This window comes from Martes martes, assembly GCF_963455335.1.
Source record: "Martes martes genome assembly, chromosome: 4".
NCBI lineage: Eukaryota > Metazoa > Chordata > Mammalia > Carnivora > Mustelidae > Martes > Martes martes.
The window spans coordinates 158,876,388-159,019,780 of NC_137891.1; the positions used below are offsets into that span (position 1 = coordinate 158,876,388).

At 44.9% G+C, this 143,393-nt stretch overlaps 5 protein-coding genes and 1 pseudogene across 15 annotated transcripts in view; 3 read left to right on the forward strand and 3 right to left on the reverse strand.

Moving 5' to 3' along the window:
- The window catches only part of CCDC30 (coiled-coil domain containing 30), a gene marked incomplete at its 3' end in the record, with an annotated part of 116,489 nt that extends 114,679 nt beyond the window's left edge, over nucleotides 1-1,810 (reverse strand). The window contains exon 1 of the mRNA XM_080801711.1: nucleotides 1,207-1,810. The remainder of the gene's footprint in view (nucleotides 1-1,206) is intronic.
- Nucleotides 1,811-4,090: 2,280 nt separating this feature from the next.
- PPCS (phosphopantothenoylcysteine synthetase) lies at nucleotides 4,091-8,639 on the reverse strand. 4 transcript variants are annotated; one of them, XR_013966772.1, is made up of 3 exons: nucleotides 7,197-8,639; nucleotides 6,691-7,012; nucleotides 4,091-4,956 (listed from the first exon to the last, which is right to left on the reverse strand). XR_013966772.1 is itself a non-coding variant. In XM_080802681.1 (3 exons), exons 1-3 carry the CDS (start codon nucleotides 7,702-7,704, stop codon nucleotides 4,636-4,638), a joined length of 933 nt encoding a protein of 310 aa, XP_080658807.1. In that variant the 5' UTR covers nucleotides 7,705-8,639; the 3' UTR covers nucleotides 4,091-4,635. The 4 variants fall into 4 exon arrangements, 3 of the variants coding, with proteins under 3 accessions (XP_080658807.1, XP_080658809.1, XP_080658808.1); XM_080802681.1 differs by having other exon boundaries at nucleotides 6,909-7,012; XM_080802683.1 differs by having other exon boundaries at nucleotides 6,909-7,012; nucleotides 7,642-7,784.
- ZMYND12 (zinc finger MYND-type containing 12) lies at nucleotides 8,278-35,810 on the forward strand (the record flags this gene model as incomplete). 2 transcript variants are annotated; one of them, XM_080802684.1, is made up of 8 exons in its annotated part: nucleotides 8,278-8,387; nucleotides 18,059-18,200; nucleotides 19,450-19,621; nucleotides 28,177-28,346; nucleotides 31,151-31,273; nucleotides 31,488-31,599; nucleotides 33,123-33,268; nucleotides 35,001-35,810. In XM_080802684.1, 8 exons carry the CDS (start codon nucleotides 8,278-8,280, stop codon nucleotides 35,124-35,126), a joined length of 1,101 nt encoding a protein of 366 aa, XP_080658810.1. In that variant the 3' UTR covers nucleotides 35,127-35,810. The 2 variants fall into 2 exon arrangements, with proteins under 2 accessions (XP_080658810.1, XP_080658811.1); XM_080802685.1 differs by lacking the exons at nucleotides 8,278-8,387; nucleotides 19,450-19,621 and having other exon boundaries at nucleotides 18,107-18,200.
- Nucleotides 35,811-44,737: 8,927 nt separating this feature from the next.
- Nucleotides 44,738-76,763, reverse strand: RIMKLA (ribosomal modification protein rimK like family member A; the record flags this gene model as incomplete). Its single annotated transcript, XM_080801362.1, has 5 exons — nucleotides 44,738-48,275; nucleotides 50,479-50,682; nucleotides 57,359-57,445; nucleotides 60,641-60,871; nucleotides 76,601-76,763. The coding sequence occupies 5 exons, from the start codon at nucleotides 76,761-76,763 to the stop codon at nucleotides 47,785-47,787; spliced, it is 1,176 nt and encodes a 391-aa protein (XP_080657488.1). The 3' UTR covers nucleotides 44,738-47,784.
- Nucleotides 76,764-77,229: 466 nt separating this feature from the next.
- Nucleotides 77,230-111,561, forward strand: LOC308341951 (uncharacterized protein). 6 transcript variants are annotated; one of them, XM_080802113.1, is made up of 5 exons: nucleotides 77,230-77,344; nucleotides 77,885-77,952; nucleotides 101,834-102,017; nucleotides 110,869-111,024; nucleotides 111,354-111,561. In XM_080802113.1, the coding sequence occupies exons 2-5, from the start codon at nucleotides 77,944-77,946 to the stop codon at nucleotides 111,371-111,373; spliced, it is 369 nt and encodes a 122-aa protein (XP_080658239.1). In that variant the 5' UTR covers nucleotides 77,230-77,344; nucleotides 77,885-77,943; the 3' UTR covers nucleotides 111,374-111,561. The 6 variants fall into 6 exon arrangements, with proteins under 6 accessions (XP_080658239.1, XP_080658240.1, XP_080658241.1 ...); XM_080802114.1 differs by having other exon boundaries at nucleotides 77,232-77,344; nucleotides 110,899-111,024; XM_080802115.1 differs by having other exon boundaries at nucleotides 77,233-77,344; nucleotides 110,929-111,024.
- Nucleotides 106,754-108,410, forward strand: LOC308341950 (G2/mitotic-specific cyclin-B1-like; annotated as a pseudogene). Its single transcript has 2 exons — nucleotides 106,754-107,155; nucleotides 107,562-108,410. The product of its transcript is annotated as a G2/mitotic-specific cyclin-B1-like (transcript).
- Nucleotides 111,562-143,393: the final 31,832 nt, after the last annotated feature.

The window sequence follows — 143,393 nt, forward strand, 5'->3', positions numbered from 1 at the left end:
CTGGCTGTAAGTATGAGATATCACAAACAGTGCTGTAATTGGTATGAGAAAATAAAAATATCCAAATCATTCTAGCCCCCAAAGTACCCGCTAAAAGTACATATCTTCAAAATAAGTTTACACGTAAACCTGAATACTGAAAAAGAAATAGTAAGACTCAACAAGGAACACAAACTTTAAGACAAATTAGTTTTTCAACTAAAAGAAAACTGCACTGGCTCGAAATGGATTTCATTCTGTTTTTTAAGGTTCTATGTTCCAGTCTTTTTAGGACTATTAAGCCTGCTCCCTTGCCAAAAATATTTATTTTCAATCACTCCTCCTCATTGTTTCTGTTTCTTGGCTCACATCACAAAGAATGTTTTCCCAGTAAGAAACTGACATGAAGGGGCACCTGGGTGGCTCAGTGGGTTAGGCAGCCAACTCTTGATTTCCTCTCAGGTCTTGATCTCAGGGTCCTGGGGGATCACCATCCTCCCGCTCAGTGAGTGTCATTGTTTCTTCCACTCCCTCTGCCCACTCCCCCATACATATGTGTACTCTCTCTAAAATGAATAAATCTTTTTAAAAAAAAAAGAGAGAGAGAGAAGAAACTGACATGAAGAGAAGGCACAAGAACTATTTTAAGCATCTCCTCTCCAGAAAATTTGATGGTATCAAGGCACTGCATTCATATGGGCTTAAAGTTGGAATCCCGTTGCATGATCATTCTGAATGATCTTTTCACATGCATAAATACATCATGTAAATCTAACAGAGTATTCACTTGAGCAAGGAACAATCTTTCTTTATATAAGCCTGGGATGGGCCTAAAAATGCATTTTTATTTTTCCCCCCTCAGTTTCAAAACACACTAGGCTTGTAGGAATTCACTGTTTGTATTTACCAAAGTGCGCTTCTCCATGTTAGTTAGTTTAACCAAGACAGGAAGCTTGCCACAGTGCAGAGAAACAAAGAAAATCTTCCAAAGGATTCCAGAGCTGAAGAATGTGGAATACTTAACTACCCAAAGCATTGTAGCAGGAAACCAGAGGGAGGTGGTCTACAGATGGCAGAGGTGGTGGAGACGAATGGACATTCAGTGATGTGCAGCATGGACAAGAAAGGGTGAAAATGGCTGTGGAATGAGCAGGATGAGAAAACTGGTGCTGAGGGTGATAAGAGAAGCGGATGAGATTGTAGCTCGAAAGGCAGAAGGTAACTGACTTGATGACGTCCGAAGCTGAAGATACAAAAGGCCTCTCCAGAACTTCATCGGCATTTAAGGTTCTGCATGATGAACATAGGGCGAACAAGCAGAAAACGGCAGTTCTTTGTTCACAAGCCTATGACCAGGGGAAGCCGTAGCTCAGAGGACTCGGCACGGGCCAGGCCCACCAGGCGCAGTGGTCTGTGCAGGGCTGAGTCTTCGCCGGGGCAGTGAGAAAAGGGGCGCCCACTTAACCGACGGGTTCCAAGCTCTCTCTAAATAGGGCAGACGGCCTAATTCTAAAGGCCTGTGGCGGCAGGGTCCCTTCTTCAAGCAGAATCACTCCAGCCCGCCACTATAAAGGCAGAGCCAGGAGAGGCTCTTCTCCGGTTTCGGGTCACACTAGCGAGAGAAGCGGGAAAGACCTGGAATGCAGAAAAAGAACGCAGAAAAGACGCTTTCCTCCTCGGGGCTGAGGCAGAACCGCGGGAACCTCAGGAACCAGGCCGGAAACTGTCTTTTGTAGAGTGCCGCGAGGGTCCCGGCTCACTGGGCTCCACAGCTGCTCAGCGGCCAGCGGCAGGTGCTTACCCAGGCCCGGGCGTCATAGCAACCGCGATTGCCGCAGAGACGCCGAGGCGTCCTTCCGGCGGGAACCATAGAAACGACGCGCACCATTGGCTCAGGGGATGCTCTTCCTGTGGAGACAGGGCACACCATTGGCCGTTGGGCCGTGGGGCGGGGCTTTCAGACAGAAACGAAAGTACGCCTCATTCCATTGGCTTTGCAGTAACCATGGTAACAACATATGAGCGCTTTTCCTACTTCGAAGTTACGTTTTGTCCCGGGCATTTACAACTCTCAAATAGCTTCCCGCCAGGCCCTAAGTGGAGACCGGGCTTAATAACCTTGGTTCTATTTCTCTAGAAGTAACTTCATTCTTAAAAGGGAGAGGGGCAGGAGTTGTGAATTTTAAGCCTAGATCTGTCACTACCTGGGGCGCCTAAGACAAATCACATTTTTCGGATCTGGCTTTATTATTATAAAAATGAAGAAATCGGATTTGACTAGAATTGTCCCTAAGATAGAAGCCCTTTAGAAGTCCTAAGCACTGAAAATTCAGTTTAAGTGAACCGGTCCTCCACCTATGTTGTGCAAAATAAAATTTCAAATTGACAACTTAAGAGAGGCTTGGTATATAACATGCTCATTTAAATGCTCTTAATTGCAAGATTCTGGTTAGTTCACCAAAGCTTGATTTGACCCATTTTGGGGGGCCCTTGCTTTGCTGATACCTTAACTAGGTACCCGCATTTCAGTCTTATTCTAGTTCCACATAGGACCCTTTCCAAAGCTTTGCCAGTTATCTGGACAGATTTCACCCCTTACTTTATGGAAGCACTTCAACCATTTCCACCTTACAAGTGTGTTTTCTCTGATCTAAAATGCTCACCACTTCCAGTCCACTTAACTCCTACTTATCAGATCAAGTGTCACTTCCTCAGGGAAACAATTCTTGGCCCTCCCATCCAGGTCAAGTGCTTTCTCATTTGCTCTCATTGACTCGCATTCCTTTTCATTCTTTCTTTCTCTGCACACTCCTATTTGCTGTTTAAAACGAACAAACAAAAAACCTCCTGGAATTTTAACATGTGTAATATTGTTTAAGTGCTCCAAATGCAAATTAAGCTGAATTGGAAAACATTTCAAATAATTCCATGTAAGAAAAAGGTGTTTGTTTAAGCCTAACAATACAGGATAGGAAATGGTTCCCAAGGGAAGTAATAGATGGTAGAAACCAGCATCACTTCTAGTTTTCACCCCATTTACCCTCATTAGACATTCGAACATGATGACAGTCATCATCCACATGAAGCTATAAATGTAAGGAAGAAAATCAGTCTTTCGCTTCTTATCCCTTCAGTACCGAAGCCACTCTGACAGAGCCTGTTGTCTTTGAGATTTTGCTAATTGGACCTTGAGTTAAAATTTTTGTTCCATGGGACTGCTGCTTCCGGAACAGTGCTGATTGCTGCAGTTGTTTTCCCTCTGCTTGTAAGTCACATTTCTTGATTTAGTGACATATTTCAATGCATCTTTGCACCGCTGCTCAAATCTTTTCAACTGCAATTTATCGCACCGCTGCCATCACATTGGGTTACCCTTCCCAACTCCATGAAATACTGCTAATTGCATTTTAAATCAAATACGTGAAGTGTATTTCCCGCTTCTACCTATTTATTAATGGTAGTTTCTCAACATGCACTCTGGACCACCTTACAGATCATTTAGGGGATTTTTCTGAGCCACATTTCTCGTGCACTCCCAACCCAAAGCTCAGGACAGTAACAGAAGCTTTGAAAACTCAAGAATTCAGGCATCAAGCAAGGTACCATCAGAATACTGCCTTGCTGAGAAACATTTATGTGCAGGTAAAAAATTTACATGCCATACACCAAACAACTAATGCTTTATCTTCACTGTTTTACTTAAGTCTCACAACAAAGGGTACTACTCAGCAGAGAGGCTTATTATCTCTATTTCATAAATGAATAACTTAAGTCATGAGTCTGCGCTTACAAAACAGGTGATACAACTCGAAAGGCCCAACTTGGCTCCAAAGCCTCTACTCCTTACCATATAGTAAAGCTTCCCTCAGGGCAGAAATCACATATAGGCCCCTTCCTTGCCCCAGGTAGAAGCCAAGTTTTCATTAAGCACAATTATAAAATATCTGAAAGGTAAACTGTGAACTCAAATGGAGAGTCAACCTAGGAAAAGGAGCAAAAAGTGAATGTAGTGGGAAGCTCATCATTCTAAAGGCAAACTATCTTAAGGGAAGTGTCCTTCTCTTGTACTCCCCTTCGATAAATTCCCAAAAAACATCATTTCCATCACGTTGGCTTTTGGGCACATGCTTTATTGCACTTTATTTTTCAGACACCCATTTCCCAGACAGACATATTTATTCATCGTCTTAATCCTCATAATCCTCAGGGCCTACCACATAGTAGGCATCAAGAAATATTTGATCTTTAAGGCATGGCCATTCATGCATCCATAATCCTTCTCATAGTATGAAGAAGGTTGATATTCAGGCCTCATATGTATACGCTGGGGAATATAATTCCCAATAAGCTCTTTTTCTAAAGGTGACGAACAGCTCACGTTCATTTTCAAAATCCAGGTGATAATCAGATAAGTGTGTCAGGTGGTTTGGTCATCATTGCTTTGCTTTTGTTTTCATTTTTATTGTGTATGAAATGACCTTTAATAGACAAATACCAAACTACATTCACCTGCATACCACTCACTGTTCTTTCCCTTCATATTTTGTCTTCATGAAAGCAAAGGACTTGTTTTTACCACTTAGAATACGAGCCCTGATCCACTGAACAATTTTTTTTCCCACTGAACAATTTTTGATCCTACAAAGGCTTTTAACTTCAGTTGTCATGTATAAAAGCTGTGTGTCGAGACTGAAGATCACTCACTATCTTCTCTTCTATGTCTACGCCTTTTTCTACTTCTTCCTCTGATAGCAATATCTTGGTTTCGGAGTCTTTCGTTAAAATAACCACAGAGGACTGTCGTGACTCAAGGCTATTGGCCACCACCACTTGATGTCGATAAACTTCCAAAGCATTCCGTGCACGATCAATTACGATGGAAGGGTCAGTCTCCAACTTAAAGGAAATTATAAATGCTTTGGGAGCCCAGTCTTTAACCAAAGGAGAAAGCATTTTTGGCACCATCTTCATTGTTATCTGTATTGGAAAAAGAAAAGCTTAATAAGCAAACAAAGGTCAATATCTACCAGGTCAGTCTCATGGGAAACTAAGGAAGCAGGGACTCAGATTTCTGGCGATGTCAAATTTAAGTGGGATTTTTCATTGTCAAACTTTTCAGAGCATTTTAAATGCTGATCTTAGAAGCCTTGGCTCTGTAAGCTAAGGATAATCCTCTGTAATAAGGATACCTAATTCCAAGGCTTCACACAAATTCTGAAACAAATCATGTCTTATGAATTAACCTTGCCCTACTACCCTCATCACCATTAACAGAGCTCTGAAAAACAGCATTATATTTTCTTAAATATTCCCCTTATTTTAAACCAAAGACTCAAACAAACAAATCAATTCACACAAATCCATAATGCAAAGGTAACTTTGGCAGAAGTTTAATGCTGGGTTTTTAAATCTCTTAGCCTAAAACATTCCTTGTACCAGTAGAATGGCTACTGGATTCCATTTAAAAACTGTCACTCATAACATATCTTAGCACTGAAGAAACAGAACTGATTTTATTTTCACTTGATCAAAATTCCTACTATACCATTCTTGATGCCATCTAAGAATGCTGAGTTGGTTTGTGTACTTTCAAGAAAGAACTAAAATATACAGGAGAGGGGCCCCTGGGTGGCTCAGTGGATTAACCCTGTCTTCAGCTCCAGTCATGATCTCAGGGTCCTGGGATCCGCCCCCCCCCCGCCCCCCCACCATTGGGATCTCAGTGGGGAGGCCCGCTTCCCCCTCTCTCTCTGCCTGCCTCTCTGCCTACTTGTGATATCTCTGTCAAATAAATAAATAAATAAATAAATCTTAAAAAAAAAAAATACAGGATAAAGTAAAGCTCCCCAAATTTTCAAAGTGTCAAATCACTCTGATAATATCAGGATTTCAGAAAGTTAGCAAGCAGTGAGAGGGATTATATTCCCATTCCCCACTTAATTTTTCTGCTTATCACTTTTCACTACCGAACACAGTATGCATTTGACATATTTACGGTCTCTGAAGAGTATATGCAACTAAGGGCACAGTATGTTTCTTAACACTGCTTTATCTCCAGGTCCTATTAAAGTATTTGGCATATAGTAGGCACTGAATAAGTATCTGTTGCAGAAATGAACAAATGAAGTATCCTACAAAGTCAGCAAGTGTCTCACAGGTAGTTTCTCCTATTTAAATTCTGCTTGAACATAAATGATTAAGAATTGTCTCAGGTTCCAGGATGCCAGATCCCCTCAAGATCTCAATCACACCACTAGCCACTCCATACCCTTTCCTTAAACTACAGCAATCGTCACCTAACCTGCACCCACTACTCTCTAATTCATCTTTCATACTGATGCCAGAATATTCTTTTCAAACAAAAAGTTTATCTCATTCTCCTACTTGTTTTCCTTAGCTCCACAGGATGAAGTCCAAGCTACTTAAGAAGGAACACAAAATCTTCTACGAAATAAGCTCTATTCGATCTGCCCGCCCACCTTGGGCCCCTCTCTCCCTGCTCTCTGGCCTTATTGAACAACTTCCGTTCACAGCACACTGTTCATTTCCAAACTCCAATTTGTACTCTTTCTGGAATGACCTTCCCTACTTTGTCTGCTATACTCTCAGTACATCGTTTTAAAACCCAGTTTATGTCATCTCCTCCAAGAAGCCTTCCTGGACTTCCCCAATATTCACTCACCCCATGCTCTGACTTCACTTTGTACGTACCTCTACTAGAGAATTTATCACTCTGTACTGTAATTATGTCTGTATCCAGCTCCCTCACTAGATTGTGAGGTTCTTGAGGGAGGGCGGTGTCTTATTCATGTCTGTATCCCTAGGGCCTATCACATATGGAATGCAGAAAGGCCATCTCCAGATCAAGAGGAAATTAACCCAAGACTGATTATAGGGGATCAGATCTCTGGAAGAGAAGCGCCCATCACCTGCAGTGGGCCCCTAGATGACTGGATCTTGTGTTCAGGCATTTCTGAGACAGGAACATAGAAATCTGACACGGCCGCAGCCAGGTAAAACATCGCAGAAGAGCCTGCAGAGAGAAGCACAGGGTGTAATAAATCGGAGTGGGATATGGGATCAGCTCCTTTCAACTCAGGCTCCCCGGCTGTTAGACTGCGGGTAATGAAAAGGTGAGGGCAAAAGTGTCTGGGGGGAAAGTGTCTGGGGAAAAAGGCTCTGCCTGCAGGAAACCCTGAACTCCTAAACGCACGCACCCAGCGGATTGAGCGCCTGGGCCGCAGCCTGCAGCAGATGCAAATAGTCCGCCAAAGTGGTGAACTCCACCGCCAGGAAGGTGCCGGCAGCCGCAGCCTCTTGGTAGCTGCGCAGAGCCGCAGCGAAGCCCGGAAGTGCATTCTCCTCGGCCTCCAGGCTCAGCAAGCCCGAAGGGGCTGCGCCGCAGGGCCGCAGCGCCGACAGCCAAGTCTGGGGCGGGAAGCGGTGGGCAAAGGGGAAGGCGGAACGAGCGCGGTAGAGAAACAGGACCCCGTAACCCGCGGCCAGGAAGGCCTCGGCCGAGATAGCTCCGCGCCGCCCGCTGCTGAAGTTGTCCAGGAAGCGCACTGGCCGGGCTTCCAGGGGAACTTTGGTGCCGCCGGACGTGATCAACACCACTCGCCGGCCCTGCGCGCCCAGCCTGGCGACGAAGTGACCCATAACCTCGGCATAGCGCGCAGCATTCGCAGGTTTGGGAAACTCGGCGACCAGGTCCACTTCCGCCATCAGTCCCCGGGCGCGCCCGCACTCGCGCACGCTCCGCAGCCCGCGGTGCCGCGGCCCTGCCCGAATCCCGGGCCCCGCGCAGCCGCACTATGTAGGGGGCGGAGCTTCCCCCTACGCGCCGCACGCCGGCGCCGGCTTTCTCTGCTGTGGGGTTGTGCGCAGTTTCTGCCCCACAGCCGCCCAGAGGTGACCTTGAGCTGACTGAAGAGCTGTCGGCTGGGCGGGCGTCTGGAAGGGCCACCTTCCCTCATGTTCGTTTCCTCCTCGGATAGAGAACTGGCCATTTTTGCCTCTCATCGGCCGCCGTATCGGCCTTTCAGGCCTTAGATTCCACTGGAGTCCGACTGCCCGGCCATTTAACCTCGGGATTTACGGGGAGGAATTTTATGTTTTGGTTTGTTTGTTGTTGTTTTTAACCCCACATATGCACTGTAGATGTCGTTGGAGCCACGCCCCTCCCCCCTGCGCTTGAAATCCTGGGAACGAGGCCGCCCGACGGCGGTCACGTGACGCCGGCGTCCAGCGTGCCCTCGCCGGGCAACCGTCCTGGAGACCGACACTGCGGGCTGCAAGATGGACATCATCTACCCGCTGGCGGTGCCCAAGGGGCGCCGGCTTTGCTGCGAGGTGTGCGAAGCCCCGGCCGAGCGGGTGTGCACGGCCTGCACGGTCACTTACTACTGGTAGGCCCTGAAATGTGGCACCTGGGTGCCTTGCTTAAGCCGTAGCACCGGCTCTGCCGGGCAACACTCAAGTTGGTGTCGGGACAGATTTCTCTGTCTGCCTCTTCTCCTACTGCCCCATTGGTTACCTGAGGTTTTGTTGACCACCTACTGTGCGCTATGCATTGTTCTAGCAGCCGAAGTTATTGGGAGAATACTTGGTGAACTGTACCCCTTAAAGATCTAACATACCAATGCGGAAGATAAGTAAACAAGCACAGAAAAAGGAAAGATCAGTTTAGAGAGTCATAAATGCTGTGAAGACAAAGGAAATGTTTTGGGAGTTTGGACGGATGGCCTTCCTAAGGGTAGATACTGATTTGAAGATAAAGTAAGGAACTGTCCGGGATGGAAGTGCTGGGGGGAAGAGTAAGGCTCTGGAGGGCAGACTGGTGTGCTTGAGGAACAGCCAGAAGTGCGCAGCCAAGGTGCTGAGAGCGTGGGGAGGTGTGTTTTCATTTATTCAACATAACATCCCCTGACTTTTGCTTCCAATTACACACTACGTGGGACCGGAAATAAACAGCTAAGTTGCTGATGTTCAGAAACCTAGTCCAGAGCAGACTACCTTGTTTTTGAAGTCATTATAGAGACCCTGCGTGACAGGTACTGTTACTCAGGTTGTGCTGTTTCCTGGGACCTCTGAGGATGGAAGCATGGTGACTGGGGCAGATATCTGGAAAGGTTCTCTGAATAAATAATGTTTGAGATGACTCTTGAAAGGTCAGTAGGAAATTGCTAGGTGAAGGAACAACGAAGACAGAAGGGCAGGGTACTCCTGGCCTCCAGGTCTGCTTCGGTAAACAGTGAAAGAACAGTTTGTTCAGAGCTGACGTAGAGAAAGTAGTAGTGGAAGAAGCAGTCACTGATTTTCAAACTGCAGACTAGACCCAGGAGCAGGTCAAGAATTAATGAACAAACATTTTGGGGGAAAAAAGTAGAATACAATAGAAAGTATCAAAGTAATCCTACTTGAATTGTTTCTTGAAACTTTCTAGTGTTTTATGTGGATATGGGTGTTTGTAATGATAAAATGTATTTCTTACTAAAAAGAAAATTTAAAAACCATTGTGATAGGTCGGAGGAGGAGTTTAAACCAAGAAGACAGAGGTTAGGGCCACATGGTGACACGAGATCAAGAAGTTTGGAATTTATCCTCTGGGAGGTCATGGATGTTTTTGACGGGCTCTCACTTGTGTTAAGGAAAGATGACAGGTAGCAGTGTGGAAGATAAATTCAGGTAGACCCAGAAGGCTGCAAAAATGATAAAGAATTTGGTCCAGTAGTCCCAGTGGAGAGTGAATATACCTCCTCAGATTGAATTAAGTGTCCTCCTCAGTGCTCTCGCGGCACTCTATATATTCCCTATCCTAAAACTTGTGACACAGATTGAAATCAGTCATTTAATAGTCTGTATTCCTCACTAGGTATGTATATCCCATGAACGGAGGGATGGCATCTGTGTTTTCTTTGCTGTTTCTTCATTGCATTTAGAATACAATTCAGAGTTTGTAGGAGAAACTACAAAGCGCTGGTCAGCTCTCTACCTTCATTTCCCACCACGCTCACCCCCTCTCTTCCTTGATGCAATTACAGAGGTTTTCTTTCAGTTCTGATTTCCTAAGTCCTTTCCTCCCTCCGTTTCTTTGCCTAGGCTGTCCCCACTGCTGGGAACATCCATTTCAACCCCAGATATTCCTAGATCCCTCTCATCCTTCAGTTCTCAGAAATGTTATTTCTAAAAAAAAAAAAAAAAAAAGTTACTTCTTCAGAGAGGTCTTTCCGAAAATACACTTCTCTTATTTTTCTGTCTCACCTTTTCTTCGTTTTTCCTGTACTTCTGTATTTTGTGTTTGCTTGTGTAATATCTGTCTTTTACTGAACCTACTGGTCGCACATACCAGACACTCAGTGATCATTTGTTGAATAAGCAAACTTCTGAATGGATAGTAAACCTATTAACACAGAGGGATGTGGTGGTGGGTGATGGATTGGGTTGGGGACACAGAGTTTGAGGGCCTTCAGATCACTTGGGAGAGATGGCTAGTGAACAACTTCAGGTACAGCCCTGGCACTCAACGGAGAGATTGGAGTCCTTTGGCTGGTATGACCTTCTACCTCTTTCCCTCTTACCTTCTTCTCTACACCCAGAAATAATTCCTTCTTCCTCTCACTCTGTACTCTCGGTTGACTCTTATTTCCCTTTTTCATCTCAGTTGTTGGCAAGTGTGTTAGGTCAATTTTATTATGTTCCGTTAATGCAGGGTATTATATTGAATGCATATTGAAGGACTGTCGTTCATATGCTATCTTATGATCTGTGCCATACCCATCTGTATATACCCTACAGTCTCTTGCAAAGTGTCTTTAAATAGTTGAAACTAAATATGTGATGAATGCATAAATCATTATTTATTATGCCCTTATCCACCATTATTTCCTTTCTTCTCTTTCACTGCCTTTAATTCTCTTTAAGGCCTTCTCCTCTCCCTCCACCCCACCCTGCCTCTTTTCTCCAGATTTCTCTATCCTTGTGTCCTGGCAATTTCAAGATTTTTCCATAAAATAAAGCTGAGGTAATTGTTCTGTATCTCAGAAATGGGAGCTTTAATACTCCTCCCCCACAAGGTTTTTGTGGTTGAATGTAAAGCGTGTAGCATCATGCCTGAGACCAAGTTGGCACTCAATAAATATTCTTCTTGTTCCAATTTAAGGAGCAGGAAAGACAGTCAGTTGGAATATGTGAAATTTTTTTTCCTTTTTCTGCAAAAGAGTTTCTTTCCCGATTGTAAATGTAACTCATGCTCACTGTAGAAAACTTGAAAATACAAAAAATAAGAGAAGTAATCCATAATATCACAACCCAGAGATTAATAACCTGACATTTTGATCAATTTCCTTTCCTTCTTCTCCTGTACATACATCTGTTTTATACACTCTGTGTAATCTTGCACATACTGTTCTGTATTGGATTGTGAGAATGTTCCCAGGGAATTGAACATTTTTAAGAAAGGACGGTTTTATTAAAGTACACACTGAACCATTACAGATGGTAAAAGCCTTCAGTACTATAGGTGAGCAAATCATAGCATATAGATAAGAGTAATTTGAAATAAGTTTTCCTTTTATTGAACATCTGGGGCACAAATTAAAATGCTTTCACTGGCCAGGAAGAGAAAACAGCAGTGAAGTTGTACTCAGTAGTAGGAGACAGTAGGATCTGTGGTAAACTGCAGAATGACTGTCCTGCCTAATGACATCTAAATTCAGTTTTAAAAACAGGATAATAGCCAGGGCGCCTGGGTGGCTCAGTGGGTTAAGCCGCTGCCTTCGGCTCAGGTCATGATCCCATAGTCCTGGGATCGAGTCCCGCATCGGGCTCTCTGCTCATCGGGGAGCCTGCTTCCTCCTCTCTCTCTGCCTGCCTCTCTGCCTACTTGTGATCTCTGTCTGTCAAATAAATAAATAAAAATCTTAAAAAAACACACACACACACACAAAAACAGGATAATAGCCAAACAAAGCACATTTGTCTCACAAGCTACTTGATTGTGAGCCTTGACTGAAAGCATTATTTTCAGCTCTTTTATGCATAACCCTGTGTTGAGTGTTAGGGGTGAGGCAGATGACTAAGGAAATAACGAATAGGGAAACAAATAAGACGATTAAGGAAAGAGCTCATGAATATATAGATAGTATTCATTTTATTTGGAAAAACAAGATATGTCAAATGCTCTCAGTGGAACAAAAGTCTGGGTAGTTAAGTAATATTTCCATTGCTCACACAATTACTCAAGAAGACCCTATTTAATAAATACCCTATGGAACTCAACTATTTCTTTTTTTTTTTAATATTTTATTTATTTATTTGACAGAGATCACAAGTAGGCAGAGAGGTAGGCAGAGAGAGAGGAGGAAGCAGGCTCCCTGCTCAGCAGAGAGCCCGATGTGGGGCTCGATCTCAGGACCCTGGGATCATGACCTGAGCCGAAGGCAGAGGCTTTAACCCACTGAGCCACCCAGGTGCCCCGGAACTCAACTATTTCTATATCCTGGCTGTTAAGTGCTTTTATGGATTTGTTTACAGTAATTCTCTATTAAAAATTTTTTAATGCTTTTATCATTTCTCTGATAGCAGCTGCAGTTTATGAAAAAAACAACTTAGTAGCGACTGGGTGGCTCAGTCAGTTAAGTGTCTGCCTTCAGCTCAGGTTGTGATCTCAGGGTCCTGGGATCGAGCCCCATGTCAGGCTCCCTGCTCAGCAGAGAGTCTGCTTCTCCCTCTCTCTCTGACCCTCCTCCCTGCTTGTTCATTTAAAATAAATAAATATATATATTTACTTATAAAATAGATATATTTATTTATAAAAATATACATTATACTAGTATATTTATTTATAAAAATATATTTATATATGTATATACATATATATTTATTATATTTATATTTATATACACACACACACACATATACATACACACACTTTATTCCATTTCTGTTGTCCTAGAAGAAGGAAGGAGAGAGAGTGCTTGAACAAAACTGTATGTTATCTGTGACTGCTTTTCTGCCACAACCAAAGAGTTCAATTTTTCAACAGAGACCATGTAGCTCTCAAAGTCTAAAATATTTACTATTAGGCCCTTAACAGAAAAACTTTGCTGACCCTATGCTCGGTTATTGTTACCAGTTTTAGAATATGTATAATTGGAATCAAACAGTTAACAAACACATTTGAGTAAAAATATACAGTAGGCAAAAGAAATGCAAAAATTCATTATTTATGTATCCAGCAACAGAGTCTCAAAATGCATGAAGTAATAACTGTCGGATTGAAGGGAGAAATAAATAATAGTTGAACACTTCAACTTTTTCCAGTTTTCTGCTGTCAATAATGAATGGATTAGAAAGGCAGTACAGGGCTTCAACAACACTATAAACCAACTAAACCTAACAGACATCTATAAAACACCACCCCCAACAGCAGAATATACATTCTTCTCGAGCACATATGGAACATTATCCAGGATAGACCATGTGTTAGACCATAAAGCAAGTCTCAGTAAATTTATAAGAATTGAAATCATACAAAGTATGTTCTGGAACCACAGTGGTATGACATTAATTGATAACAAGGAAATTTGAGGAATTTATGAATATATGGAAATAACAGTCTTAAACAACCAGTAGGCAAAAAAGGAAATCACAAGGGGAATTGGAAAATGCTTTGAGATGAAATGAGAACAAAAACAAATATTAAAACTTACAGGATGCAGTGAAAGCAGCACTCAGAAGGAAATTTCTAGCTGTAAACACATACATTATAAAAGAAGGAAGATCTCAATTCAGTAACCTAGCCTTCCACTCTAAGAAACTAGTGAAAGAAAAGCAAACTCAACCCAAAGCTAGTGGAAGGAGGAAAATATAAAAGATTAGAGCAGAGATAAGTGCAATAGAGAATAGAAAAGAAATAGAGAATCAACAAAACCGAAGCTTAACAAAATTGACAAACCTTTAGCTAGATTGACCAAGAAAAGAACACCCAAATTACTATTACTCAGAAATGAAAGTGGGGACATTGCTAGCAACTTTGCAGAAATAAGAGATTATAAGAGAATACTGTGTACAATTGTATGCCAACAAATTAGAAAACCTAGATAAAATATATTCCTAATATGACACAAACTACAAAACTGACTCAGGAGAAAAAGAGTGTCTGAGTAGATCTCAGATACTAAAGAGTAGCTAGCAATCAAGAACTTCCCACAGATGGGGCGCCTGGGTGGCTCAGTGGGTTAAAGCCTCTGCCTTCAGCTCAGGTCATGATCCCAGGGTCCTGGGATCGAGCCCCACATCCGACTCTCTGCTCAGCAGGGAGCCTGCTTCCCCCTCTCTCTATCTGCCTGCCTCTCTGCCTACTTGTGATCTCTGTCTATCAAATAAATAAATAAAATTTAAAAAAAAAAAAAAAAAAAAAAAAAAAAAGAACTTCCCACAGAGAAAAGCCCAGGACCAAATGACTTCAGTGGTGAATTCTATCAAATACTTTAAAAAGATTTATTACCGGGGCACCTGGGTGACTCAGTGGGTTAAAGCCTCTGCCTTCAGCTCAGGTCATGATCCCAGGGTCCTGGGATTGAGCCCTGCATCAGGCTCTCTGCTCAGCGGAAGCCTACTTCCCTCTCTCTCTGCCTGCCTTTCTGCCTACTTGTGATCTCTCTCTGTCAAATAAATAAATAAAATCTTTTAAAAAAAAAGATTTATACCAATTCTTCAAAAAGTCTTCCAAAAAAATAGAAGAGGAAGAAAAAGTCCCCAACTCATTTTATAAGGCCAGTGTTATTCTAATACCAGACCAGACAAAAACATCACAAGAAAAGAAAATGACAGATCAATATCTTTCATGAATATGGATGTAAAAAGTCCTCAACAAGATACTAGCAAGCCAAATCCAGCAGCATATAAAAAGGATTATACTTCATGACCAAGTGGCATTTCTCCCAGGAATTCAAGGTTGGCTCAACATATTAATACCAATTTAAGACCTCATCTTAACAGAAGATAAAAACTGCATAATAATCTCAATAGATATAGAAAAAGCGTTTGATGAACTCCAGTACCCTTTGTGATAAAAACAAATTAAGGATAGAAAGGAACTCTCATAACTTGGTAAAAGGTATCTATGAATAACCTATAGAGAAATACAAAGCTAACATTATAATTAGTGATCAAAGTTTACCCCCCAAAATCAGGAATGAGACAAGAATGTTGTTTTCATCACGTCTATTCAACATTGTTCTAAAAATGCTAGTTGGGGCAATTAGGCAAGACCGTGAAATAAAAGACATCCAGCTTGGAAAAGAAGGAGTAAAAGTACTTCTATTTTGCTGATGACATGCTCTTCTATAGAGAAATCCTTAAAGAACCTATGAAAAAAGCACAACAAACTACTAGAGCTAATAAATGAATTCAGTAAGGTTACAGAATTCAAGATCAATGTGCAAAAATCAGTTGTATTTATACATGCTAGCAGTGAACAATCTGAAAATGAAATTAGGAAAGCCATTACATTTACAATTGCATCAAAAAAGAAATAAATTTAACCAAAGAAGGGCAAGACATATACACTGAAAACTAAAAAAAAAAATTTGAAAGAGATTAAAGACCTACATAAATGGAAAGATATTCCATATTCATAGTTTAGAAGACTTAATATTAAGATAATAACACTTCAAATTGATCTATTGATTCAATGCAATCCCTATCAAAATTCTGTCATTTTTGTACAGATGGACACACTGATCCTAAAATGTAAATGAAAAGACAAAATACACAGAAGAGCTAAAAAGTCTTTTAAAAGAACAAAGCTAGAGTACTGATACTTTTAAATTTCAAGTGTTACTGCAAAGCTGCACTAATGAAGACTGTGGTAGTGGCATAAGGGTAGACATATAGATGAATGGGCTAGAATTGAGAGTCCAGAAATATGCATGTATATTTATGGTCAATAGATGTTCAACAAGGGTACCAAGACCATTCAGCTGGTAAAAGAATGGTCCCTTCTGGATGATGGTGGGTTAACTGCATAGCCACATGCAAAAGAATGAATTTGGACTCCTACCTTTCACCATAGAAAGAGCTAAATGCAAGAACTAAAAGCAAAACTTTCAGAAGGAAACATAGTTGGAAATCGGTGTGATTTGGGATTAGGCAACAGTTTAGCTATGAAACCAAAATCACAAGGATCCAAAGAAAATGGATTAGTTGGACTCCACCAAAATTTAAAACTTCTGTGCATCAGAGAACACTATCAAGAAAGTGAAGAGACAACCCACAGAATGGGAGAAAATACAAATCATATATCGGATAAGGATTTTATATCTAGAGTATGAAAGGACTCTTAAAACACAACAATAAGAAAATAAAAGACCCAGTTTAAAAATGGACAGAAGATTTGAAGAAACGGTTCTCAAAGAAGATATACAAATGGCCAATAAGCACATGAAATGGTGCTGAACGTTATTAGTTGTTAAGGAAATACAAAATAAAACCACAATGAGATACCACTTCACACGCGCTAAAATGGCTGTAGTGAAAAAAGAATAACAAGTGCTGGCAAAGATACAGAAAAAGTGAACCCCTCTTGTATTGCTGCTGTGCTGTAGAATGGTACAGCCTCTGTAGAAAACAGTTTGGCAGTCCTCAAAAAGTTAAACATAGAGTTACTGTATGACCCAACAATTCCCTTCTTAGGTATATACTCAAGAGAATTGAAAACGTGTTCACACAAAAATTTATACACAAATGTTCATAACGGCATTATTCAGAATAGCCAAAAATAGAAACAACTCAAATACCCCCCAACTGATGAGTGGGTAAACGTACAGCCGTGCAGTGGAATATTTACTCAGCCGTACAAAGGAATGTAATACTGATAAATGCGATGAAATGGGAGGAACTTTGAAAACATTGTGCTAAGCGTAAGAAACCAGACACAGAAGGTCACATGTTGTCTGTTTCCATTAATAGTAATGTCCCAAACAGGCAAATACATACAGGAAGTACATCTGTGGCTTCTGGGAACCAGTGGTGGAGAAAAGAAAGAGAACCAGCTAGAGCAAATGGAGTTTCTTTTTCGAGTGATGACATTGTTCTGGAGTTAGATAGGTCGATGGTTTTACAACCTTGTGAATGTATTCAAAACCACTGAATTTAAATTATACTTTGAAATGGTGAATTTTCTATGGTATGTGAGTTAGGTATTGATTTAAAAGTGTAAAAAAATAATTGGAGAAAGGGTCAGGATCGGGTAATAGATTTGGGAATCAGTCATAGTGGCAGGTATTTAAGGAGTGGGAGTGGATTCTCTGTAGGACTGAGGTCCTGTCCAATAACGTGTTTAAAAATACTAAATCTGTATGTAAAACTCAGAAAAGCTCTCTACCAAGCTGTCACCGTGCTTCCCTCTGGAGAGCTGAAAATTAGCTGGCTCTGGAGTACAGGCTTAGAGTAACTACTTGAGCTCTCCACTCCTCTGCTCCCTTATCTTTGAAAGAATAGCTTTTGTTTTGTTCTCAAAAAGTTGAGTAGTTACTAGCAAAAGCACCTGCTGCCCCACTGGGATTGGGCATCATTCCTATTGTGTTCCTGTGAGTGTGCCCCCTGGAGCAGAGAAGACAGTGTCAGTGGTGCTCTCTGGAGCCACGCCACACAGCAGCACCCGTTCCAGGAGAACATCTCTAGAGCCTCAGCAAATGGAAATTCCCTTCCCTTCCCCAAGAAAAAGACCCTCACCTTCCATCAGCTGTGATGGCCAGAGATTCTGAAAATGGCCTTAGAACAAGGTTATTAACGAAGCAGAAGAGGAGATCACCCACAGCATCACCATGTGCCTTCGTGACTTCAGTGTGACCTGTGCCTGAAGAGACAGCAGCTTCCCACCCCCACTAGTCATTACACCACCACAGAACCACGTGTAAAAGGAGAGATTTGAGTCAGAAAGGGCTTTGGGTTCCCTGCCTGATGGGTGTTGGCCTGCCTTTTCTAGTTTTTAGGGCAAGGCCAGTAGGGGGGCCGCTAGAATCTCAGGCCAGGCCAAAGGGAAAGATAATGAAGTCCGTGTTTTCGTTGTCAGTGGTGTGGTTCATCAAAGAGCAGACTGGAACAGCATCCATGAGAAGATATGCCAGCTGCTGATTCCGCTGCGCACTTCCATGCCCTTCTACAACTCAGAGGAGGAGCGGCGGCACGGCCTCCAGCAGCTACAGCAGCGACAGGTGGGTCCTGTAGGGCTGGGACAGGCTGAGCTCAGGGTCTGCCCCAGACAATGGGTGTCCCGCGTCAGGATCACCAAACCAGAACCTCTTTGAGGACAGAGACTTTGTTTTATGCCTTTATGTACTCAGTCAGTTGTTCTCCACGTAGTTACTGAATACCTACTGTATTAGGTTCCGAGGGCTGCTGTAACAAACGGCATTACTCCACACAATGGCTTAAAGGACAGGAATGTCGAAGTCCAAGATCAAGGGTAGGTGTCAGCAGGTTTGGTTTCCTGAGGGAAGGTGCATCCCTGCTGTTGTCCGAATTTCTTCCAAATTGGATCAGGGGCCAACCTAATGGCCTCATGTGCACTTAATCACCTCTGTAAGGCTCCATCTCCAAATACAGTCACATTCTCAGGTAATAAGGGTTGAAGTATGAAGGCTTCAACATATGAGTTTGGGCCATAATGTCCATATATGCCAAGTATGTTGATAAGAGCGTAGGTACCTAGTAGGAGGTCAAAAAAATGGTGTATGAATACACTGGTGAATTCATAAAAGAAATTTAGAAACTTCTATTATGGGTGCCTGGGTGGCTTAGTGGGTTAAAGCCTCACTGCTTTCAGCTCAGGTCATGATCTCAGGGTCCTAGGATTAAGCCCCACATCTGGCTCTCTGCTCAGCAGGGAGCCTGCTTCCCTCCCCCCTGCTGCCCCCGCCTGCCTCTTTGCCTACTTGTGATCTCTCTCTGTCAAATAAATAAATAAAATCTTTAAAAATAAATAAATAAAAATATTTTTGTTTTTTTGAGAAGGGCTTTGAGAAGGGCTTTGAAACAACACAGAGTCGACATTCTTTCTGATACTTGGAAAGCAAGATAACTCCAGAAAGAAAGAGAAGATGTTTCTCTCAAAATTATAACTCAAATAGAAAGTCAGAAAGTTTTAGAATGTCCGGAGACGTGATAGTTTTGCTAAACTACAATTTTATTACAAACACGAGAATAGTATTTATTTAATAACTTTATACTGAACTCTCATTTATGCTGATCAATGAGCCAAGGTGAAAAGACACTTATTCCTGGACCTCGAGGAACTCACAACCCAGGTTTCCCTTTTTATATCGCCTATTTTGGGTCTCATGTCCACCTTAGTACAAACAGGTTAACTAGGTGGCCCTTAAACAGCTCATGTTGGTGTACCTGTGCCCACCAGTGCCTTTTCACTTTACACGGTCTCAGATGGTCTAGTTTTTTCTTCCACAGAAGCATTTGATTGAATTCTGCTACACCGTAGCCCAGAAATACCTCTTTGAAGGAAAACATGCAGCTGCTGTTCCCGCAGCTTTGCACTCACTTCGCTTCCGCATGAATGTGCACGGCCTGAGTTCCGTAGAGCTTGTCCCTGCTTACCTGCTGTTGGCCGAGGCAAGCCTTGGTAAGTGAATTGACCTGGGACCCGCCCCCCGACCTCGGCCCCTTAAGGAGTGCTCTATTGGGATCAATCAGTGGCCAAAGGGTACAGACTTGGTAGTGGCTCCAAGATAGCCTTTTATAAAAGAGCAGTGTTGCCGTAAAGTTTGGCACAAGGCGTGGAAGCAGATGTCAACTTTTGGCCACTACTGACCGAACTCCACTCTAGCCGGCCAAAGGAAAAGGAGGACATTTATTAGGACACTGGAGTGTCCCAGGGAGATCGAGGCTTCAGGAGGTCCTAGAACCAGAATGTTGTAACAGTCTCTCTCTCTCTCTCTCTCTCTCTCTCTCTCTCGGTCCTTGCGTCTTGTCCCGGCTTCTATCTCTGCATCTGCTTTATTTATTCTCTCTGCAGACCAGGTTTTTCTGCCCTATGCCCACCATGGGACAGCTACCCTAAAATTTCAGCTGAATTTCCATGGAATTTCCATGTTCTCCAGGTTCAAGGAAGGTAGAAGAAACAATTAGCATCTGATTTCCAGTGTTAAATTCCTAGAAGAGAGAGTTGTGTTGACTGTTTACCTTTACCTTTGTGTCAGGCTCACGTGGTTCAAACGGGATTATAGAAACCTGCTCCTGTGGATGGGAGAGGGAAAAAGAACTGTATTTCTCATGCTGTGGATGAGAGTGGGAACGCAGACTCGGTGGAGCTCCATCCCACATGGCGGTTGCTACAAGACGAGAATTAACATCTTGGAGGGGAATTAACATTTTTGAGACCTGCAGCGTCTTAGTTACTTTCCAACCACTCTTTCCATCTTCATAGCCACTCTATTTTTTAAAAAGCAAACTTTTAAAAAGCAAAACTGTTGGGACGCCTGGGTGGCTCAGTTGGTTAAGCGGCTGCCTTCGGCTCAGGTCATGATCCCAGGGTGTTGGGATCGAGTCCCACATCGGACTCCTTGCTCAGCGGGGAGCCTGCTTCTCCCTCTGCCTCTGCCTGCCTCTCTGCCTGCTTGTGCTCTCTCTCTCTCTGACAAATAAATAAATAAAATCTTTTAAAAAAATAAGATAAAATAAATTTTTTAAAAAAGCAAAACTGTTGGAAATGCAGTACAAAGAACCTCTTTACCCCTGAGCTACGTGAGAGTAAGTTGCTTGCCTGATGCATTTCCTAGACATTCTCCATGTATCCACTGTACAACCATCGTCTACTATCATCTTCCATCATCTACTAAGCTAACCCCATTCACGTGTCGCCAGTCGTCCCAATCACACCTTGAGAACAGAAGGATACAGTTCAAAATCACGCTTTTCATTTTGCTGCCGTGTGTTTTTAGTCTCCTTCATTCTGGAATAGTTTCTCAATCGCTCCTTAACCTGTATGACTCTGACACTTAATAAGATTAAAGGCCAAGTGTTCTATAAAACGTCCCTCAGTCTGGGTTTCTCTGAGTCTCCTCACGGCTGGACTCAAGCGATGTCCCTTTGGCAAGAGTGTCAGAAGACAGGCTCTGTCTGTGTTGTTCGCACCCCATCCTGCAAGTTGGCACGTGTTTTTAGTTTGTCCCATTCCTGATGGCACCCAGTTAAGTTAGTTTATTAAGGTGATATCTGCCAGGCTTCTTCTTTGTATACCCTTCCTCCTTTTTCAATTAATAAGTATTTTGTGGGCAGGGTATTCTGAAACTCTCTAAGTATCCCATTCCATCAGACTTTCAATATATTCATTTATGTATTTATATCAGTATGAACTCTTGGTTCTCTAGTCTAGTCAATGGATCAATAATCTGTTACTATCTTTAATTTAATGCTTAGCCTATTCCTGCATTTGGCAAGTGGCAGCCCATTCAGACTGGCTTCTGTGTTTCCTTGACACATCCCCATTGTTCTTCGATCACCTGCCTGCTTTCTGGAACATACCTCCAAGGAGCCTTGCTTTTTTTTTTTTAGTGAAAAATGGAATTCAGAAAGCAAGAGTTGTGCACTAGACGTATGTGTTGCTACTGGGGTCGGGTTGCTCCTGTACCTTCTTGGGGGATAGAGGGAATTTGTATAAATATAATAATGTATACACACATTACATCTAAATTCGTCTTCTCTCACTCTCTCTCTATACAGATAGAGATATGACATACCAGCACTTCTAAATTCAGTCCAACACCACCACAGGGTTCGATCTGATTTCCTCCCATTCTATGGCTGTAGTTCTCTGACAGTGAAAATGCTGGCTTCCTTTTTCATTAATATATTTATATGTTTCATCAGTTCCCCTGTATGAACCAATCTCCCATCTCCGAGCCTACTTTTTCCCTTTGCAAATGCCCTTCTCTCTTTCCATGGGCTCTGACTCCTCATTCAGGGCTGCCTCTTCTGCATGGAACTCCTCCTCACTGGTTTGGGCTCTGACTCCCCCATACCAGGCCACATAACCGCAAGAATGCCCGCCTCACCCCACTCCAGTCTGGCTCCCTGTTTCAGACTGTTCCTCCACCAAAACTACTAGCACCGGACAAGGAAATACAGCCCAGGTTCTGTGTATTTCTGACACTGACTAGCTGTGGGATTTTGGAAAAGTTCACCCTGGCCTGAGTCTTATCATTCTCATCTGGATTATTGCCTGTTAACTGGGCTCTTCACATCTCTGGCCTCCTTCCAGTCTGGTCTCTACACAAAATGTGGGTCAAATCCCTCCACCAAAGAAAAACCAGATTCCCTAAGCAGCCAATGGGGTGCAGCTTGGTCCAGCCTTCATGAGTCCTGTCACCTCATCTTACATCTTTTCTCCCTTCTGGTTACACTGGCCTTCTCTTTTCTGGTTCTGGAAGGTTCTTCTTGAGCCACGCTCCCCACCTCTCCCCCACGCCCCTCCACTTAAATAACTCCTATTCATCCTTCAGGTCTTAGCTCAAGAGTTACCACCCCCTTGTCTGGAAGCCTCTCCAAGTCCCCAGACTGGACCAGGTTTCTTTCTATGTACCCCCTAAAAAACCTCTTCCTCTCTTGTGGGCACTTATTTCAATAATAATTCTATATCCAGGGGCACCTTGGTGGCTCAGTCAGTTAGGCATCTAACTCTTAGTTTTGGTTCAGGTCATGATCTAGGGGTCATGAGACTGAGCCCTACATCGGGCTCTGCGCTCAGCAGAAATTCAGCTTGAAATTCTTCCCCACTCTGTCGCCCTCTGCCCCTCCCTTATCTTGCACATGAGCTCTCTCTAAAATTAAATAAAATCCTTTTAAAAACCCAAAATACTACTACTAATTATTCTATATCCACTGATGAGATTACTTAATTAAAGTCTCTCTTTCCCACTAGACTATAAGCTCAGGGAGAACTGGAACTGTCCCTATTCTTACTCATCAGAGTGTCTTCACACCCAGAATAGCTCTTAGCACAGAGGAGGTGCTCAAAAACTCTTCTCATAAAACCTGACATCTGGTGGGCACTGTGAAAGCATTTGGTGAATCTGAGTCCCCTTCACAGAATTGTTTTGAGGATTAAATGAGTTTGTGTGTAATGAACATGAGAGTGCTTTGCAAGCTGGGAAGTCCCGTCTAAATGAAGTTCTCATTATACCTCCCCCAGTCATTGAGAACCTTGCCAACCTTTTTGAAAGTCTAAATAAATCACATTCGTTGTGCACATGGCTCTTCCTCATCTAAGAGATTCCTGCAGACTGGAGTGGAAAAAAATAAGAGGTATTTAGCCTTTTCTTTTCTTTTCTTTCTTCTCTCTCTCTCTTTTTTTTTTTTTTGGTAAAACTTTGAAATTTTAATCAACTAGAGATGATATTTTCAGTGACACTTCAAAGAACCGCCTTACTTGGGGCAACCGGGTGGCTCAGTCATTCAGCATCTGCCTTTGGCTCAGGTCATGATTTCAGGGTCCTGGAATCGAGCCCTACGTGGGGCTCCCTGCTCAGCGGGAACCCTGCTTCTCCCTCTCCCACTCGCCCTGCTTGTGTTCCCTCTCTCGCTGTCTCTTTCCGTGTCAATTAAGTAAATAAATAAAATCTTTAAACAAACAAACAAACAAAAAAGAGCCTCCTTACTCATCTTCCCTCACTCCGGTCAGGACTTCGGAACCAGGGCATCTGGGTTCAAATTCCAACCCCTTTTTTTTTTTTATTTATTTACTTACTTTAGAGAGAGAGCATGAGTGCACGCACGCATGCACACCCACAAGTTGGGGGAGAGGCAGAGAGAATCTTAGAGTAGACTTCCTGCTGAGCGCAGAGCCCATCAGAAGGCTCTATCTCACAACCCTGAGATCATGACCTGAGCTGAAATCAAAGGTCACATGCTTCATCAACTGGCCACCCAGGGACCCCTCCAGCCCTTTCTTTACTGGTTGGGTGACACTAGCTGTCAAACTCTTCTTACTAAGGGCTCTTACATGTGCTCTTCCTTCTGCCTGGGATGCTTTTTCCTCCGTTACGTATAAATGGCTTCTTTCCAACCATCAGGTGTCTACTTAAATAACACCTTCTCCACATTATATGTTTATTAAAACATTTTTAAAATATAAATTAAATAAATAAATAACACCTTCTCAAAGAGGTGTTCTCTAATCATCCAATCAAAATGGGTTTCTTCCTGCTTTTTTGGATGACTGTATTCTGTTCATTTCCTTCCTAGCACTTTATTTTTCTTTGTTTATTTTTTTAAGCTTTTATTTACTTATTTGACAGAGAGAGAGCACAAGCAGGGGGAGCAGCAGTCAGAGGGAGAGGGAGAAGCAGGCTCCCCACTGAGCAAGAAGCCCGATGTGGGACTCAATGCCAGGACCCTGGGATCATAGCCTGAGCTGAAGGCAGAGGCTTAACTGACTGAGCCACCTAGGCGCCCCTATTTTTCTTTGTTTATTGTATTTATTTCCCTTTATTATATGCTCCTTGTGGTCAGAGATCATGTCTGTTTTACTCACTAGTATGCACTGAGCATCTAGCGAAGTGGTAGAGATTCTAAATTAGATGAATGCGTGGTTGGACAAATGAATGAAGTTTCCTCCTCTACACATTCCTCCTTGGATATTTATCTCACAGGGTTGTTGGCAGACTTAGATCACAGATGCAAACGGCCTAGCACAGTGTGCCTACAGCAAACAGCGGGCCCTCAGCAAATGCAAATTCCCTCTCCTTCCCCTGGGTGCCTCCCAGCCTCACGGATAATTATCTGTGACTGCTTTGTTCTGTGCTCCCTTACTTTCATCATCAAGGCTTCCAAAATTCTCTCAGATCAGCTGCTAGCCCAGGGTAGGCCTGTTGTCTCGCCCTGCAGACAAGAGCCCTTATTCCTTAACTGGCTATCCTTTCTGTTTCTCTTCCATATGCTAGTAACGCTAGTAACGTGACCTTTAGGATAGTCTCACTTCCTTTGGCAACTTTGTGTACCTAGTACCTCCACTCCATCCCTATACCTGTCCAGGCAAGCGCTATGTAGAAGTTATGCCTGAACTTACCCACTCACCGGCCAGTCTAAGTTCTGGCCTGCTGGGAGCAGCGCATTACTCCTACCTCACTATACCCGCTCTCTGGATTTAGGGCCTCAAGGGTTTTTTCTCCCAAGTATGTCTCTTCCTTTGGGATGCTTGTTTAGTTGCTGGTTCAGCTTGGCCTTGGGGCCTTCCTTCTTTGGCATTGCCTTCTTGAAGGGGAACTGCACGATGAAGTGAAAAGTTTCCACTACATGTCAGCGCCCCCTGCCAGTTGTCTCCCCATCTAAACAACCTTTGCTGAGAGTCATTTGCTTGGTCCAAAGCTCTTATTTTATAGAGAAAATCCAGATGGAAGATGTGACTTGTCATGGTTGCATGAGCCAGGATCCTCGGCCTCCGCCTCTTGCTTCTAATCTAGTATTTTCCCATTTTAGTATGAACCTCAGCCAAGTGAACTTACTTCTTTCCTCCCTTTGATTGCTTCCTCAGCTCTTCTCCTTTAGTTCAGTGACCTGCGATTACAGCTAGAGTAGGTGATGTCTGCATGTGAGCTAAGCCTGGGAGGGAGGACACGCAGAACAAAGATTGACTTACGAGGGCTTTGTGTCCTCCCCTCCTGACCTTTCCTGGCACCCACTACAGGAAATACCTCGCACCCAGAACATACCTCCTGCTGTGCAGAAGGCTGGCAGAGTAGTTATCTATCCAGTTCTTACAGCCTCCCAAGGAGGCAAGCAGGGAGGCAGGAAACTGTTATTCATCTTTACAACCAAACAACAGTTTTAAGTGTCAACAGTATTTGAATATTAGAAATAATGCTGCCTTTTACTTAGGAACCATGTGTTGTCCATTCTAGGTCCTAAATGTCTCTTCTGTATCGGCCCCATCTTCACTCACTGCCTTAGTTCAGGCTCTTACCAGTCCTTGCCTGAACTCTTTCAAAAGTCCTCTAGTGAGTCTTTCACTCTACGTCCTCCCCTCTCGTCCCTCCTCCACCCTGGCTCCTGGGGATCCTTCTAAATCGAAATCCAATTCCCTCCTCCTTTCTGAAAATCCTCCAGTTCTTACCCACATGCATCCCACTCCTTGGCACAACTCACTGAGCCCTCCAGCCCTCTGTCACCTGTCCCCGGACTACCTCTTCAGCCTCGTTTCCTGCCACTTGACCCCTCACACTTTGTGCTCCAGCATCACAGACCCATATGTGGTTCTCCAAACACAGCCCACTCTTGCATATCTGCATGGTTCTGCATCTGTGTTACCTCTGCCCACATGCCCACCCTCCCTTATCTGTCAGGAAAACTTCTATTCATCCTCAAAAATCAGCTCAGGGGGGGCGCCTGGGTGGCTCAGTGGGTTAAAGCCTCTGCCTTCGGCTCAGGTCATGATCCCAGGGTCCTGGGATCGAGCCCCGCATCGGGCTCTCTGCTCAGCAGGGAGCCTGCTTCCTCCTCTCTCTCTGCCTGCCTCTCTGCCTACTTGTGATCTCTGTCTGTCAAATAAATAAATAAAATCTTTATAAAAAAAAAAAAAATCAGCTCAGGGGTGCCTGGGTGGCTCAGTAGGTTAAGTGTCTGCCTTCGGCTCAGGTCATGATCCCAGGGTCCTGGAATCGAGCCCCTCGTCGGGCTCTCTGCTCAGCGGGGAGCCTGCTTCCTCCTCTCTCTGCCTGCCTCTCTGCCTACTTGTGATCTCTCTCTGTCCAATAAATAAATAAAATCTTTTAAAAAAACCACAAAACTCAGCTCAGATTTTCCAGTCTCAGTTCATCTGCTATAATGAATACCACAGACTGGGGGGCTTAAATAAGAAACAGTTATTTCTCACGGTTCTGGAGGCTGAAAGTTAAGATCAAGGTATCAGCATATTCGGTGTCTGGTGAGGGCCCATTTCTGGGCTTGGAGACAGCCGCTTTTGCACTTATCCTCGTATGGCACACAGAGGGGTCACCCCTCTTGTATCTCTTCTATGGCACTAATCCCATTCATATGGCTCCACTCTCATGACCAAATTACGCCCCACATCCAAATACCATCACTTTGGGGACCAGGGCTTCAACTATGTATTTTGGGGGCTACAACATTCAGTCCATAGCACTGGCCTCGCCTCACCCCATTCCATTGTCCCTCTCCAGCCCATCCATAGAATTAAACACCTCCTACTCTCTACCACTTCCAAACCTTATGATGCTACTATTACTGCACGTCTGCTATGTTATAAATATATTTTCACCCATGCATTCCCTAAACCCAGCTATAAGGGCAATGCCTTTGATTCATCTTGGACTCCTCATCTCCTAACACAAGGCCTGGCACATAAAAGATATTAAGTATAAGTGATACGTGTACTTTTAACTGAGATATAGTTCACATACATAAAATCCACTCTTTTAAAAAGTACAATCTTGGGGCGTCTGGGTGGCTCAGTGGGTTAAAGCCTCTGCCTTCATCTCAGGTCATGATCCCAGGGTCCTGGGATCGAGCCCCACATCGGGCTCTCTGCTCAGCGGGGAGCCTGCTTCCTCCTCTCTCTCTGCCTGCCTCTCTGCCTGCTTGTGATCTCTGTCTGTCAAATAAATAAATAAAATCTTTAAAAAAAAAAAGTACAATCTTGTGGTTTTAGTATATTCACAAGATTGTGTAACCATCACTACATCTAATTACTGAACATTTTAGTCACCCCAAAATGGACACCCATACCCATATTAGTAGTCACACTCCATTCTTCCTCCCCACAGTCCCGGGCCACCATTTTCTGTCTACGGATTTCCTAGCAACGGAATTGTACAATATGTGACCATTTGTGTCTGGCTTCTTCCACTTCATGAAATGTCTTCAAGGTTTACCTTGTTGTCCCATATGTCTGTACTTCATTCCTTTCTGTGCCTCATAATATTCCACTCATGGGTATGGATCGACCACATTTTGTGTATCTACTAATCAGCTGATGAGCATTTAGGTTGTTTCTATTTTTTTACTGTTATGGCGAGGCTGCCATGAATGGTCACATGCAAGTTCTTGTGTGTTAATAAATGTTTGAGTCAATGAATAAGGGAGTGAATGGGCGCTGACTCACATTTCATCCTGTGTCCTCTGGCCAGAATATGAATTGTAACCTTCTTTACTTCTTTTGGGCAGGTCTGGGCCACATTGTCCAAGCTGAGGAGTATCTATCCCAAGCCCAATGGACAGTCCTCAAATCAACTGAATGTTGTTCTGCCACCCACTCTTTACTGCATCGGAACCTGGGACTTCTCTATATAGCTAAGGAAAACTATGAAGAAGCCCGTTATCATCTGGCCAATGATGTAAACAAGCTAAATTATAACATCTGAATGTTTCTGGGAATAGCTATGCTTAGTTTTGTTCTCTTTTTTAAAGATTTTATTTATTGATTTGAGAGAGAGAGAGAGAGAGAAAGAGCATGAGTCGGGGGAGAGGGGCGGAGGGAGAGGGGAAGCAGACTCCCTGCTGAGCAGGGAGCCCCACTCGGGGCTCGATTCTGGGACTCTGGGATCATGACCTGAGCCCAAGGCTAACCAAGGCTAACCAACTAAGCCACTCAGTTGCCCCTGTTTGTTTGTTTTTTATTTGAGCATTTCTCTAAAACTTCCTGTTGACAACTGACTGGTGAGGTATTCCCAAGAGCACAGTTCTAACAACCTGAGTTCTAACCTTTCCACTTCCTGGCTGTGCATCCTTGGCCAGGTCACGTCACTTCTCCAAGGCCGATTGCTCTGAGGACAATAAAGGTAGAAGAGCACAGTGGTTAAGAGAAGGGCTTTACTTCTACTCTTGGACATACTGTTGGACAAATTATTTTACCTCTTTCATCAAGCCTAAGACAGAAATCATCAAATAGTACATGTCTCATTGGGTCATTGAAGAGATTAATAATAGGGTACTGTATATGCAGAAATTTGCTATCATTTTTACACATAACATCAATGTTTCTACATCAGAGTTAAATTTAAACCAGCCGTTTTGGCTCCGTAGCTCAGGGGTTAGAGCACTGGTCTCGTAAACCAGCCGTTTGTGTATGAACGTTCTTTATAAACGGTAAAACTACATACAAATGTTAGATAAGATGATTATGAAGGTGACGATGGAGCTGTTCCTCCAAAATTTAATGGAGGTTTCTATAAGGATTTCAGTGGTGGACAATATGACCAGAGAGAAAAGTTCCCAAGCCTGAAATCTGGATGAGGTTAGGGTCAGAATGCAGTCTTAGCACCAGCTGGTTTTCTCTTTAGGCTCTCCACTGGGCAGCCCTCCCCCTGGTTGCCTCCACTGCACAATGTCCATAAATCCACTGGAAGCATTCTTGTGCTGGTTAGTCTCCATATCCCTTTACCCCAAATCCATTCACTCCTCTACTGTGCCCTGGGAGTCTGACCTCTATGGACTACACAACCCAGAATCCATTGCTTTCTGGCTTCTGTTGGATTTAGAGAGTGAGAGGCATGGCAGGGGAGTAGTTGATGGGAGGAGATAGAGGTTGGGTATCTGCTCTCTCTGCTGCCTTTCTGCTCCATCCCAGTTCTGGCAGGGGCAGTATTCCTCCACGGCCACAGCTCCTGGCAGGTGGCTTTCTCCCATAGCTCTCGCTCCTGTAGGGCTCTGGTGACCCTGCTTTCTCCCTTCCTTTTTCAGGAGTCGGGACAGTAATCGTCTCTTCTGTTGATAGACCTGGTGTTTCACCAGCTCTTGTTGGTTCCTTAACCTCTGTATGTCTCTTGAAATAATCCTTTCATTAAACTATCGTCAGGAAATGCTTTGAGGGTGCCATCTATTTCCACCTAGAAGACTGACTAATACACGTCTTCATCTGTGTTTTCTCTGCACTCTCACTTATAACAAATTAAGCAGAGGCACAGATTCTGTCTTGGGTTAGGCCACACAGTTAAGAAATGGATCAAGCTCAGATTCTTCAGGCTAACTTTAAAAAAAAAATCATTTCTTAATGGATACATACCATAAAATTCACTCACTCTAAGTGTACAACTGAATGATTTGGAGTAGACTCACAGAGTTGGGCAGCCATCAGCACAACCCAGTTCTAGAACATTCTCATCACCCCCAGAAGCCCCTCACAACCCCTTTGCAGTTCATTTCTCATTCCAACCCCCCCTCTTCACCCCAGGCAACCACTTTGTCTCTATAGATTTTCCTTTTCTGGACATTTAATGTAAACAGAATGACATGTGGTCTTTTCATCTGATTTCTCTCACTTCACGTAATTACTTTGAGACTCATCTGTGTTGTCCTATCAACGCTTCATTCCTTCTACTGCTGTGTAGTATCCATCATGTGGAAATACACAATTTGTGTAGCCATTTATCACTTGATGAGCACTGGGGATGTCCCCACTGTTTGGCTGTTATTAATACCGCTGCTCTGAACATTTGTATCCGAGTCTTTGTGTGGACACATGCCCTCATTTCTCTTGGGTGTAGTCTAAGAATGAAACTGCTGGGTCTTAGGGTAACTCACCATTTAACTTTTTGAGAACTGCCAAACTGCTTTTCACAGAGGCTGTATCATTTTCTAGTCTCCCCAGCGCTGTGTGAGGGCTCTGTTTCCTCCCCATCCTCGCCCACACTTGTTTTCTGCCTCTTTGAGCGATCCTCGTGGGTGTGAAGTGGTATCTCATCGTGATTTTATTTTGTGTTCCTTTAATGACTAATAATGTTAAGCCTCACTTCATGTGTTATTAGCCATTGGCATGTCTTTCTGGAGACATGTCTATTCAGAGCCTTTGCCCATTTTTTAGTTTTAATTGGGCTGTTGTAAAAGTTCATTACAAAGTCTTGGTGTACAAGTTCTTTTTTTTTTAATTTTTTTTAAGATTTTATTTATTTATTTGACAGACAGCACAAGTAGGCAGAGAGGCAGGCAGAGAGGAACAGAGAGGAACAGAGGAGGAAGCAGGCTCCCTGCTGAGCAGAGAGCCCGATGTGGGGCTCAATCCCAGGACCCTGGGATCATGACCTGAGCTGAAGGCAGAGGCTTTAACCCACTGAGCCACCCAGGCGCCCCTAAGTGTACAAGTTCATTATCAGATGTATGACTTCCCAGGAGAACTAAAGCGCCCTTTCTTCCTTCTCTATAGATTTATTTTGCCAGTTGTGCATTTGGAACAGAGGACATCAGGACCTCAGGGGGCTACTTCCATCTGGCTAATATCTTCTATGGCCTTAAAAAGTTGGACCTGGCAGACACCTTGTACACCAAGGTAAGCTGGGGAATATGGGAATGGAGCCTTGGTACTTCGGTCTTCTAAGTTACGACTGGTGTCAGACCATTCATGAGAAACTTGAGGCTCAGAGAGATGAAATGACTTGCCCAAGATCACACAGTCTGATACATGATATATTCCACTTTCCTTTCTTCCTGTTTCTCCACAAGCAAAATAGACTAGGCTCAGATCTGGCCTGCTCTCCCAATAGGTCTCTGAGATCTGGAGTAAATACTTGAACAATCGCTACCAGGTGCTCTCGCGGGTTCGCATCCAGCAGATAGACTTACTGGGCAAACGATTTGAGACCGACACTGGCCTGGGTAAGTGGCAGCTCTCCCTGGAAAGCAGAGCAGTGACTTCATCCTTCCTAATCCACAGGCCTTGTCCCCATGAGGAAGAGCCACTGTCCCTGTCATGGAGCACATCAGTGCCATCTTCTGTATTTTGCTGATGAGGCCACTGAGACGGGGGGACTCAAAGAGATTACACCAGTGTTGGGAAAAATTCAGATCCCTGGCACCACACACAGCCTTTCTGGGGGGATCATCAGGGACAGATGTGAAGAGAGAAAGACCCACCAGGGCCCCCCGTGATTTCTGCCACGCCTCCACTTCTGATGTGTTATCCCTCCAAGGCACATAAGCCAGGGTAAACTCTCTGAAGAAGTCACACCGCTCATTTGTTCTGGTGCCTTCTCCTCTTCCTTTACTGGACGGTGAGCTTCTCAGTGGCAGAGCTGGGTGTCATCCCTGTCTCTGTCCCCAGGTTCAGCAAAGGGTGAGTGCCGCACAGCATCATTCCCTCTGAGCTAGTAAAAAGGGACAGAGGACCTAGTTTCTGCTCAAAAGACACATACAGTATGGTTGATGGGATGGAACCTAGATGAAATAAAAGGAAATTCCTACCAAATACACATTATATTACAAGCTGAGTCCCAGAAGGAAGAGATGAGTACAGTTGGATGGTGTTGAAGAGGGAAGACTTCTTGGAGGAGAGACTTTGAGCTAAGATTTTTAAAAATGAAGAAATTTGTTGAGTTTTCTCTCATTATAAAAGTGGCTTATGTTAGAGGCACTTGGGTGGCTCAGTCAGTTAAGCGTCTGCCTTTGGCTCAGGTCATGACCTCAGGGTCCTGGGATCAATCCCTGCATCAGGCTCCCTGCTTGATGGGCAACCTGCTTCTCCTTCCATTGCTTGTGCTCACTTTCTCAAATAAATAATTTTTTTAAAGTGGTGTGTGTTAAAGCAGAAAACTTGGAAATCATAGACATCCAAAGGCAGCCAACCTTAGCATTATGGTGTATGTCCTTTCTGTCTTCTTCTCTAAGCATAGTACCTAAAGAGTGCTTATAAGCACCTGCCCCAAATAACTCATAATAAGTCAATCAAGGGTCATGAGAGTAGGACCTGAAGATACTCAGAGGAAGAATAAGTGGACTCATTTGGGGGGAAGCAGAAAGGCCCAGGTGCTCAAGCACCCTTGGGTTTGGGAGAGGATTAAGCTACTGGCTGCCAGCAGTCCTGGGGGCTCTTGCTCTCCAGCTGAAGCTGAATGAGACCCAAGGAATCCCGCTGTGACAGCTTCCTGCACTGGGGGCCTAAGAAATCAAGAGTTTGGGACTCTAAAAGAGACAAACCGTAGCTACCTTAAGACCCGTCGGGGTGAGCAGGTTTTGCAGAGCTGCTGGAACTGCCAGGCTTCCTACTCACATGTGGTGAGGAACCTGCTGTGCTTTGTGCCGAGGGCCGGTGCCCTGACAGTTCCATGCTCACCCTTCAGGGGAGACTCCACAATTCCCCATGGCCTGCTTCTTTGTTCCAACTTCCTTCTTTTCCATTGCAGATGAAGCCCAAGAAGCAGAAGCCATTCAGATCCTGACTTCAATCTGGAACATTCGAGAATCTACATCCGACACAGCCCCCCAAAAAACGATCTTTGTTCTGAAAACCCTGTTCATGCTTTACTACCTGATGATGAATTCTTCAAAGGCAAGTGTTCCCAGAAAAGCACCCTGTTGAAAATGGAGGGAGAAGTTCCTGTAGTTGAATTTGGCTGTGTTTTGCCCAGTTGCACTGGCTTTTGCCCTCTGCGTAAGCTGTCATTTTAAAGCAGTCTGGATGCTCGAGATGTTTCTCATTTTTTGAGTCCCACCTGCGTCATGGAAACTGCATTGTCTTCTTTCCTAGGGACATACCCATCACTAGCCTAAGTACTTCCCATGCACTATCTTATGTAATTGTCAGGCCAACTTCATGAAGCAGGTATTGTATTATTCCCACTTTACAGATAAGGAAACTGAGGCACAGAGAGGGCCCATTGTTTGCCCAATTTCTTTTGGAGGAGGGGAAGTCACAATAAACAAGGGACAATGCATAATATAATTTCAGATAATGAATAGCGCTGCAAAGAAAAAGAAAAGCAGGCAAGAAGAGAGACAGAGAGGGAGGCCTGGCTGCAAGAGGCCTTTCTGTGTGAGTGTCATGGAAAATCTAGGACTCCCTTCCCCCCTCCATACCTCCCTCCCTCCCTCTCTTCAGCAAACTTTACTAAGCAGCTACTGTATGACAAGACCTAGAGGAGTTCACAGTCCGCATGTTATAATTGAGTGTTATAGCAAAGACCAGGGCACCATCTGGGATGGGGTAAGAGTGCTTAGGGAATAGGGAAACATTTCCATTGAATTTCCAAGCTTATACTGGACAAAACCTGTTTCCTCCAGTTCAGGGTCCACTTTTCCACATGAACTCAAGGAAGTCCTCACCCCAAGGCATGTGTGAAAGATGTTCGATCTACAAGAGGTCCTTAGAGAATAGGGACACATCAAGGTTGACAGCTCCCTTCCTTTAGGTCTTTACTCAGCTGTCTTTTCCTTGAAGCTTTCCCTGGGCCCACATTGAAAGCTATAAAACCCCGCTAATGCCACTGGTGCTTCCCAGCCCCCTTTTCTACTTTATTTTTGTCTTTAACATCTATCCCTATTGAAGATACGATGGTGTTTTACTTGCTTGTCTTCTTTATTGCATCTCTCCCACACTGTATCGTTAAGTTCCACGAGGGCAGGAATTTCGACCTGTGATCACAGTACCCGGAACATAGTAGCCATGTAATAAATATTTATTGGGAGGTGCCCAGTCAGTTAAGTGTCTGACTCCAGCTTGAGTCATGATCCTGGGATCCTGGGATTGAGTCCTGCATCGGGCTCCCTGCTCCTCACGGGGCGTGCTGCTCCCCCTGCTTGTGTGCTCCCTCTTTCTGTCAAATAAGTGAATAAAATCTTTAAATAAAACAAATCAATAAATATTGATTGGAGGGAGAGAGTGAGGAAGGGAGGGTGAAGGAGGGAGGGAAAGAAGAGCCAGCCCAGAGGCTGTCCCAGGATTCCTGTGAGATCTCTGTCCCAGTGAAAACTCTGGACCACATGCCCCCAGGATGGCCCCAGGATGGCCCTTATCACATGGTCTCCCAGAGTCGCTTCAGAGGGTCCTGATGAAAACCCTACAGAGGTCTCACTCTGCTAAGAAGGTCTACCAATTATTACTTAGTTTGTTAAGCCAGGTGGGTTTTTCTGGTCCCCCATGCCCCAGCCAGCACATGAGCTCAGTGGCTGGTGTGAGAAGCGGAGGGGTCCTTTCCTGTGTTTCTGGGTTGAGCAGAGATGGGGCTTCCCCATGTAAAGCTTTCCTATGACAATTTCTTTTTGTAACTGCGATTCTATTCCAGGCACAAGAATACGCCACGAGAGCCTCCAGTCTGGCCAAAGAACAGCATCTCGGTGTCCACGAACAGGACGCCATCGAAGAGTTATTAAGTCTTATCTCAGCTGAGGAAGCTCATCCCATTACTTAGTGACCCATGATCTCGGCACCAGGGGGCTGTTCAATATACCAGTTTGCACAACTGCTTTGAGGTATCACGACTTGCTCATGCCACCCCCCCGCCCTTTTCCCCTGGGCCTGCCCTCATAGCCATGTTTTCATTCTTGCACAGAATACATGAGGATATGTAGAGCTTTAGGCATAGAAATCAGTAAAAGTGATCTTTATCATGACCTTTGTACTTGGCTTCCTATGACTTTGTATGACTTCGAGTAATGTGCTGTCAGCTCATTAATACAGTTCTTGGAATTAAACCACAAACAGTTTATCATGTTTACCAGAAGCCACCCAGGTCTTTGCCACAGAAGGGTGTAGGAGATACAGGTATATTAGACCAAAGTTTTCCCATTCTGCTGGAATTAAGTTAGCATTAATCTGAGGTAGATTGTGATTTAAATGTCCATTATAGTTCCTAGAGCAATCACCAAGAAAATTACTCTGCAAAATAGTTACAAAGTGACAAAGAAATTAAAATGGTGCACTAGAGGGGTGCCTGGGTGGCTCAGTTGGTTAAGTGGCTGCCTTAGGCTCAGGTCATGATCCCAGAGTCCTGGGATGGAGTCCTGCATCATCCCACTCATCCCTGCTGAGCAGGGAGCCTGTTTCTCCCTCTGCCTCTGCTTCTGCTCTTGCTCTCTCTCTCTCTCTCTCTGACAAATAAATAAAATTAAAAAAAAAAATAACAGATCATGAAAAATAAACATTTAACAAAGTAAATACTTTGAACGATTACTTGAATGACAGACCATGTCATCAGTTTGTCCAATGGAAAACTTATGTCTTTTTTGGTTTTCATCAATATTGATGGCCATGTGGTGGAGATAAATATTTTAATAGATTTTAATATATGCCCACACAAACATACAGTTTTGGTAAGTAACAAATGCTTAAATAAATACTAGCAGTCTTTAAAAGCATATGGACTGGGGCACCTGGGTAGCTCAGTGGGTTAAGCCTCTGTCTTCGGCTCAGGTCATGGTCTCGGGGTCCTGGGATCGAGCCCTGCATCGGGCTCTCTGCTTGGTGGGGAGCCTGCTTCCCCCTCTCTCTCTGCCTACTTGTGATCTTTCTCTCTGTGTCAAATAAATAAAGAAAACCTTTTTAAAAAAAAGCATATTGACAAGGTTACTACTGAAACCAGGTTATGAACCTGGGATTATAGATCATAAAATTGTTGTGCTTTGCTTGCAAACCTTTGTAAGGATCGTAGCTCCCCAGAACATCTTAATGAACGAGGCAGGGACAAAAGGCTATTCCCAGTTCAAGAGTCAGGTTTCCCACAAGAAACAAAAGTGTACATGGGGGAATGCGGAAGATAACAGCCCAAAGTGAATACCGGAGTCTTGGTTTACTTTGTTCTGGTTTGAGCAAGCCGTTGGCATCACGCCCTCAGGCGAGGAGCCCTGGAATCCGAGAGGGTCTGTGAAGGGAGAAGAGCGTGCATTCAGACTGGGGCAAGGCGAGTTTGAGGAACTGGTGAGACGTTCCAGGAGAGATGAAAAGGGCGTGCAGTCTGACATTAAGAAACTGAGGTTCAAAAGAGAAATTTGAGAGTATGACGCAGATGGTAGTGAATACCAGGGAAATAGAGATCACCTACGGAAGAGAAGAGACAAAGAAATGCCCCCAAACCGAAGGATTAATGGAACGAACCCAGCAGAGGAGGTTGACATAATTTCAGATTTCTCCAGACTGTTCATGCAAAAAAAAAAAAAAAAAAATCCCCTTGTACCTTTTACCCGGATTCCCCAAATGTTAACATTTTATCACATTTGCTTTATCATTTTTCCTCTCTATATATTCACTGTTTTCCAAACCATTGGAAATTAAGTTGATACCCCTTGACCCCTTTACCTGATACACCAACCCTGAATGTGCATTTTCTAAAAACAAGGACATGCTCATCAGTGCAATCATCAAAATCAGGAAATTAACATGGATATGACACCATCAGATAATAAAATACACACCTTATTCCAGATTTCACCAACTGTCTTCACGTTCTTTGTAGCCAAAGAAAATCCCCGAGCAGGCGGGGCATCAGCCACCTGTGTCTCTGGTCAGGGGTGTGCCCTCAGAGGGGACGGGACGTGCTGCTGCTCAGATGTTCCGTCACGTATCCCAGGAGGAATGCAGCCAAAATTTTCTAACACACGAAGAGGCCCAGGCTCTTTGGGAGATCTGAAGAGCTGGATTCCCCGAGGCTGGTAGAAGAGGGAACCCTTGGGAGATGCCTCTTCCCTGATTTAGGAAACCCCTGAGGGGAAAGGACACAGCATAGGAGAAACCGTGGAGCGGGCCACCCCGAGATAGCCAGGCGCCTCCAGTGGCTCGGGGGCTGAGTGAGTCTCAGGGGAAGACCCCAGGACCCTGAGCCATAGGGGAAGGGCTTCCTGGGCTTGTCCTTGAGGAGAGGAAACTCCAAGATCCAACGGCTTGGGAAGGTGTCTGGAGCCAGCTGGTGCCCCTCCAGTGGTGTCTCCGCTGTGGGCATGGTTTCTGCCGGAGCCAGAGCCAGGAGGGCCAGGAACCAGTCACCACCCTTTCTTTTTCTTTTTTTTTTTTTTTTTTTTGACAGACAGATCACAAGTAGGCGGAGAGGCAGGCAGAGAGAGAAGGGAGGAAGCAGGCTCCCCGCGGAGCAGAGAGCCCAACGCGGGACTCGATCCCAGGACCCAGAGATCATGACCTGAGCCGAAGGCAGCGGCCTTAACCCACTGAGCCACCCAGGCGCCCCTTAAATTTTTTATTAACATATAATGTATTATTAGCCTCAGGGGTACAGGTCTGTGAATCGCCAGGTTTACACTCTTCACAGCACTAACCCTAGCACATACCCTCCCCAATATCCATAACCCCACCAGCCTCTCCCAACCCCCCTCTCCCTGGCAACCCTCAGTTTGTTTTGTGACATTAAGAGTCTCTTTTGGTTTGTCTCCCTCCCGGTCCCATCTTGTTTCATTTATTCTTTTCCTACCCCCAAACCCCTCACATTGCATCTCCCCTTCCTCATATCAGGGAGATCATATGATAGTTGTCTTTCTCTGATTGACTTATTTCGCTCAGCATAATACCCTCTAGTTCCATCCACATCATCGCAAATGGCAAGATTTCATTTCTTTTGATGACTGCATAGTATTCCATTGTATATATGGACCACATCTTCTTCATCCATTCATCTATTGATGGACATCCAGTTTCTTTCCATAGTTTGGCTATTCAGTTACCACCCTTTCCCTGTACCTCCTGCCACATCCCATACCACGCTCTACAGGCAGCCAAATGGGGGTTCTTTGTGAAACGACCAGGGGAGTTTGACATAGAATGGCAAATAGATGGTACCAAGGGATTAGTGTTAGTTTTTTTAGATGTGGTAAATGCATCTGGAAATGTCCTCTTTTTTAAAAGAGATACAGGCTGGGGCTCCTGGGTGGCTCAGTCAGAGATGCACCTTGATCTCAGCTCAGATCTTGAGCTCAGGGTTGTGAGTTCAAGCCCTGCATTGGGCTCCATGTTGGGTGTGGAGCCTACTTTAAAAAAAGAAGAAGAAGAAGAAGAAGAAGATGCATGCTCTTGGAGACTGCAGGGGAGAAAGAGATGTGGTGTGTGAGATTTTTTAAATGCGTAAAGAAAATAAATGAGTAGATGTAGTAAAAATAGAAAATCTTGGTAATTTAAAATCTGGGTGGTTTACTAAACTATTTCCTCTACTTTTGTGTCCTTTTATTTTCATATAAAATGAAAATAGGGGCACCTGGGTGGCTCAGTCGGTTAAGCGTCTACTCTTAGCCCAGGTCATGATCCCAGGGTCCTGGGATCAATTCCCACAAGGGGCTCCCTGCTCAGTGGGGAGCCTGCTTCTCCTTCTGCCACTCCCCCCTGCTTGTGCTCTCTCTCTCTGTGAAATAAATTAAAATCTTTAAAAAATAATAAAATAAAAAGAATAAAAGGAGATATATAAGGCACATTCCCTAGGGTTTGGGTCAAAGAGCATATGAGTGGTAAGACAGTAGCGTCCCCCAAATCATTGCTACAGCCATCAAGCATTCTTCCTGCCAATCTCTTGCCTCAGGCTAGATTCCCTGACCCTCACAAATTGCAGAGCAGCCTTTGTTCAAGGGTCTCAGGCCTAGTGCTGATCAGAGTGTGTTGCTAAAAGGTCTTGTCACTGTTCCCAGGAAGACGTATGAAGTGTCATGCAAACACAGGTCCCAGTGGGTGACTTGGCCTGACCCGGGAGCCTTCTTCAGGTGGGTCCACAGATTCCTTCTGTCCCCTGGGGCCCGTACGGCGCCACATGGCCATTGCTAATGGCTTCCAGCTCTCACTTGCTTTTCGAATCTCAATTCAAATGTCAGCCCAGGAGAGAGCATGGAGCAGGCCCGTGACAAGCTCATACCATCTGCATTAGTATTTTCCTCCATCATCTTGACAGTTGAGCGCTGGCAATATTACAATTCAGACGCCGTTCTGCGTTTGAAAGGAAAATTATGGTTTTTCAGAGTGCAGCTGGTGTGCGAGTGAATAGGACGGAGTTTCTGTGAAGCTTTTCCCTCATTTTATGATATGAAAATAATAAAATGTCGCTTCAGCATGTGGCTCTTGCTTCAAAAGAACAACCAAGAGGCACAGAGTTTGGGGAACAAAGGCAAACAAAGCATCTTGTTCCACAGTAATCATTTTAATAAAAAGCAAAGACAGCAAAACAATCATTTATAAATGATTTCTTCTCTCTTGGAAAAGTTAACACTGTTATTGCTGTAGAAACCACTTGGAAATGAGCTCTCTCGGTGCCTACTTAAGATATATTTTTTGTTGGGTCGCCTGGGTGGCTCAGTCATTAAGCGTCTGCCTTCGGCTCAGGTCATGATCCCAGAGTCCTCGGATAGAGCCCTGCATCAGACTCCCTGCTCTGTGGGAAGCCTGCTTCTCCCTCTCCCACTCCCCCAGTTTGTGTTCCCTCTCTGCTGGCTCTCTGTCAAATAAATAAATAGATCTTTTAAAAAAAAAGATATATTCCTTGTAGCCCATTTCCACTTGGCTGGTTACGCAGGGAAAATGACAAGTCACTTTCCTGCAGGGAAACTGAGTCCATAGTGAGACAGAACTTGCAAATGACTCCAGAAGTGTAGGCGCAAACGAAACACATTTCTCACGCGTGGAAAACAGAGGCAAGACGAAACAAGCAGAGAAGCAGCGTTTTCAAGCCTTTTTCTTGGGTCTGTTTTGTGCATTCTACCAGGACACCTGCTTCAAGAAAACCATCACCCAGGCCAACCTCCCCAGAATGAGGTGTTTCAATACTCGTGTGGCTCCATGTCTCTCTCGGCCACCAAGAAGCAGCAGGGTGCTGGTAAATATTTCACAACCAGCCCGCCGGTGGCAGAAACTTGATATGGGGCATCTGCCCATGTCTGGGGGGTAGATATCCCACCAGGGTTGATGTCAAGCCTCCAATGTAATGTCACTGAATGGTGGTCTTGGCAGAGACGCGCAGCAGCGCGCCCTTCATCCCTTCATTGCAGGGCATTTCTGTCTCGAGGATACGACAGCATAACCTCGACAGCACGGATAATAGAAAAATGGAGTAAAATAATTGGGAGTGATGAGCATTGAGTATTTAATGCCTCTGTTTTTAATGTATTTTATTTTTTGTAATATGCTTTCATTGTAGGTTGATATCATTTCTTTTTCTTTCTTTCTTTTTTTTTTTTTTAAAGATTTTATTTCTTTATTTGACAGACATAGATCACAAGTAGGCAGAGAGGCAGGCAGAGAGAGAGGGGAGGAAGCAGGCTCCCCGCTGAGCAGAGAGCCCGATGCGGGGCTCGATCCCAGGACCCTGGGATCATGACCCGAGCCGAAGGCAGAGGCTTTAACCCACTGAGCCACCCAGGCGCCCCATCTTTTTTTTTTTTTTTTTTTTTTTTTTAACGATGGCTGTGTTTAAGAGCCAGCTCACTAAACTGCAAATGCTCACGATCCCCTCTCCTGGGCCAGTGCGAGTGGGCTCCAGTACCCCACTACCACAGGGGCTTCCCTTCCAGGGGAGACTATAGCACACCAGCCACCTGCCGAATCCCGTCTTCACAGACATCTCTGTCGCTTCTGCGGAGGGATGGAGAGCCCCAGCTCCCCTTACAAGAGATGAGCATTCTTTCCAGACAGGAGATTCCGGGAGCCTCCTGCAGGACAGGCACAGGACAGCGGGAATATTGGCAACTTCCATCTGATCTCAGGGATCTCAGCCCTGCCAAGTCCAGATGGTGCTGTTGGGCCATCGGAGCTCCCTGCACAGCCCTGGCCTCTGTTTGACAGATTTCATGCAAATCCCTGGCACCTCCTCCTCCCATCCGATCAAAGCCAGCAAACCTCATACAGGAAAAGCCCAAGAAACCAGGTGCTAAATCACCCAAGGTCAGGCTGTTCGCCAGCTTCCCAGCCTCCCAGTTGTCCGAGGCAGCCTTTCCTTCAAATACAACATTAAGCCAAATGCACCATCTAGATCTCACACTATAGCATCCTCGGATCTCAAGAGCAGACGGAAACTTCCAATGGTGAAGCCGGGACCACGGCGAGAAGGAGCAGCAGCCAGCCCTTCTCCCCCGCCAGCCATAAAACTGCTGTCTGCCGGCTCTCCTCCCTTGGCACGGAGCCACGGTCACGGGCGGGAGCTGCTTGTGATTGCTGACAGCGGGAAAGCAGCTGCGGAAAAAGCTAGACATGTGGCTCAATGCTTCATGTTCACGAGTGTGTGTTATCACATTTGTAGGTAGAGAAACGAAGGCTTGGCAAGATCAAGGGCCTCTCCCGAGATCACACGAGCTATAGGTTATGGAGTCAGGATTGGCACCAGGGCTGTCTAACTCAAACTGGCATTATTGACGTTAGCCCGTGTTGCCTGCCATGGAGCGTGAAGACCCTGGCGGCGGGGACTCTAGTTGCTGCTGTGCCTGGGTAATGTAGTGCGAGTCAAAAATGTATCACCTTGAGAGATGACGCCGGAGTTCCTCTTGAGGGAGCCATCTTTGTTTAGGAAAATGCTTTTAATAAGCCACCCATTGGGGAAGGGGAAATCTTGAAGGTAAGGGCATTGGCAGGACTCAAGCTAGGAAAGGACTGGCCATGCTGCTACAAAGGAGAACATCAGCGGATTTGGTTTGTCCCAAGCAGGGAGACAGGTGCAAGGTGATGGGCTCCTTGGTGGTGTATCCAAAGAACACTTCACAGAGGGGGTTCCATGTCTGCATTTCTGTAATTTCTATCTCCTCCCACATCACTGCAACACACATGTGCCCACACACACAGGCGCATTTGAATTTCGTGGCGTGTGGAAATGGGAAAGAGAACTGAGCTTCGTGTCACTGATGGACTGCAGGGAGGAGACCCTGTCATGGCTTAAACTGAGGTAGAAGTCTGGCATCAGCTGTGGCTGCCCAAGTGTCAGTGCCTTGGAGATCACAGACATCCAAAGGCCCAGTTATCAGACGTGCCTGGATCTCAAGGGCTCCGTGGGCCCCGGCTGACGTATGGGCTACAGGAGGGAAGAATCTGGCCTAGTGGCTGGCCGCAGGTGAACGTGCTGCGGAACTCAAGTGGGAGGACACTTTGGACTTCGTGGCTCACGGCCGCTGGAACACGGGCCTCAATCAGGACCCCCTGCTGGAGTGCCCAGTGGGAGAAGTTTGGGGCCTTCAAGCCCTTGACCTCCGCGGAGGCCCACAGAGGCCTCCACACATCCAAGACATTCGCAGTGGGGAAACACCAGCCACAGGAGCCTTCAGTCAGCTCGGCGGGGGCCTCCCCACTTCTCGTTGAACACGGATCGGGTGAGTTGAGGCCAAATGGTCTTGGCGGGTCTGAAGGCCCGGCCATATGCCAGCTTGCACCCTAGAAATCTAGGGTGCAAATCTAGAAATCTAGCCTCCAGGGCTCTCACTTAAAGCCATCCGAGAGATGAAGCCTACGGAGCCGGCCCATCAACACCACGTGGATCCAGAGAGGCTCGGCAGGAGAAAGGGCCGAGGGTGAGTCCCAGATGACAGCAAGTGCTAAGCACCACGGAAGTACACAGCCACCTCGGGCAGTTTGCTAAACCAGAATGGGGAACAGGACTGCCCGCATCCCAGCGCCGCTGCGGATTAGCTAAGTGACCTTGGCCTCTAGGATTCAGATCCTCCATCTATAAAATGGGTGAACTGGTGTCCAGAGTGCTGTTACTCCTGTGTCCTCCGAATCTGTCTTGATGGGGCACCTGGGTGGTTCAGCAGGTTAAGCGTCTGCCTTGGGCTCGGGTCATGATCCCAGGGTCCCTGCTCAGTGGGGGGTCTGCTTCTCTCTCCCTCTGCCCCACCCCGCTGCCCATGCTCTCTCTCCATCTCTCCCAAATAAATAAAATCTTAAAAAAAAAAAAATTCTGACTTGTTGGGTGACTTTCTCAGTGTTGCCTCAGAGCCACAGCGAACACCAAAAGGCGCAGTGAGACTACCAGACAGGGTGGGGACACCAGCACAGGGCCCAGGAGAGTGCCACATGTTGGCATGGGAACCACACCAGGAGAAGGAAGCTGAAAAGCTTGAAGGAACAAAGTTGCACTCAGCTGTGTGTTTTAGAAGGTAGGGCTGCAGGGTCTGGCCTGAGACTTGGAGTGGAAGCATAGTATGGTTTTCAGGAAGGATTCCAACAACATATTCCTGAGTTTGGGTGGGGGGGGGGTAGGGAGGCTGCCTTCCAGGTAAAAGCATTTTAAAGTCATGATCTGATCTCAAGTTGCAGAGAAAGTCAGAAACAGCACAAGGCTTGCTTTAGCCTATAGCAGCAGACGGAAAGACACGAGTTTCAGGGACGGTGACAAAGATGACTGTTGTCAGGGCTCATCCCCAGACATCTGCAGAGACTGACAGCAAAGAGAAGCCTCAGCTGCGGGGGCAAAGGGAAGCATTAAGCTGAGGTGCCCTGTTCCGTCGGCTTTGGGTTCACTCGGCCGTGGCTCCTCAGACCCACCTGAGAGCACAGCGGCTCCAGGCCTGCCTGCCCACAGTTTTCTGCAGAAGGACCAGCTGTTACCTGGGGGACCCTGGAGCCCCCAGCAAGTCACCTCCATCTCCCTGGACTTGCATCAGTGCCAGCATTCGTCAGGACTTAAGAGCCAAGGCATGTCTCTCCCACTTCCCCAAAGCTAATGAGAATCCGTGTCGTTCATTTTCTTTATAGTTTCAAGGAACCCTTCCTCTAATGAATACGTGTGCATCATTCTTTCGTTTAAACAACCCCCAGAAGAGCCATTTCTTCTTCCTTCTCCCTGGAATTTCAAACGATTCCGATTTCTTATTTCCTCCCCTGAAATGTCACAAAACTACCCCAAGACCTATCTCCTTCCCTTTCCTCCTCGCCCCATCTGCAGTTGCCACCAACTCCCGTTAGCTGGGGGAGCCAGGAGTCTGCCATGGTGATGATGAAGAGCCTATGATCCACTTTCACTGTTTTATCAGGTTTTAAAGACCTAAAGCCCCAGACCCACATTCTTGAAAACCCGTACCCCGCAGCAATCAGACAGATAGCATGAAGACGTTTTTCCCAAGTGCAGAATCATATATATTCTGAGTGACGGAGCTATTGGCATTCAAGTTTTGACCAGTTTCAAGATGCTACTATCAGGTAATGGGAAGACCGTATACAGACACTGCAATTTATGTTACATTAAGGAAGACTGTTAGTTGGTATAGGAGAGTCAGGAGTTTCAGGTTCAGGTTCAGATACATCCAGAAGGCTATGCGGATACACTGAGAGCCTTACTCCTTCCAGGTGGTAAAGCTCTCTGAGAAGCTGCATCCTTTTTTCAGGCCCCCCTACCACTGTTTACTGTGCTGATGCCAAGAACTCATGGCCCTTGACTCCCTCAGAAGAGGGATGATGAGAAACTTAAAAAACCAGATGTGGGAGGTGTTCTTCTACTACCTCCCGCATGGTACACAGTCTCATTGATCAACTCACTTCAAGCTCAAAGCACCCTCAAGAGGTAAACAGCCATCTCCCCTATTAGAAGAGGAAAAGCGGGAGGCAGAGCCTCCCGGATTATGCAAGGTTGTCAGCTCTTTAAGGGGAGAGCCAGAACCAGGAACTGGCTCTGTGTCCCATGTGTTCCTTCCAGCAGCAGGCCTTGCAGACAGCTGGAATGAGTGTGGCCTAGACCCAGACCAAGGCTCACAGGGCCCATGGCCGGTCTGGGAAATCCAGGGGGAAGAGGGGGTGTGGGGAAGCGGGAGCTGTGATCCAGGTGTGATCTAGCTTTCTCTGCTTCCGGGCTGGGCTAGATTTCAAGCAATGGTGCCAATGACTATAGATGTCACTAGCAGCTGGAAGACGGGCCGACAAGTCAATCCGGAAGCACCCTCTCGGTGCTCCGCTCGGGACAGGGCCTTCTTGCATCCTTTTAGATCAAGTGGGGAGACTGGGCTTACACTGAACAGTCAGAATGAGTGAATGCAGCTTCCAGAAGGTCATCACTTGGTTCAGATGTTTACACAGAAAGTGTTCGGACAATTCCAACAAGAACAGACCTAGAACTATGCTTCTAAACCCACCCTGAGTGGTAGAGGTAAGGTAAACGTCTTAACCTGCATAAAAGTGAAGTATTATCATTTGTCAACTGTACAAGACACGTTACTAGAGTTACAACTGAGTGGCATGCACCCTATGTTGGAGCATTTGAACTACAACTGTGTAGGGCGGTATCTCCAGGACATGGAGTCGAACGTTTTTCAATTGTCTAAGTGTTACTTGGTGAGATGTGCTTTCAGCCACAGTATTTTAAAAGCCAATTTCTATTTAAATGTGTTGTGAAAAAAAATGTTAATAGTTTTGACTTTATACACATTTTACATTTACAGCAGAGTAAATACAGGAATTTATACACCCAAATGGGTGTTGCTGCCTTCAAACTAGTCAGCTGGGGAAGATGGACGACGCTTAGTCCGTGAAGCTGACCTTCACTCAGACTATCTCTAGAGCCTTCCTTGGAAACTGTCCACTTGTACTTGCTTTCTCATTGTTATCCTTTATGGGTAGACTAATTTTTTGAGGGATGATTTTTTTTTTTTAAATAGCCAAAGAGCATTAGAAGGTAAGTCTGAAAAATAAAAAGAATGACAGAGTTTGGGACCACCTCTGGGGAAGGGTGGTGTGAGAACTGAAGTCTGATTATAAGGCTGTGAGGCCTCTTGCCTTGCAAGATTTCAGAGATAATTCCAAAGAGGACTTCTATCTGTTCTGGGCCCATGCAACATCACAGCTCAAGAGTATAGCCTCCTAAGGAAATGACAAGGATTATGGTAACTCTTGAGTGCTTACATTTTACTGTATTTGGTTGAAAAGGGAGCCTTGCTCATTCTCATCCTACTTCACATAATCCGAAATGGAAAACTCCATCTCCATGATGTCACCCAAGGGAAGGATCAGTATCTACTGCTTAAAGAGTTAAAATGAAAAGCACTTGGTGTCCCGCCTATGTTATCCAACCGCCCTCCCCCTGAAGGTGCAGTGAGTAATTCCTGAGTCTCCCCAGTTTGGAAAAAGTGGGTAAAGACAGGTCTCGGGAACCTGGCCGGGACTAGAATGTCAAGGCGATTAGAGTGTGTTTCCAATGGCTCTATCTACCCAACAGGCCCACTACACCAATGCATACAAGAAAACCTTCTAGAGCTAAGCAGTACGCAAAGTTTAAGAGAGAAGGGGGAAATGATTATCTTCCAGTAGCTTTCTGTGATTAAAAACCCACCGGCTTCTGGATGACAAATGAACAGAGTCCACTGACAAGAAAGTTCATGGCATTCGATTCTAGTGCACGCGTAAGAAATAAAGTGTGTGGCCACTAGCTCATTGAAGTGCATTTCCAGCTGAGGCCAAAGGCAGCAAAGGTGCAAGAGGCTGCTGGGGCTGGCATTAGTTGAAGCAGGGTCTGTAAGTTCGGCGTGGCAAAGCAATTTGTAGAAAGCCCCAGTTCCATAGCAGGAGATCTGCCAACCGGTGACATCAGATAACGCTCGCTCTCAAACTTTCTACAAAGTGCTTCATCGAAAATGCTAATGAGGAAGCTCCCTAAAACACCATATCCTGAGTGTCAGAGAAATATGGCCAAGATGGTGATTTGACGGGGAGCAGAGACTGAACTGCGTATTCTTCAAGCATCACACACACACACACACTTGGCGAAGAGCTCGTTAGTGCAGTCGCGCTGCGTCTCTTCCGCAGCCCCCCTCCACCCGGTGGTGGCTCCTGAGTGCAGCACTTCCGGGACCCGTTCTGAGTTCCTGGGCTCTGCTGGTAACAGCCAGAGGCAGCAGCACAGTCAGCGCCTTCAAAGGCAGCCGTAGCATCCAAGTGCTCGCGGCAGACCTCGGTCTCCAGCCGACCGCTTGGGATGTTGCTCTTGGTGAGTGTTTTTGTATTAGTCTCTGTAAAAACCACAAAGCTAAGCCGTTTGCTTAAATCATCGTTAGAAAGAATGCTGAGTGCCCAGATGGGATTTTCTAGTTTCTGTGCAAATGAAATCACATTAGTCCAGATTTTATTCACTCAAAACTATAGGGAAGCAGTAGGATTTGGTTTAAATGCTGCCAAAAAGCAGGAATTCACTTAAGTTTTAATTCAGAAGCAATCCTGTTGTTAATGTTGTAGCCGGCTTCGGGCAGCATGGGGGGCGGGGCCCCCGTTGTGCTCACTGAGGAATCCCGGATCTCTCCCAGTTCAGGCTCACTCTCACTAGAGGTAGACCCATTGTTGATGGCGTAGACGCTCTCTGCAACTCCCTGAGCTGAAGCGCAGCCATCTGGCTCTTTCTTCTCCCTGGGACTGGACAGTCCTGGGAGGACGGCCATCTTGCCAGTCTGCCTATTGGGCAGCAAGGACATGGTGTAGTCTGCGATGATGCCACCCACATCTAAATTGCACGCCTGGTCGAAGGCTAGGAAGCCGACATTGGCGTTCGCCTCACACACCACAAAGGAGCCGTCGTCCATGATGAGGAGATCGATGCCACAGAAGTCCATGCCCAGGATGTTGGACACCTGAATAGCCAACTGCTTGCCTTGCTCTGTCAGCGGGCACATGACACCCACACCGCCTGTGGGGAAAGCACAGTGACACAATGGTGACGTCAGACACCAGGGACACGATGACCCTTCAAAGAAGAGACAGGGCCATACGGAGGAGGGGCAGGGAGACAGCCATTCTTATTACTCACAGAAGATCTGCTTGGAAATCAGGACGCCCTTTGGGAAAACAATAGGGCCATTTCTTATCTAAGAGTTTTTAAAATGTTTATTTCCTCTGACCTACCACTAAGGAAATAATCTTATGTAATGGAAAAAAGCTTTATGCACCAAGATGTTGATGGCTGGGTTATTTAAAATACTGGAAAATCAAAATCCTGAGACATAATAGGCACTCACTAAACATGTGTTGGTAAGTAAATGAAAAACCACAAATCTCTCGCAATAGAGGAAAGCAGCATATTTTACAATCATGAATAATAATGCTCGTAGAGTGCTGGTGATCCCATGGAAAAATACTTGGAAGGATTTAAGACTGTGCAGCATGACCACAACTGTGCAAAAGATCTTGCCGGAAAGAACAATACACAAATGTTAACAACGCCTGTCTTTAAAGGGTGGGATTAATGATAAGTATCTTTTTCATTGGACTTTGCCATGTTCTCCAAATTTTCTATGTGAAAATGGATTCCTTTTGTACAGAAAAAGCAAAATTAACATTACGTTGGGGTGCCTGGGTGGCTCAGTTGGTAAAGCGTCCGACTCTTGAATTCAGCTCAGGTCAGGATCTCTGGGTCGTGGGACTGAGCCCCATGTCGGGCTCCACGCTCAGCATGGAATCTGCCTAGGATTCTCTCTCTCTCTCTCCCCCTCTGCCCCTCCCCCCACCTCTTAAAAAAAATCTGAAAAAAAAATTAACATTATGTTTTAGGAAGAGGGGGATGGAAAGGCTTGTGAGACAAAATCTTATGCCAAAGACAGAGAGTCTGACTGCCCTCACCTACGACAGGGCTAACCTCAGGTTCAACAGTCTCCTTGGAAGGACTTAAGACCTTAAGACTTAAGACCTATATTCTAAGGTCCAACAACTAATGCCTTCACCTTAACAGGTCCCTTCCCCACCTGTTCGAATGCATAAGGAAAGGCTACAAAAGAGTTTCAGACTAGCTCACCAGGAAAAGCAACAAGGATAAATGGCAAAACCATCTGGTTTCTACCTTGTTAAAGAATGCATATCATATGGTGACTAAAAAAGACAACATAAAACACCAGGTTCCATGGGGTAGTACCACACACGAAAAGGAGATGCTGGGTACTCAGCACCGTGTCAGCCTGAGGGTGGCATCTGCCCCCATCACGACACTACATCACGGTGTCTTGCAATGACCTGCTTTCGGGTCTTGTCCTCTGTGGGACCCCAGCTGTCCCAGGGCAGGGACTCTCTCTGTCAAGTGTACTTTCATGGAGTCCGCTGGTGGCGACTGCTCTCGACCCATATTTGTGAAGGAAGGACTGAACTGCATCTCAGCCTCTGTTACTCACTAGCCTTGGTACACCCACAGGGCCAGTTAGGATCTAACCCTGGGCTTGTGTTTTATCGTATTACCAACAGACACATTCATTCAGTGAGGATGACGGAAGCTTTCTGTGACGGGGACGAGAATTTACATCCCTCCTGCAATGTCTCCATTCACCACGACAGAAAACAAGATAAACAACAGGTTCATGAGATGGGTTTATGCTTTCGATCCAAACATAAACTGCAGCTTTCTCACTGTATCAAACATATAAGGAAAACCCAATCCTCGATGACAATGCAAAAGCAGAATGCGCTCTGCCTTCTGCCACTGCCTCAGTGCAGACGGTCATTACCTCCTGCCCGAGCAACTGTAAAAATCTCCTGAACTCCTCCGTCTCGTCTCTGCCTTCAGTCCCTCCTCTACCCATGTGTCGGTTTTTCTCGAACATGGATCCTCATGTCACTCCCTGGGTGAAACCCAACTGCTAAGTCCCGACCCCTACCAGAGAGGGTTCCATCTCAGTGCCCTGATACCCAGGCCTCACCTCTGTCACAGCACCTACACCCATCTGTCCCCTTCCTGGGCTGCTTGCTTTGACAGGACAGGGCTTGTTTCTAATCCTTATCTGTGATCCTGGAGCCTAGCAGAGGGTTTGACAAGATAGGAGGTCTCGATCCACATGTACTGAACGGGTGCAAATACCCTAAGGAAAAATCCGTAGTGAGGAAATGGACCGAGAGCTTTTGTCCCTTACCGAGGGAGCAGTTGCTCTGCATCCGTCCATCAGTGGAGCAGCGAAGCATGGAGCCTATCACCCGGCCCCCTACCACCACCACCCGGATGTCTTTGCCGTGTGACTCCTTCACATACTTCTGGAACAGGTAGGGCACATCATGGCGGATCAGATGGCAGATGTCCGAGAGGTGATGTTTATCTCTGGCAAGAAAAACAGCTTTTCCTTTAAGAAAAAAGACAAAGAGCAAGAGGAGTAGTCAGAGAAGCCTTTGAGGCGAGTCCTTGCCCTCCCGTCTCCCTGTCCCACCCAGCTGTCGGTTCTTTCTGAACCTGCCTTCCCTCGGCCCCTTCTGTTTCTCTGACCAGACTCTTGGTTCTTACCAAATGACCGCCAAACCTTGTTTTCTCTTGGTTTTACTCACGTCCCTCTCTCCCCTCACCACAACTCTTTTTTTCAGGACGGAATAATGAGGTTATTCCAGAAACACAGAGGTGAGGCCAAAATAAAATCCTGAGGATCTAGTCAGCTCAGTTCCAAAAGCAGTCAGCATCTCCTATCACTCCAGGATGCTGATGAGGCAGAGTCCGTCTCTAACCCACTTTGTTAATTCCCCAAACCTCACACTGGGCTCAAAGTACAAAGCAGGTGTCAATCCATGTTTACAGAACACAATTAACTGAACACACTTAGAGGAATTCTAAGGCTAGGCAGAGAGAGACCCACAAAAGGGAACTCTAATACAGCATGATAGAGCATTAACAGAGATCTAAGCCAACGCTATGGGAGTTCAAAGAAGGAGCCCCCGACAGATTCCCTCCTCCTCTAAAGCATAAGAAAACTATCTGGCTATACCTGTTTAATTCTAAATGGAATGATCTATACTTCTATTGCTATCTGGAGAAAGAATTCCTGCTTGACTCCAAATCCTTTCTTTTCTGCTTGAATCACCAGTGCTTTTGTCATTATTTAACATCTGCTTTTCCATTTGCATATTAGCTGACAGATCGGAGCAGGACTTCCTCAGAGGTTTGCTCTGCAAATCCGACATGAGCACACCCAGTCTGTGACTTCCTGTTATGGAACAAAGAGAAGGTTTTCCTAAGATTTGTGTCACCACACTAAAAGGAGTGGGACCCTTCTGAATGAAGTCTTAATAAAAAGAGTGAGGGGTATCAGCCCCTAGTGGTACAGAAGACTGAGAAGTAACCTCCAACACATGTCTCTATCACTGCACACTTGGCACCAGATCTGGCATCTGACCACAGATGGCTGGGATTCAAGCATGGGCCCTGGGGGTTCCCTGGACATTAGGTAGGATTTTCACAGAGATGGGGGCTTGATACAGGGACTTGGTTCCTTGGTTCCTGGCAGGTGGCAGGTTTAGTCTGTAGTTACTAAAGGAGCTATAGTGGGACGCCTGGGTGGCTCAGTTGGTTAGGCAGCTGCCTTCGGCTCAGGTCATGATCCCAGGGTCCTGGGACCGAGTCCTGCATCAGGCTCTTTGCTCAGCTGGGAGCCTGCTTCCCTCTCTCCCTCAGGCTAGGAGCCTGCTGCTCCCCCTACTTGTGCTCTCTCTCTCTCTGTCAAATAAATAAATAAAATCTTTTAAAAAATTAATAAAGGAACTATAGTTTTCAGGCACAGAGGAAAAGGGGGGGGAGAGCGGGAAAGAGGACCAAGATTAATCATCCACCCTGAGCCAAACACATTGTTTTTTCATTATTTCATTTACACCTCATACTAGCCCTAAGAAGCCATTAGGACAGGATAGTTATTTTTGTTTTACAGTAGAGGGAAATAAAAGTCTACAAGATTAGCAACTTTCTCAGGGGCAGAGCTGTACCATTCCACTGCTTTCTTTAGATTTATTTCCATATACTAGGGTCTAACTACCGCTATCATTTGTGTACTCCCCGTCCATTTTCCCTAAGATATGACATGTTACACTAGTGATGAACAACCTGAAAACGAAATTAAGAACACAATCGCATTTACCAGAGTATCAAAAAGGAACATTAGGAATAAATTTAACTGAAGAAGAACAAGACTTATCACTGAAAACTATAAAACATTTCTGAGATGGGATGCCTGGGTGGCTCAGTGGGTTAAGCCTCTGCCTTCGGCTCAGGTCATGATCTCAGGGTCCTGGGATCGAGCCCCGCATCGGGCTCTCGGCTCGACGGGGAGCCTGCTTCCCCCTCTCTCTCTGCCTGCTTCTCTGCCTACTTGTGATCTCTCTCTCTCTCTGTGTGTGTCAAATAAATAAATAAATAAAATCTTAAAAAAAAAAAAGATGCTTCTTAAAAAAAAGAAAAAAACAAAAAACACTTCTGAGAGAATTAAAGAGCTAAATAAATGGAAAGAAGCCCCTTGTTCAGGGACCAGAGGACTTAATATTGTTAAGACAGCAACACTTCGACTGATCTACAGATCTGACACAGTCCCCACCAAAAGTCTGACTTCCTTTTTTGCAGAAGTTGACAAGCAGATTTTACATTATACTGTAAAATTCATATGGAAAGGCAAGGATCCCAAATATCCAACACAATCTTGAAAAAAAGAGTAAAAAGGACAAAGTTGGAGCCCAACTTGCCAACTGCAAAACTTACTGCAAAGTTACAGTCATGAAGACGGTGTGGCCTGGCATAGGAGGGTAGACACATGGATCCACGGAATAGAACTGAGAGCCCAGAGCAGAGCCTCACACAGAGGTCAGGGGCTTTTTGACAAGAGTTATAAAGGCATCCCATCGAGGAAAGAACTGTTTTTAACAAATAATACCGGGAAAACTGGATATCCACACGCAAACGAAGGAAGCTGGACCCCTTCCTCACACCATATACAAAAATTAGCTCCAAAGGGATCAAAGACCCAAAGGTAGGAGCTAAAACTATAAAACGCTCACAAGGAAACCTAAGTATCAATCTGTGTGACCTTGGATTAGGTAGCCACAAAATGAGAACTAAACGCACAAGCCACCAAAGGAAAAATACAGATGAATTGAACTCCACTGAAATCAAAACCTTCTCTACATCCAAGGACACTATCAAGAAAGTAAAAAGACAACACAGGGTGGGGAAGCAACATGTTCAAATTATGAAGTTATGAACTCTTAAGTTATGAACTCTTAAAAACTCAGCAATAGGGGCGCCTGGGTGGCTCAGTGGGTTAGGCCTCTGCCTTCGGCTCAGGTCATGATCCCAGGGTCCTGGGATCGAGCCCTGCATCAGGTTCTCTGCTCAGCAGGGAGCCTGCTTCCACCTCTCTCTCTGCCTGCCTCTCCGCTTACTTGTGATTTCTCTCTCTGTCAAATAAATAAATAAAATCTTAAAAACAAAAACAAACAGCAATAAAAAAGGGCCCCTGAGTGGTGCAGTTGGTTGATCATCCAGCTCTTCCCGGCTTTGGCTCAGACTCTGATCTCAGGGTTGTGAGACTGAGCCCTGAGCTGGGCTCTGCACTCAGTGTAGAATCCACTTAGGATTCTCTCTCTCCCTCTGACCCTCCCCCCCAATAAATAAATAAATCTTTAAACAGAAAAACAAACAAACCTCAGCAATCAAAACACCAATAACCCAAATGAAAAGCGGGCAAAGGATCTACAAATGCCTAATAACCACATGAAAAGATGCTCAACATCACTAGTCATTAGGGAAACAGAAAGCAAAACCACAGTAAGATGCCTCCTTCCACTCACTGGGATGGTGAGAATTAAAACAAAGCACAAATGCGCAAGTTGCTAAAAATTCTCATCATAAGAAAAAGATTCTGGGGCGCCTGGGTGGCTCAGTGGGTTAGAGCCTCTGCCTTCGGCTCAGGTCATGATCCCAGGGTCCTGGGATCGAGCCCTGCATTGGGCTCTCTGCTCAGCAGGGAGCCTGCTTCCCTTCCTCTCTCTCTGTCTGCCTCTCTGCCTACTTGTGATCTCTGACAAATAAATAAATAAATAAAATCTTTAAAAAAAAAATTCTGTACAGTGATGGATGTTACCTAGACTTACTGTGCTGACCATTCTGCAATGCATACAAACATTTAATCATTATACTGTAATCAATCAGATCTCAAAAAAGATTTTAAAAATTCATTTAAAAATAAAGTGGGCCCCTACATTACTAATGCTTGGGAAACATGTATTTTGGTTGTGGCTTGCTTTTATGGTAGAAATATGATGACTATTTGCTTAATTTGTCAAGGCAAAGAGGACATTCATATATGTATATTCTAAGAGTTAGGCCTGCCCACTTTTCAGGCTACAAATGTTCAAATATATACAGTCAAAAAGTTTTATTTAGGGGCACCCTGGGTGGCTCAGTCACTTAAGTGGCTGCCTTTAGCTCAGGTCATGATCTCAGGGTCCTGGGACTGAGCCCCGCATTGGGCTCCTTGCTCAGCAGGGAGCCTGCTTCTCCCTCTCCCTCTGCTCCGCCTCCCTATTTGTGCTCTATGTGTCTCAAATAAATAAATAAAATCTTAAAAAAAAAAAAAGTTTTATTTAGTACTCCAAAAAAACCCCAATCATAAATAAAGAAGTGAATGAATAAAACAAGGATTACTAAGAATGATGAGAAATCAGAACCCTCATATCCTGCTGGCGGGCCCGTAAATGACATAACCATTGTAGAAAACAGTGCAGCAGTTCCTCTGAGGTTAAACATGGGGTTACCGTCGGACCCCACAATTCCAGGCTTAGGTAGATACCCGAGAGAAAGGAAAACATGTTTACAGCAGCATTACTGATAAAGCCACAATGGAAAAAACTCAGATGTCCACCAGCTAACAAGCAGATAAACCAAATGTGGGCAAGCCATACAACAGGTTATTACAGAGGGATAAGAAGGAATGCAGGACTGATCCACAACCCGACATGGATGCCCATGAAAACATCCCCCTAAGTAGAAGGAGCCAGACACAAAAGGTCACATACTGGACGATTCTCTGATAAGAAAGTTCGAAATAGGCAAATCCATAGAAACACAAAGTAGTTGAGTGGTTGCCAGGGTCCAGGGGAGGCAAGTGCGACTGGCCCCTATTAGGTACAGGGGTTTTTGGGGGGGATGGAAATATTCTGAAATTAGATAATGGCTACAACTGGACACGATAGTGAATATACTAAAATCCACTAAATTGTACACTTAAAAATGGTGAACTGTTTGTTATGTGAATTACATCTCAATTTTTAAATTTATTTTTATATTTTGAGAGAGAGAGCAAGCAAGTGGGAGTGGGAGGGGCAGAGGGAGAGAAAGAAAGAGAGAATCTTAAGCAGACTCCACACTCAGCACGGAGCCTGACACAGGACTCAATGTCATGACCCTGGGATCATGACCTGAGCCGAAATCAAGAGTCAGATGCTTAACCGACTGAGACACCCAGGCGCCCCCACACCTCAATTTTTAAAATGTTTGAAAATACCATGTATTTTATTTAATTCCCATTTATTGTCTGTTTTACCCTTCTACAATGTGAGCTCCTTGAGGACAGTTTTTGCTTTGTTCCTTTCTGTATCCCCAGGGCCTACAACAGTGCCTGGCGCTCTGTCGGCACTCAAGAAATATTAGTTGAATTCTCAATTACGTATACTTTGGCACAATAAAAAAAATTAGCCATAGAACTTTAGCACTGCAGCATATCTACCGAATAGCATTAAGGGCCCCCCTTGCCCCCCAAACTCATTCCTTTCTCCTCAACGGGACCCTTTGGCTCCCACGGGTGGCTTTGCTCACACCTGCCTCCATATGCTCGCTTACTCACTTCCTCCAGTTTGAATTCCACTCTCCAACTTCAGTCTCCTTCTCCTCCAGGGAGGCCTTCCCTGCCCCGTGGCCTCTGTCCAGAGCAAGCAGGTGCTTGCTCCCAGCCTGCCAGGGAGGTGATCACCCTGTGACGTGACCGTCTCTACTCCGTGCACACTGCAGCTCCCTGAGAGCAGGGACCGAGTCTAGTTCATCTCACTGCCCCGTCCCTACGGCACAGGAACTGCTCAGCACATGCCTGTTTTGGGGGCCTCCCCTCACTGCAGATGCCCTGAGAGTGGAAGTCGCATCAGGAGGGACCTGCCCCCAGGCTGCGGGAGAGCTACCTGCTGCATGCATGCTCCTCTCCGTCACCAGTCCCTGCTCCGCACCGAGTTCTCCGCAGCAGGTCCCCGGGACCAAGAGGCCCCGGACTGGGCTCTTGCCCCTGAGCAGTGCCCTGCCAGCCGGGGGGAGACGCGCATACACTTGTAACTGTCATAACGGGCAGTGCTATGCTAGAGCCGTGGACCAAAACCACGGAAACACAAAGGCAGAGCTGGTGGGGAGGGAGAAGGACCAGGCATGTGGAGGGAAAAGAAACAACAGTGGAGGGGGAGGCCAGCAGGCCCTTATGGGGGAGCAGAGGTTCACCAGAGGCCAGAGGAAGTTGGCATTGCCAGCAAAGGGAAGAGGGCAGAGGTTTAAAGACAATACTAGTGGTCTAGCTAGCGAAGTAGTCGACACTGGACGACGGAGAGTGCACGCGGCCAGAGAAGGCTGCAAAGGAAGTATGAAGCTACCGGGCCTCAAGGCGATGGTGAGGAACACGGACCTCGTCTAAGAGGCAACAAGGCTCTTGGAAGGGCTTGTTAGTGAGGGAGTGAGGAGAACAGATGTCTCAGAGAAATGATTCCCTAAGAAAAGAGGACGCACTGGCACCGGGGCTAGGGAGACCACTCAGAGTCAAGTCAGGAGTCCAGGGAGTGAACGAGAAGGGTCTGAGGTAGCAAGGACAGTGGGGGGCAGCGAGGAGGGGACAAGGGGACAGACGGCACCGCGAGCTCCGCGAGGGGGCGCTCCACTTCTCTAAGCAGCGCTGGGCCGCGCCTGATGAGGCCAGCAGGGGAGTGGCCCCAAGGGAGGCTGGGAGGGGCAGCACTGACCCCGGTGTCCTCGCGTGCTCTTCACCACGACGGGGTAGCCCAGGGGCTCAGCTTCATCGATCATCTTTGAAAAGTCTTCGTGCCCACCTGCCAAGAGAAGGTGAAAGTCAGGGAAAGCCAGGCTGATGCTCGCCAGAGGTCCGCCCGGCGCGGCCCCCTCTGTGCGAACACTTTCAGGGCCTCGGGTTCCTCTGATTAAAGCAACTCAGACCCGTGCCATCCGACAAACATGGATTTTGCACCTGTAACGTCCGTGGGAGTAGAGAGATAAGGAAAACAATACTGATGAAGTACGTGACTGTGGCAAAGGCCTCACCCGCTCTAGCTCATGTAAGCCTCCTACCAGCCCTACAGGCAGGGCAGGGACTTTCCCCAGTAAAATGGCTGCGGTTCAGCAAAGTGTTAATGACAGACACACAACTACAATGAGGCCATGTCCATTATCAGGGGCATCTGCACAAAGAGTACACGTGTTCAGAAGGGAGCTCCTGGGGCCCCCGGGGGGCTCGGTCAGCCAAGTGTCTCAGGCCCGGATATCATGGGCCCTGAGATCTTGCACTCGCACTCAGCGGGGAGGCTGCTGGAGATGCTCTCCCTCTGCCCCTCCCCCTACTCTCTCTCAAATAAATAAATAAATCGTTATATATATTTTGAAGATTTTATTTATTTATTTGACAGAGTGAGGCAACGAGAGAGGGAATACAAGCAGGGGGCGTGGGAGAGAAGAAGCAGGCTTCCCGCGGAGCAGAGAGCCCGAAGCAGGGCTTAATCCCAGGACCCTGGGATCATGACCTGAACTGAAAGCAGACACTTAACCGCCTGAGCCACCCAGGCGCCCATAAATAAATCTTTAAAAAGGAAAAGGGCACTCCCAGCTTCCTGATCTCCAGCTATCCTTTTCCCTTCCCTATAAAACAGTGAAGGAGGGGTCTTTCTTATCCAAGGTTGTCCCTGCACCTGTGCTCTAAACCCTTTTTCCTCTCACCTCCCCAGGGATCTTGCATCATTAAGTGTGCTCTCTCTGATGGGTCTTCAACTTCCCAGTTCCCAGTTTCATCAACATTTTATTTATTTTTAAAGATGTATTTATGAGAGAGAGCATGAGCAGAAGGGGCAGAGGGAGAGGGAGAGAGTCTCAACCAGAATACGCACTGAGCATGGTGCCTGACACGGGGCTCGATCTCATGACCCTGAGAGATCATGACCTGAGCTGAAACCAAGAGTCGGATGCTTAACCAACTGTGCCATCCAGTGCCCCTCCATCAACATTTTAATTACCTATCCACATTTGATCTTAGCCAAAAGGCTGAGAAGAGATTATCTATCTATTTTAAAGATTTTATTTATTTATTTGACAAAGAGAGACACAGCAAGAGAGGGAACACAAGCAGGGGGAACGGGAGAGGGAGAAGCAGGCTCCCCGCTGAGCAGGGAGCCTGATGCGGGGCTCAATCCCAGGACCTCAAGATCATGACCTGAGCCAAAGGCAGATGCTGAACGACTGAGCCACCCAGGTGCCCCCCCCGTTGCCATTTTAAACATGCCCCGTTCTCTCCCATCTTCGACAAACAAAATCCCTATTCCTTGCCCCTGCCTCATCCCTTAACTACAAGCTTATATCCCTACCATCAAGCTACTCAAACAGGTTTGCATTTTCTCACTTGTCATTCATTCCCTCGCCCTTGACAGTCTGGCCCGTCTCCCCATCACTAAACTGCAGCTGTATTCACTGAGTCCCTGTGGCTAAATCCAACACACATCCCAGCACTTACGTTCCTTGTCTGTTCAGAACCAGACAACACTTTGAATTATACCATCCTCCCCGGAATGTTCTTTCCATTGGCATCTGTCGTCTCTCCTTTCCCTCTTCACCTCTTCAGCTGCTCCTGCTTGGTCTCCTGTATATGTTCCTCTTCCTTGACCCACTCTCTCCAGGGTTCCCTCTTGAACCCTCTCACTGAGTTTTCGTTTTTACTGTGGTAAAATGTACATAAAACTCGCCATGAAAAGATGTCCAGTTCAGCCCTCTCTTCATTCTATATATTTTCCTGAGCAATCTCGTCCATTCTTGACGACTTCCCTTAATGTCATGAACATTTCCAAAACCACTTCCCTAGGCCATCCCTCTCTCAGGAGCTCCAGATCCACTCATCTGCTGCCTACGGAATAGTCTTACCTACTTATCCTACAGATGCCTCAAAAAGAACGTGCCCCAAACTGAAATCATCTCTGCCTGATAACCCCTCACGCCCTGCCAACCAACCTGCTTCTCCTCTCCCGTGTCTCTGGTCTCAGTGACTGTTTGCTTTCCCCTCTGGCTGCCCAAACCAGAAACCGGAGTCACTCTGGATTCCTTCTACACCCTCAGATCCGGCCAGTCTTCACGTCCTGTTAATGCGATCTCCTTTGTAATTCCCGGATCTCTTATCTTCGTCCTGACTATGCACCCCCCACCCAAGTTAAGACCGTCACGGCTCACTTGGACAGCTTAAAAAGCCTGCCACCACATACCTTGTCTCCACTCTGCCCCATCTGATTCCTTCTTCGTTGGGCAGCCAAAGTAATATCCTGCACTCTGATCAGGCCACCACCCTGGAAGTCCCTGGATTTGCCCTGATCTACTTCACACCGTATAAGCTCCTCTTACATCTTGGCTCCATCTATCATCTATCTACAAACTACTCAAAATACTCAAAATACCACCCATCAGTCACATTCTTCCTTGACTCTAGGTTGATCTAGGTTGATTCTGCTCTCTGCTTGGGTTACCCCCCTGTCCCCGCTGCTTCCCCGGGATAACTTCAGCTGAGCTTCGCTATTCTCTCTGAGGAAGCCTTCCTCGATGTCTCCGAAGCTGCATATATCCCACACATATGTATATGCAGGATATATATGGTAGATATGGTATATACGGTCCGTATATCCCGTACCACCTTGCACTAACGCATCACGGCACTTACTGTCCTGACGCTGCCTGTTTGTTCACTGACCCCCAGCCCCGGGCTCTGATGAGCGGGGAGCGTCTCCAAGGCAGGACACTGTCACTTACCGCCCTAGCCCAGCACCTCGCATGGCACCGGGCACGCGGTGCGTACCCCCCACACACAGCCTCGGTGAGTTAAAGACAGGGGGAGCGACCATGTTAAGGACTTGAGATGCTGAATCTCGAGGTGAGCCAATTCCCTCTGAAAATCAACAAGACACTAGAGGGCTTTCCGGGAGAGAAAAGACAGAGAGGCAGGATGGTTTGGGAAGGTCCGTTCCAATCCCAAGAACACGCACCGTACGAGAAGGTGTCCGGCATAGGAACCCCGTGGCCAGCCAGCTCCTGGAACGTCCAGAACTTGTTGACGCAGTTCAAAATGCTCTGCGGGCGGTTGACCAGGCGGCAGCCCAGCTTCTCCAGGTGGCGCAGGACCGTGATGTCGCTGTCCGACTGCACCGAGGGGGTGGGCACCCGCACGAGCACCACGTCAGGGAAAGTGGTGAGCGCCTTCTGGTTCAGCTGCAGGCCTGCAATCGAAGGACAAGAGTGAGCTCCGTGCTGGCTGCCGGCCAGTCCCGCCGGGAGAACTGCTTCCAGTCGACTCCTCAAGACTGAACCCAGCAGAAGACAGCCTTGGAGGTGGCCCCAGAAATCCTGCTGTAAAAAGAAAGCCACGGTCAATGCCACACTCCCCACAGACGGGCAGAGCACGGTCATGTGGAAACACAAAAGAATGAACGGGGGGGAAGAAGGTAAAGCAGCATATTGACAATAATCCAAGTCAGAAGAATCCACAGGAAATAGGTAATAGCGCCCCGCACCTTCCTTCCACGGAGCCCGAGCATTACTCAGAGGGTAGTGGGTCAGAAGGCTGGAGACGTCAGGAAAAGGAAGCAGTGCAGCTCACTTAAGGGCTCCTTACTAGTCTTTTAGGACTTAACCTTTAAAAGTCTGTCTGGAGGGGCGCCTGGCTGGCTCAGTCAGTAGAGCAGGAGACTCTTGATCTCGGGGTCCTGAATACCAGCCCCACGCTGGGCACAGAGATTCTACTTAAAAAAAAAAAAAAAAAGATAAAAATTGGTCTGGAAAATTATGTAACCACTTGAATGATTTCTATGAATATAATGAATGCAAAAATGCCAATGTTAAGTAGGAAAAAAAAACAGGACACAAAATGACAAATACAAGTTAGAAAGGACTAAAAGGAAATACACCAATATTTTAACAACGGGTAATGGGATGACAGGTGATTTCCTGTTTTATACTTATCTGTAGTTTCCAAAACATCTCCGAGTGCATATTGCCTTTATAACCACAACAAAAATCTTCCAAAAAAAAGAAAAAAATCAATCTATTAAAAATCAATTCGGTATCAATCAAAAGTAGAATGTATCCAAAGATAACTGGTCCCTGTGGCGAAAGGACCTGAGCTGTATTTCACTGGTAAACTGGGAGCACGAGCTTGAAGTGAAGATCTGGAGCTTGAAGTGAAGATCAGTCTTCAAGTGTCTGTAGGGCTTCCATGCAGAAGACTTACTTGGCTTGTCTTCCCTGACCCCAAGAGGCACAGCTATCCATGAGTATGGTTTTCTCTGTCGGTTCGCTCCTACGTCTCCAGCCCCCAGAACAGTGCCTGGGGCACGACAGGCACTTGATGTTTGCTGAACTGTCCAGAAGCCACAGGGAGACAGATTTGGAACCATGGAGACCAGAAATGGGATGGGAAGGGCAATGAGAAGTGAGTTCAGGGGATGATTTGGCCAGACTCAGGGAATCTTAAAGGAGTCTTTAAAAGGCTCTAAAGAAAACCTTTTAAACAGTGACAGGCTTTAAGCTCAGCGTCTTCTATTCTGTAAGCAATGGGCTACGCAACCAAATTCCGAGAACACAAAGACACAGAGGCAAAGTTACTATTTCACCATGGGTTGGGGGGATGAATCATGTCCATACAAAAACACGAAGCAAAACAAAACAAAAGGAAGCAAAGAAAGAAACCAAAATCACAAAACTACTCTACGAATGTAACTTGCACACTTTCCTCCCATTCTAGATGTTCCGTCAATTCAACCCAAGGGGGCAGGTGTCATCATTAAGATACGCCGTTTCCAGAACTGCGGACAGTGTGAGCCCGAGGGACTGGAACGTAACTCTCAGGGATGACTTATAGAGAGCATTCAGGTCATCTTCACTTTGCCATCAGAAAACAGCATCACGTGTACGGGCTTTGTTCCTTTGCCACTGACAGCCCCCGGGGAAAAGAATATAAAAGGAGAAAAAAGCAAACCCTGTATTAGCATCCTCAAAACTGATAGGCAGAGAAAGAAAGAAAAGTATTCCAGTGGGTGAGAACGGTGAGTAAACACTCAGGGCAGAAGCAACAGCTCAGGACGACATCAAGGGATGCAGGGATATATGCAAATCTGCTCTGAAAACTCTCCAGAGCCATCCACATGTGGGGGGCTGGCGTCGCCACGACACACACACTCCACTGAGCGGGGGAGGGGCGCGGGGGGGACAGCCTGGGGAGGCTTGCACCACCTGATGAGAAAGATGGCTTTGCAACAGAAAAGTGACCTAGAGAAATGAGAAGCAGCAGAAACGTGTGGCTTTCAAATTCCAACATGAGGCCACAGACGAACAATTAAACTTCTAAATGGGAAAAGAAGAATTCAGTCGCTTCCGGAAATACCAGCCACAGGTGGACGGAGACAGCTCAGCCCCAAGCAGGTTCACAGACACCTAGGAAATCTTACCAGAACTTCATCTCTCTCCTCCAAAGGTAAATCTTTGGGCCTGGCTCATTCCAACTGAAGCCTTCAATAAATGAAGAATGGAATGGGTTAAAGAGGAGCCGAAGAGGCTCTACACCAAGCAGACAGGTGTGGGCTCTGACTGTGCCGGCTTCCAGCTCTGAGTTGAGGGCCGGGCCAGGCCCAGGAACAGATCTGCACAGTCCTCCTCTGCCCATGTTCACGGTGCCGGCCTTCCTGCCGTGGGTATCTTCGCCGGCCCCCCTGCCGTGGGTATCTTCACCGGCCCCGTTCATCCCTGTTCTCTTTGCTATCTACTCCTAGGGAAATCACCACTTCTAGAAGTAGGGGACAAAAGGCGGCCACTCTTCTGTGGCACCCACACGAACTACAGATCCATACAGCCATGACCAAGAACAACTTGGGTGTGAGGTTGGCTCTTGGCAAACCCGCTGCTGAGTTCTGAGACCTTGAACCACTTAGTAATGGCTCCCCCTCTTCCCATCCGTATCTGCTCTCAGGAAAGGACCTGATGAACTTAATACGGGATGCAGCTTAAATGTGTCACCTTTCCCAGAGTCCTTAACATTTTCACTGCCGTCTATAGGCCTTAAGCCCAGGGAGTGAAGAGCTATGCAGGCCATGCAGGCGGGCAGGACTCTGCTTGGCTGCGGTTGCTTGTAGGAAAGCACTCAGCAACGAGAGGCTCGTGCCCTCAGAGAACAAGGGATTTCATGTGACTAAGTGCCCAGTGGGCATCACCTTGTCATGGGGAACAGGGCAAGAGGAAGGGAGCAGAGCTGTTTCTGGATAATTATTTGGGGTCTCCCAGACTCCGACACTGGGCTTGAAATGTACTATTTTGCTTCAAACCACTCTTTTTTTTTTTTTTTAACTATATCACTCTGTCCCAAAACAGGTCTGTTAAGACAATGAAAAATATCAGACCACAAATTAGTGCAGTGACCAATGGCCAACCCAGTCGAAATCAACCGTTTGAAGCCACAACAATATTTTCTCCGTATTACTTCTAAAAAGAATAATCTACTTTCATGGTTCATTATATTCTCATGTCCTTTTGAACTGTTATTTATATTTGGAAATATTATACTACATTAAAAACAAGATAGAAAAATGGGACTTTTTTTTTTTTTAAGATTTTTTATTTATTTATTTGACAGAGAGAGAGACAGAGAGAGAAGAAACCCAAGCAGGGGGAATGAGAGAGGGAGAAGCAGGCTTCCTGCCAAGTAGGGAGTCCGACACAGTGCTCGAACCCAGGACCCTGGGACTATGACCTGAGTCAAAGGCAGACACTTAATGAATGAGCCACCCAAGCGCCCCAGAAAAATGGGACTTTTCTCAAAGAACTGGGCCTGTTCTTTTCTAACTCATGTATGATTAAATTAATTCTACAAAACTAGACTTTCACATTGTACGTACAACAGCAAAGAAATGTACTCTGTAATACGGAGAAATAGCTTTAGAAAGAAGCAAATCACTCTTAGAAAGTAGAGCTCTAAAAATTAAGAACCATCCTCAACCCTTCACACCCATAGAGGGAAATAGAAAATATATGGACAGTCCGCGGTGCAGACACTCAGATCGGAATCTGGTTGAGCATTTTTATGGAGCACCTGTTGTGTTTTCAGTACTTTGCTGAGACCTTTCACACGTCTTACCTCATTTAAATGAAAAATTTCTCAGGGCACCTGACGGGTTTAGTCAGTAGAGCACATGGCTCTTGATCTCAGGGCTGTGAGTTTGAGCCCCACACTGGGTGTAGAGATTACTTAAAAAAAAAAAAAAAATTAGGGACACTGGGGAGGCGCAGTTGGTGAAGCCCCCAACTCTTGGTTTCGGCTCAGGTTGTGATCTCAGAGTTGGGAGACTGAGCCCTGAATCAGGCTCCGCACTCTGCTCCGAGTCTGCTTAGAGTTTCTCTCTTCCTCTGTCCCTCCCCGCTCTGCTCTCTCTCTCCAATCAATCTTTTTTTATTAAATGAGGTAAATAAATAAATGAAAGATTTCTTGTCATATGGATCCCTGCAACAGATCTGACTCTGCAAGTCTCCATGCTGACGAGGAACTGATGCACGAGGGGTCACTGTCCTTTCAACCCCTGTGTGTACACACGCATGCACACACAGCCCCTGCTTCAGAAGAGAAAGCTTCAAAAGCAAACCAGTTTCTAGTGCACTAGGAAAAAACCTTCATGTACAGAGCAAGCAGAAGAAATAAGAAAATCAGGGGCGCGTGGGTGGCTCAGTGGACTAAGCCTCTGCCTTCAGCTCAGGTCATGATCTCCGGGTCCTGGGATCGAGCCCCACATTGGGTTCTCTGCTCAGCAGGGAGCCTGCTTCCCCCTCTGCCTCTACTTGCCTCTCTGCCTACTTGTGATCTCTGCCTGTCAAATAAATAAATAAAATATTTTTAAAAAAAGAAAGAAGTAAGAAAATCACAGGACATGATGGCATGACGGCCAGCAAGAACCACACTCCTGGCAGCATTTAGAACCCCTCTATTCTCACAGGACCGTGCGACAGTGGCTGGCAGGGACATTTTGCAATTGTCAGAAAGGAGGTGAGAGTATAAACAGAGTAAGTGGATAAGGCAAGGACAGCTCAGCATTACCTTGTTGCGCTGTGAAGATGTGCCATTTGAAACACAATCCAGCTCTCGTCTCCGGGATGCTCCAGGTTTTCCCCGGTTTCTTTCCACTCTACCCCCACCACTTTCTCATAAGGAAGTTATTTTTATTTTTAGGGAGTACATGCTATCACCACTCCTCCTTCCTTTTAAAGCTCTTTGTTTCACTGCCCAAAGAAATCTTACCTCCACCTCATTAAAACCCACAGTCATTATGTGGCCCCTTTTGTTCCCCACCAACTGCTGTTTTCAGGTCATTTAATTCATGTCAACCTTTATTGAACTGTTGGGATGAGTCAGACACATTATTAAGCAGGGATACCAGGCTGAACAAGGTGATCTGTGCCTACGAAGAACTTGTCTCCTTACGGACATATAAACACAACCTAAAGATTCATTCAGTCCATCGCTCAACATATCTGCTCAGCAAATATTTATCTAGCTCCTACCCTGGGCCAAGTCCAGGGTCAGTTCAGGGGGTACGCCAGAAGCACTCCCCGAGACAAGTGCAGGAAGTTTATTATTAGGGTGGTAATTTCAGCAAACCCAGGTGGGGGGGGGTGGAAGAGACAATGTGGCCAAGACAGGAGGTGTTGTCAAGTGAGGGACCCCCTTGGCAACTGGGGCTTACTCATGACAACAAGCAATGGTTTAGGGCACACGTCTCAGCCATCCCACCTGAGGGGAGAGGAAGCCGGTCACTGGTAATTTTTATACACCCACTGTCTTTGGTTGAAAGCTGCTCCAGCGGCGTGGTAGTAATTTCCTGGCCCCTCCGGCTTGCCATGCATGTGTGGGCCCCAGGGCCACCAAATGGTAAGGGCAACAGGGACATGGGAGGGCCACAACAGCTGAGGAACAGGCGCCATCTTGAAGGCTGGGCATGGGGCTGGAGGGGTGATCCCTGGAATTGAAGAAGAAAGACCACACACAATTGTGATGAATGCTGTTGATCTGTGCAGAGCACCTCGGTGTTTGGCAGTTACCAGTCTGGTTTGGGCAGGGGGTGGGGAGAGGAGGCGACTGATTCTAACACATTATGAGAAGTGGTCTAACAGGCGTATGAATCAGGGTATGGGTAGGGGGATGGCAGAGGAGAAGGGAGCAGTTAGGGATAATCTCTGAGAGAGAACCAAGGAAAGTTTCAGAAAGGAGATATTGATTCATGGTGCCTCTGGGCTCAGAAGAAATACGTAAAACAAATAAATGCATAACGTCTACCTCTCGGAAAGAAATCCACAGACAAGGCCTGGCATCTTCAAAGACCTGAGTGAGGGATAGCTCAGGGCGCATGTATTTATAAAGGCATTGCAAGAGGTTGGGCTGACTTGAGCTGAAAGCCAATTATGGGGAAATGGATAAAGCACTGGCCTCCAAGACAGAGACTGGACTTAATTCCTTATTGTCATTTAACAACTTGGCAAGACACACGTCTCTCTGGGGATCAGTTTCCTCTTCCGTCAAATGGAAGAGTCCCAGAACTTGGCAACCGTCGCCCAACCCCCATCCCACCCCCCATCTTACCAACACCAGCTTCCTTGCAACCATGAAGACAAAGCTCAGCAAACCCTTTATCCCTTTCGTGTATCAATCACCCAAGACTCCAGTCTCCAAGGCAGCCTCATTTCGCTAGATGCTAAACCCCACCTGGCTCTGATATTGTCTTTTCTGCTCCCTTCTTCCACTCCTTCTCCCCTTTGCACTCTCCTCTGGGACGCAAGGGGCAGCAAATCCCCTATCCTTGACCTTTCTGGTGAGTGTTCCCTTCGCCTTCTTTTCCTGAGTGCAGCTGACCCCCAGCTCTCCCCAGTAACGCTGCTTCCCAATGTCCCTTCCCAGTTGTGGTTGTTCTCTCTCCCTGGCCACTGGGATTCCTGAGCCTGCCAGTGGGAGAGATGCTCCTTGCTCTTCACTGTGGCTTCCAGACTATCCTCCTCTCCCTCCCCTAAAACTCCCGGCCTGACTCTCAACACGCTGTCATCACTCCCCTTGTGCAGGTCATCAGGAACCCCAGCCACCCACCTCCGTCCCTGGAGCTTTAGCTCCTGACTCAGAGGCCCCCCACGCTGTCACAGCTGGTGGTGATTTCAATATCCCTGGGCAGGGGCTCCTGGGTGGCTCAGTCGTTAAGCCTCTGCCTTCAGCTCAGGTCATGATCCCAGGGTCCTGGGATCGAGCCCTGCATAGGACTCCGGGCTCAGCAGGAAACCTGCTTCTCCCTCTCCCACTCCCCCTGCTTCTGCTCCCTCTCTCGCTGTCTCTCTCTGTCAAATAAGTAAATAAAATCATAAATATGTATATATATATATATCCCTGGGCAGAATTCTTCTAATGCCCAGGCCCGTTTCCTGACCTCATTTCCTCCAAGGATGCTATCCACCACCCCACCTCAGCCACGACTCTGGGTGATTCTAGACTTCATGTGCTCATCATAATTCTAGTCACTGTCTCCTCCCTTTCTGGCTTACTATCTTTGACCCCAGAACTACCGTGCATGGGTCCCTGCCTTTGCACTGTCCCTCAATTCCCCTCTTAACCTATTTCAAGTCCACAGTCAGACACCATAGCACGCATCTGCAAACCGACAGTACGTCCCCAGATCCTGTACCAGATTCCTTGCTTGGCTAAACCATGTCCCTGGTTAGACCGATCCAATTCAGCCTACCTCGTGTGCCCTCCTGCGCAATGGAATACGGAGAAAACAACACACAGACCTGCTGACTGGTCTCAAGGGCATCCTTCCTGCCGCCTGGCAAGCACCCTCTCTCCCCAGTCCATTCGTTCTCCCTGACCCAAGACAACGATTTCACTTTTCATCCTGCTACTTCCTCCCTCCTTCTCCTCCTCCCTCTTCCTACTGCGAGGAGAGAAACTGAAGCAATCAGAAAGGAACTTCTCTACAAGCTCCCACAAGCACGTCTGCCTACCTGCCCGCGCCTGGGTCTTATAGGTTACCTTCTCTCTTACAACAGCTGAAGTGCCCTTGCTCCTAGCTCAGGCCAATTCCTTGAAAATACGCAATAGATCCCAACCCCTCCCACTCACTTCAAACACTGCTTGGGCAATTCACCTCTCTTCCCTCCATCATCAATTTCTCTCCATTGGATCACTCACGCAAGCATACAACATGCTGTTATTTCTCTCGTCTTCAAGAAAAACTTCCCAAACCCATCTCCCGTCTGAGCAAGGTCTGAGTCAGCTCAGGCTGCTGTAACAAAATACCACAGACTGGGTGGCTTGATCAAGAGACATTTATTTCTCCCGGTTCTAGGGACTGGAAGTCTGATAGGGTGCTGGCATGACTGGGTTCTGGTGAGGGCCCTGTTCCTGGCTTGCAGACAGCTGCCTTCTTGCTGTAACCTCAGAAGGCAGAGCAAGAGAGAAAATTGGGGGGAGAAACACAATTCAGCTTCCAGCTGGCTATCAATGCATTTCTCGCCTTCCCTTTACAAGACTCTTTAAGACAGTGTGTATTCCCTGGTTTCCATTACGTCATGAGACTTCTCAGGGACACCGATGCTTAGGCCACATTGCTAAATCCAGTGGTCCATTCTCATCCCTCATCTGACTTGATCAACCAGCAAAACCTGACACCGTCTGATCATGTCTTTCCTCTTTGACTACTTTCTCCACTTGGCTTCCAAGATGCCACTCACTCCTGGATTTCTTCATCCCATATACTGAGGATTCTTCGCCGGCTGCTCAGTCCCTGGACCTCTTCTCTCTTCTATCTGGAGTCATTCCCTTGCCAGGTGTCTGCAGATGCTTTTACTTTGGATATCTTCAGGCCAGGGCTTGCTCCTACATCCCCAGCAAGATGAAACGGCCTACGTGACATTTCCCACTTGGATGTCTCATGGGCATCTCGGACTCAGTCCTGATCCTCAAGACCTGTCCAAACCTACTCCTACACCCTTTCCATATGCGTAAATGGCACCCTATTCTTCTAGCTGCTCAGGACAGACACACTGGAGTCCTCCTTGTCTAGTCTTTCCTGAACATCCAACATCTGATCCAGCAGGCAAGTCCTGACAACTTCGTCTTCAAAGTCTATCCAAAATCCAGTCCCTATATACCTCCTCCCCTGAAATCATTCTAATCCAACAATTATCATCTCTCCAGACCTGAATTGTAGCAATGACCGCAGTGATCTCCCTGCTTCTGCCCTCACTACCATCTGTCCGTTCTCAACACTGTGACCAAAATGACCCTGTGACCATAAGGGAGAGCATGTCACCCCTCTGCTCAAAACCCTTCAACAGATTCCCAGCACATCCAGAGTAAAATAAAGTCCTTCCATGACCAGGGCATCTGGTGGCTCAGTGGGCTAAGTGTCCAACTCTTGACCTAAGCTCAGGTCTTGATCTTGGGGTTGTGAGTTCAAGCCCCGTGCTGGGGTCCACACTAGGCATGGAGCCTACTTAAACAAATAAAAAATAAATATCCTTCCATGACCCACAAGGCCCTATACATTGGCTCTTCTTCCCCTATCCTCCACTTCTCTGACCTTCTCTCCTAATACTTGCCCTTGGTGGTTCACTCTGCTCTGGCCACAGGCTGGTTTGTCGCTCCCTCTTGCCTATACTCCTCTAATCCCAGATAGCAATTTTTTTAGAGGATTTTATTTATTTGAGGCAGAGAGAAGAGAGAGCAAGCAAAAGTGGGGGCAGGAGCAGAGGCAGAGGGAGAAGCAGGCTCTTCACTGAGCAGGGAGCCTAAAGTGGGGCCCAATGCCAGGCACGATCCTGACCTGAGCTGAAGGCAGACACTTAACTGACTGAGCCACCCCGGTGCCCCTAATCCCAGACACCTAAATGGCTTGCTTCCTCACCTCCTTCAGGTCTTTACTTGAACATCAGCTCCTAGCTAAGGATTACCCCAGCCCCCCTATCCAAAACTGCATCCCCTCCTCTACCTCCAGGAACATCCTATCCTTCCATTCCCCTTCCCTGCTTTTTCCTCCTTAGCCCTTTTCACCAACACACTTATATTTGACTTATCTTGTTTATATCCTCTCTCTCCCATCTAGACTGTAATTTCCTGGAGAGACACCTGGTCTCTCCGGGTGTCAGTTTCTGGTACCTAGAATGATACATTATACACAGCAGGTAATCAGCAGGTATTTGCTGACCAAATGAATGAAGGAAATCTTAACAATGAGGATGGAGGCTGTGTTCGTCCTCTTCATTCTACCTCCAGTACCTAGCACAGTGCCTGGCACAGATGGGCAGGCAACAGCTGTGGAATAAGTAGGATGGTTGTGAAGATCAAGGCACATAAAAAATATCGGAGCATTAATAACAGAGTTGCAGAAATAAAGAACCATTATTCTTGTTAGTTCCTCAATGCAAAGTAACTTAAATTTATCACTTTCTCTTGGTGTGTGTGGGGGGTTCTTGAGTTACTTTTTGATAATGAAGGATCAAATAGAAATAGATTGAAAACTTCAGACCACGCTGTAGGTTTGTGTTAAAATAATAAAGTGAAGTCTCCCAGCAAAGTGGGCAAGGTGGTACACTTAGTCCCTGGAGAAGAGGGTGGAGTGCGGTGAACTAGCAGTGCCCTACCGGGATGTCACTGGACTCCCTGCTAAGGGGAGGGCCAAGGAGGAGGTGTAGATGGATGGGCGGGACACAGACCTCTCTGATGATGGCTCCACCCCTCCCACCAGGCAATCCTAACCAATTTGGTGCAAGTGTGATGGTAGCGGCAAGCGGTGGTCCAGAAATCTGTAAGTAAGGCTTTGAGATCTACTCAGGATCCCAGTCTACTGGCTCTAGAACTCTTTCCGACACAGTTTATGGGGTATCCCTAAAAACTACTGTTAGAATCATAAATGAGGGGTGCCTGGGTGGTTCAGTGGATTAAAGCCTCTGCCTTCGGCTCAGGCCATGATCCCAGGGTCCTGGGATAGAGCCCCAAATCGGGCTCTCTGCTCAGCAGGGAGCCTGCTTCTCTCTCTCTCTCTCTCTGCCTGCCTCTCTGAGTACTTACAATCTCTGTCAAGTAAATAAATAAAATCTTAAAAAAAAAAACTTAAAAAAAAAAAAAGAACCATAAACTACACATCCAATCCACCTTCATTCAGTCCTTAAGATTGGCCCATGGATATAAACGAGGACGCTCGGGGTAAAGACTATCCATTCAGTGCTCACATCCGCTGAGAAACAGTACACGGGAGATGACTGCATCCACTCTCTGACTTATCCACTAGTCCCGTATGGTGGTTTATTCAGATTACAGGGTGTCAGGCACAGGCCCGTGGCAGAGAGCGAGGTCAAAGATCGACCTCTGTGCCCTAGGTTAGCATGGTATCCTTGTCTGCTAGTGCCTGCTTACATAGCAACGGGAGTCCTTCCCTTCTCCATGAGGCCTCTGTTGTCTTCTGGAAGTCTGCAATATGACCTTTTCCTCCAATTCAGTTAGGATTCCCCCCACCCAAATCTTTCAATCTTACTCAGCTGATTACTACAAGGAACCAAGGAAAAGTATCCCACACACCTTAATTTAAAGAACCTGACCTAGGGGCACCTGGGTGGTTCAGTCGGTTGGGTGTCTGACTCTTGGTTTCAGCTAGGGTCATGATCTCCCACTGAACCCCCAATGAAGGGCTCCGCGCTCAGCAGGATATCTGCTTGAAAGGACTCTCTCCCTCTGCCCCTCCCCCCACTCGCAGGCGCCCACACCCCCAAAATAAATAAATAAATCTTAAATAAGTAAATAAATATAAAAAAATAACAAAGAACCTGACCTAGAAATCGCCATATGGCCACCAAGGTTTCAGCTCGGAAAGGAAGGCAAGGAATGCTGAATCATTCTGCTCCTAAGAGACAAACTGTTACACACCCTCATTTCCAGGTCAGACGCATTTTTTCGGTCTTGATGCCTATCCCTGAGTTTGTGACTATACTTGTTTCCTGAGACCAGAAATTGTCGTTGTAAAAGCCCGTGGGTGGTCAAAGAACTTAATTTGCACGGGTGACTGTGCCCTCAGAGAATGGCTCATCACAACAACATTCACACACTCAAACATGATTTCCCAAACAGAACCTAATTACGGCAAAAGTCTCCTGTGCTTCAAATTAGCCTCTCAGGCCCTTCACTCAACCATCCAAACATTAACTGGAGGCCTACTGGGTACCAGTTATGGAGCACGCATCTGGGGGATTCCCAGGCGTTGAGGGAGGGAGGGAGGGCGAAAGAGAGAGACTATAAACTTTGTAAATAGATAAATTACAATAAAATATGATGGATGCTATTTTCAACAATGTTACTTGGCAGCAGATGGGAAAGGGATTGCCTGAGGGGAGGGGAGCGAGCTCAAGAAAGACCTCGGAAAGATGAGGGATGTGAGCTGAGCGGAAGGAGGAATGCATCCGCTCTGGGTGAGGGAGAGGGAGCAGACCCGATGGGCACAGCGAGGATTCGGCATGCAGGGCTGGTGAAGTCAGGGCAGGTGGTGCACGGATGGGGTGGAGTGGAAGGAAGGAAACCAAGTGTGCTGAGCCTGCAATTCCTGAGTACTGGTCCTGCCAGCCAGTACTACGTGCCAGACACCTTACTGATGTTTATAGAGTTAATCTGTAGAAAGAACCTCAACCTCTGCCTGGTCCATGATAAACACCATGCGTATTTTGCTTTGACTCTGACTGTGTATTTGGGTGACATACGCACCACCACACTAGCCCACGCTAGAGAGTAATTAAGAGATACCCGTTGAACAAATGAATAACTTGCGGTTTCCAAGAAGGAATGGAGATGGGCATGGCTCTCATTATGCCACGTCCTGCAGAAGGGTGAAGGGAAAGCGTTCCCTGCAGGACTGCTTCAGCCACCCGAAGGTCATTAACTCTTCCCAGCGGCCATTCCCACTCATCCTATGCAAACCTACGCTGGGGCAGCAACATCACTCACCACAAAACCCTGCATGTGCACGACATCTTCAGCTTACTCATATTACCTTGTTTAAATAACTGCAATCTTTAAATCCCAAACTTTCCATCTCTTGTATGAATCCTATTTCCAGACAGAACCTGAAATTTTGGTTTCTGGATTTGGGGTCCTACTAGCCTCCACAGAGGGAAGCTCAGGAGAGAATTTAAGTAACTGGCTGATGTCCTGCTCTGATGTCCCAAAGGGACTCCTGCATGGACCCCCTTGCACTAATCTCAAGAAGGAGACTTGGTAAAGGGGGTGCCTTAACTTCCTAAATTTTAAAATCACTTTGCAAAGTCACTGTCTAGCCTCAGGGTAATTCAATTCAGTTCAATTCCACATCCACGCAAAAGGTACCATGGGCTGCAAATGCCCTCACACATGCTTATTCTGTATCCAGAGCGGGGAATTAGATCGGGTCTTGAACTGTAGTTAGCTGCTAACCAGCTGGATGGAGTATCTTTGAGCATCGGGTCCTTCATTAGTAAAACCAAAGGGTCAGGACGGATGATCTTAAAGGCTTTCCCAGCTCTCAACCTCAATAATTTGTGAATGGGAAATGTCAATAATATCAGTAACTATTTCTGCATTTCAAAGCCAGTAAGTTCTAGAGTTTACTCCAGAGGAATACTTGGCTCAGCAAGTTGCCAAGGCTTTTCTGTAGCCTGACAATAGAAGAAACTGGGAAATAAAGCACATACCTTTATTCACTCAAAAAAATATTCACTGAGTGCCTATTACTGCAAGACCCTGTTCAAGTCATGATTACAGCACCGAACAAGCAAAGGAGCTCACTCTTTGCACAGAGCTTACCTCCTTGGGCTTCAATTCACCCACCCCCATGACAAATAAATCTCATCACTGCTTTGGATCGCAGAAAGAGTGATCTGATAGGTTTGTTTTATGTCATGAATTGGGTCTGGGTATCTCTGAATTAACAAAAGATTAAAACTCCTTCAAAAAATGCCTGTCTGCAGTTACTCCAGCGACTATATTTTCTCGTAGTTTAGAAAGAAGTAACTTCTGGTTTGCAAAGAGACGGAGATACATTCACACATAAATTCCTGTAAAATTTAAGACACTAAACAAAAGGGTTTAAAGGTTTTCCTGCAGAAAAAGAATACAATTTTCTTTCTCTAGGACCGATTCTTTAAAATGGTTTGTTTTTTTTTTAATTTTTTAAAAAGTAACCTCCATACCCAACATAGTACTCAAACTCACGACCCCCCAAGATCAAGAGCTACATGTTCTACCAACTGAGCCCACCAGGCGCTCCTCAAATGGGGTTTTAGACACAGAACAGAGAGAATTTCCCTACTCCTTCACAGAATGCCGGATGGGTCTACAACAGAAATATGATGTGGAACTTCAATTGCTGTATCTCAAAAAAGGCATCTTTACACGTTGTAAAATAAATCAATAAAATGAAGAGCAAACAAACTAATGCTGGGGGTAGAAAGATGTATATCCTAGATCTAGATCAGTAAAAGATAACATAATTCCACTGAACAATTTTAGAGCTAGAACAACCTTAACCCTTAGTTTTATATAAACAAAAAACCTGAGGTTCAAAGACATGAAGTGACCTCGTCAAGGCAAAGCCAAGATACTTGTTAGCAGCAAAGCTGTGCTAAGAAGTCAGATTTGCAGACTGCTTGTTCTGGAATCCAGTTCTACATTAACTAACTGTAGGAGTTTTAGCAAATCAAGAATCGGCAGACAGTACCCCTTACAGATGACACACTGTTTTAGACTAAACGTATGACACCTAAAGCTTGTAGTATATTTATCAGGGGGGCTATACAGTCTGATATTACTTATGAAGGGTTTAGATAAATTTATGGATAAAACACCTAGAACAGATACCTTCTACACAGGACATACTCGAAACCCCTTTAAGTCACCTGTTCAGAAAGGAAAAGGAATCCCTTTCCTCTGCTAAAGAAGAGTAACAAATTATAAGCTTATTTAACCAGGTATGGTGAAATAATAAGAATGATGTCCCAAAAGCACCCTGAACTGGGCCCAAATTCCCTCAGCCCCCAGTCCCACATCTGATCCCCAGTGAAGTAGCTGGCTTACTTCCAGAGTAGAGGCTGAAGCCACTCAAAACTGCAGGTTAGAGGGGGTTCCTAAACCAACGGTTCCAGGAGGAGACTGCTTGTATTAAAAAATAATTAAGAATATCTAAAACACATAGTTAACCTTTTGAGGTCAGGGTCACAGATGATAACCATGTCTTACCCAAAAATGTCTCTTGGACACAGCAGTGGAGAAATATGAGGCCAGAATGGTCTGGACCTGAAATCTTGGCTTTTCTGGAATCAGAATTCAACACTTTTAGGCAGGAGGATGAGTTTTAAAAAACCCATCAACGGTGTACTCTCCCAAGCAGACCCTCTACACAACCAAGAGGGGACTCCAGTCCTAAATTTCTCCCCCTATGTAGGTTCCTAGTTTGGGAACGATATTCTATAGTGCATTACTCATGCTTACACACTCCTGCAAAACTTTTAAAAACATTCATTGTAATGGCAATTTCGTAAATGTGGTGAGGGTTTCTATAAAGCTATCCTGACAGGGTATGAATGCGAGCAGAATTTGCAAGCATGGGGTTTGCAGCTTGATTTTCCTCGGACCTCCAGGCAGCTTCAGGCGAATTCGAGTTCCTCCCAAAACAAAGTCCCCTAAGTACGCGGAATCCCGTTCTCAAATCTTGGCCTCAGGGCGGACGGTGGTGGTCAAAGGAAGCTCTCAAGGTTAGGGGCTTTCTCTAACCCAAGGAGGGCTCGCGGGGGAGGGCTGCTGGTCTGGGGGACCCGAAGGAGACTTGGCTGGAGGAGGCCCGGGTGCGCGCGCCCACCGGCCGACTCCCGGGGACCCCGGCGCGCCTCCCCGCCCTCCCGGGGCCCGCCTCGCTCACCGAGGTGGCCGCCGACGACGGTGACGGCGATCTGGTCCATGAGCACCGCCCGGAAGCGCACGTCCTGCTCGGAGCAGCGCTGCCGGAGGGCGCGCAGGATCTGCACCTGCGGGTAGTCCTCGCGGATGCGCCGGTCCGTCAGGAACCAGAGCTGGGAGCACATGGCGGCCAGGGCGGCGGCGCCCGGCGCGGCGCGCGGGCCCCCTCGACGCCCCGGGCCGCTCGCTCGGGCTGGCGGGCGGGCGGCCGGCAGGCGTCCGGGGCGAGCGCGCGCCGCGGCTCCGCTCCCGCCGGTGCGCCAGGCGCCTCTGCAGCCCTGACCCAGCGAATCTGCCCGGCCACTCAGCGCCGCCGCCGGCCCCCGTCAGCCAATCAGCGCGCGGCGGCGGGCGCGGGCCGGCCGCGCGGCCAGCTGCAGAGGCGGCCTCGGCGGGCGGCGCCCGGGGAGGGGCGGCTGGGCCCGGGGCCTGCGGCGGCCGGGGGAGGGGCGGCGGGCGGGGCTCCGGGCCTCGGGATGCCCTCGGGCCGCCGGCTGGGGGTGGCGCGGCCGCGGGAGGACATCCCCGGCCCCGCCCGGGACCCCCCCGGTGGGCGTGGCGCCGCCGACCTGGGTGGGGCGGCGGGAGCGGGAGGGGCCGGAGCGGCGTCCCGCGGGGCGGAGGGGATGTCCCGACTCCCGGACTAACGATGCGCTGCGGGATGCGTCCCGAAGGCGGTCGCGAGCATCCAGGGCCGAGGGCATCGGTGAGCCCCGGCAGAGTCCGGAACAGGGCCTCGGGGACGTCCCAAGGGGAATTCTGGGGCCTGGCGAAGGTCACCCGGCTAGGCCCCCAGTTGGACCGTGGCTTTGGAATTCTTGGCGGAAATCCTGGCCTGGAGCTGGGGGTGGGGGTTGAGGGGAGTTGGGTTTTAGCCGCCTCCCATTCGGATCATTTGAAGGTGCATTTCTCAGGGTCTCAGATATTCTTACACTGGACAGCACCTCCTAGTTTGCGGCGGCACCGGGCCTCAGAACCTCAATATGATGAAAACAGGTCTAAGACTTCTTTTAGAGAGACCACTGCCTGGTCTTTCCCCACCATCCCCCGCCCCGGGCCCGTACCACTGAGTCATCTTTAAATACCGTCCTTGGTCCTAGCCAATTGCAAATTCTGCCTGCAAACAATGTTTGAAGCCAGATCCTTTCTAAATAACTGCAAGACTGAAGTTAGCCATCTTTAAGATTGCATTTGCTCTTCCAGCTCATGAAAATATGTCTTTTTTTTTTTTTTTTTTTTTGCTTAGGGAAGCAAGAGTAATTTCAATGCAGGCCCAGCAGTGACAACTTAGAAACCCATTTTAAGATGTCTCAGGTAAAGTATAGGTTTCACTGTAAATATTAGGCAGATGTGTGCGTTTACCCACTGGATATGCCTTTGGAAAAGTTATATCTAAATGGCATTTCAAAAATTAATTCTTTAAGTATCCCCATATATTAAAGTATCAATAAACTAGTGCCCTATAGATTAGTATCTTCCAAAACTATCTTCTTCTTCTTTTTTTTTTTTTTTAGATTTTATTTATTTAATTTAGGGGTGTCTGAGTGCCTGGGTCGGTTAAGTATCTGCTTTCAGCTCTGGTCATGATCTCCGGGTCCTGGGAACCAGCCCCACATCAGTCTCCCTGCTCAGCGGGGTGTTTGCTTCTCCCTCTTCCCCTGCAGCTCCCCCTGTTGTGCTCTCTCTCTTTCTCTGTATCAGATTTTTAAAAATCCTTTTTTTTTTTTTTAAGATTTTATTTATTTATCTTAGAGAGAGCGCGCCAGCACATGAGTGAAGGGAGGGGCAGAGGGAGAGGGAAAGAATCTCAAGCAGACTCCACCTGAGTGTGGAGCTCATGGTGGAGGGGGTCCCACCCAAAGAGTGTGACCTGAACCAAAATCAAGATCCCTGCACTCAACTGACTGAGCCTCCCAGGCGCCCCCAAAACTATCTCCTAACCACGGATCACCTGGCGCACTAGAGACTCCATCCACTACATTGACCATTTCCTTGGTACTTCATGGTGTTCATTTTGTTGACCCTGGTGCTCCCTATGGGGCTTTCCCAGTATCACACATAGGATGTTTATGAGAGGATGAGCCATAGTTTTCTGGAACAATTGTTTACTAAAAACTAGATAAGAGTCGGTAAATTTAGGGTGCCTGGGTGACTTGGCTGGGTGGGTGACTGCCTTCGGCTCAGGTCATGATCCCAGAGTACCGGGATCGAGTCCCGCATCAGGATCCCAGCTGCATAGGGAGTCTGCTTCTCCCTCTGACCTTCTCCCCTCTCACCTTCTCCCCTCTCATGGTCTCTCTCACTCTTTCTCTCGAATAAATAAATCTTAAGAAAAAAAAAAGAGTAAATTTAGAAGTTGCTTATAATCCATGTTCATAGCCATCTATGCAAGATTAGAACGTGTAAGTCATAGGCAGATGCATGTCCAGGCTTGAGGAGAGCAGGGTCTGAGGACCCAGGTAGTGTCATTACTTCCTCAGTGTCTTTGCTCTCCCTTCCTAGCAGGTTCCTACCACCCCTATGGTCTTCCTTTCCCCGGATGGGTGACAGGTGAGGACCTGGGACAGCGGCATATCCAGTTAGGAGATGGCTACACGTGTTCAGGTATAATGTTTTGTTATACTACCAAAATTCCTCAAGCATAGAGATACTGTGTCGGGTATAGGGTTATCTTCCCAGATGTGTTGTTATATAACATTTCTCCGTAGATGACTCCCAAATTCAAGTTTAATTTTGACATCTCTTGAGCTTCAGCAATGTGAAAGGATGCTGTCCTGCCATCACCTCAATGTCCCTAATACTAAACTCATTTGTTTCCCCTCCATTCCAGATTCTATTGACTGATAAGGAAAATATATGATCTCACATAGCAAGAAATTTAGAGGTAGGTCAGCTTTAGGATTAGTTCATTTAACAGCTAAATATCACTATCAGGGGACCCAGATTCTTTATATCTTTTCACGCTGATATACTTAGGTTAGTGTCCCTCATAGTTACAAAATGGTTGCCACGATTCCACCTAACACATCCATCCACATAATGTCTGGCAGAAGTAGACGGTTTCTTCCCATGTGCCCCTTCTTATTACCACAGAAAACCTGTCTTGGAAGCCCTCAAGCCAACTTCCCGCAGTCTCATATGCCCACATCTAAACCAGTCACCATCAAGAAGGAAGAAACTATCATGAATGGCTTAAATTAATTATGATTCGCCCTGTGGCTGGGAATTAGCATCCCTTCCCCCAAGCACACGTAGAGTTAGGTGAATAACCTGGGCAAAATGAGGGTTTTCTTAGGAGAAATGAGGGGAGAAAAGATGTTAGGAGAACAAACCACAGTGTTTAATACAGATGGTAATAGGGTGAACATGCCAGGTAAGTTAGGCTGTGGTAACTAATGATCTCAAAGTTACTTATAACAAGAAAGTGGTTTTTTTCTTGAAATACCCTAAAAGTTCATGGCTGGTCAGCTTGACTACATTCTAGTTTGTCTTCATGCTGCAACCCAGGCTTATCAAGTGACCCTTATCCTGGACAAAATTGGTCTCATATAAGAAAAGTGATCATGGTGAATGACACACTGGCTCTTCACACCTCTGCCTGGAACTGATATATTTTCTTGGTCAGAACAGGTTCACCTGTCTAACTCTGACATCCACAGGGAAGGACCACAAACATTTGTGAACCACCATAATGAAAAATAAAGTCTGCCATACTCAAGGACCAGGAATCGTCAAACCCTGCCCTGCTTATTGTCTCTCCTCTCCTTAGGGTTCCCAAGGGGACTGACTATACACGAGAAAGAAATAGGAATTGAAACCAAAGGATCATTTTATTCATACCTGAGCTAGCACCCAGTAACCTCTAGAATGGAACTCTGCCAGAAGACGAGGTTGAATGACATGGCGTAGGTTTCAGGCTGCTTCCTAATTCCCTGTTCCCCTTCCACCCTCTACATTTTGGGGCCAGGATGTGTGGGCATGCCTGCAGAAAGAGGAGAGATGATCAGATCTGCAAAGCAGACCAGATTTACCCTTCTAAGTATGTCCTGGAGACTGAGCTGGGCCTATTCAGCAGGAAATGGGGAGCAAGGCAACACACAGCCATGTGACCTCTCAACCCAAAGTGACCCCAGCCGCATAAAATGTGCATTCATTGATGTCCTGGGTTCTGACCAATCCGATTAACAAGTTCTTCCTTCTGAGAGAAGCCATTAAGAAGACAGGACATGGGGTGCCTAGGTGGCTCAGTGGGTTAAGTCTCTGCCTTCTGCTCAGGTCATGGTCTCAGGGTCCTGGGATTGAGCCTCACATTGGGCTCTCTGCTCAGTAAGGAGCCTATTTTCCTCTCTCCCTCTCTCTGCCACTCTGCCTACTTGAGATCTCTCTTTCTCTGTGTCAAATAGATAAATAAAATCTTTTTTAAAATTAAAAAAAAAAAGAAGAACACATGGCAGAAGAGAAGTGAATTTCTTCCTATGTTCCACATTCTCAATTCTGTTCTCTCTTACTTTGTTAGGAAGAGGAATGGAAAAGTCTACTAGGCATCATCTATTTGCCTTCTCATCCAGCCTGTAAGCCTCTTCTTAAGAACTGGGGCCAATGCATCATGATGCCATGTATCATTATTTCTACCTGTAGTAGGTACTCAGGTATCTGTTGATAATAGTGATGACTGTCATTAAGAGACATCATTGTGATTTCAGTTGACAAAACTGTGGTCAATTAGAGATGTATAGTTGGGGTGTGTGTGTGTGTGTGTGTGGTTGTTTTTTTTTTTATTTTTTTTAGATTTTATTTGTTTATTTGTCAGAAAGAGAGAGAGAATACAAGCAGGGGGAGCAGCAGGCAGGAGGAGAAGCAGGCTCCTCGATGGGCAAGGAGCCCAATGTGGGACTTGATCCCACGACCCTGGGATAATAACCTGAGCTGAAGGGAGATGCTAACCGACTGAACCACCCAGGTGTCCTTACAGTTGGCCTTTGAGTAACATGAGAGTTAGAGATGCCAACCCCTTGCACAATCACAAGTCCATATATAATTTTTAACTCCCTAAAAACTTCTATTGGCCAGAAGTCTTACTGATAATGTAAACAACAGATATTTTGCATATTTTATGTATTTTCTGCAATATTCTTACAACAAAGTAAGCCAGAGAAAAGAAAGTGTTATTAAGAAAATCAAAAGGAGGGATGCCTGGGTAGCTCAGTCGGTTGAGTGTCTGAGTCTTGATCTCAGGGTTGTGAGTTCAAACCCCGTGTTCAAGGCAACTTAAAAAAATCAAAAGGGCAGGAAAATACATTTATAGTACTATATTATATTTATTGAAACAAATCCACGTATAAATAGACGCATACTGTTCAAGTCTGTTGTTCAAGGGTCAAGTGTACTAGGTCTTGTAACCCGGGATTCCGGGGCTATATTTCTCATCTTACTTCTAACCTTCAGTACATATTGGCACAAAAGGGTATTGAGATGTGGGTCTGGACAATGGAAAGAAAGTGATAGTCTTCATAAATATTACATATGACCCTGAGCAGATGAATGTGCCAAGTATATAGAAGATCAAAATGCAATTGACCTCAGTAAATTAGAGAAATGGTCATCAATGGCAGGTTAAAATGCACCAGGGAGCAAAAGAAGCATCATACACTGAAAGAACTGGCCTGGCAGAAATGTGGCCAAAGAGAGCTGATAGATATGGAAAACCGGTAACAGAATGAACAGAAAAATAGCAGGATATATTAACAGAAGCCTATGTAGCCAAATTCATCTTCACATCCCTGGGACCTTGCATAGCGCCTGGCACACGGTGGACATTGCTAAATACATATTGAAAAAAAAATGTGTGATTTTGCCTTTGGTCAGATTGTCCATGCTGTTCCCTTCCTCTGAAAAGCCTCTGCATGACCAATTCTTATCCATTCTTCAAGGCTCAGCTCAAATGCAACTCCTGTCATGTTGCCTTTCTTCAATTTACCCTACCCTTAGCTAGAGGAAAGCTCTTTGTTTCCGAATTTTCGTAATCAATTAATATGTGCTAGCAATGAGTAAGTGTTCCAGTCATGGGCACTGGGTCATTATTGGGTGAATGGTAACTCAGATTAAGACAGTCCAGGACACATAATTGCAAATCATAGAATTAATGACTAACAGAAGGTATCTGAAATTCTAGAACCGTTAATCACCAGCTTTGACTCTCACTTTTTGTGTTCTAGTTTCTTCTCTCTTTGCTGTGTGTAATCCAGACGGCAGCGTTTCGCTCATCCTCTCACTCAGACTCACCCCCTTATGCCCTCTCACACCAACAAGACAGAATTTGCTGAAGGGGGGACATGATTTACATCACGTAGGCTGCAGGGACTGAAGACCCCCTAGGACATACCTCTTTCTCTCTGCTTCTGCCACAGGGGTCTCTTCCCATCCCCCGCCACAACCCCCACATCAGCCTCCAGCCTTGCTGCTCTTCACCACGGCCACCCCCAGCCCTCTGCAAATTCCTCAGCCCCTTATTACACAGAGAAATGCCTTTTATCCTAGTTTCTATTTTCCAAACCTGTGCCTGACAAATCACCCGTGTTTAGTGAAACAGAAATTCTTCCAATTAGAGGACACATCCTCTTCAGAAATAGAAGGCAATTATAAATAATATTTTTCTTCTGCAAACATCATTAACAAAATGACTAAGTGGGGTTTGTCCATGATCTTCCGGCGTAGCTTGTTGGAGTCAGCTTTTGAAGATGAGAGCGGACACAGCTTTGCAAGGCAGAGTACAAAGAAGACATTCAAGAGTTTGCTGACTGCTGGTTGCTGGCTGTCCTGGATGAACTCGGCTCTCAGTGCCAGGTAGAAGTTCATAGTTCTCAAGGGGCTTTCCCTCTCTCTCTTGTGACAAGGCTGCATGATTGCTTATCCCGCTGTCTGCCAGCTCCAGCCTTGTTCAGCTCTCATCATTAAAGACAGACGGTGGTTTTCTCAGCCTTTCCTAGCTCCTTAGCTGTTACTGACTGAATCAGAAATTCTATTAGAAAACCTAACACCATCTTTCCTTCCCTCTCACATTAGGGTACACACTATGCTGTAGTAAGAGACCCCAAAGATGGTGACTCAATAAGAAATGTATTTCTCTCTCCTTCAGTAGTCCAGTAAAGGGGATGTCTGGGATGAGGAGGGTGCTCTGCTTTACGTGTTCATCCTAGGGTCTCGGTTCCTTTCATCTTTAGTGTGCCACCTACCCCAAGGCATGGTCATTGTTGGCATGTCTGAGGCTGGCTCTTTTGGCCACATCTGTGTTCTAGACCTCTGGAAGGAGACAGAGAGGAAAAAGAAAGTAGAGAAAGAGTGGCTTCCCTTGAATGCTATAACATGAGTGTTATATTCCTAAATTCCATTCACACAAACTTCCATCCCAAGAACTTGGTGCCATGGTCACATCTATTGCAAGGGAGGCTGGAGACTATACTTCCTAACTGGGGATGTATTTTTCAGCTAAAACTCAGTGTGGGGAGAGAAAGGTTTCTATTACTAGAAGGAAGAGGAGAAATAGACATGAACATGGTTAATAGCTCCCACCATACCTCCCTACCCCCTTGTGGGAAAAACATCTTAGCATGGCACAAGAGACGCTTGCCACTCAAGTAATATCCAGTTTCTTGAAATGCCCTGAATGTGCTTCTCCATTCCCACCTCCATGACTGTCATGGTAAATTGTTCTCACTTTCCCAGGCTGGCTAGAATCAGCTCAACTAACATCTTCTCCAGGAAGTCTTCCTAAACCTTTGTTTAGGGTCAGTGACCCTTCTTTGTGCTCCCATAACACATGATGCATTCCTCTCCTTTGGCACTCATCAAAGTCCTCCAGCATCTGCACACAATTGAGATCATCTGTTTATGCTCTTTCTCCATCTAGATTATTAGCAATTTGAGAGCAATTATGCTGTGTCTCAGTACCCTTACTACCTAAACTGAGCTGAATTCCTTTTTCCTGCCAGTGGATGAAGTAAGTTGCACCATTGCCTGACCACCTCCCCCGCAAGCATGCCCACTGAGTTATAGTTCTCATCTGTAATGGCCAGGCTGGATAAGTGGACATTTCTTCTTCCCATCTGGACAAAGTACTAGCCTGAAACCCCTGCTGGCCTAAGACCCTGATCCTCTTTTAGCTCTTTGCACTCCTGCTTCTGGGGAGCCCAGAACCTGTTCTTGTTACTTTCTAGGGGCTGACTGCCAACCTAGAACCAGAGTATAACTGCCATTTACTGCCATTGATCTTGGACCCTTCAGTTGCTAGGCTTCACCTGCTATGTACCTCTTTGATACTGAGACCAGCTGGAACCAGTCCTGGCAATGTCTCAGGACATTGACAAATGACCCTTTAGTAAAGTCAGTTTTCCCCAGTTCTGCTCTTAGTGAGCTCTGGCCACTTTCCCCTCATCACTGGTCATCCTGGTAAAGTTCTATCATGCCTGACCTGTGAATGAATCCGCCCATGTTAGAATTAATAAGTACAGTTAATACCTTCTGTTTGAGGTGAACTGGTCCAAGGTAGGAATGGCTTCTTTTTTTTTTAATTAATTTTTTAATTTATTATTATTTTTTTATAAACATATAATGTGTTTTTATCCCCAGGGGTACAGGTCTGTGAATCGCCAGGTTTACACACTTCACAGCACTCACCATAGCACATACCCTCCTCAATGTCCATAACCCCACCCCCCCCGACCCCCCCCCCCCATCAACCCTCAGTTTGTTTTGTGAGATTAAGAGTCACTTATGGTTTGTCTCCCTTCCGATACCATCTTGTTTCATTTATTCTTCTCCTACCCCCCTAGCCCCCCATGTTGCATCTCCACTTGCTCATATCAGGGAGATCATATGATAGTTGTCTTTCTCTGATTGACTTATTTCACTAAGCATGATACCCTCTAGTTCCATCCACGTCGTCGCAAATGGCAAGATTTCATTTCTTTTGATGGCTGCATAGTATTCCATTGTGTATATATACCACATCTTCTTTATCCATTCATCTGTTGATGGACATCTAGTTTCTTTCCATAGTTTGGCTATTGTAGACATTGCTGCTATAAACATTCGGGTGCATGTGCCCCTTCGGATCACTACGTTTGTATCTTTAGGGTAAATACCCAGTAGTCCAGTTGCTGGGTCATAGGGTAGCTCCATTTTCAACTTTTTGAGGAAGCTCCATGCTGTTTTCCAGAGTGGTTGCACCAGCTTGCATTCCCACCAACAGTGTAGGAGGGTTCCCCTTTCTCCGCATCCTCGCCAGCATCTGTCATTTCCTGACTTGTTAATTTTAGCCATTCTGACTGGTGTGAGGTGATATCTCATTGTGGTTTTGATTTGTATTTCCCTGATGCTGAGTGATGTGGAGCACTTTTTCATGTGTCTGTTGGCCATCTGGATGTCTTCTTTGCAGAAATGTATGTTCATGTCTTCTGCCCATTTCTTGATTGGATTATTTGTTCTTTGGGTGTTGAGTTTGCTAAGTTCTGTATAGATTTTGGACACTAGCCCTTTATCTGATATGTCGTTTGCAAATATCTTCTCCCATTCTGTCAGTTGTCTTTTGGTTTTGTTAACTGTTTCCTTTGCTGTGCAAAAGCTTTTGATCTTGATGAAATCCTAATAGTTCATTTTTGCCCTTGCTTCCATTGCCTTTGGCGATGTTCCTAGGAAGAAGTTGCTGCAGCTGAGGTCGAAGAGGTTGCTGCCTGTGTTCTCCTCAAGGATTTTGATGGATTCCTTTCTCACATTGAGGTCCTTCATCCATTTTGAGTATATTTTCATGTGTGGTGTAAGGAAATGGTCCACTTTCATTTTTCTGTATGTGGCTGTCCAATTTTCCCAACACCATTTATTGAAGAGGCTGTCTTTTTTCCATTGAACATTCTTTCCTGCTTTGTCGAAAATTAGTTGACCATAGAGTTGAGGGTCTATTTCTGGGCTCTCTATTCTGTTCCATTGATCTATGTGTCTGTTTTTGTGCCAGTACCATGCTGTCTTGATAATGACAGCTTTGTAATAGAGCTTGAAGTCTGGAATTGTGATGCCACCAACTTTGGCTTTCTTTTTCAATATTCCTGTGGCTATTTGAGGTCTTTTCTGGCCCCATATAAATTTTAGGATTATTTGTTCCATTTCTTTGAAAAAAATGGATGGGATTTTGATAGGGATTGCATTAAATGTGTAGATTGCTTTAGGTAGCATAGACATTTTCACAATATTTGTTCTTCCAATCCAGGAGCATGGAACATTTTTCAATTTCTTTGTGTCTTCCTCAATTTCTGTCATGAGTACTTTATAGTTTTCTGAGTATATATTCTTAGCCTCTTTGGTTAGGTTTATTCCTAGGTATCTTATAGTTTTGGGTGCAATTGTAAATGGGATTGACTCCTTAATTTCTCTTTCTTCTGTCTTGTTGTTAGTGTAGAGAAATGCAACTGATTTCTGTGCGTTGATTTTATATCCTGACACTTTACTAAATTCCTGTACAAGTTCTAGCAGTTTTGGAGTGGAGTCTTTTGGGTTTTCCACATATAGTATCATATCACCTGTGAAGAGTGATAGTTTGACTTATTCTTTGCTGATTTGGATGCCTTTAATTTCTTTTTGTTGTCTGATTGCTGAGGCTAGGACTTCTACTACTATGTTGAATAGCAGTGGTGATAATGGACATCCCTGCCGTGTTCCTGACCTTAGCGGAAAAGCTTTCAGTTTTTCTCCATTGAGAATGATATTCACTGTGGGTTTTTCATAGATGGCTTTGATAATATTGAGGTATGTGCCCTCTATCCCTACACTTTGAAGAGTTTTGATCAGGAAGGGATGCTGCACTTTGTCAAATGCTTCTTCAGCCTCTATTGAGAGTATCACATGGTTCTTGTTCTTTCTTTTATTAATGTGTTGTATCACATTGATTGATTTGCAGATGTTGAACCAATCTTGCAGCCCTGGAATAAATCCCACTTGGTCGTGGTAAATAATCCTTTTAATGTACTGTTGAATCCTATTGGCTAGTATTTTGGTGAGAATTTTCACATCTGTGTTCATCAAGGATATTGGTCTGTAATTCTCTTTTTTGATGGGATCCTTGTCTGGTTTTGGGATTGAGGTGATGCTGGCCTCATAAAATGAGTTTGAAAGTTTTCCTTCCATTTCTATCTTTTGGAACAATTTCAGGAGAATAGGAATTAGTTCTTTAAGTGTTTGGTGGAATTCCCCCTGGGAAGCCATCTGGCCCTGGGCTTTTGTTTGTTTGGAGATTTTTGATGACTGTTTCAATCTCCTTACTGGTTATGGGTCTGTTCAGGTTTTCTATTTCTTCCTGGTTCAGTTGTGGTAGTTTATATGTCTCTAGGAATGCATCCATTTCTTCCAGATTGTCAAATTTGTTGGCATAGAGTTGCTCATAATATGTTCTTATAATTGTTTGTATTTCTTTGGTGTTCATTGTGATGTCTCCTCTTTCATTCATGATTTTATTTATTTGGGTCCTTTCTCTTTTCTTTTTGATAAGTCTGGCCAGGGGTTTATCAATCTTACTAATTCTTTCAGAGAACAAGCTCTTAGTTTCGTTGATTTGTTCTATTGTTTTTTTGGTTTCTATTTCATTGATTTCTGCTCTGATCTTTATTATTTCTCTTCTCCTGCTGGGTTTAGGCTTTCTTTGTTGTTCTTTCTCCAGCTCCTTTAGTTGTACGGTTAGGTTGTGTATTTGAGACCTTTCTTGTTTCTTGAGAAAGGCTTGTACTCCTATATATTTTCCTCTCAGGACTGCCTTTGCTGTGTCCCACAGATTTTGAATCATTTTTCATTATCATTTGTTTCCATGAATTTTTTTTCAATTCTTCTGTAATTTCCTGGTTGACCCATTCATTCTTTAGAAGGATGCTGTTTAGTCTTCATGTATTTGTGTTCTTTCCAAATTTCCTCTTGTGATTGAGTTCTAGCTTCAGAACATTGTGGTCTGAAAATATGCAGGGGATGATCCCGATCTTTTGATACTGGTTGAGACCTGATTTATGACCCAGGATGTGATCTATTCTGGAGAATATTCCATGTGCACTAGAGAAAAATGTATATTCTGTTGCTTTGGGATGAAATGTTCTGAATATATCTGTGATGTCCATCTGGTCCAGTGTGTCATTTAAGGCCTTTATTTCCTTGTTGATCTTTTGCTTGGCTGATCTGTCCATTTCAGTGAGGGGGGTGTTAAAGTCCCCTACTATTATTGTATTATTGTTGATGTGTTTCTTTGATTTTGTTATTAATTGGTTTATATAGTTGGCTGCTCCCACGTTAGGGGCATAGATATTTAAAATTTTTAGATATTCTTGTTGGACAGACCCTTTGAGTATGATATAGTGTCCTTCCTCATCTCATATTATAGTCTTTGGCTTAAAATCTAATTGATCTGATATAAGGATTGCCACCCCAGCTTTCTTCTGATGTCCATTAGCATGGTAAATTGTTTTCCACCCCCTCACTTTAAATCTGGAGGTGTCTTCAGGTCTAAAATGAGTTTCTTGTAGGCAACATATTGATGGGTTTTGTTTTTTTATCCATTCTGATACCCTGTGTCTTTTGATTGGGGCATTTAGCCCATTAACATTCAGGGTAACTATTGAGAGATATGAATTGAGTGCCATTGTAATGCCAGTAAGGTGACTGTTACTGTATTGTCTCGTTCCTTTCTGATCTACTACTTTTAGGCTCTCTCTTTGCTTAGAGGACCCCTTTCAATATTTCCTGTAGGGCTCGTTTGGTGTTTGCAAATTCTTTCAGTTTTTGTTTGTCCTGGAACCTTTTTATCTCTCCATCTATTTTCAATGATAGCCTAGCTGGATATAGTATTCTTGGCTGCATGTTTTTCTCATTTAGTGCTCTGAATATATCATGCCAGTTCTTTCTGGCCTGCCAGGTCTCTATGGATAAGTCTGCTGCCTATCTAATATTTTTACCATTGTATGTTACAGACGTCTTTTCCCGGGATGCTTTCAGGATTTTCTCTTTGTCACTAAGACTTGTAAATTTTACTACTAGGTAATGGGGTGTGGACCTATTCTTGTTGATTTTGAGGGGGGTTCTCTGCACCTCCTGGATTTTGATGCTTGTTTCCTTTGCCATATTAGGGAAATTCTCTACAATAATTCTCTCCAATATACCTTCTGTTCCCCTCTCTTTCTTCTTCTGGAATTCCAATTATTCTAATGTTGTTTCATCTTATGGTGTCACTTATCTCTCAAATTCTCCCCTCATGGTCCAGTAGCTGTTTGTCCTTCTTTTGCTCAGCTTCTTTATTCTCTGTCATTTGGTCTTCTATATTACTAATTCTTTCTTCTGCCTCATTTATCCTAGCAGTAAGAGCCTCCATTTTTTATTGCACCTCATTAATAGCTTTTTTTATTTCAACTTGGTTAGATTTTAGTTCTTTTATTTCTCCAGAAAGGGCTTTTATCTCTCCAGAGAGTGTTTCTCTAATATCTTCCATGCCTTTTTCGAGCCCAGCTAGAACCTTGAGAATCGTCATTCTGAACTCTAGATCTGACATATTACCAATGTCTGTACTGATTAGGTCCCTAGCCTTCGGTACTGCCTCTTGTTCTTTTTTTTTGTGGTGAGTTTTTCCGCCTTGTCATTTTGTCCAGATAAGAGTATATGAAGGAGCAAATAAAATACGAAAAGGGTGGCAAAGACCCCAGGAAAATGCGCTTTAACCAAATCAGAAGAGACCCCAAATCATGGAGGGGGGCACGGAGAAAGGGGATAAAAAGAAATTCAGAAAAAAAAAATTAAAAAAAGAAAACAAATAAAGAAAAAATGTAAAAGAGAAAAAAAAATATATATATATATTAGATAAACTAGTTTAAAAACATTAAAAAAGAAAAGGGTAAAAGTTAAAAAAAATTTAGCAGAAGAAAAAAAATAATAAAATTAAAAAAATTTTTTTAATTAACTGCAAGACTAAAGAATCATGGGGAGAAAGCCATGAGTTCCGTGCTTTGCTTTCTCTTCTTTTGGAATTCTGCAGCTCTCCTTGGTAGGTGAACTTGGTCTTGGCTGGATTTCTTGTTGATCTTCTGGGGGAGGGGCCTGTTGTAGCAAGTCTCAAGTGTCTTTGCCTGAGGCGGAATTGCACCGCCCTAACCAGGGGCGGGGCTAAGTAATCCGCTCCTGTTCGCTTTCCGGAGTTTTTGTCCCCTGAACGCTTTCCGTAGAGTTCTGGAGGATGGGAATGAAAATGGCGGCCTCCCAGTCTCCGGCCCGGAGGAGCCGAGAGCTTGGGGCCCCACTCCTCAATGCGCCCTCGGAGAAAAGAGCCCAATCATTCCCGTCTCCCTGGCCTCTGGCCGTGCTCCGAGCTCACCCAGCCTGCGGCCGGTTCAAGGTAACCCTGAGCTGAGAGCTCACTCCTCAGCTCTGTCTCTGTAGCTGGCTTCCCCGGTCTAATACCTTCGAGCTCTACGACACTCAGACACCCCCAATCCTTCTGTGACCCTGTGGGACCTGGGGCAGCGCTGACCCCGCGTGGGCTTCCCCCCGGTTTAGCCTCTGGAGCGATGTCACTCAGTGGAGCAGACTTTTATTTATTTATTTTTTAAAGATTTTATTTATTTATTTGTCAGTGAGAGAGAGTGAGCACAGGCAGACAGAGTGGTAGAGGGAGAAGCAGGCTCCCTGCTGAGCAAGGAGCCCGATGTGGGACTCGATCCCAGGATGCTGGGATCCCGACCTGAGCCGAAGGCAGCCGATTAACCAACTGAGCCACCCAGGCGTCCCGGAGCAGACTTTTAAAAGTCCTGTTTTAGTGCTCTGTTGCTCCGCCGCTTGCCAGGAGCCGGCCCCTCCCCCCGCGGTCTATCTTCCCGTCGCTTTAGAATCACTTCTCTGTCGGTCCTACCTTTCAGAAAGTGGTCGATTTTCTGTTTCTAGAATTGCTGTTCTTCTCTTCGATCTCCCATTGGATTTGTAGGTGTTTGCAATGGTTTGATAAGCTGTCTAGCTGATCTCCTGCTACCTGATGTAGTCTCAGCCTGCTACTTCTCCGCCATCTTAACTCCTCCCCAGGTAGGAATGGATTCTTAGCTTTGTGGCATATCGATAACTGGCAAAAAATGGTACATACTTTTTTCTTTATATAGACTTTCTTTGGAAGAAAAAATCCCAAGTGTTTAATATATTTTTTATTTATTTTATAATTTACATACCTTATTATATAATAATATACATTATAAAATAAATATTTTTAAAAGTCTATATATGTAGCTTAATATATAAATCTTTGAGTATGCAAAACCAGTGTACTGAGCAGGTTACTCATTTTGCAAACATGTTTTATTTTACATAAGGATTTACCAGTAAAATCCTAGAAATTAATATGTCCCTCTTTTGGTAGAACTTTAATGACTGTTCAGTGAGGAAGAATTCCCAGTTCAGACGGATGGGCTTTTTGTATACCAAAGCTTTTGGTATACCGTCTCTTTTGTATACCAAAGTGATGGGTCAGAAGCAAGGGGACTGAACCATGAAAAGTCAGGAATTTGGTCAAATCATCCAAAGGCCTTGGTAATACCCAGGGAATAGAGAGGCAGGTAACTCTAGTATTCTCGAGATGAAGATGCATTGGCAGTTTGATTTGTAATGAACTAAAGGTTCCCAACTCTAAAAGGTCAATTTAGAGTTAGAGATAGGTCTCACCTGCATAGGTCAGGTGCTCAGAACCCTTCCAAATTTCCCTGCCTGTATTTGTTAGAAGTCATTAATTTATAAGTGACAGAAATTCTATTTAAACTAACATAAGCAAAAAGGGAATGTGCTGGCAGCTTACAACCCTTGGAAGTCTAGGAGTGCATTTCAGTCATGGCTGGATCTAGGGGACTAAAAAAAATACATTTTCTGGGTTGGTCTTTCTCACTCTCGCAATCCCTTTCCCTTCCTTTTTCTCACTCTCACCCTGCTTCTTTCTTACATTGGCCCCCATTCTCTTCTACAAGAGATTCGTCTACACTGCAGAGCAGATGGCCCCCATTCACATTCTTAAAGCTCTTTATCTGGAAGGCCAGATGACTTTTCTTCTACTCTCAATAAAAAAGCAGTCCTCGGGGCACCTGGGTGGCTTAGTCTTTAAGTGTCTGCCTTCAGCTCAGGTCATGATCCCGGGATCCTGGGATCAAGCCCCGCATCGGGTTCCCTGTTTGGTGGGAAGTCTGCTTCTCCCTCTCCCAATTCCCTTGCTTGTATTCCCTCTCTCGCTGTCTTTCTCTCTGTCAAATAAATGAATAAAATCTTGAAAAAAATAATTAATTAAAAAACAATCCTCCAGAAGAACTTGATTGGCTGACCCCTGGGCTAATCATGGCTAAGGCCATGGGTTTCCTTGGTGGGCTAGGTCCTCTGGCTGTGAAGTGGGGTTTTGGTCCTTGGCAGCCTCACCAGACTCACACGGGGCAGAAAAAAAACAGAAATACCACCACACTCTTCTTTTTAACACCTGAGAGTCTGCTGTAAATATTTCAAGGGTTCTGACCAGACAGTCCAGGCTTCACTTCATACTTCTGATGTTTCTACTTGTAATGTTCCACACTGATCACTGCTTGCCTGCTGTGTGGATCCCCGCTCCATGGTTCCTTCGGACTGCCAATCACTTATGCTGATACCACTTAGCGGGACCGTGATTGGCCACACTCTGCTGCTCAGACCAATGCCTCTGCTCTGTTTCTTTCCTGGACCTCCTCGCACTGCTCTATTTGGAGATGTGCCCATGAGCTTCCCAGATGATTTGACAGGGGCCAGGGCATAGGGCTGTGCAGTTATGCACCATTGTCTAAGTTGTTCCGTGCACAAGGGCACCCGGTGAGGGCACACATGGGGACTAAAGTCTAGCACGAAATGTAGTTCACTCCGGTTGAGCTACCCACCCACTCACATGTGTTCTCCAGGAGGAAGAAGCGCTTCTTCTATTTCTGCAAGGGTCTGGAGCCCTGCCTCCGGGAGCTATGACTGCCCCAGGCCAGCGCAAGCACAGCTCCAAAGGTTTCCTCTGAAAAGTGGAGGAACAGCTCCCTCTCTCATTTGCTGGCGTATTAGAGAGATGCCACGATCTTAAACATAATGGGGGGAGGGGTGTCACAGAATCCGCAGGGATCACAGGCCCACCCCACCCTGTCATCCAGCCATAATATCCTTATATGCCCTTCCAATATGCCTGAGTGAAAAATCATGAAAAACCATCACAAACATGACAAGAGTTGTCAAAAGCACACAGACATCAGCTGCAGAAATTATAAAGCATTTTGGGTTCCATGTTTTCTGAAAAAGGCACACTTCTTGTCAAGGTAGAAAATAAAATCCAGGGGCACCTGGGTGTCTCAGTCAGTTAAGTGTCTGCCCAGGGTCCTGGGATTGAGCCCCGCAAGGAGCTCCTTGCTCAGTAGGGAGTCTGCTTCTCCCTCTCCCTCTGCTTTTCCCCCTGCTTGTGCACTTTCTCTCTGTCAAATAAATAAATAAAATCTTAAAAAGCAAAGAAAGAAAAGAAAAGAAAACCCAAGAAAAGAAAAGAAAAGACTATGAGAACCATTTTAAGGTGATACCCACCACCACCGCATCAGTAAGCCATGTTCACATCTAGTCACACATTTGCATTGAGTCAGCTCTCCCACGTACCGAGGCAGGCCTTTCCACGTGACATGCAACTTAAACGTGCCCCTCTCCCTCTCCCCAGAACATATCGAAGACACCTATGGCGACTGGCTGCGTTTGACAAGTGTCGGTAATAGCCGCCTGTTGGTCCCCGAACTACCATACTAACCAGAACTGGAGCCCTGATATTGCAGGTGGCTGTTGACCCCACACCCTTCCTGTCATGAAGAAAGCTCTTCTAGGAATCTGGAGTCCCACCTGCTTTCCCCGAGCCCCTCAGACATAGAAAATGTGGCTATGGCTGGAGTTCTTTTCCTGGAAGGCGCCTCCGCAGTCAGGCAGCACGGGAGGAAACAGAAAAGTGGAGAAGGTGCCATCTCCCTGTACCCCAGCAATATCCAGATCCCACTTGTGGGCATTTGCTCCTGTCAGAATAGAGGGGGCTGTGGCCACTGTTGGCATCTGGTGTGTCCTCGAAGCAGTGACTCCGTGAATGCAAAGGTGGTCAAACACACGTGTACATTTCTCAACCTGCGTCTCCCTGCCGCTGCCCGAGCACTTTATTTTTTTGGTAGAAGATGCAGGAGTGCTTTGTAATCTGCCACTCAGACATTCTCTTGTTCTCCTTCTTCTTTCGTCTTATTGAAGATAACAGTCTTCAATAAGACGAAATCAGACAGGTCCTAGCCAATGACCGAGGCAGGTGTGGAAGGGAGGTCCCCCGAGGGGGTTCCTGAATACATCAAAGAGAGTTAGAAGGCACAACTCTAGAGACAGTGTGCGCAGTAGGAGAGACCCCGAAAACCTCAAGAGCTTCTATCTGACGGCTTAGATTCAAGAAAGTAACAAATTGAGGAGAAAGATCATTTCCGTAATGCGAGTAACACAGGTGTGAATAATTCCTTTTCCAACTAATCTGCCCGCAGAGAGCAGTCCTATACCTCCTGAACAAATCCGCCCTGAAAAGCAAAGGTGACATGAGTCACACCCATTACTTGGGAAAACTGAGAGTCATGGCCTCTGTCCCTTCTTGCCTGGGAAGCGGGCAGCACACTGTGTGGTATTTATTTTGTCGTGTCTTGCGGCAGCCTTTAGATTGTATTACTTTTTAAATCTTGATGCCAGCTAATGCATCAGATAATTTAGTCATGTTCAGTAGAAGAGAGTACTAGACACAGCAGATTGGAGGTGGAATATATGGGAGGCAGCACCGGGAGGAGGGAAAAAACCCCACTAAATTAGGAGACCCAAGTTCTTGTCCTACCTCACTAGCACTGCTGACTAGCCAGCAATGGGATGTCAGAAGTCACCGCACCCTCACTAGCCTTATGTGCAAGATGAAAAAATTTAAATTAGATAGCCCTTAATTAATTAATTTATTTTTTAAAAAAAGACTTTATTTATTTATTTGACAGACAGAGATCACAAGCAGGCAGAGAGGCAGGCAGAGAGAGGGAGAAGCAGGCTCCCCGCTGAGCAGAGAGCCCCATGTGGGGCTGGATCCCAGGACCCTGGGATCATGACCTGAGCGGAACGCGGAGGCTTTAACCACTGAGCCCACCCAGGTGCCCCAGATAGCCCTTAATTTAAATTAAATAACCTGTGGGGCACCTGGGTGGCTCTGTCAGTTAAGAGTCCCACTTTTCATTTGGCTCAGGTTATGATCTCAGGATGGAGGTGGAGCCCCATGTCGGATTCTGGGCTCTGTGGGGAGTCTGCAGGATAGTCTCTCTCTCTCCCTCTGCCCCTCCCCCTCTAAAATAAATAACTGAATCTTTAGAAAAATTAATTAATGGGGAGCCTGGGTGACTCAGTCGGTTAAGCACCTGCCTTGGGCTCAGGTCATGATCCCAGGGTCCTGGGATGGAGCCCAGATTCCCTGCTCAGCGGAGAGCCTGCTTCTCCCTTCGCCTGCCACTCCCCCTACTTGTGTTCTCTTCTGTGCTCTCTCTCTCTCTTAAATAAATAACTAATTTTAAAATTTTAATTAATTAATTAATTAATTAATAACCTCTAAAGCCAGCTCTAAAATGCTATATTTCTGGGATACCTGGCTGGCTCAGTCGTTGGAGTACGGGACTCTTGATCTCAGTGTTGTGAGTTTAAGCCCTGCAGTGGGTGTAGAGATGACGTAACATCTTTTTTTTTTTTAAGATTTTATTTATTTATTTGACAGACAAGATCACAAGTAGGCAGAGAGGCAGGCAGAGAGAGAAGGAAGCAGGCTCCCTGCTGAGCAGAGAGCCCGATGCGGGGCTCAATCCCAGGACCCTGGGATCATGACCTGAGCTGAAGGCAGAGGCTTTAACCCACAGAGCCACCCAGGCACCCCCCCCCCTTTTTTTTAAGATTTTATTTATTCATTGGAGACAGAGAGATACAGAGAGAGAGAGAGAGTGCACATGAGCAGGGGTAGAGGGAGAAGGAGAAGAAGATTCCTGCTGAGCAGGGAGCCAAGTATGGGGCTCGATTCCAGAACCTGGAGATCATGACCCAAACTAAAGGCAGCTGCTTAACCATCTGAGCCACCCAGGTGCCCCTGACTTAACATCTTTAAAAAATAAAATATTATAATTGCATAGAGTCATTGGAAGCGTCCCTAGGTATTCAAGAAACTCATAGATAAACACAAGGAGCCAAGAGTTAATGAACTGAACTGGGCCATCTACCAGGAGAAAACAAGCCCAAGCTGGTGAAGACCAGAGAGACAGCTGCAAAGTCTGCCCTTGTTTTCCTGGGAGGAGTGTGATGGCTGGGCACAGCGGCCATGACAGAAGGTACTGGGAAATATTTAGTCCTGGGTTCACTAAATGTTCCTTTCCATCTAGGTGTGAGATTAAGATACATCAAAATATTATCTGTGATTTGCTTTTTTTGCCTTTTGCCTATCTCTCCAGAGAAATCTGTCCAAAAAGACATACTCACACAGTCAAGTTCTTCATGTATCTATGGAGGCTGAGGTTGTACACAACATAACAGACCAGTGGTTAACACCAGCATAAAGAATTGTGTTGTAGCCATTCTAGATGTACCCAAATGTGGCCCAAAGGTTACTGGTTACCTCCCAGCCTTACTTGATCTATGGTACTATTCCTATTCATAAAATACGATCTGTGCTTTGCACAGATCCTGTAGCACAGCTTGGGTTCCAAACGCCCCCACAGTTGTCTACATGAATAAGAGAAGGATGCCTGGGTGACTCAGTCAGTCTAACTCTGGATTTCAGCTCAGGTCATGATCTCAGGGTTGTGAGACTGAGCCCCACATCGGGCTCCGTGCTGGGCGTGGAGTCTGCTTAAGAATTTCTCTCTCCTCTCCCAATGCCCCACCCTCTCCAAGCTCTATCTCTTTAAAAAATAAAAAAAAGACACTTTTTCAGACTTACCTTGTTCTCGGTGACTATCATTGTTTTCAGGACAGTTGGTCAGAGGTTTTTTTATTTTGTTTTTTTGTTTTTTAAGATTTTATTTTTAAGTAATCTTTGGACCCAACGTGGGGCTCAAATTTACAACCACAGGATCAAGAGTGACATGCTCTACTAACTGAGCCAGCCAGATTATTGCCTTTTGGGAGGAAGACCACAGAGGTAAGGTTTGTTAAAACACAGACACACACACACACACAAAATGCAACTGGGTAAATCTGATGATCTAATTCACTTTATTAACTGATTCATGAGTTGGGCAGCATCCCACCTAACAAGTAGGAGCTGGAAGGAGTGAAGGAGTTGTATGAAAGAGAAGATTTTTGTAGAAAGGAGGGTGGGGCAAGGAAGTTATTAGCAAAAGAAAGAAAAGAGTGTTTCGGGTTAGGTCACTTTCCCTTAGGGGAAGAACAGGTAGACTTTTCAGGCCGGTTACCTCCAGCTTTCTTTTGGTGGTGGGGAGGAGGATGGAGAGGTCCAGGTGACAGATTATCTCAGGGGCACTTATCAGAAAAAAGATTTAAGCAAGCTCTGTGCCCAACATTGGGCTTGAACTCACAACCCAAGGATCAAAGACTCTCATGCTCTACTGACTGAGCCAGCCAGGCACCCCAGAAGATTCTTGACTGCCTGTTGAGACTACATTTCTGGGGGGAGGTTGAAACTGCAATTAGGTTAGGTATTAAGCCTGGGTTTGGTGAGTTGGCCTGAGTGACACCATTTTGGATCTGTGGTTTTCTTTCTTTCTTTCTTTCTTTCTTTCTTTCTTTCTTTCTTTTTTTTTAAGATTTTCCTTATGAGAGAGAGAGAGAGAGAGAGAGCTAGAGAGGGAACACAAGTAGGGGGAGCAGGAGAGGGAGAAGCAGGATCCCCGCCGAGCAAGGAGCCTAATGTGGACTTGATCCCAAGACCCTGGGATCATGACCTGAGCCAAAGGCAGACGTTTAACCAACTGAGCCATCCAGGTGCCCCTGTGGTTTTCTTTTTAGCAGATGCCATTTTTCATCACATTAAATCAAGGGAATATACTGTCAATATGACTTGTTACTACTGATGTTGACCTTGGTCACCTGAGGTAGTGTTTGTCAGGTTTTCTACAGTAAAATTACTCTTTACCCTCCCTTTCCATACTGTACTCTTTGGAAGGCTGTTACTCTGTGCAGCACACTCAGGGGGAGTTTAGTTCTACCTCCTGAAGGGCAGAACATCTACATAAATTATTTGGAATTTTTTTTTGCCTAGGACATTTGTCCCTTCTTCCCCTTTAACTTATTTATTCAATCATTGGTATCACTCAGGGACTTCTTATATTCAACTGCTGTTCCTATCTGCAAAAGAAATGGAAATGTAGTTGTTTTTTTTTTTTTCTGGTCATATGCTCAGAATTTAGGAGATTGGATTCTCATGGATATTTATTCTGTGCATTGGGTTATAACTCAACACTAATTTGTTTATTTTGTTGCTTAAATTGTTCCAGCTTTGGCCATTAGAAGCTCTTTCAGGTGGTTCCTGTGTCTCTTTGATGGGTCTCCATCATGGTCTTACTGTTTTTTGTTTTGTTTTGTCTGTTAGCACTTCATTACTTTCTGGCACCAAGATGCTTCAGGCTCAGGCTCAGGGTGCCTGGTGGCTTGGTTGGGTCTCATGGGTTGTGAGACTGAGCTCGGTGTGGGGCTCTGCGCTCTCTAGGAGTCTGCCTGAAGATTCTCTCCCTCCACCCTTCCCCCTACTCGAGAGCCTGTGTGCATGCACTCTTCCTTCCTCCCTCTCTCTAAAATAAATAAATCTATTTTTTTTTTAAAGATGCTTCAGGCTCATCTTGAATATTTCCTGTCCCAGTCCTAGATGGAATCAACCGTTCATCCAAGGAGCTAGAGTTCATTCCTGATTTGCATATTTGTATCTAAAATGAACTCATTTGAAAGTGGTGACGGAGGGCGCACCTGGGTGGCTCAGGTGGTGAAGTGTCTGCCTTTGGCTCAGGTCATGGTCTCAGGGTCCTGGGATTGAGCCCTAAATCAGGTTCTCTGCTCATCAGGGTGTCTGTTTCTCCCTCTGTGCACGCTCTCTCTCTCTCTCTCAAATAAATAGATAAGATCTTTAATTAAAAACTAACAACAGGAAAAAAATAAAATAAAATAAAAAAAAACAGGGCTTGCTGAGGAGGCCATTGAGCTGTGCTGGGTTGAGGTCCCCGGCTCGTTGGTGACTCCCGTGCTCTGCTTTGTGGAGGCCAAGAAGAATTAAGGCCATCCCACCTCAGGTTTAGCCTCAGCATAAGTACAGCCATCTTAGCTCCGGCAGCCATCTCAGACCCCTGTGCCCAAGGGCTGAACTTTCCCCTACTTTACTTTAGTTCTAAGGACCCCCATCCTGCTTTAGTTCCAGAGACCCCCACCCTGCTTTAGTAACAGGAAGCCCCACCCTGCTTTGGTTCCTGAAAGCCCCACCCTGCTTTGGTTCCAGGAATCCTCACCCTGCTTTAGTAACAGGAACCCATAAATACTCCTGCCTTAACTAAGCTCGGGGTCCAAGTCCCTACTCTGCTGTGGCAGGTATACTTAAGCTTAAGCTTGTCGAATAAACCCTCATGTGATTGCATCGGTGTTGGCTCCTTGGTGGTCTCTTGGACGTGAAAACTCGGGTATAACATTTGGAGGTTCCACCGAGACCTGGGAGACTCCCAGGACCCCAACCCGGAGGGTCTTGCACCAGCTGGTGAGTGCACTCGTTTTTATCTATTTGTGCGCATACTTTAGGAGCTCCAATCTACATTTTTACCCGTAGGAATTCCAACTTGTATCTGGCTCAAGCAGACGTGTGGCGGGCCATCGATGGGGGGTCTTGGGAGATGTCCCTTGCCCCCGCAGGGGGGTCGAGTCCCCCACCATTTCAGGGGGTTAGAGTCCCCCTAAGTGGTCACCAGGGGGTTCGAGTCCCCCGCCGTTTCAGGGGGTTAGAGTTCCCTTAAGCGGTCACCAGGGGGTTCGTGGTCCCCCAAGGCAGCCAGGGGATTCGAGTCCCCCTAAGCGGTCAGGCATCTTGTTTTTGTTGTCAGTTGTGCTGTTCGTTAAATGTATGGGAATTTTGTCTGTTGTGCTGGTTGTTAAGTTTATGGGAATTTTTGGAAGAGGTGTCCCTTACCCCCGCCTGGAGGATAAGATCCTCATCTGTGAGGAGAGCCGGCTGCCGTTGCGGTCGGATTCTCCCTTAACTTCCTTTCAGTTTTGTCTTCGCAGCCACGCCGGATTGTTTGTCTGTGTGAGTGTGTTCTTGTTAATTGTTGTAAGTGTATGTGCCTTGTTGTGGACTGAAGGCGTGATGGGACAGACACAGACTACCCCTCTGTCCCTGATGATTAACCACTTCTCGGACGTCAGGGAGAGAGCTCATAATCTGAGCACAGACATACGAAAGGGAAAGTTTCGGACTTTCTGCATGTCTGAGTGGCCAGCTTTTAATGTAAAATGACCCCGGGAGGAAACCCTTCTACTGCCTGTTATCCTACAGGTTAAGGCTGTCATCTTCAGAGAAAAACCACACGGCCACCCTGACCAAATACCTTATATACTGGTCTGGCAAGACATGATAGTGAATCCTCCCTCCTGGCTTAAACCTTTTCTCCCTCCCAAAGCAGGACCTACACCCAAGATCCTGGCACTGCGGAAGCCAACTCCTAAGTCTAACAAGAAAGCGGAGTCTGAACCAAAGACTCCGCTTTACCTGGTCTTCCAGGACACTCCCACGGAGGACCTGATTTTTCCGCCGCCCTACCAGGTCTCCCCCCACCGTCTGCCCCTCCAGCAGAGGCATCAGGGGCTGTCAAGGGAGTGCCACCCCCTCTCCCAGATGGAGGGGCCCCCATGCATGGGCTGGTGGCAGAGACACATGGATGGACCCATCGAGTGGCCCCAGCCTCAAACCTGGGACCGGCCGATTCCACTGTCCTTCCCCTCTGCACCATGGGACCCCCCTGATGAAACAGGGGGACAACCAATGTTATATTGGCCATTCTCTACTAGTGATTTATACAATTGGAGAACTCAACATGCAAAGTTCTCCGATAACCCAAAAGATCTGATTGGTCTTCTGGATACTGTTCTTTTCACCCACCAGCCCACCAGGGATGACGGTCAGCAGCTCTTGCAGGTTCTCTTTACCACTGAGGAAAGAGAGCGAATCCAGATGGAAGCCCGGAAGTCCGTCCTGGGTGACGACAGACAGCCAACTCAGAACTCTGATCTCATAAATGCAGCTTTCCCCTTGTCTCGCCCTGCTTGGGACTACAACTCAGCAGAAGGTAAGGAGAGGCTCCGGGTCTACCGCCAGACTCTAATGGCAGGTCTCAAGGCTGCAGCACGCAAGCCTACCAATCTGGCCAAGGTATATGATGTAAAACAGGGTAAAGATGAGAGAGTCCGGTGGCATTCCTAGAAAGGATCATAGAGGCATTCAGACAGTACACCCCTGTGAATCCAGAGGCCCCAGAGACCAAAGCGGCCATAGTTATTTATGGCTTTTGTTAACCAAGCCGCTCTGGACATTTAAAGGAAATTACAGAGGGTAGAAAGACTAGGAGAGAAGAGCCTACAGGATCTGATAGTGGTGGCAGAAAGGGTCTACAGTAACAGAGAGACCCTGGAGGAGCAACAGGCTAGGATAAGTGACCATCAGACTCGGAACCTGGCTAAGATCCTACTGGCCATGACCATGGGTGACCCACATGAAAAACAGAGACGTCTCAGGAAGCTGGCTTCAGGAGAAGGTAAGGGGGACAGCCCCCACCGAGAACACCCCAAACTGAATAGAAACCAGTGTGCTTATTGCAGGAAAGAAGGCCACTGGGCAAGGGTCTGCCCCTGGTTAAAGGAATCCCCCGACAAAAGACCAAAGGCCTCCACTACTATCTTGGCGGTCAAAGAGTTAGATGACTAGGGGAGTCGGGTTTCGGCACCCCTCCCCAAGCCCAGGGTAACCCTTAAAGTGGAGGGGCAACCAATTAAATTCCTAGTAGACACAGGGGCACAGCACTCTGTCTTGCCACAACCTCAAGGGAAGTTGGCAAATAAGACCTCATGGGTACAGGGGGCCACAGGCACTAAACAATATTCATGGACTACCCGAAGAACAGTGGATCTCGGCGTGGGCCAGGTAACCCACTCCTTCATGGTCATTCCTGAGTGCCACTACCCCCTGTTAGGCCAGGACCTACTCACCAAGATGGGAGCCCAAATTAGTTCCCCCCTGAAGGGGCAAAGGTTCTGGATAAAGAGGGACACCTGATCCAGGTGCTTGTCATGAACCTGGAGGACGAATATCGTCTTCAACAAATGCCCTCGGAACCAATAACCGACATTGGCCACTGGTTGCAGGAGTTTCCCCAAGCGCGGGCAGAAACCGGGGGAATGGGATTGGCCCAACATTGGCCAGCGATATACATTGAACTAAAGCCAGGAGCAGAACCAGTCAGAGTCTGCCAATACCCCATGCCTCTCACAGCACAGACGGGGAATCACCCCACACATCCGGCGACTGCTAGACTCAGGCATACTGCGGCCTTGTCAGTCGGCATAGAACACTCCCCTGCTGCCGGTACGAAAGCCACACTCTAATGATTATAGACTGGTCCAGGACTTGAGGGAAGTTAACCGACGGGTGATGGACATGCACCCTATGGTCCCAAACCCCTACACCCTCCTCTCCACCTTGCCCCCAGACAAGACTTGGTATACAGTGCTAGACCTAAAGGATGCCTTTTTCAGCTTGCCCTTGGCCCCAAAGAGCCAAGACCTCTTGGCTTTTGAATGGGCGGATCCAGAGAAGGGCATCAATGGCCAACTCACCTGGACTCCACTACTGCAAGGATTCGAGAATTCGCCCACCATCTTCGATGAGGCACTGCATGAAGACTTACATGAGTTCCGTGCCAAACACCCTAATCTGACTCTGCTACAATATGTAGATATCCTGTTGGCATCAGAGGACCAGGAAACATGCCTACAAGGCACCAAGGACTTGCTCCAAATGATAGCAACTCTGGGATACCAGGCTTCAGCTAAGAAGGCCCAGATCTGCAGAACGGAGGTGAGCTACCTGGGGTACAAATTAAAAGATGGACGAAGATGGTTAACGGATGCACGGAAGGAGACCGTCATGAGAATCCCACAGCCTCGAAACGTCCGCCAGGTACATGAATTCCTAGGGTCGGCTGGGTTCTGCCGATTGTGGATCCCAGGTTTCGCTGACATAGCTAAGCCCCTCTACAAGGCCATGAAACAAAAATAGAACTTTGTATGGACTGAGGCCATGGACAAAGCCTTCAATGACCTTAAACAAGCCTTGCTTTCGGCCCCAGCACTCGGGCTGCCTGATCTAACTAAGCCCTTCCGTCTTTACGTGGATGAAAAGGAAGGGGTGGCAAAGGGAGTCCTAATTCAATACATGGGCCCCTGGAAGAGACCGGTGGCACACCTCTCAAAGAAATTAGGTGCCGTGGCCGCTGGGTGGCCTCCATGTTTAAAAATTACTGCTGCAGGGGCCACCATGGTTAAAGATGCAGATAAGCTGACTATGGAGCAGGAACTATACGTCACTACCCCGCATGCCATTGAAGGGGCACTCAAACAACCCCCAGACCATGGATCAGCAATGCCCACTTGACCCATTACCAGAGCTTGCTTTTGAACCCTACCAGAATTTTGTTCCAGGGGCCAACAGCGCTAAACCCAGCGACCCTGCTCCCTAACGCTGATGGGGAACACCACCCCCCGCCATGACTGCAAAGAAATCCTGGCTCAGGTGCACGGAGTCAGAGCTGATCTCCAGGACCAATGGCTGCCGAATGCAGATGACACCTGGTATACAGATGGCAGTAGCTTTGTCCAGGAAGGAATCAGGTATGCGGGGGCAGCTGTGACCACAGAGACAGAGACTGTCTGGGTGGAACCGTTGGCGGCTGGGACATCTGCCCAATGTGCAGAACTGATTGCGCTAACCAAGGCGCTAACAATGGGAGCAGGCAAGCGGATAAACATCTATACTGATAGCAGGTACGCCTTTGCCACAGCCCACGTCCATGGAGCCATTTATAAAGAGGGCTCTTAAAAGCAGAAGGAAAGACTATTAAAAACAAGGCAGAAATCCTCGAGCCCCTAAGGGCCCTCTGGCTGCCTAAGGCACTGGCCATTATCTATTGTCTAGGACATCAAAAAGCAGATACACCAGTGGCCAGGGGAAATAGGCTGGCCGACTTAAAGGCAAAAGAGGCAGCTCTCTCAATGGACCATGTCTTAGTGACCACACTGCCCGATCCGGGAGCACCGAGCTTGCCAGACAACCCCAACTACCCTGATGCAGACTTACAGTGGATTAGGCGTCTGCCCAGGACACAATGCCTACATGGCTGGTGGAGAGCTGCAGATAGCAGCATAATCCTACCAGAGGAACTGGGATGACGACTCCTATCCAAAATGCACAGGAGTACACACGTGGGAACAAAAAAAAAGGAAGACTTGGTGCGACATGCAAAGATCACTATCAAAGATTCCCGATCAAAGATCGAACAGATTGTGGCAAGCTGCCACGCATGCCAATTAACTAATGCCGCCACCCATGGATCTAACCCGGGCCCCTGGCTCCGGGGGGACCGCCCAGGAGCCTACTGGGAAGTGGACTTCACCGAGATAAAACCTGGAAAATACGGATACAGGTATTTACTGGCATTTGTAGATACTTTTTCAGTATGGACAGAGGCATTTCCCACCAAACATGAAACTGCACAGACCGTGACCAAGAAACTGCTGGAACCATACCGAGGTATGGTTTTCCTGTTAAGATTGGATCAGACAACGGACCAGGATTCATCTCTAAGGTAACACAGGGAGTGGCACTAGTACTTGGGGCAGATTGGAAATTACATTGTGCATATAGGCCCCAAAGCTCAGGACAGGTAGAGAGGATGAACAGAACATTAAAGGAGAACTTGACTAAATTAGCCTTGGAGACTGGCAGGGATTGGGTGACTCTCCTCCCCTTCGCCCTATATAGGGTGCAAAACTCCCCATATAAGATGGGACTTACCCCTTACGAGATCATGTTCTGTATTCCTCCACCTATTATTCCCAATTTAAAACCTGAGGTGCTTGCTGAGTTTGATGATCACCAACTCCTTTTCTCCCTCCAAACATTACAACGAACCCATGAACAGGTGTGGCCTAAGCTGAGGGCCCTCTACAAGACTGGGCCACCCCCGGACCCCCATCGATATCAGCCGGGTGACTGGGTGTACGTCCAGAGATACCAACACCAGACACTTAAACCACACTGGAAGGGACCCTGCATCATAATCCTGACCACTCCCACCCCTCTCAAGGTCGACGGGATTACTCCCTGGGACCACTACACCCACGGCCGGCCAGCTGACCCACACGCCGTTCTCAAGGACTTCGTCCCAGAATGGAAAAGTCAGCCTGACAAGGATAATCCCCTAAAGCTAAGACTGCACTGTTCTCACTTACCCCACTAATGTTGCTTACTTTTGGCAAAGACCGAGTCAGTACAGTTCAGCTCATGGTACTCAGACAACAATACCAACCACCAGACCTTGTTGCTGAGACCAGCCTGGACCCATGATTGGTCCTTCCTTAGGTTCCTCTGAGAGGGAGAAATGTGGAGGCCGAGAAAAATTAAGGCCATCCCACCTCAGGTTTAGCCTTAGCATAAGTACAGCCATCTTAGCTCCGGCAGCCATCTCAGACCCCTGTGCCCAAGGGCTGAACTTTCCCCTACTTTACTTTAGTTCTAAGGACCCCCACTCTGCTTTAGTAACAGGAACCCATAAATACCCCTGCCTTAACTAAGCTCAGAGTCCAAGTCCCTACTCCGCTGTGTCGGGTATACTTGGGCCCAAGATTAAGCTTGTCGAGTAAACCCTAGTGTGATTGCATCAGTGTTGGCTCCTTGGTGGTCTCTCGGACGCGAAAACTCGGGTATAACATGCTTCTCCCCACTGAGCTGCTGCTTGGTGAAGAAGAAGCCATGGCGCTCTGGGTCACCAGGAACACAAAAGTTAATGTTGAAAATACGGCGAAGATCAGCATGGCAGGCCCAAAGCGCATGCCTCTGGCCACGACTGCGGCCTCCAAGCCTGGGCTGAGGCCAAGAACAGCCCTCGGAGACATTGGTAACAAAGTCAGCAAACAACCACAGGCCAAATCGCCTCTGAAAAAGGAAGCAAAAACTTTGGTTCCTGGAAAAGTTATTGCTAAAAAAAATACCTAAATCTCTGGAGAAGGCACCCGAGCCTGTGCCAGAACCTGAGCCCGTTAAAGAAGAAAAACTTTCGCTTGAGCTTATTTTGGTTGCTACTCCCTCTTCAAGCCCAATGGAAACATCTGGATGTGCCCCTGCAGAAGAATACCGGGGCACCTGGGTGGCTCAGTGGGTTAAAGCTTCTGCCTTAGGCTCAGGTCATGATCCCGGGATCCTGGGATCGAGCCCTGCAACAGGCTCTCTGCTTGGCAGGGATCCTGCTTCCCCCTCTCTCTCTGTCTGCCTCTCTGCCTACTTGTGATCTCTCTCTCTGTCAAATAAATAAATAAAATCTTTAAAAAAAAAAAAAAAGAATACCTGTGTCAAGCGTTCTCTGATGTAGTTTTTTTTTTTTTTTTTTTAAGATTTTATTTATCTATTTGACAGAGATCACAAGTAGACAGAGAAGCAGGCAGAGAGAGAGGAGGAAGCAGGCTCCCTGCTGAGCAGAGAGCCCGAGGCGGGGCTCGATCCCAGGACCCTGGGATCATGACCCGAGCCGAAGGCAGAGGCTTTAACCCACTGAGCCACCCAGGCGCCCCTCTGATGTAGTTCTTGCAGTGAATGATGTGAGTGCCGAAGATGGAGCTGATCCAAACCTTTGTAGCGAGTATGTGAAAGATATTTATGCTCATCTGAGACAACCTGAGGAAGAGCAAGCCATCAGACCACAACACCTACTGGGTCATGAAGTCACTGGAAACATGAGAGCTGTCCTTATTGACTGGGTAGTACAGGTTCAGATGAAGTTCAGGTTCCTTCGGGAGACCATGTACATGACCGTTTCCATTATTGATCGGTTCATGCAGAATAATCGTGTGCCCAAGAAGATGCTGCAGCTGGTTGGTGTCACTGCCATGTTTATTGCAAGCAAGCATGAAGAAATGTACCCTCCTGAAACTGGTAACTTTGCCTTCGTGACTGACAACACTTAACACTAAGCACCAAATCAGACCGATGGAAATGAAGACTCTAAGATCTTTAAATTTTGGTCTGGGCCGCCCCCTACCCTTGCATCTAAGCTTGGAGAGGTTGATGTTGAGCAACATCCTTTGGCCAAATTCCTGATGGAGCTAACTATGTTGGGCCACGATATGGGGCACTTTCCTCCTTCTCAGACTGCAGCAGGATCTTTTTGCTTAGCACTGAAAATTCTCGATAACAGTGAATGGACACCAACTCTTATCTATCATACCCTGAAGAGTCCCTTCTAAGTGTTATACAACACCTGGCTAAGAAGATAGTCATGGTGAATGGTGGGCTTACAAAGCGCATGACCATCAAGAACAAGTATGCCACATGTAAGCACATGAAGGTCGGCACTCTGCCACAGCTAAATTCTGCACGAGTTCAAGATTTAGCCAAGGCTGTGGCAAAGGTGTAACTTGTAAACATGCCTTGGAGTACTATAATAACTGCAAATGAAATTGACACCGTGTGCCATCTGTACATACTATATGTTACCTTTACTGACTTTCAGTAAAGTTTGTAGTCCTTTTTACTTATACCTTAAAAAAACAAACAAATAAAACAACATCAACAAAAAAAGGGCACCTGGGTAGCTCTGCTGGTTGGGCAGCTGCCTTCGGGTCAGGTCATGATCTCAGGGTCCTGGGATCGAGTCCCACATCGGGCTCCCCACTCAGCAGGGAGTCTGCTTCTCCTTCTCCCTCTGACTTCTGCTCCCCCTGCTTGTACTCTCTCTCTCTGTATCAAATAAATAAATAAAATCTTAAAAAACAAAAAAAAAGTGCTAAGGGAGGCTAGGAGTAGAATGAATGGACTCCACTTCTTGATTCAACTATTTTACCATGCTTAACCCCAAGAAAAGTTTGACACCTATATTAGTTTCCAAATATAGCTGTAACATGTAGTATTTCCTGTTGCTGCTGTAACAAATGACCATAAACTTAACATGAACCCTGTGGCTTGAAATAACACAAATTTATTATTATTATTATTATTATTATTTTAAGTAATCTCTACACCCAGCCTGGGGCTCGAACTCACAACCCTGAGGTCAAGAGTCACGTGCCTTGCCAACTGAGCCAGCCAGGCACCCCACAAATTCATTATCTTACAGTCCTAGAGGTCAGAAGTCTAAAAATGGGCCTTATGGTGCCAAAATCAAGTGCTGACAGGGCTTCACTCCTTCTGAAAACTCAAGGGAGAATCAGTCCCTGGCCTGTTTTAGCTTCTAGGGGCAATCCACATTCCTTGCCTCATGGCCTCCACAGTGGCATAACAACAACCACTACAACCTTTAAACTATTCTTATAGTAATTTTTTTTATTTTTAAAATTTTATATTTTTTTATTAACTTATAATGTGTTATTAGCCCCAGGGATACAGGTCTGTGAATCGCCAGGTTTACACATTTCACAGCACTCACCATAGCACATACCTTCCCCAATGTCCATAACCCAACACCCCCCCGCAACCCTCAGTTTGTTGTGGGAGATTAAGAGTCTCTTACGGTTTTTCTCCCTCCCGATCCCATCTTGTTTCATTTATTCCTTTCCTATCCCCCTAAACTATTCTTATTTTAAAACCTTTCATTTAATCACACTTACAAAACCCCTTCTGCCATGTGAGGCAACATACTCGCAGGTTCCAGGGGTTAGAACATGAACATCTTTGGACGGTCATTCGTAATTCCATCTACCACAAACCCCTATGATGAAAAAGTGACATCTGCTGACAAATCACAGTCTTACCTATTTTCTTTATACTACACAGGACATTCTGAATCTAAACATTTTGACAGCCTCAAACAATCATTTATCCCTTTCTCGAAAGGAGATAATAAGAAAATTCTCTAATAAACCATTTTAAGCAACTTATGTCAACTTTCTGGTATTTTGCCCATAAAAATGAGCACAATTTTCCTCACTAATTTTAGTGCTATTATTCCTAGGAGCAATTTGGAACATGTGGGATAATAGTCCATGTAGTTGATTTCCTAGCCTTTATCCAGGTTCACAGGGCCATAATGGCTCTCATAACCTGTTCCTTTTCTGTGCTTTTCCATCCTGACGCTGTAAGGCCCATCAGTCAATTATGTCAATCAGAGACTCTCCAACTCTGTGTCCCATTAGGTGCGCCCACCGTATTAGACTTAAAGTTAAATAATTTGGATTTTTTCCAAATAGGAACAAAAGTTACAGTGATGAATAGATTATTATATATTTCAAAAATGTTCCCCATTCATCTTCCTTAACACTGGTGCCTCCTACTGCTTGCCTGTCAACACGTGCTAGCTCACAACAAAAGGAATGAACAGGAGGCCAATTAAAATTAATAGAAAAAGTCAGAGATAAGAATAACAGATCATGCCTGGTTCGACAGCTCATGGAGCTCTTCTGTAATTGTATGTTCCATACATCGAACAGAGGAACATTTTGCTAACCAAATGCCTTATCACATCAAGGACTCTAGATGTAAAGGATAAATATCTTTCGCTAAATTATGATGGACCCTACCACTATTTCTTCATTGCATTGCAGAATCTTAACAAAAGCATACCATTTGTCTTGTAAAAGACTAATTTAATCCAGGACAGGCAAGAATATGGGCTTTAGAGCTCAGTAAATCTGAGTGTCAACATCTTCCTAGAAGCATGACTGTGAATACATTCCTTAACTGAACAATTTGAGTTAGTTAAAATTATATTTGGTTGCTTGTAGGTCATAAAGCAGCTGAAATGTGAAAGAGGCTGGTTTCTCCCTCAAAATAAGGAAGTGCAGAGTTAGGTGGTTCAGGATTGAGATGGTGGCTCCCTGATCATTACATTTCTAGGTTCTTCCTTTTGGTATGCCGCCATCATCTTTAGCATGTTCTAGGTCACTCATGGTCTAATACGGCTTTTGAAGCTCCGGCCACCGGATCTGCTTTCCAACCAGCAGGAAGGACGAAAGGCGGAAGGACAACAAATGCTTTCCTGGAAACCCCCTACAATGACTTCTGTGTGCATCTCATTGGTGGCTCCTATCTGCAGGGTAAGTGCGAAATGTAGTTTCTGCTCTGCACACGCTGCTCGGAATTTGGAAGGAAAGAATTATATTAGATCCTGTCTAGAGAGCCCTAAACCATCCCCAGTGTCCATGATTCCCTTCTTCTAGTGACGGATTCCCCACCATACCTCTCTACCACTAGTTTCCCCTTGGCATGTGGCCACTGAGTAGAGGTTATATTTTTCAGCCCCTCCAGCAGTCAGTTGTGGCTGTGTGACTATGATCTTTCTGGACAGCAGGACACACACTGAAGGCTTTGTGTGGACTCTCCTTAAAGGAACTGCCTGTCCTTCATCCTCTCCTCCTTCCCACAGGCTGGGGCGTGCGTGTGTAGTGGCGAGCCAGCTTTTACCAAATAGGTGAGGACAGAACCCTGGATGATTCAATGGTGGAGGAACGAGACGGAAGGTCCAGGGTCCCTGGATAACTGAGGGAAGCAGAGACGCCCGCCCCCCTGGACTTTTTGCCTGTCTCTGTTGTGTTCTGTGAGAGAGAAATAAACCTGTAGCTTGTTCAAACCACTGTATTTTGTTGTCTCTTTGTTACAGCAAGTTAGCCTGTATCCTAAGGAATACAGGCCATCTTTCTACGCCTCAATTTATTTTTCTGTAAAATGCCAATGGCATGATGTACTCCACTGGGTTATATAACAAGAATTAAAAATAATATAAAGGGGCACCTGTATGGCTCAGTCGGTTAAGTGGCTGCCTTCGGCTTAGGTCATGATCCCAGCGTCCTGGGATTGAGCCCCACACGGGGCTTCCTGCTCAGCGGAGAGCCTGCTTCTCTCTCTCCCTCTGCCTGCTGCTCTGCCTACTTGTGCTCTCTCTCTCTCTCTCTGCCAAATAAATAAATAAAATCTTTTTTAAAAGATAATATAAGGAAGGCACCTGGCAGGGCTTTTAGAAGTAAGGGTTATTAGCATAGGTTTCATGAGAGGATTCTGAGGAGCTGCGGATAGCACTTGGAGGAAATCGGCAGCTTGCTTCCCCACCAGTCTAATTGGGAACTGTTCTGTGTGATTGGATTCTTGATTTAGCAACAAAAGCATAAGAACCATAAATGTCTTGGATTTAAATGCAAGGATGCTAGTTAGAATGTTTAGAAAATACCTCCTGATGCATTTTTCCCTTCTTAATAATTTGAATTATTTCCCTGCCTGGGGAAAGTCCTGGCACAAGGAAGTCCAGAACAGAGATGCTGATCTCAGTAGTAGACATCAGAACAGTTCTGCAAAAGATAAGGTAGGACCAGCTTTTCCTCAGCGGGCTTGAATAGTGGGATCAGGGAAGGTCACAGGATAGTGTGGGGTTTCTCCCCTGCTGTCATGAGTGGGGAAAAAACAGCCAGCAGGGAGTATAATTCTGAATTGACTAAATTCAATTTGAACTCATAGAGACATAAACATAATTAAAAGGTTTTTTTCCCATGCTATTAGCAGAAGTAGATAGAGGCTTGAGTCTAAGACAGAATTAGTTGTAGAAAATAATGAACATTGTATTCTTTTTCACATCTGAGTCACAGTATGCAAATTTCTATCCTGCTGCATGATACTTACAAGGTCGGTACCAAAAAAACACAAGTATAGTCAATTTCATTTACGAACAGAGATTCCATAATCTTAAATAAAACATTGACAATTTTAATCCATTAGGACAGTAAAAAGAATAATACATCACATCCAAGTAGCGTTTAGCTCACAAATGCAAGTGTTAATAGGATTTTAAATTGGAAGTTTCAGCCAGAAACCCTAAGGCAGTAGATGTTAGATAAGAAAGTTGTCAGCAGGCCATCTTGTAGGAGTCTCAGAAAGTAAATGGTCAAAAATCCATTGCACATTTTCAGCTCCCTCACCCTCAGGGTATAAAGGTTGCTGTAAAACTTTGTGAAGAGGACTTTCCTGAAGAGAGCTAGGCTGTATCTCTCCTTCCCTCTCTCAGGGAGCAGGGCTAGGGGATCCTTTCCCCTTCTCAAGTCAGGGGGGAACCATTTCAATGGGACCACCTGGAGACCTTGATCTGTAACTCCTCCAGGTAGTAAGTCAGTGTCTGCCTCATGTCTGCAACATGGGAAGAGCGGAGATGGGCTAGCTGGCTGTTCAGACCACCCGGGAGGAGGGAAAATGATTATGTCAAGAGGTCTGCGTTCCAAGAGTTAGTCAGGGTGGAAGATTTCTTTGGAAGGTGAGCTGACTTAACCCCTGTTAAATCTTGCCCAAGAGAATGGCTTGGAAGAGTCATGGGACACCAACAGAAAAAGCCAGGATGGGGTGCCTGGGTGGCTCAGTGGGTTAAAGCCTCTGCCTTAGGCTGGGGTCATGATCTCGGGGTCCTGGAATCGAGCCCTGCATCGGGCGGTCTGCTCAGTGAGGAGGCTGCTTCCCCCCCGCCGCCCCCCGCCGGCCTCTCTGCCTACTTGTGATCTCTGTCTGTCAAATAAATAAATAAAATCCTTAAAAAAAAAAAAAAAAGAGACAGAGCCATGATGAAGTGAGCCACCACAAGAGCTGAGATGGGAGCAGCCAATGGAAGAAAATGGTATTGGCTGCACTGTGGCAAGCACAACAGTAGGTATCTACTGGGGACCTCTGCACAACCTGGAAACATAGCCGAGAAAGAAAGGGTCAGTTTGAATATTTGCCAGTCCCGAAGAACTTGAAACTATTTAATGAAAGTGTTTCTTTCCCAAACCTGAGAGAAAGTTCTTACTTGACTGTTCCAAACCTGAGAAAGCCACCTGGAAAAGGAGGTGATAACCTAGACAGGGAAAGAGAGCAGAACCATGTCCCTCCTTTCCTCCCTCAGGTCCTGTTGTAAGTGTTCATGCAGAAAGTCCAAGTTAAGGGGCACCTGGGTGGCTCAGTGGGTTAAAGCCTCTGCCTTCGGCTCAGGTCATGATCCCAGGGTCCTGGGATCGAGCCCCGCATCGGGCTCTCTGCTCAGCGGGGAGCCTGCTTCCTCCTCTCTCTCTCTCTGCCTGCTTCTCTACCTACTTGTGATCTCTGTCAAATAAATAAATAAAATATTAAAAAAAAAAAAAAAAGAAAGTCCAAGTTAAAAGAGAGGAGTTTTGCCTTTAATAAAGTTTGGCATTTTGATTATTATCTGGAATTGGACATTCCCATGCCTGAAGTAACACTGTCATTTATTATGACCATGGGATCTTCTTATTATCTAAGAGTCATGTGAATGCCTGAGATTCATTAGGACCAGTGCAGAAAGCTTCCCCAACAAATCAATTTTAAAGGCACATTGTGAGTGAGATCCAAAAAGCATGGAATTTTTAAAAATTGGTAAATTGGTTCCCATCAAAATTTAAAAATTTGGTGGTGTATCCACACAATGGAATGCTCATCGGCCATAAAAAGGTATGCACTCGTGATACGTACAGCAACACGGATGAATCTTACAAACATTATGCTCGGCAAAAAAAGCCAGAGACAAAAGAATACATACTATATGATTTTATTGATATGAAAGTCTAGAAAAGGGAATACTAACCTGCAGTGACGGGTAGCAGATTAGTGATTGCCTGGGGCCGTGATGCGCGTTGGCAGCATTATTCGTAATAACCCAAAAGTGGAAAAAACCCGAACGTCCATCAACTGATGCATAGATAAATAAAATGTTGTATTTTGGGGTAATAAGAAGGAATGAAATACTGATACATTCTACAACTTGGATGACCCTTGAATCATTATGCTAAGTAAAAGCAGTTGGACACAAAGGACCACATTTTCTATGATCCCATTTATACGAACTGTCCAGAATAGGCAAATCTATAGAGACAGAAGGTAGATTAATAGTTGTCTAGGACTGGGAGAAGGATTGGAGTGAAAAGCAGATGAGGTTTCTTCTGGGGATGATGAAAATGTCCCAAAATTGTATGATGATTTTACTACTCTGTGAATATATTAAAAACCATTGACTTGTACATCTTATATATTTTTAATTAAATTTTTAATTAAATTTATTTTAATTTTAAATTAAATGTAAATTAGATTAGATTTAAATAATTAATTTTAAATATAAAAAATTTTTTTTAAGATTTTATTTTTTAAGTAATCTCTACACCCAATATGGGGCTTGAACTCACAACCCTAAGATCAAGAGTTGCAGCCTCTACAAACTGAGCCAGCCTGGCATCCAAAAAACATACATTTCTGATTAATTAAAAACCTAAATATAAAAAAATGCTATGAAATTATTAGAAAAAAAAACTGTAGAAAAATGTTCTTGGCCTTAGGATTAAGGAAAATCTTGGTGAGGGAGATTCAAATAGAAAAAAAACCTTCAAAGAGAAGTAATACATTTGACTCTATCACCATTAAAAACTTCTGTAAAACAATAGATACCATAAGTAAAGCTAAAGGCAGCACACTGAGAAAATATATTTGTAGTATATGTATTAGGAAATTAAGACTCATTGTGTATAAAGAACTCCTATACTTAATAAACAAACAAGAAAATAGAGTACCAACAATTTACAAATGGAAAAACACAAATAGCCAATATACATATTAAAACACACATTTGACCAATTCTCCCAGGAATCAGGGAAATTTGATTTAAAATAAATTTCAGGGGCGCCCAGCCGGCTCCATTAAAAGAGAATGAGCTCAGAGTTGTGAATTTGAGCACCACGTTGGGTGTAGAGATTATTTAAAAGTAAAATCTTTTATTAAATATTTCACCTATTAGATCAGAATTTAAAAGACTGTTAATAATAAGTATTAGAAGGAATATGAAAAGCATTCACAAAGTTGAAATGCCTAATCCTCATAGAGACTGCTGATAGGAATGTAAATTGGCACAGCCACTTACTTGGGAGGCCAGGTAGCAGCCCTGACTGAAATTTTATTTTTATTTATTTATTATTTTTTTTTTCTAACTGAAATTTTAAATGTGTGTATGCTATGACCTGGGAGCTCCCTCTCTCAGCATTTACCATAGTGAAGCACTTACAAGTGCACAAACTGGGAGCACATGGGTGGCTCAGTTGGTTGAGCATCTGCCTTTGGCTCAGGTCATGATCTCCGGGTCCTGGGATGGAGCCCCAGGTGTAACTCCCCAGTCGTCAGTCATCATGGACTCTGCTTGTCCCTCTCTCCCTTCCCATTCCCATCTCTCCCCCTGCCCCTCCCTGGTTTGTACTCTCTCTGTCTCTCAAATAAATGAATAACAACTTTATTTATTTATTTTTAAAGATTTTATTTATTTGACAGACAGAGAGACAGCGAGAGAGGGAACACAAGCAGGGGGAGTGGGAGAGGGAGAAGCAGGCTCCCTGCTGAGCAAGGAGCCTGACTCGGGGTTCAATCCCAAGACCCTGTGATCATGACCTGAGCTGAAGGCACATGCTTAAGGGCTGAGCCACCCAGGTGCCCCGAATAAAATCTTTAAAACAAAACAGGGGTGCATGGGTGGCTCAGTTGGTTAAGCCTCTGCCTTTGGCTTGGGTCATGATCTCAGGGTCTATAGAATCAAGTCCGGCATGGGGCTCCTTGCTCAGCAGGAAGCCTGCTTCTCCCTCTCCTTCTGCTCCTCTTCTGCTTGTGCAATCTTTCTCTCCCTCAAATAAATAAAATCTTAAAAAAAAAACCCACAAGTGGACAAGCTGCTCATATAAAAATGTTCATTGCAGCATTGCTCATCATAGGACAAATTGGGAAAAAATGTAAAGGTCTTAAGTTTTATCGGAAGTGGACTGCCTATGAACAATTTAAAAGAAAAGGTTGATTTTTATGTGCAGAGAATGATTTTCAGGATTTATTCTTGGTGACAAAACAAAGTTACCGACCAATAGGGTTGTTATGATATCATTTAGTAAAAACAACCTCACACAAAACAATGTTATCTGCAATGTGTATATTTAAAACATAAAAGTAAGGGCTGAGATCCTATCAAACTGAAAATAATAACCAATAATTGCATATTATTGAGTGCTTTCTACAAAACAACAACAACAACAACAAAACTGCTCTGAGCCCTTTGAAAGATTTTCCTCATTTAATCCTTACAATGACACTATAAGATATGTACCACTATCTTCTTCATGATGGTGAACGGAAGCTGAGAGAGGTTAAATGACTTTTCAAGTCATGAGTAAGTTGCAGAATCAAGATTTGAATTTGTAAATAATGTCTCTTATATGTAGAATCTAAAGTAGTCAAACTTAAAGAAGAAGAGAGTAGTCCAGTGGTTAGCGGGGCTGGGGGGTGAGAGGGAAACTGGAAGGTGATGGTCACAGAACACAAAGTTTCAGTTATGCAAGATAAGTAAGTTCTGAAAATCTGTTCTACAGCATAGTGCCTATAGCTAGCAATATATTTTTTAAGATTTTTTTTTTTAATTTATTTGACAGACAGAGATCACAAGCAGGCAGAGAGGCAGATGGAGAGAGGAGGAAGCAGGCCCCCCCGCGGAGCAGAGAACCCGATGCAGGGCTTGATCCCAGGACCCTGAGATCACGACCTGAGCCAAAGGCAGAGGCTTTAACCTACTGAGCCACCCAGGCGCCCCTTTATTTTATTTTTTAAAGACTGATTGATTGATTGATTTGAGAGAGAGAGCAGAGGGGCAGAGGGAGAGGGAGAAGGAGAGAAGCAGACTTCCTGAGCATGGAGCCCTACATGGGACTCAGTCCTGGGGACCTCAAAGAACCAAGAATTGGTTGCTTAACCTCCTGAGCCACCCAGGCACCCCACTATATTGTATTTTACACTGAAATTTTGCTAAGAGGGGGCCCCTGGGTGGCTACGTCATAAAGCATCTACCTTCGGCTCGGGTCATGATTCCCGGGTCCTGGGTCTGAGCCCTGCATCGGGTTCCCCGCTGGGTAGGAAGCCTACTTCTCCTTCTCCCTCTCCAACCCCCCGGCTTGTATTCCCTCTCTTGCCGTCTCTCTCTCTCTGTCAAATAAATAAGTAAAATCTTTAAAAAAAAATGTTTTTGGTAAGAGGGTAGATGCTATGTCAAATGTTCTTAACACACAACAAAAATAATAATAAAGAGGAAGGAAGAGAAAACTTTGGGGGAGGATGGAAACATCTATGGGTTTGATGGTGGCGATGATCTCACAGGCATATATTTAATTCCAAACTCATTGAATTGTATGCATTAAATATATATCTCTTTTTACATGTTAATCATACATCAATAAAGTGGTTCTTTTTTTTTTTTTTAAGAGAAAAAAACCCCAAACCCAAACCCAAACCCAAACCAACCAAACAAAAGATTTGAACTTGGACAGTCTCACTCCATAGCCATAGGTCTTAACTTCGGTTATGTGTGGGGAAGGGGAGGGGCACCCGTATTACTTTGGTTATACGTGGGTGGCTCAGTCTGTTAGGTAACTGGCTCTTGATTTTCAGCTCAGGTCATGATCTCAGGGTCGTGAGATGGGACCCTGCATCACATTCCACACTCGGTGGGGAGTCTACTTCGGGTTCTCTCCCCCACTCTCTCTCTATCTCTCTCTCAAATAAATAATAAATCTTTAAAAAATGTAAAAAATATATGTGGGGAGAGGGAACTAGCATTGGGATGGTGGTAAAAGAAACCATGGCCTAATTTGTAATGTCTTTATTTTGTTTAAAGGTGCATTACTTTTTTTTTTTTTTAAAGATTTTATCTTTTTTTATTTGAGTGAGAGTGAACAAGCAAGAGAGAGTGGGGAACCCTACATGGAGCTTGCTTCCAGGACCCCAGAATCATGACCTGGGCTGAAGGCAGATACCTAACCGACTGAGCTACCTAGGCACCCTGTAAGAGTGTATTAATTTAAAAAAAAAAAAAAAAGTAAAGGTGCATTTTTTGGTGTCAAAATTTATTAAAAAATAAATATGGCAATTTATTAATGATTATAGAAGCTGAAAGAGATAACTCCTATCCCACTGTGTTATTTTTATTTATTTATTTTTTTTAATTTTATTTATTTGACAGAGACAGACACTGGGAGAGAGACACAAGCAGGCTTCCCGCTGAGCAGGGAACCCAGTGCGGGGCTCAATCCGAGGACCCTGGGATGACCTGAGCCTAAGGCAGACGCTTAACGACTGAGCCACCCAGGTGCCTCTCCACTGTGTTATTTTTAGAAATGACATCAGCATAGGCTTTTCCAGAAGTGCTTAGAAACTACAGATGACCACTCTCTGAGCTGACAACTTAATGTATGATGAATAAAATGCATTTAATTTTGAAACTGCAGTATGCTAAATTCTAAATTAAGATAAACTCAAGTACCTCTTTCTTTAGTCTACCATAACCTATTTCAACTTCTTTCCTGCTCCGACACCTTCCAGGAGAAGAAGTCCATGCTCTATTTCCTGGCCATGATTTGCTGAATTTGCTCCCATTTTATCCTCTGCCCAAGACACCTGTACCCTCACGTCCTTGGTTCACTCAGTCCTTCAGGGAGTCACCTGTACCTCATTCCATGCATAGCACGGAGGCCTTTAATATGTGTTAATCGACCTCGGAATGATTACCGAGGAAGTCTTCTTCTCCAACAGATCAGGACCAGAAATTGAATAATTCTGTTAAAGAAAGAAAGCACAAAATGGGACCCATACTTACTTTAAATATTTCATTTTAACCTCAAACATATTTAGATATATTCACTCACGAATGTTTGACGTAAGGCAAGGTTGAGAACGAGTCCTCTGTTTGGAGCTCTGCATTATCTTTCTTGAGCAACCTACACCCACAACATGCATTTTGATGATTTCCATTTTGGGTTTCTTTTTTTTTTTTTTTTTCTGTTTCTTTCTTTCTATTTTTTTTTTTTTTAAATAGGCTCCACGCCCAACGTGGGGCTTGAACTCAGGACCCTGAGGTCCAGCGTTGCATGCTACACCAACTAAGCCAGCCAGGTGCCCCCACTTTGGGTTTCTTTATAGCGGGGCAAGAACTTCAACACACGTGATAAGGAAATCTGTGTGCAGGACTTGAAATTACTGTGCTGTGAATTATTTACCCAACTTTTTACAATTGTTTGGCCCACACTTGTCTCAATGGTAGTTTTGTTTTTGTTTTTCTGTTTTTCCGTGACTCAGCTTTTACTGGATCTTTTCAAAGCATTCCACTTAGTTTAGGGAAAAAAAAAAAAAAAAACCAACTCTAATGAAATGTTGCAAACATGCAAGGAGAAAAACAGAAGGAACACCTGTGCCCACATTCAGCTGTATGAATGCTACCGTTTTGCTAAAGTTGCTTCAGAGTTTTCAAAAAGGAATAAACATTACAGATAGAGTTGAAACCTCCAGCAGGCCCTACACACTGATTTCATTTCTATTCCGCCCTCCCCATCCAGGACAACTGTCCTGAATTCAGCATATACCTTACTCATATGTGGTTTTTGTTTGTTTGTTCACTTACTTGGGAGGGGGAGGAGCGAAAGGAGAGGGAGAGAGAGAATCCATAGCAGACTTCCCGAGGAGCGTGGACCCAGATTCGGGCCTGACACAACCCTGAAATCAGCACCTGAGCTGGAATCAAGAATTGGGCACTCAACTGACTGCGCCACCCAGGCACCACCCCATATGGGTTCTTGTACGTATTACATATGTGTGCCAATAAGTACATGGCTTTGTTTGACGTATTTGGAATCTGTATGTAAATGGTGTCACATAGCATGCATGATTCCACAATTTGATTTTTTTCTCTCATTATCATGTGTTTGCGATTAATCCTTGTTGCTATATAGAGCTCTAGTGAGTACATTTGCATTCAATTTATACGATTTTGTCAATATAGCAAAACTTGTTTTTTTCTCTTGTTGAACATTTGAGTTATGTCCTTTTTTTTCCATTAAAACAATACTATAGCAGTCATTCCTTCATAAATCTCCTGGTAGATATATGTGGGAGTTTCTGTAGCCTAGAAAATATAATGGAAATGGAATCTGGGAGTCAAAGGGCATTCATATCTTTAGAAGTATATCCTCAAATTCTTTTCTTTTTTCTTTAAGATTTTATTTATTTTTTTGACGGAGAGAGACACAGCGAGAGAAGGAACACAAGCAGGGGGAGTGGGAGAGGGAGAAGCAGGCTTGCCCCTGAGTAGGGATCCGGATGCGGGCCTCGATCCCAGGACGCTAGGATCATGACCTGAGCCGAAGGCAGATGCTTAAGGACTCAGCCACCCAGGGGCCCCTCAAATTATTTTCTAACATGTTTGTAGCCGTTGACGCTCTCTCTAGCAGTGTGTGAGACTTCATTGCTCCATACCCAACACTCGTCCTATCATTCTTCCAAGTTTTCTCCCAGATGGATAGGTGTGGAATGATATTGCAAGTGATTTTAATTTGGCCAATCAGTAATGAGGTTCATTATCTTTTCATATATTTATTGGCCATCCAGAAGTCTTCTAGGAATTGCTTGTTTCTGTCCTTTGCTCATTTCTCTGTTATCTTTTATTCTTTTTTTTAAAAATTTTATTTATTTATTTTTTGAGAGAGAGAAAGAGAGAGGGAGCATGAGCAGGGGGAGTGGGAGAGGGAGAAGCAGACTCCCTACTGAGCAGGGAGCTCAATGCTGGGCTCAACCCTGGGATCACGACCTGAGCCACCCAGGCACTCCTCTTTTAGTTTTGACTTGTAAAAATTTTTGCTAAATTCCGGATACGTAGCCTGGTCGATTAAATGAATTGCAAATATCTTTCTCAGATTGCAGGTTGTAATTTATCTTTGTCCATGTCATCTTTTTTTTTTTTTTAAGAATTTTAAATAAATCTCTACATCCAACATGGGGCTCGAACTCACAACCCCGAGATCAAGAATCACATAGTCCTCCCAACTGAGCCAGCCAGGTGCCCCTGTTCGTGTCATCTTTTGTTGAATAAACGTTTCTAAATTATAGGTAATCACATTTATCAGTCTTTTCTGTCATGGCTTATCCTTTCAGATTTTAAGAAATCCTTGCTTATTCTGAGAAAAAGTTTCTCCCAACATTCTTTTCAAAATGTTTTAAAGCTTTCTATTTCTAATTTTAGGTCTTTATTCAACTTTGATATGGTTCTCGGTATGGTGTGGGGTGGCTCGGGAGTTAGCTTTCTTTTTTTCGTATATACAACCATCTTATGCCAGGATCTCTGAAAAATAGAACTCAGGCACCCCCTCTTGCTAAAGTATTGAGAGGAGGAATCCCAGGGCAGTTAAGAGTTAAGAAGGGAAATGGGGAGTAGAAGAAAGAAAACCAACCATCAGTTCATATGTTGCCACGCTGGCCATAGCATCCCAAGGAAATCCAGCCTTGGTACCCTAGGACATCTTCCTGACACGCTCTGTGTATGCACCATGCCTTAGAATAGTCCGTCAGAGAGAGAAAGAAGGGCAAACACTTTATAGGCTGGATCTTCTTTTCTCCTCCCCGTTCATGGTTGAAGTTTACTTCACTGGAATTCAACTCGCTTCTGGGTTGAGTTACACATTTTCTCTGTGTAGCCAGTGGGTAAACCAGTGTCCAGCGCTGTTGTATGGAGCTTGACGCTTTTATCTGAGCCTGACGGTGATGGAAGAGACCTATCCTCCGTAAGTCTGGTAAGATGGGACCTGGGTACCAGAACCAATGTGTCTTCTGTGGTGTTGGGAACAACAGAGTCCGCACCAAAGCCAGTTCTCATTCTACGGTGAGAGTGAGACAACTAGAAGTATTAGAGGAAGAAACGTCAATAGCTTCTGGGGCTTCCAGGAGCAAGTGGGTCCAGGTATATTATCTGAATTCTTTACAGCCAATTTTCTCATAATTGAATAGCTCATTCTCCACCCACCCATCCCCCACCATTGTAATGCCACTGTTGAATATATCAAGTCTGTATATATTCCTAGACCTCTTTCCAGAGTCTCTTTTATTCACCAATGTGTCTATCCTCAAGCCAGTATCATGCTGTGTTAACTATAACATGAAAATAAGTTGATACCTGGTGCAATGGTCTTCAAAACTGTCATCTTCAAAACTGTCTTATCCTTTTTCTCTCCTATGTGCATTTTAAGACCAGTCTGTTTAATTTCATAAATAGTTATATTTGGATATTATTTAAAATTATATTGGATTTATGAACAAATTTGGGAAGAATTTACATGTTTGATATTAAATCTAAATTTACATGTTTATGACAGGTCTCTCTCTGTTTGTATGTACACGTGTTCTTCAGTTTTGTAATTTTCTTCACAATGTTACTTATTGTCAGATTGATTCCTGGTAATCTTATTTTTGTCCTTATTGTAGATGGGATCTTTGTTCTTACCACAAGTTCTGATTATTTACTGATGTCGAAAGACTACTGATTCCTCCCTATTGATCCTGAATACAGCACGTTTGCTAAACTCCCTTACTAGTTTTAATAGATTCTGTTCTGTGGATTATCTTGGGATTTTGTATGTAATCAATCACATTATTTGTAAATAAGGACAATGGCCTTCTAGTCTCCGCTTTAAAGATTTTTAGAAATCATTAATGAGTGTTAAATTTTGTGGATTTTTTTTTAATTGGAATGGTCAGGTTTTCTCCTTTAATCTGTTCACATGGTATCAGTAGATTTTAGGGTGTTGTACTTCCTCCCGTTTTTGGGATAACCAACTCAATCTTCCTAGAAACAATTCTCTTTCTTTTGACATCCATATTACATTACTACACATAACTTTAAATTAAATTATATTTTAAAATTTAAGTACATCTGGCATCAACAGGTTATGAAATCAAACACAGCTGACCCTAGATAAGCATAAAATTCATGTGCACAGCAGCCCATTACCTACAAGGATTACACTTGTAAGCAAAGGTTCTTTTTTTTTTTAAGATTTTATTTTTTTAAAAAAGATTTTATTTATGTATTTGACAGAGAGAGACACACAGAGAGAGGGAACACAGGCAGAGGGAGCAGAAGAGGGGGAAGTAGGCTTCCCTCTGAGTTGGGAGCCCAATGTGGGCCTCGATCCCAGGACCCTGGGATCATGACCTGAGCCCAAGGCAGTCGCTTAACGACTGAGCCGCCTAGGCACCCTAAAGATTTTTTTTTTTAAGATTTTATTTATTTACTTGACAGAGATCACAAGTAGGCAGAGAAGCAGGCAGAGAGAGAGGAGGAAGCAGACTCCCTGCTGAGCAGAGAGCCTGATGTGGGGCTCGATCCCAGGACCCTGGGATCATGACCCGAGCTGAAGACAGAGGCTTTAACCCACTGAGCCACCCAGGTGCCCCTAAAGATTTTAAGTAATCTCTATACTCAACATGGGGCTCAAGTTTATAACCCTGCGTCCAAGAGTCACATGCTCCACCAACTGAGCCAGCCAGGTGCCCTGCACTGATGGTTCTTTTTTTTTTTTTTTTTTTTTTAAGATTTTATTTATTCATTTGATACAGAGAGATAGGGGGAGACAGAGAGAGAGCAAGCATGAGCAGAGGGAGAGACAGGGGGAGAGGGAGAAGTAGAATCATCCTCGCTGAGCTGACCCAGGAGCCCAATGTAGACCTTGATCCCAGGACCTGGAGATTACGACCTGAACCAAAGGCAGATGCTTAACCATCTGAGCCACCCAGGCACCCCAGATGGTTCTTTTGAAACAGAATGGAGAGGATCATTTAAGTGGAAGTCAATTTAGAAAGTGTTCACTGGGTGCCTGGGTCACTCAGTTAAGTGTCTGCCTTCGGCTCAGGTTATGATCCCAGGGTCCTGGGATCCTGCCTGACATCAGGCTCCTTGTTCAGCAGGGAGCCTGCTTCTCCCTCTCTCTCTGCCTACCGCTCCCCCTGCTTGCACGCGCGCGTGCTCTCTCTCTCAAATGAATAAATAAAATCATTTAAAATAAAAAAAATAAAATAAAAAGTGTTCACAGTTTAAGGACATCAGTGGTTCTGGTGAGAAAGCACATGCTTTACAAGTCAACATGAGTTGTTTCAACTAAATTCAAGAAATCGTCATTGGGAAACTACACTAAGTACCATGTGAGGCATCAGGTGAAACACAAAGATGAAGGGTTCCTGGGATGCCTGGCTAGCTCAGTCAGTAGACTGTGTGGCTCTTGGTCTTGGGGTTGTGAGTTTAAGCCCCATGTTGGGTGCAGAGTTTACTTAAAAACAAAACAAAAACCCCAGCAGTTCCTGTTCACAAAATATTTTCAACGTAGTAGAGGGGTTAAGACCAAGTGCCTACATACATAATCATGATACAGAAAGAGTAAGACAGATGTTTAGGATGTACAAAAACTGTCATGGAGGAGTGACGGAACTGGGAAAAAGGAGTGATCGGGAAAGGTGCCTTAGAGGAGATAGATTATGCAGTAAACTAAGAAAGGTGTTAGACCACTGATGTCCATACCACTGATGTCTCCATACCATCAATGACCATTGATGTCTGCCCCCTTGAAAGTCTGTTGCCTTGAACGCCCTGAGAGCTATCTGCCCTGATTACCATTTCTTTTCTTGTTAGCCTTGAACACAGATTGCTCCTCTCTGCCCAGCCCTTTCAGATGAAAAAAGTCCACACCCTAATCCCTGGAACCTGTTGCACACTAAGATTGAATATGGAAATAGATTTGCTAATCACCTCACCTCTAAATGGGGAGATTATCCTGGATAATCCTGATGGGCCCAGGGTAATCACTAGAGAGCTTAAAAGTGAAAGAAGTGGGAGAGTTAGTGCCATAGAGATACAGCCTGAGAAAGACTTGACCTGTCATTGTTGGCTTTGAAGATGGAACGGTCAGGAGCCCAAGAAGGATGCAAGCCTCCAGAGGCTGGAAAAGGTAAGGAAATGGATTCTCTCCTCGAGCCTCCTGAAGAAAATCCAGCCTGCTGACAACTTGATTTTAGCCCAGTGGGTCCCATTTCAGACTTCAGACCTACAGAACTTCAAGATGGTAAATCAGTGTTATTTTAAGCCACCAAGTTTGTGGTAATTTGTTACAGCAGCAATAAGAAAACAACACAAATTTTAATAAATTAATAAATTTTAATAAAGTTAGAAATAATAAATAATAATAAATAAATAATAACTATAATAATAAATAATAAATATAATAAATAATAAATTAATAAATTAATAATAATAATAAATAATAAATAATAAAGGAGAAAGAACAGGTTTTGAAGGAAAGCTTCTGGCTTTGTTCTTGCAGAGCTAAGGAGCTGGTGGTTATTTGTGAAAGGGCCAGCAGAGTTTCTGGCCATTGGAAATGTGGGTTTGGATCTCAGAAAAGAGGTTGGGATTTCGGATCCTAGAATCATCTCATAGAGGAGACACCTGATACCTAAAGCATGGGTGAGATGGCTGGAAAGAGAAAATCTAGAGCAGTGTTGTGCAACAGAAAGATAACACAAGCCATGAATGTGAGCCACATTTACAATTTAAATTTTTCAGTAACCATGTTAAATACATTAAAAAGGAACAGATAAAATTAAATTTTAATAGCATATTTAGTTGTACTCAACATATCCAAATGATCATTTCAACATATAGTTACTATAAAAGTTATTAATGAGATATTCTATATTCTTTTTTTGGTATGAAGTCAATAAAATCTTGTATGCATTTTATACTTCACTTCAGTATATCTATAATTAATTTCAAGGGCTCTATAACCATCACATGTTTGGTGGCTACTCTATTGGGCAGTGCTCTTTAGAGAAAGAACAGACGCAAAGGATAGACCCTGGAGAGATTTCTGCATTTAGGAGATCGGAGAAGGAAAAGACCCAGTGAATGAATAGACAGAAGTAGGAGGAGAATCAGGAAGTGCAACGTTTCAAAATCCAAAGGAATTTTACTTAGGGAAATGTGGGGGGTGAGGGGTGGCAAGCGTCACACGCTCTTTTTCTTCACTGTTCTGGCTCATTCAACTCTTTCATTTTAGAGGGTTCCCCTGTCTGTAGTGAAGCTCCATACTACAAGGCGTTTTCCTCTGCTCTCGCTTTAATGGTCTCATGAATATATCTAGCCATAAATTTAGGGGCTCACACATAGGTGGCTGAGGTAACAAGGTGACTAGGGAAAAAAGAAAGGAGCACTGAGGTGGCATGAGGTTGTTGGAGGATGTGATGATTTGGAACAGGTGCCTGGTGGGAGTAAGAGGGAGATCATGTTACCATGACAACTGATTATTTCATTGGTCCAATGACCAGTTGCCATGGTGACAAAATCTTTGTGTCAGTGTGACATGGATCCCAAGGGAGAAGATGCTTGTGCAAAGGACCCTTTGCTCATTGGTAAAGCTTTTGTATTTGCAATAATTCCTGCATTGCTTGATGAAACCTCCCCCAGGAACTTCAATCAACATTGATGGCCCCCTCATCCTTCCTGTTCATTTATAGCAATCACTGCTTGCAAACTGCACACATTTTCATTGTTCATGTTCTATAGAGTGTTTTCTTATCTGATAGTCTTTAATCGTTTTAGCAATTTATCTCTTTCTCCTACATAGATATAATCCTGTTGAAGGCAGGGATCATTCTTATAATTCAGTGTGTTTTCCGAGGACTGGAGGGGGTTAGTGGAAAAAAGGAGACCTTTAAGCCAGACAGACCTGCATTCTACCTTTGCTTCTGTCATTTGCCAATTGTGCGGCCTTAGGAAAGTCATTTTATCTTCTTGAAATTTAGTTTTCTTCTCTCAAATGGGAACAATAACACTTGCATTGCAGGGTTGTTGTAATGATTACAGATAACCTAAGTAAAGTAGCTGGCTTGCAATAGGGACTCAATAAAGAGTTCTAATTATTATAACATGACACCCAGCCCAGTCTTGGATGCTGTGTTTAGCACTTAGTAATACCTGATGAATAATGAGACGATGATGACAGATGATAGGATAACAGTAGGACCAGATTTAGTCTTCTGGGTCCTTAAAGGTCGGTTGTCCTGTGATGGCCCAACTACCCTTCAGCTGCGATTCTTTTCGGTTTTTGGTTTTTTCCCCCAGCCTAAAGGTTTCACATTTGTTACTGAACCAACCTACTTGTATAGAGGCATCGCAACAGAAAAATCATTTCCCTGGTAAAAACATGTCTATTGGGGGCGCCTGGGTGGCTCAGTGGGTTTAGCCTCTGCCTTCAGCTCAGGTCATGATCTCAGGGTCCTGGGATCGAGCCCCACATCGGGCTCTCTGCTCAGCGGCAAGCCTGCTTCCCCTTCTCTCTCTGCCTGCCTCTCTGCCTACTTGTGATCTCTCTCTCTACTTGTGATCTCTCTCTCTACTTGTGATCTCTCTCTCTGTCAAATACATTTAAAAAATCTTTAAAAAAAACACAAAACAAAACAAAACAAAAACATGTCTATTGGCCAGGCAGGAGGGATGTTTACAGAGTGATAGGATAGGAACACAAGATCTTCATGCAGCTTAAATACATGTGCTAATTAGGTGTGTGTCATCTCATTATGTCTGATGCCTTTGAGACCCAGCTTGGCTCTTCTCCAGCGTCTCCTCCTGGGGTTGTACCTCCTGGGGTTGTACCTCCTGGGGTTGTACCACTTTTCATCTGAATCCTCCGGGGAATGGGACAATTCTGCTTTTGTTTCTTGGCCAGGAATCGCTTGATTCGGAAAGTCTTGTGAGAAGACATGGCAAGGAACAGCCAGCCACGCACACCAGGATGGCAGTAGGAAAGGGAAAGCTCATCCGCAGTTCTTACCTTGAAGTCCAAGTTATGTTGATTTTAATTTCTTGGGAGAAAACCCTTTTAAGTTTTCATTAGAAAAAGGAGAGGAGAGATAACCAGTTATTTTATGCCTCCTTGGTAGGAGAATCTACTACTAATGAAGTAGTTCTGCAAAAAAAAAAAAAAAAAAGGTCACACATGAATATCTGATTCAGCCTCTAGACCCAAGTCCTGATTTATAGGAAACACAGAGGGCAGAGCACACGCATAAAAAACCACCACAGGGAGGCAATCAACAAGATCCAGATGGTGAGAAACACTACAAGAAAAATAGGGTAGTTTCTTCAACAAACACATTGCAAGAAAAAAAAAGGGGGGGGAAGTAACTTATAAATTAAAAAAGATTTAAGGGACAGATCATCCAATTTTCATGTGGCTATTACTTGAGCCTTGATTCAAACAAACACAATTTTAAGAAATTCATAGGGGGATTGGAAAGCTAAACGTGAACAGGCTGGATCAAAGATCTCTCTCTCTTCATTTTTTTAAGATTTTATTTATTTATTTGTCAGAGAATGTGCACAAGCAGGGGGAGCAGCAGGCAGAGGGAAAAGCAGGCTCCCCACTGTCTTAATATATGTCTACATATGTTTATTTTCTGACTTCAGAAATTCCCATTAATTTTTAGATAAGATAATGGTATGATGTGTTAAAATAGCAGTTCTTATCTTTTGGAGATTCAGTTTTAAGATATGTGTGTATTGATGAAGGATGGTATCTGGAATTTGCTTTAAAATAACACAGAAGGAGCAATGTGAGGGTGAGGGTAAGGACCTATCTAGAGGAAAGAAGTTTGGCTACAACTCGATTACTGTCAAAGCTGGATGATGGGGGTGCCTGGGTGGCTCAGCGGGTTAAAGCCTCTGCCTTCGGCTCAGGTCATGATCTCAGGGTCCTGGGATCAAGCCCCATTTCGGGCTCTCTGCTCAGCGGGGAGCCTTCTTCCCCCCGCCCCACCTGCCTCTCTGCCTACTTGCGATCTCTGTCTGTAAATAAATAAATAAAATTTAAAAAAAAAAAGCTCGATGATGGGGAGGGATCAGTGTATTATTTGTCAGTTTGCATATGTTTGAAATTTTCCACAGAAAATAGTTGGAAGAGATTAAGGAATTATATTTAAAACAGTTAAGTCCAGGGGCGTGTGGGTGGCGTAGTTGGTTGGGCATCTGACTCTTGGTTTTGGCTTAGGTTGTGGTCTCGGGGTGGTGAGACTGAGTCCTGTGTTGGGCTCCATGCTCAGTGTGGAGTCTGCTTGACATTCTCTCTCTCTGTGCCCCTCCCACTTGTGCTCTTTCTCCTTCTCTCTCTAAATAAAATAAACAAATAAAGCTTAAAAAAAAATCCAGTAAATCCATTTATCCAAGACTGTATGCACAGCCAAGATGCTTCGATGTAAAGAAGTCCAGAATATTCCTTACTAGTGTTGGACCGCTGCATCATGTTGGTTTAACTAATACATTAATGTATACCTCCCCTAGCCGGCTCTCCATAGTGAGGTTTCTACATTGTGCACACAGATAATACTTTTTCTATTTCAAATCACAATTAGTATCATTCATGATGTTGTAGGTTAAATTCTTTGAATAAACAGGCTCTGATAGGGAGTTTGTGGGCAGGATGTTTTGGGGGAGGTGAAGTCAAGAAGAACAGTCAGAGGAAGGAGTTGACCTGTGATACGGTAGCCAAAGAGATTTCATCTGATCGACCACCCATACCCCTAGCTCCTAACTGGGGCCAGGCCTTTATACTTGAAATCACCCTCTGGCCTCCCTTGCCCCAACAAACTTCAACTACTCCTTCAAGGCTGATCTCAAACGTTTCTGTGTCTACACACTTCTCTTAAAACATCCACCACCATGTTGCTGTCCAGTTTTCCCAGCATCATTTGTTGAAGAGCTACTCTTTTTCTCATTGGATAGTCTTTCCTGCTTTGTTGGAGATTAATTGACCATACAATTGTGGGTTCATTTCTGAGTTTTCTATTCTGTTCCATCGATCTGTCTATTTTTGTGCCGATTCCACACTGTTTTGATCATTGTAGCTTTGTAACATAACTTGAAGTCCAGAATTGTGGTGCTTCCAGATTTTTCTTTTTCAAGGTTGTTTTGGCTATTTGGGGTCTTTTGTGCTTCCACACAAGTTTTAGGATTGTTTGTTCCAGCTCTGTAAAAAAATGCTGTTGGTATTTTGATAGGGTGTGCATTAAATGTATAGATTGCTTTGGATAGTATAAACATTTTAATCAGTTTCTTACACCATACCCCAAAATAAATTCAAAATGGATTAAAGACCTAAATGTGAGGCCTGAAGCCGTAAAAATCCTAGAAGAGAACACAGGCAGTAAGTTCTTTAATATCAGCCGTAGCAACTTCCTTCTAGATAGGTCTCCTTTTTTTTTTTTTTTAAAGATTTTATTTTTAAGTAATCTTTACACCCAAAGTGGGGCTTGAACTCACAACCCTGAGATCAAGAGTTGCACACTCCACCAACTGAGCTGACCAGGCACCCCTCTAGATATGTCTCCTGAGGCATGGGAAACAAAATCAAAAATAAACTATTGGGACTTCATCAAAATAAAAAGTTTCTGCACAGTGAAGGAAACAATCAAAAAGCTAAAAGGCAACCTACAGAATGGGAGAAGATATTTGCAAATGATGAACCTGATCAAGGGTTAGTATCCAAAATATATAAAGAGCTTATAAAATTCAAAACCCCCGAAATGAATAATCCAATTAAAAAATGGGCAGAAGACATGAATAGACATTTTTCCAAAGACAACATATAGATAGTCCATAGACTCATGAAAAAATGCTCAACATCACTCATCAGGCAAATGCAAATAAAAATTACAATGAGATATCACTTCACACCTGTCAGGATGGCTAAAATTAACAACACAAGAAACAACGGGTGTTGGCAAGAATGTGAAGAAAGGGGAACCCTTCTGCACAGCTGATGGGAATGTAAACTGGTGCAGCCACTCTGGAAAACAGTATGGAGTTTACTCAAAAGGTTAAAAATAGAGCTACCCTATGAGCCAGCCATTGCACTACAGGGTATTTACCTAAAGAATACAAAAATACTAGATCAAAGGGATATATGCACCGTGATGTTTATAGCAGCATTATTTACAACAGCCAAAATTCTGGAGACAACCCAAATATTCATTGATTGGCAAATGGATAAAGAAGATATGGTATAGAGCTACAATGGACTATTACTCAGCCATCAAAAAGAATGAAATCAGGGCGCCTGGGTGGCTCAGTGGGTTAAAGCCTCTGCCTTCGGCTCAGGTCATGATCCCAGGGTCCTGGGATCGAGCCCTGCATCGGCTCCCTGCTCAGCGGGAAGCCTGCTTCTCCATCTCCCACTCCCCCTGCTTGTGTTCCCTCTCTCGCTGTCTCTCTCTCTGTCAAAAAAAAAAAAAAAAAAAGAATGAAATCTTGTCATTTGCAACAACGTGGATGGAGCCGGAGAGTATTATGCTAAGTGAAATGAGTCGGTCAGAGAAAGACAAACACAGTACAATGTCACTCATATGTAGAATTTAAGAAACAAACAAGCAAAGGGGAAGCAAAAGTGAAAGAGGCAAACCAAGAAACAGACTCTCAACTGTGGTGAACAAACTGGTTACCAGAAGGGAGCTGGGCAGGGGGAAGGGGGGATATAGGTATGGGGATTAAGGAGCGCACTTGTGATGAGCACTGGATGATGTATGGAAGTGGTAACTCATTCTACGGTACACCTGAAATAATATTACACTGTATGTTAACTAATTGGAATTTAAATAAGAACTTAAAATTAAAAATCCACCCCCAGTCCAATCAACTTTCTTCTTCCACTCTCCTTCCTCTACAAACCCCACAGGGGAACAGGAAGAGCTCACATTTACAACACTCCTTAAGATCTAAGCACCTCATCAAACTCTCTACAAGGGCATTGTTTCAGTTAAACTCACAACAAAGCTATGCAGTCGGTACTATTATTATACCCATTTACAGATGAAGAAATTGAGGCACAGAGCGATTAAGCAATTTGCCCAACCACAGTCATTGAGCTACTTACTGAGTGGCAGGGCTGGGATTTCACCCCAGGCAAGGGAGCCCCTACTCTCTTATCACTACTGCTTACTTATCACGACCACTAGTCACTTAATTACCATTATGCTGTACTGCCCCCTAGCTATTGTTTTTATCTTTGTACTCTGAACCCTGGGCACAGGACCCAGCCTAGTCAGCATTTAAAAAATGTTTACTGAACGAGTGGAGAGCCATCACAGCAGCCTGTCTAGTAAATTTCATTTTAGAAACAGCTCAGATCCAGATGCAATGTACAGGCAGGAGGATGACAAATGTATTTCAGGGTAGCAAGGAACAAACCCCGCTAGAAGGGTTACGCTTGGCTCTCCTTAACATGGCAGAAAAAGCAATTGGGTAGAGGAAGTAGGCACAGCAGGCCACAGACTAACTGCTAAGTTGTTGAAAAGGAAAAACTGTACTTCAGTATGTAAACATAAACTTTGTGTTTATGTGTGTATATGCATGTGCTTTTGGGCATTGTGGCATCTCTTGCTTTGAAAATCATTGCAAACCACACCCCTCCCCCCACAAACCCAAACAGTCCAGGGCACCTGGGTGTCTCCGTCAGTTAAGTGTCTGCCTTCCGCTCAGGTCTCGATCCCGGAGTCCTGGGATCCAGCCCCACACCACATCAGGAGTCTGCTTCTCTCTCTCCCTCTGTGCACCTCCCTACCCCCCCACCACTCATGCTCTCTCTCTTTCTCTCAAGTAAATAAAATCTTTTTAAAAAAAAATTCCATATTCATTCTGTGCTGAATAGTGGGAGTCAACCAGAGATGGATCATGAATTCAGATTAAATGAGATTCAAGCAACTTCATGAGTCAGGGTGTAATCAAAATAGCTGCTCAAACATGGAGATAAGGGGGTTGCCTGGCTGGCTGGGTAAAGCATCTGACTTTTGATTTTGACATCACAAGTTTGAGCCCCATGTTGGGTATAGAGATTACTTATGAAAAAAAAAGTGGAGATGAGAACTTATAATGAAAAGTGAAAGATACGAGAATTTTAAGTAAGTTTCCATTATACAGAAAAAACAACTCTTCTCCATTTCCAGTAAAATGTCAGAATCTGCGAAAACATATTTAGACAATCACTGTGGAATATTAGCAAAAGGAAATATTTCAAAGTCATAAGACTGAGGCTCAAGTTCTTACATTGTCATTCACTAGGAATGTGACCTCAATTTTCTTTGCCTGTAAAGTGGGGACAATGATCTCCAACTTAGCATCATTATAGTGATTTAGTAAGGCAAACTATTACTTCCTTTTTCCACTCCCTGTGCCTCACAGGGAGCCATTGTCCCTCCTCTGAACATCTATAGACATGAACATTTTGCCAGTCTCATTTCATGGATCTCCTACACAATTTTTTCCTGGAGTATTTAGAAGCAAATCCCAGACATTATTTAAATATTTCAGTTGTAAGGATTTCTGTTATTTTTTTATTTTTTATTTTTTACCAAAAGAAACCTCAATGTAGTCTCCTGGTAAAAATACATAAATAAATAAATAAAGAGGGGCGCCTGGGTGGTTCAGTGGGTTGAGCCTCTGCCTTTGGCTCAGGTCGTGATCTTGGGGTCCTGGGATCAAGCCCCACGTCGGGCTCTCTGCTCAGCGGAGAGCCTGCTTCCCCCTCTCTCTCTGCCCACTGCTCTGCCTACTTCTGACCTCTCTCTCTGTCAAATAAATAAATAAAACCTTTAAAAAAATAAAATAAAGAATCTTGGGGCAGCTGGGTGGCTCAGTGGGCTAAGTGTTCAACTCTGGATTTCAGCTCAGGCCAGGATCTCAGGGTTGTGAGATCAAGCCCCATGTGGAGCCTGTTTAGGATTCCCTCTCTCCCTCTCCCTCTGCCCCTCCTCCCTGCTTTCTCTCTCTCTCTAAAAGGAAGGAAGGAGGAAAGGAAGGAAGAGAGGAAGAAAGAGAAGAAGAAAGAGAGAGAAAGAAAGAATCTCTTTGCATGTTATTCAATTTGGTTAATCTGCTCAGGTTAACCCAAGTAGGTTCCCTGGATAACTCTTCATTTCTCTGCTTTGCATTAGCCCTTTGAATATTCTAATTATGCTCATACACTGTTATACTTCATACTTCAGAATTAGATGTATATCCTATTTGCAGTGTCTTAGCTTTTTAAGTGAACAGTAGCAACAACAGATTGAATTTCTTCCTGATTTTGAAGGACTGATCCACAGATCTGGGCAGTCCTGATTCATTTTCAGGACTTTCTTCAATGCTTGCTTCTAGATGTTCTAAAAAAAGTTTTCAGTTACTGCTCTGTTCTCTTTGAAGATGCCTTAGGGCCTTGCACCTTTGTTTGTCTGAGTTTGATCTTCACCTGGATAATCTCTTAGTCTGGTCCCATTAAAGAATTGATCCACAGTGCACTTCAAGCTACATTTCTCATTGCCAAGTCCCCTGGGCTCTTCAAGGTTTTCTATACTTTGTAATTTACTCAGAGAGGTTTGCTTTTACTGAGTGCCTACAATGCTCCAGCCCCACAGATGTTAATGTTCTAGACATTTTTTATTTCTGTGGCATTTCAAATAAATGCACATAAATTGTGGGGTATTATATAAAAATTTGATAATAATATTACCATAAATATGATACCTAAAGCACCAACTACAAATAAACTACATCAAACTACAACAAACTAGAAATTTCTGCACAGCAAAAGAAACCATCAACAAAGTGAAAAGAGAAAAAAAAAAAAAAAACCCAGAGTGGGGAAAAAAAATATTTGCAAACCATCTATCTGATAAGGGAATAATATCCAAAATATACAAAAAACTCATACAAGTCAGTAGCAAAAGCCACAACCCAAGTGAAAAAATGGGCAGAGGACCTGAGTAGCCATTTCTCCAAAGAAGACATATGAAAGGCCAATAGGTATATGAAAAGATGCTTGACATCACTAGTCATCTGAGAAATGCAAATTAGAAACACAATGACATATCTCTTCACACCGGTCAGAATGGCTATCATCAAAAAGGCAAGAGACAAATGCTAGCATGGATATGAAGAAAAGGGAACCCTTCCGCACCATTGGTAGGATTGGAAATTGGCACAGCCACAATGGAAAACCGTATGGAGAATCCTCAAAAAACTAAAAATAGAACTACCATATGATCCAGCAATTACACTTCTGGGAATATATCCAAAGAAAACAAAAACACTAATTCAAAAGATATCTGCAATCCCATGTTCATAGCCACATTATTTACAATAGCCAAGACATGGAAACAACCTAACTGTCCACTGATGGATGTATGGATAGAGAAGTTGTGGTATAGGGGGTGCTCGGCTGGCTCAGTCCGTAGAGCATGTGACTCTTGACCTCAGGGTCAAGAGTTCAAGCCCCATGTTGAGTGTAGAGTTTACGTAAGGAAAAGAAAACAAAAAAGAAGCTGTGGTATCTATACATACAATGGAAAATTATTCAGCCATTAAAAAAAAAAACACAAGGAAATCCTACCATTTGGAAAAACATGACTGGATCTTGAAGGCATTATGGTAAGTAAAATAAGTCAGACTGAGAAAGACAAATACTGTATTATCTCACTTATATGAGGAATCTAAAAATGAAACAAAACTCATAGGGAAAGATCAGACTTGTTGCTAACAGAGGCAGAGGGTGGAGGGAGGGGGAATTGGAGGAAGGTGGCCCAAAGGTACAAACTTCTAATTATAAGATAAATAATATACAACATGAGTACAGTTAACACTGCTCTATAATATATAGGAAAGATGTTAAAAGAATAAATCCTGACAGTTCTCATCACAAGGAAATTTTTTCTTTTTTCTTTTCCTTTTATTGTATGTGTATGAGAAGATGAATGTTAGCTGAACTTATTGTGGTAATAATTTTACAATATATAAATCAAACCATCATGCTATACACCTTAAATTTATACAGTGGTGTACCTAAATTATTTCTCAGTAAAATTGGAAAAAAATATATTACCATAGCCTTCTCCTCCAAGATCCCTTAACCCAAATGGGCAATACAAAACATAGGAAGAGCCTTTGTGGAAAGTTAAGACACACGAGTTATAATTCAAAATCATTCCACAGCATTAGTTCAACAAAATTTTATAAAAATATATTGAGCGTGTAGGGAGAGGGTGGTTGGGTTATGGACATTGGGGAAGGTATGTGCTATGGTGAGTGCTGTGAAGTGTGTAAGCCTGGCGATTCACAGACCTGTACCCCTGGGGCTAATAATACATTATATGTTAATAAAAAAATAGAAAATTAAACTATATATATATATTGAGTGCTTTATTGGTGCCACACACCTGCTAGAGTGCTAGGTTTAAAAATGAATGTGAGAATAGCCAAACTATGGAAACAGTCCAGATGTCCAAAGAAGATGTGGTGTGTGTATATATATATATATATATATATATATATATATATATGAAATACTACTCAGCCATTGAAAAGGAATAAAATCTTGCCATTTTGCAACAACATGGATGGAACTAGAGGACATTATGCTAAGTGAAATAAGTCAGTCAGAGAAAGGCAATTACCATATGATCTCACTGTCATGTGGAATTTTTTTTTTTAAGATTTTATTTATTTGACAGACAGAGATCACAAGTAGGCAGAGAGGCAGGCAGAGAGAGGAGGAAGTTGGCTCCCTGCTGAGCAGAGAGCCCGATGCGGGGCTTGATCCCAGGACCCTGGGATCATGACCCGAGCCGAAGGCGGAGGCTTTAAACCACTGAGCCACCCAGGTGCCCCTGTTACGTGGAATTTAAGAAACAAAATGGAAGATCATGAGGGAAAGAAGGGAAAAATAAAACAAGAGGAAATCAGTAACAAACTGAGGGGTGCTAGAGGGGAGGGAGGTGGGGGGATGGGGTAACTGGGTGATGGGCATCAAGGAGGGCATGTGATGCAATATAAGATTGATGAATCACTGAACTCTACCTCTGAAAATAATAATACATGATATGTTAATTAATTGAGTTTAAGTAAAAAAGTAAAATTGTTTAAAAAAATGAATGTGAGGATAGCCCTTATCTCAAGCACAGAGACCATATCTTAATCTTTGCAACTTCCTGTGGGACATGACATAGTCACTGGAACCTATCTTATACTTATAAAGTCTTGTCTAAGCCCATAGATGAAGACTGAGTTTCAAGGGGCGCCTGGGTGGCTCAGTGGGTTGGGCCTCTGCCTTCGGCTTGGGTCATGATCTCAGGGTCCTGGGATCGAGCCCTGCGTCTGGCTCTCTGCTCGGCGGAAAGCCTGCTTCCCTGCTCTCTCCCTCTGCCTGCCTCTCTGCTACTTGTGATCTCTGTCTGTCAAATAAATAAAGTAAGTCTTTAAAAAAAAAAAACAGACTGAGTTTCAAATCTTCTATTTTATGGGGCACCTGGCTGGCTCAGCCAGTGGAGTACGCTATTCTTGATCTCAGGTTTGTGAGTTCGAGCCCTATGTTGGGTGTAGAGATTACCTAAAAAAATAAAAATCTAAAAAAAAAAAAAAAAACCCTTCTATTTTAAAGATTTTATTTATTTATTTTGGGGAGGCAAAGGGGAGGGGGGAGAGAATCTGATAGAGACACTGCCCTGAGCAGAGAGCCTGATGCGGGGCTCGATCACACTGCTGTGTGATCATGACCTGAGCCAAAACCAAGAGTCAGACACTTAACTGACTGAGCCACCCAGGCACTCCAAAAATGTTTTATTTTAAACCCTTTCACCACATTACATCAATCATTCAACTTCCTATGTTTTCTTTTATTTATTTAGTTTTTTGTCAGAGAGATAGGGAGAAAGCACAGGTAGGCAGTGCGGGAGGCAAAAGGAGAGAGAGAAGCAGTCTCCCCACTGAACAGAGAGCCCAACACGGGCTCAATCCCAGGACCCTGGGATCATGACAGAGCCAAAGGCAGATGTTTAACCCAATGAGCCACCCTGGTGCCCCCTTTGCTATATTTTCTCATCCTTCCCAAACCATCTTGTATACCCGGGGATGACACTAGAAATTTGGATCACCAAAGGGAAAAAATTCAGCAGGAGTCTACATGAGTCAGGATAGGCTCTGTTACATGATGGTAGTGACTCCCAAATTTCAATGACTCAATGAGTAAAAGTTGTTTTTCTCCCTTACACTTTGTGTCTTTTCCAGGTCAGCTGTAGCTTTGCGGCATGTTGTCTTCACTCTGGGATTAGACAGCTCCATTAGCCTTTATCCTGAATGCTCCTGGTCATCGGGGCAGCAGGGAAGAAAATCAAAGTGAAGCACCCTGACTCTTAAAGCTTCCATCTGAAGGTAGCTCGTACAGCCACTCACACATTTCATGGGCTAATGCAAGTCATGTAATCAAGCCTGCTGCCCAAGGAGTGAGGGAAGTACGGTCCATCCAGGATCTATCTGTGAGAGGCACAGTCAATGTTTGGGAACAATAAAACGGTCTACAACTGGTCTCTTGATCTTTTGTTGTTGTTGTTGTTGCAAAACAATTTTCAGCTACCTGCCCCCTCAGGCAGCAAAAACTATTTGGACTGTGTGTCTATAGAAAAAAATGAAAAGAATTCTTCAGGACTTTCTGTGTAGGTCCCAACCCCAACTGTTTCTAACAAGATTTTTAATTTTTTAGTTTTTTTTTTTTTAATTTTAAAGATTTTATTTATGTATTTGAGAGAGAGAGCCTGCATGAGCAGGGAGTGGGGGAGAAGGAGAAGCAGACTCCCCATTAAGCAGGGAGACTGATCTGGGGCTTGTTCAATCCCAGGACCCCAGAATCATGACCTGAGCTGAGGGCAGACGTTTAACTGACTGAGCCACCCAGGTGCCCCTCTAACAAGGTTTGAAAGCTTTCTTGAGGTTATACTTGGATGTAATATACTCTTGCAGTGGCTAGCGCCCAGCAGTTTACAATTCTCATATCTATGTGAACTGATGGTTTAGAGGGTCTTTGAAGATAAGCCTAGAGCCAAGGAGTTCTGGGTTCAAATCCTGCCTACCACTCTCACTACGGAGCCTCTATTTCTTCTTCTTTAAAAGGGGCATGACCTGGTATCTGGCTGGTTTAGTAGGTAGAGCATGTGACTCTTGATCTTGAGTTTGTGAATGCCAGCCCCACTCTGGGTGTAGACATTACTCGAAAAAATAAAATCTTTAGAAAAACAAATGAATAAAATGGGGACGACCACCTCATAGTTTTGCTCTATGGATTAAACTAAAAAGTATGAAAGGGGTCATCATGTTCCCAATCACACAAGGAACACTCAATAATTATTAGCCACTCTCCCACCATGCTAGGGTTTCTCAATTGTTCTTATTCAGCTCATTACACATGAAATAGGTCAATACTTCACAACTTGAAATCAAACAATTGTTTCTTTTTTTTTAAATTAACATATAATGTATTATTAGCCCCAGGGGTACAGGTCTGTGAATCGTCAGGCTTACACACTTCACAGCACTCACTATAGCACATACCCTCCCCAATGTCCGTAATCCAACCACCCTCTCCCTACCCCCACAACCCTCAATTTGTTTTGTGAGATTAAAAGTCTCTTATGGTTTGCCTCCCTCCCGATCCCATCTCAAACAATTGTGTCTCAACTACCATATTTGTACCCAAAGTTTCAGGCTCTTTTGAGCTGCAAACCTTGACTTTCTTTTCCTGCTAACCAGGTTTTTCATTCAATCATTCCAAAAGATACTGCTAGCTAACTGGAAGAGAGATTTCCTCTAATCCCACTCTATTTGAACATATCCTGACTCACTCTTCCTAGTACCACCCAAATTTCTTCTACACCATTCCTTACACATAATGTAAATACTTTATTTAATCTATGTATGTGTTAATATTTGTTCAGCTGTCTCGATGCCCTTCTGTCTTTCATTCTGGCTTTTAATTAGCTTGGTTGATTCTGAGTAGAGGCAAATCAAGGTTTGAGACAGGTGGTTACAAAGGAAGATGGAAGATGGTACCAGCTCAGGACAGGGGTTGCAGAGCTGGGAAGACAGATGGTATGAGTGCACTTGAGCTAATGCATGGCTAGAACTTGGAATAAGTTTTGACTACTGCCTTCTGCTGGGGAGAAAGATTCTAAGCTACTCCTTTCTTCTGCTGTACTGATATAATAATCTGAAGTTAATACCAAGCTCCTAGAGGACAGGAATTCAAATGATAGATGGTTTACATACAGTGATATGATATAGCTTTATGAGCTAATTATTCCCATCACTCACTTGTGTTTAATGACCACCCACACGACTGTAATTTCCATGGCCTCTACTTTTCTCGTATTCACCCAACCTCTGGCTTTATGCATGCTGTCCTCTGCTACCCCAGATTTTCTCCCTCCACTCCAGCCTTGCTTCTGTCTGTACGCGGTAAACTCCTACTCATTTATTCAGACTTAGTCTTAACCTTATCATTAAGGGTGCGGTTTTTTGGAGGGGGGTGCCCACATCCCCATCTAATCCGAGTTAAGCCTTGCTTCTTCTCTGTTTCCATGGCACAAGTACACATCTTTACCCAATTGCATCAAAATTGTTTATATGTCTGCTTCTCCAGAAGCCTAGGAGCATGTTGAAAATAGAGAATTTATTTATTCCTTTTTGACTCTCTAGTATTCAGTCCAACGCAAGGTATAGAGTAGGGTCTCAGTAAATGATTCGTGAATGCTAGTTAAGTATGACCAACACCCAACTCCCAGGTGTTGTCTTTAAATAGCGTGTATGGGGGCGCCTGGGTGGCTCAGTGGGTTAAAGCCTCTGCCTTCGGCTCAGGTCATGATCCCAGGGTCCTGGGGTCGAGCCCCGCATCGGGCTCTCTGCTCAGCATTGAGCCTGCTTCCTCCTCTCTCTACCTGCCTCTCTGCCTACTTGTGATCTCTGTCTGTCAAATAAATAAATAAAATCTTAAAAAAAAAAATAGCGTGTGTGGTGCTGAGAGCTTCCCAGCGGCCTTTGTAAATAGGCTTTGCTGTTGTTGTTCATTCAATACACGAAATATAAAGTATTATCTGAAGATACCCAGGGAATCGGGAAGAATCCTCCAGGGCTGGAAATAATAGGAGGGACTCTCTCATGTTTTTCTCTCTTCCTCTTGTAGGTCTTGGCTCATTTTTTTTTTAGATTTTAAAGATTTTTTATTTATTCATTTGACAGACAGAGATCACAATTAGGCAGAAAGGCAGGCAGAGAGAGAGGAAGGGAAGCAGGCTCCCTGCTGAGCAGAGAGCCCGATGTGGGGCTCGATCCCAGGACCCTGGGACCATGACCTGAGCCGAAGGCAGAGGCTTTAACCCACTGAGCCACCCAGGCGCCTCTGGTCTTGACTCATTTTAAATTCATTCCTCGTTTTCTGCTTTCCTCTGACAATACAGGAAGAGAGAGAAAAGAATCAGGTAAAGCCTCATTTGTCTAAGTGGCTGGGGGTCACGGGAAGCCTTGAACATCCTGCTGTTGAACCGCCTGGGCAGGTGAATCAAGGTTTTTGTAGGGCAATTGGAAACCCAGCTCGGGGCTGTGTTTCTTTCAAGAAATTTATAATCGATGTGAGGCTGGGAAAAGATTACAAACAACACAAAACAATAAAACCTCTATCTCATTGCTGTGAACAATCTGTTTCTCTTAAGGCTCTGTCCCCTGAGTTGATCTCGCTTTTGAGGGCCCTCCTTCTTCCCGTCCTGTGGGCCAGCCCACCCCACCTTTCAAGACTGTGCGAACTCCTCTCTTCTGTGCTGACCTCGTCCATAATAATGCCTTTCGGGGCCTTTATTTCTATTCATTTATTAATTATTATTTTTTAAATACATATATTTTTTAAAGATTTATTTATTTGAGAAGGTGGGAAGAAAGGGCAGAGGGAGAGAGAGAGAGAGAGAGAGAAACCCAAGCAGACTCCATGCTCAGCACACAGCTGGATGCCGGGCTTGATCTCATGACCTTAAGATCAAAGGAAGATGGAAGACGGTACCAGCTCGGGACAGGGGGAACCAGAGAGGAAATCAAGTCAGATATTCAACCCGCTGTGCCACCCAGGCACCCCTGGGAGTCTTTATTTATGGCAGCGTGTGCATGGTCTCTTTTCTTGTTTCCATTTAACAGGCAAGAAATAGAGACTAAGTGAAACTAAACTGCTTGATACAGGCACACAGAAGTAAACTATGGAAGACAAGCTTAAACCCAGGTCTGCCTTCCCGGTCTGAGCTTTAAGCTTTTCCTCCCCAGTCCTACCAGGTCCCAGAAGCCCACCATAGCACCCTGCTGCTATGGTCATTACAACTTTTTCTGGAAGGGTGGGGGTGTGGGGGGACCTCTTCCATCTTTGACATTCTGGGACTTGTGTTTCTTTCCTTCTCAAGGGCTGCTGATCCCCAAGCCCCCAACCCCATTCTGGCAGCTGTCCAGGTACAAGTATTTCTATTCCTTTACCCCGTCATCTGGCTGACCCCATCAAGTGACTCAGAGAGTCTTCCGGTCTGGGACTATGATGACCTCCATCCTGGTCTCAGGTTAAAACCTAGTGACTATGGGCCATAGTTTCTTCCTCCAACAAATGGGGATAATCTCAGTTTTCCCCATATTCTGAAGTGTGTGACCCAGACTATTCTTTACAACCCTTCTGTCTCTAGCCCCACTCAGATG

Excerpts from the sequence above, each read along its gene's own strand:
- LOC308341951 (XM_080802110.1), top strand. The coding sequence starts at position 90,884 with ATGGGAATGAAAATGGCGGCCTCCCAGTCTCCGGCCCGGAGGAGCCGA. Across the intron at positions 91,043-101,833 it reads CAGCCTGCGGCCGGTTCAAG|CCCACCAGGGATGACGGTCA; the intron begins GTAACCCTGAGC and ends TTCACCCACCAG. Across the intron at positions 102,018-110,868 it reads GGACTACAACTCAGCAGAAG|GTCACTCATGGTCTAATACG; the intron begins GTAAGGAGAGGC and ends AGCATGTTCTAG.
- PPCS (XM_080802681.1), bottom strand. The coding sequence starts at position 7,704 with ATGGCGGAAGTGGACCTGGTCGCCGAGTTTCCCAAACCTGCGAATGCT. Across the intron at positions 7,013-7,196 it reads CCAGGCGCTCAATCCGCTGG|GCTCTTCTGCGATGTTTTAC; the intron begins GTGCGTGCGTTT and ends TTCTCTCTGCAG. Across the intron at positions 4,957-6,908 it reads CATCTAGGGGCCCACTGCAG|ATAACAATGAAGATGGTGCC; the intron begins GTGATGGGCGCT and ends TTTCCAATACAG.